Source organism: Grampus griseus (assembly GCF_964374135.1).
Source record: "Grampus griseus genome assembly, chromosome: 5".
Lineage (NCBI taxonomy): Eukaryota > Metazoa > Chordata > Mammalia > Artiodactyla > Delphinidae > Grampus > Grampus griseus.
In genome coordinates, this window is record NC_138998.1 from 32,294,935 (window position 1) to 32,439,113 (window position 144,179).

Consider the following 144,179-nt stretch of genomic DNA (forward strand, 5'->3'; position numbering starts at 1 on the left):
GAGGTAGGATCGTGTCTGATGCATTGGAAGTACGGCAAGGAAGCCACTGTGGCTGGAGGTAAGTGAGTAGGGGAAGAGTAGAAGAAGACTAGATTGGACACAAAGGGAGGAAGGTGAAGAATGAGAACTACCTTGACATCTTGTAAGGACTTTGCCTTTTATTCTAGATGAATTAGGGAGCCATTGGCAGCCTAAGAGGCAGGGAGTGACTTGATCCAGCTAAGGTTTAACAGGATGGCTCTGGCTGCTGTGTTGAGAACAGACTAAAGGAATAAGGGGAAAGCAGGGGGTCAGGGAAGCAGCAACTGAGTCCAAAAGAGAGATGGTAGAGCTGAGATTTTCTTGACAGAGTGGCCAGCATCACTTGGAGGGCCTGTGATACTCTTTGGGGGACAGGGACTCCTTAGAACAAGGGATGCAATGTGCATACCACTTCTCTGTGTGCTGCTACCCCTTGAAGGTGTTACTGCTGTTAGTCTGGGGCGGGGCCTAGGAATTAGCATTTTTGCATGTTCCCAGGTGATACTACTGCTGGTCTGGGAACATTGACAACCACTAGCTTTTTCTTCCTAGCACTGATGAAAATGTGCAATTGATGTTTATCATACCTCCTCAAGGAAGCTCTTAAGTCACCCCTGCATCCCTGGGCCACCCATGATGCCTGGCATTAATGACTTGAGCTTGGCTCTGGGCCAGGCATGGTGCTACCTGGAATGAAGGTCTTGAGGATCCCTGGTCTGAATGGTTGGAGATAACTGGTGATGAAATTTCCAGGAAGTGGTCATTAGAGGGAAGAGGTTAATTATAATAACAACAACAATGGATGTGACACCCACCCATTCCTGTGTCTGCCTAGGTGTTTTACTGACATCTTCTCCAATTAAATCCTGTAAAAGCCCTGTGAATCTGGCATTATCCCCCTTATTTTATAAATGAGGAAACCAGAGGCTCAGAGAGTTTAAGTAATTTTCCCAAGGTCACACCACTAACAAGTACCAGAGCCCAGCCATGCCTGACTGCCAGACAGTTCCGTGCTCTGCTGACACCACACTCTCCCTCAAGAAGTCACTGATAAGAGGAGATTGCCTTAAAGACAGGGGCTTCCTTACAGGGGGACTGTGAGTCATTTTAAAAAATGCCGGAAAGATGCCATCCTTTAAAAAAACTCCTACTGTCTGAATTGAGAGCCTGTTCACACAGCACATTACCAGCCCCAAGCCCTTTTTTTTTTTTTTTTTTTTTTGCGGTACGCGGGCCTCTCACTGTTGTGGCCTCTCCCGTTGCGGAGCACAGGCTCCGGACGCGCAGGCTCAGCGGCCATGGCTCACGGGCCCAGCCGCTCCGCGGCATGTGGGATCCTCCCGGACCGGGGCACGAACCCGCGTCCCCTGCATCGGCAGGCGGACTCTCAACCACTGCGCCACCAGGGAAGCCCCCCAAGCCCTTCTTGACAGAGCCCTGGTCCCCTAATAAGTAGCAGTGGCTGCCCCAAGAGAAGTATTTTTGCTGACCTTTGTGGCTTTATCGTTCTCAGGTGGAGCACTTTTCCTCAGCCCTCACCCTCTTCTCAGCCTCCTCCTGTAGAATGATGGGCACAGTATTCTGTGCTGGGGAGTTGAGGCTTGACAAATCAAGGCTGGTTTATCTCTAAACTCAATCCATCCCTCTCAGTAGAGAAGGAGAAATCAAGTTCCAGGAATTCCCGCCTCATCAGCCCGGCTCTTCCGCCACCCACCCCAGAGGATAAAAATAGCAGCCTCCCAGGGCCTCACTGCTCTTGCAGCAACTGTGCACTGAAGCTGGGTCTGGCCCGGGAGCAGCTGTTCCCAGAGGCACAGGCCTGGTGGGAGGCATAGGGTCAGGGCAGGGGCTAGGCTGCCCACAGGGGCTAGGTGACCCAGGCCTGGCCGGGATGCTTGGAAACCTCACGAAGAGAGGCGGCACCTGGAGCAGGTTTGACCGCGACACATCAATAAATACGTCACGAGGTGCACCAGCTCGCTGGTCGGCCTTTAAAAGAGACGAGGTGTATCCGTGATTCTTAACGTCTTTCAGGGACAAGGACTCCCTGGAACAAATGAGGAGATGTACATATCACTTCTCTGTGTGTGTTCAAGCCCACACACAGCACACACTGAGAGGCAGACACATACTTTTGCACACAACTTCATATGGGGGGGGAGCTGTCAAAGTCCAGCATGGACCACGGGTTGACAGCCCCAAAGTCAGGTTGATTATAGAGACGCAAAACGATTATAAAAAATAAAAATTTGTAATGTGTAGGAGGAATAAGGTTAAAGTTTGCAGTTTGCTCAACAAGATCTTCTTGGAAAGTAAAAGTATACAGTATATATCCATCAAAACAGACACAGAAATGTTAATGTTGACCTCCGTTGGTAGGATAAAAGGTATTTTCTCTTTTTCTCTCCAAATAAAAAACATGTTTCTCTTTTGCCATCAGAGAGGCCGCATCCAGGCATTTCCCTGAATCTGGAAGCCTACTCGGCTGCAGGCGCTGCCCGGGCCTGCCTGCCTGGACCCTCCATCCCGGGCGGGGGTGTGTGTGGTACAGACAATAGACAAGCAAACATCAGGCTGGTGACAACGTGGGGCGGGGACGGGCTCCTTTACAGGGTGACCGGGGAGCCCCTCGCCTTCGGAGAACCTGGAAACCCAAAGCGCTACTCGCCGGGCTCGGGCCCGCACGGAGGAGGCGGTGCATGCGTGCGCGCTCTCGAGGCGGCGGCGGCGCGCGCACGCGCGCCACCGCGGCCCGCCTCCCGCAGCGGAAGATGCGGCCGAGGAGGCGGCGGCGGCGGCGGCGCGCTCCGGCGGTCTGAAGCGGCGGCAGGGTGCCACGGGCCGGCGGCGCGATGAGCTGGGCGGCCGCCCCCGGCTCGGGGCTGTGAGGGGCTCGGGGCCGGGGGTGGGCGGCGGCGGCGCGGCGGGCGGCCCACGCTTCTCCTCGGCGGCGGCGGCGGTGGCCATGCGCAGGACGGCGCGGCCGGGGCCGCCGGGCCGGGGCCGCCTCCCGTGGACCCGCGGCCTGAGGGCCCCGCCGCCGCCGCTCCTGCTCCTGCTCGCGCTGCTGCCGCTGCTGCTCGCACCAGGCGCCGCCGCCGCCCCTGCCCCGAGGCCGCCGGCGCTGCCTCCCGCGTCCGCCGGGCCCAGCGTAAGCCTCTACCTGAGCGAGGATGAGGTGCGCCGGCTTATCGGTGAGTGGGGCCGCCTGCGCCGGGGTGGGCAGGTAGGGTCGGGCCCCGGTGCTTCCGGCCGCCGGCGGCCCAGTCCGCGCGACCTGGACCGCGGGCGGGCAGGCCCCAGCGCCCCGGGTCGCCTCTGGGCCCCGGCCTTTGCCTGCCTTGCTGGCCGGGAGGTGTGGTCCCTGCCCGGCCCCCGCCCTGGGCCAGCCTTCCGGCCTCCCCCGCACGTCGCGGAAAGACCCGGGGACCCCTCGGCCCCCGGCGATCTACCCCATTCCAGCCTGCTTACAGCCTCTTTAGCCTTTCGCCTTATTCCCTAGAGGCAGACTCTTCTTCCCTGCCGCTCCAAGTTTCTTTGACCTTTCCTCAACGTGTCACTCTAGGGCCCTGGATTTTGGATACTCGAAATCCACGTTTTATTTAGGTTATATCTGCTGTGGTTTTGATGCCCCAGTAGAGGCCACACTACGGTGCTCATACTTTCTGGTTATCGTAGTTTTTTGTTTTGTTTTGTTTTTAAATGAGAGACAGAGATTGGTTATAAGGGCACTACATGTTCGTGACAGTCTCCAAATCTTGGGACCGATAAGCGTATTTTACACCAGTGAATGAATCTCCAGGTAGCCGACCTTTTAGCTTTTTCAGTACCTTTTTGGTTCTTATGTTGGAGTTTGAACTGATTCTGAATTTCTGGGCCACTCTTCTACTTAGAATACCTTGTAAGAAAAGGAGAACTTGGCGTTGGGTCAGTTGGTGGTTCTGTGCTACCTAATTAGCTTTGTCATTGGGGAATTAATTAGAAAAATGTGACTTTGTGGATTCTGGAAATGACCCCTTAGAGGAAGTTCTGATAGAAATGGCCCCAAATGGGAAGTCTTTGGTAGTTGCAGATAGCTATACATTCACTTTCTTTTGTGTATTATGGGCCAGAAAACCACATTTTTTTTTCATTTTTATTTCATCTCAGATTTGTGGTGCGTCTAAGTGTTTGAGGGGGAAAATTATTCTTTTAAGCATCCATTAGCTGTCATTTTATTCAATTTTTTTTGTTATAAGACTTTCTTGAGGTCTGCTGAAGTCCACTCAGTGTTAAAATGGAACTGCTTTTAAGCAGGCTGTTTAGACATTGTTACATATACGGGTTTGTCCCCTTTAACCAAAGAATGCTGTGTTTTTGTAATGTCCTGCCAGTCTATAATCCTCTTTTTAGTCTGGTGGAATTAGCTGAATTTAATTTAGCTAAGTTAAAACAGCAAATTGGATTAGTACTTGAAACAAGACTAAGGTTTAGGAAAAATAATGAATACTTATAAATTGACTCATAACATTAATTTTAAAAATATTAATGTATTATGCATGGTTTTGTAAAGGTTTTTTGGTTAAAAGCGTGTATATAATTTGTGACTTTGTTTACATGTAAGAAACCAATTGAGGTAGGGGACATGGCACAACCAGAGGCTGACATTGATTGAGTGCCTGCCATATACTTCCTCCTACATGTTTTATACACATTATTTCCTCTAATTTTCTTGTGACCCAGTGAGGTGGATATCATTATTCCTCTTTTAGAGATGAGGAAAGTGAGACTTTAACTTGCTCAAGGTCACACATTTAATAATCTTTTTTTAAAAATAATCAAACATAGTGTTGACATAGGCCACAACAAGTTTCAAATTTCATTGAATGAAATAAAGATATTTATATAGAAGTTTGATTATGGCATGGTGGAAAAGAAGTCATTGCTAATTAATACTTGAAATGATGTATTTGTTACCTGATTGATGAGCATCCAGTTTGTGCCCAGGAGTGAGCTGTTGGGAAGAGGGGAGGGAGGATTTCCTCACTGATCAACCTTGGTCCACCTCTGGGACAAGGGGAACCTTCAGTAGTATTTTCTCTAATGCAAACAGAGTTGACCTGTTACAGTGGGTCGCTTGACTCTCCATCCTGCCAGATCCAGGTCCTCTCCTTCCTTCCATCTTCCTCATCTATTCTGACTTTATTTTTTGGCTGCCCCTGGCTGGGGAAGAACAATTGGGTGGGGCTGAGATGTATACCAGGCATACTGATTTCTCAGAATGCAGTTTCCCACAGGAACTCTTATGCTTATGGTGTTTAAGACTACTTGAAATACTTTGTACCATGTTTTTGTATCATTATGGGTTAAATGCCTTCTGAAAGCTGACTTGGGAAACTAACCATCACTTTATAATATTTGTAAGACAATTAATTTGCAATTCCAAGTATGAAACTTATAAATAAAGTTGGTAGTGACATCTTTATAAATTGAACTGTTTGTTCTTGACATGAGAATAAGTTGTTTTAATCCAATTCATATATGCACATAGTTAAAAAAAGAAATCAAATAGTGCTAAAAGACCTCAAATGAAAAAACAGCAGTCTTCTGCCTTTGGCCTTTTTATCCTCCGGGCCCTACTTTCTAGTGGAAGCTACTATCCCAAGCTAGCTCTTTTTTTTTTTTCCCCTGTTTTTTTTACTTTTCATATTTTGAAATCAATGTAGAATAAGCATTTTACTTCCTAGTATCGTAACTGAGCAGTTGTCCTCTTCTCTTGCCCAAACCCCCCAATATAGTTACATCATTTTTAGTAAAACCAGCAGTCTGTATTTAGATTATTGTGTATATATTTATATTGTAAATTTTTATTATACATTATTATATGTATACATGTACGTATACGTACACACACACACACACATATATAAACTCACTTGTGAGTTAAATAGTGACCCATGGTTATGTTTTCTTCTCCTGTATGTTATTGTTTATCCTGGAGCAAATAAACTATAAACTTTTTGAGTCTTTTCTATATCTATGGCTACAATCTCTCATACACTCCAAGAAATATGTTAAATGCCTTTTGATATTTTTTTTCCAGGTAACACATCAAATCATCTATCACTTTCACTTGGTTTCCTCTTAGAGACTCCCTGCTTTGGAGCCTTCCATCCTCTTCTTCCAATCTGGACAGTAGGATTATTTTTCCTGCACATACTGTACCCTTCTCTCCTGTCTTGGAGCCTCTGTTTCCTGGATCTTCTGTCTTCCTTTTTCTTTGTTTGCTTCATTTTGCTAAAGTATATCCTCAGGAGCTTACTGAGAAGGGTTGCATGGGAGGTAAATAATTTGAAGCCTTATATGTCTGAAGGTGTCTATCCTATCCTCATGCTTTATAGGTGATTTGGCTGAATTTAGAATATTAGACAGAAAAAAAAATATTTTCCTGATTTTTGGTGGCATTTTTACAGTTTTCTGGCTTTAAGGGTTTCTGATGAAAAATCCAAAATCATTCTGATTCCTTTTTTTCCTTGTGTGTTTTTTTCTTTTTTTTGTTTGGTGGTTGTTGTTTGTTTGTTTTCTGTTTTTTGAGCTTAGGGTCTTTGTCTTTAAAAAAATTCTGTAATTTTATCAGCTTCTGTGTGGGTCCTTCCTTCTGTTTGTGGTCCCTCTAGTCTTAGTGAGCCCTTTCAATCTAGAGATTCATATCCTTCAGTTTTCAAAAATGTCTGTTACTTCTGATAATTTCCTACCCATCACTTGTTTTGTTTGTTTCTGAGATATCTATTGGTTTGGTTATTGAATCTTCTGGAATTGATCTTCAGATACTCAACGTATGTTGCCTCTTATTTATATCTCTATGTTTGGAGGTGGGAAGAGGGGGAAATTTTCTTAATTTTGTCTTCCAAGCTCTTTTATTTTTAAAATTTTAATGATGATTTTAAATTTTAGAACTCTTTGTTTTCTGTTTCCATTTCCATTTCATTTTATTCTAATTTTATGGATGTATTATCTTCACTTATCTTTGAGGCATGTGTTTGTTGTTTTTAATATTTTCTGTATGTTTAACATTTTTAAAATATTTCTTCTGCTTCCTCCAATGTGCCTGTTCATTTCAGAGTTCTTTTTCTGTTCATTTAGATAGTATCTGTTGATCCTTGGCTGTCTGTAATTAAGAGTGAGATGCTGAAAAGTTGATTAGGGGAGGGCAAGCTTGTGGGTGGGTAGGTGGGTGGTCTATTGGCCTCCCTTGGAATGTGGGTGAACATTTCATTGGGAGCCCCCCCGCACACACACATATCAGCACCTTCACAGCTTCTTTGGGACTGGTCAGTGTCTGCAGAGAAGACACCTGCAGTCTGCTGCCTCTGGTGTGCTTGGTGGTACACCAGCCTCTGTGGTTCAGTTTTTTCAGAAAAACTTTGGGTCTCTTGCTGGACCTGGGGGCCCAACTGCTTTGAATGCCCCTCATCAGAGGCTCCCCCTTAGACAGGCCAGAGCCTCAAGCCAGCCTTTGGTGGCCCTTGTTGCATCCAGGGCTGAGTCCCTCCAGAGGTTCTGAGAGGCAGTGACCACTCCTTCAACTGCTTCCCATCTTGCAAAAGTTTGTTGCAATATATGTTGCATTGTCTTCTTTCCCTTTCTGTGTTTGTGGTTTAATGTCTTTGTGATTTCATTACTGTCATTTTAGAGGATTCCTAGGAGGATGGGGGTAAAGGCAAGTGGTCATTCTACAGTGTGTAAATGGTTGGGCTTTGACTATTGAAGAGCTGGTGATGTGTAGTTTTTTGGTACTAACAGTATTAGGAAGAGTAGTGGTGGTGGTCACAGAAATGGTTGACACTTGAATTTAGAGTGCTGCTGACGTGTGGCAATCTTGCCTGTGTCAGGTACAAAGGTAATCCCTGTTTTGGGTGTGTATTGTTACTTCCATAATATAGATGAGGAAACAGATGTGCAGGAAGTATGTAACTAGCTCATTCCTTGGTAGTAGGGCATGCAGTCTTGATAGAAGTCCATCGGTATAGAGACTCCAAAAGCCTCAGACGTTTTATGTGGCATCCCTGTGTCCCCAGGCCCTGCTTAGGCTGCAGTGTAGGCATCCATTTCTCCATTTTACTGATGAAGACTGATCTGGGGCCCTTTGGGCAGTGAATAGAGGGCCAAGTCTTGACTCAGTCTGGAATCCATATTGCCTCTTTGTCAGCTCTGGAGGAGCTGTGATTAACCAAAATGCTTAAGGAGTAGAATCGGCAAGCCTGCTGCCGCATGTGCTCATCTGTGGTCTTGATTATTATCTGCATTCTCTCCTGTTCTCTATCTACTTGATAATTCTAATAGCTGAGTTCCCTGGAAGTCCAGAGCTGGTGAAATCAGTCTGTGGCTGGGGCAGTACTAGGGGGTGTGGGAATAAGATGCTGATGGGTGGGGGGTATGATATAAACTGGTCATGGCAGCGGTGATGGTGGTGATAGGGAATCTGTAGGAGTCAGGGGGACTTCTGAGAATAGACTCCGCCTCACACCAATTAGATATTCACTTTGGATAACTTGCCTCTCCGTTAAAATAAATATCCTCTGAAAGAGTTAAGCGTTGTTCACATCTTTTTTAAAATCAGTTCAATACTAGTTGAGATCATTGCTCCCCAAATCAGTCCAGTAAAAATTTTTGAAGCCCAACCAAGTACCATATATTGTGGTAGAAAATGGCAATTCAAAATTACTGAATTCCTTTTCTTGAAGAACTCAAAATTTCGTAGGGGAGACTAACAGTTGTATCTACAACTATAACACTGAGATAAGAGTTATACTGCTGATTGATACAAGTTTTTGTGGGAATGATTACTTTTGACTGTAGAAGGAGGGGGAGTGGAGAGGCTTAGGGACTTTCAGGAATGTGTTCCAGGAAAGGAGACATTTGAGCCTCATCTTGAAGGATGAACTTGAAAGACAGAAAAGAGGAGCATTTCATGTCAGGCAGAGAAAATAGCACGAACAAAGCCATAGCTGTATGGAAGCAGATTTGTGTGAATTCAAGGAGTAGGCTAAGGTGAGAAAATTTGGCAAAACCAGGGAGTGGCAGAATATAAAGCTGGGAGGTAGGTTGCAGTTAGGTTAGGAATTTGAAGTTTATTTTATAGGTAATGAGGAACTGTTGAACTTAGGAAAGGAGAGTATACAGATAGGACTGGGTTCTAGAAAAGACAGCTTCGGCCCCAGTGAAAAGGGTGGCTTGAAGACTGAAAAGCTGGATCTGGGAAATGGGACAGAGTCAGCCTTGTGCTGAGAGGAATCAACTAGGACAGTTGAGGGGGAGTGGGATGGATTTGCGAGGAATTTTCTGGGAGTTTGGAGAAGACTTAGTGGAGGACACCTCAGGGCTAAAGAAGAGGGAGGAGTCACAGAAGAATCTGAGTTTCACATTTGGGCAGCTGAACTGAAGGACTCTTTGGGAAATGGTTGAGGAAAAAGAAAGATGAGATGAGCCACTTGTTCCTCTCCTCCCAGCACCTCTCCTCCTCTTCAACCTCAGGCCAAGTGTTTGGGGGAGGGCAGTGAGGGTGTCCTCTCTGCTGGTGTCTGGCATATCCTGCCACTGCCCAGACTTTGAGGAGGTGGGTGCTGGTGGAGGTGGGTTAGCACCTTGCAGCACACTCTTAATCCTGGGCATTTGGGTAGGGTTGGTGGCATTGATGCAGCATTAATTTGAATCCATGTGTTCTTCACTGGGAGAACAAGACTGAGACATTGTGCAATTGTGGGTTTTGAGGGTTTTTTTTCCTTCTTTGTGCTACACATGTGGGAGAACTCTGTCCAGTTATGGCTAACCTGTCCCCTATGAGTCATATCCTGAGTTGACTAGTCAGTTCTGAAGGTGCTGCCTGGAACACTGTTTGGATTTTAAGGATCATTTTAGAAACAAATGAAACATGTAGGTATTTTTTTGAGCATCACAAATTGAGAAGTTCCACAGCATTACTTTTGGGGTTTTAACACAGTTATGCCAGTGTTCTGAAAAAACTTGCCAGCTATACATACTAAAACAAAACAAAACAAAAACTTGACATGAAGTAGAGCCATTAGCTACTCTGAAATTATATTATGCTTAAAAGTGTGCTTTTTTGTGTTATTGTACATCAAGTACAATGTTTTCTAATCAAGATATTATTAAACAGCTTTCATTTATGTAGGACCTCTAAAAATGTGGTGTGCCAGAACAAAAGTGTGTATTGCTGAATTAAGTAATAAACACTTATTAATTGATTCTACTTAACTGTGCCCAGCAAGTGACAGTGCTGAATGGTAGAATATTTCTGAAAAGTAATTTAATAGGTCCCATTCTTGTTCATAAGACAGATATGTTGTGTCTTGTTCATAAATAATGAACATGTTCTTATATAAATGTCTTGCTCTCTGTCAACTATTTCACATATTTTCTTTTATTTTATCAACCACTGGAAGTAGATGGCATTGGCATTTATCTATAGATAAAGCTGAGGCTCTGGGAAATTACAGAATTTGCTGGAGGTCACAGAGATGTCTAGGGCTATATGACTCTAAAGTGCATGCCTTCTCTACTCTGCTGCCTCTGAAAGTTAACAGTTCAGTCTTTATCTAACTAGATCATCTGAGGGGCTTAAACAAAGTACAGATTCCTATACCTACTCTGAGCAATTTGTTTAGGAGATCTGAGATGGGGCCCAGCCAGTGAGATTTTTGAATGGCATGTTGCATGAATTGTAAGATGTACGGCTTTTTCACATTTGAACATCTCTGAAATTGGAACCATTTCACAATCAATGGTGAATCATCAGTTAATTGACAGCTCTTTTTCTTTCTTAGTGGCATCTTAGTGGCACAAAAAATAATGGTGCATTTTAGATTAAATGAAATATAGTATTTTAACAAGGTGATTTTAAAAAAATAATAAATTTATTTATTTATATTTGGCCACGTTGGGTCTTTTTTGCTGAATGCGGGCTTTCTCTAGTTGTGGCGAGTGGGGGCTACTCTTCATTATGGTGCGCAGGCTTCTCATTGCGGTGGCTTCTCTTGTTGCAGAGCATGGGCTTTAGGTGCGCAGGCTTCAGTAGTTGTGGCACGTGGGCTCAGTAGTTGTGGCTCGCGTGCTGTAGAGAGCAGGCTCAGTAGTTTGGTGCACGGGCTTAGTTGCTCCGTGGCATGTGGGATCTTCCCGGCCCAGGGCTCAAACCCATGTCCCCTGCATTGGCAGGAGGATTCTTAACCACTGCACCACTAGGGAAGTCCCAATAAGGTGATACTGTGAAGGAGACAGACATAATTTGCCACCTTTCCTTTTTTTTGGGTACCTGTCACGACTTTCTTTCAGAGTTGTAAAATTCACTGGTGGTAAATTATTTACTTGTGGTAATGGCTGTGTAGTAATGTCCTTGCAGGGTAGGCAAATGATGGCAGTGAGATATTACCATTAGGTTTAAGAGCAATGGCAACTCACTTTTCAGCTAGGAAGTTGCTGGCAAGAGAAATATCAGTGGTTCTCAACCTTATTTTGTGAAAGCCTTAGGGCCTTTTCCTAGACAAGGGTGTGGATCCCACACATATTAAGTTTTGCACACTGTGATGGGGGTTCTTAGACTTTGAGGACCTTACAGGGCCCCCTGATGAAAGCTTATGGGTACACCTGAATCCCTCAAAAGCTGGTTCTGGAAGGGGGCATCTATTAACATTCTATATTTCATCCTAGGATTCTTTGACCTCCTACGTGATTTTCTTTCCTTCTAGTTTTATTGAGATTTAATTGACATAAAGCACTGTGTAAGTTTAAGGTGTCCAGCATAATGATTTGACTTACATACATCATGAAATAATTAACCACAGTAGGTTTAGTGAACACCATCATCTCATATAGATAAAATATTAAAGAGAAAAAAAATTTCATTCCTTGTGATGAGAACTCTTAGATTTCCTCTCTTAACAGTGTTCATATATAACATACAGCAGTGTTAATTATCTTTATCGTGTACATTATATCCCTAGTACTTATTTATCTTATAACTGAAAGTTTGTACTCTTTGATTACCTTCATCCAACTCCCCCTGCTGCCTGAATTAAAAAAAAAATTTGCATACATTAAGGTTTATTCTGTTGTAGTTATATGGGTTTTGACAAATGCATCCAGTATAGTATCATATAGAATAATTTTGCAGCCCTAATAAGTCCCCTGTGAAGGGGGGCATTTATATTTATTAATACCTTTCCTTATATTTTAAATGTTTGCTTTTAAAAATGTATTTATTATGTAAAATTTCAAACATTCAAAAGTAGACAGAATAGTATAATGAACCTCTGTGTATCCATCATCCTGCTTCAACAATTATCAGCTCATGGCCAGTTCTGTTTGGTCTATACTTCTCCACTCCCCAATCTGCTCCCTTGTCCTACTCCCCCTCATCTTCTGCTTGGATTATTTTGAAGCAAACTCAGACATAAAATTTTGTAAAAAATTTTTTGATATGTATCTCTAAAAGATAGGAATTCTTTAAAATTTTGTAGTAACTATTATCACACCTAAGAAATTAACGGTAATTCATAAATACCAAATATCTAGGCTTAGATCTTCCTGATTTCTAAATGAATGTTTATGTAGACTCTTGCCTGCCACCTGTTTCTTCCCTTGTCCCTGCTCCCCACCATACCATCGTTTAGTTCCTTTGGTGCCAAGCTTTTTTCACCCTAGGGTCTGCATTCGATGGTTGCTCTGCCTTATGTACTTTTCCTAGATCTTTACATGGCTAGAGCCTTCTAGATCTTAGCTTAATGTTACTTCCTCAGAGAGCCTTGCCTTCCTAGGGTTGACCCTCAGTGCCACTCTGTTCTGTCACCCTGTTTTCTTTTCCTTTTTTTTTTTTAATTAATTAATTTGTGGCCACATTGGTCTTCGTTGTTGCGTGCGGCCTTTCTCTAGTTGTGGTGAGCAGGGGCTACTCTTCGTTGCGGTGCGCAGGCTTATCATTGAGGTGGCTTCTCTTGTTTCAGAGCACGGGCTCTAGGCACACGGGCTTCAGTAGTTGTGGCACACAGGCTCAGTAGTTATGGCTCGCGGGCTCTAGAGTGCAGGCTCAGTAGTCGCGGTGCATGGGCTTAGTTGCTCCGCGGCATGTGAGATCTTCCCGGACCAGACCTTGAACCCATGTCCCCTGCATTGGCAGGCGGATTCTTAACCACTGTGCCACCAGGGAAGCCCCCATCCTGTTTTCTTTTAAGTACCTGATACTTCTGTTGTTTCCATCTCGCTCTGTAGGAAGGCTAATTCTGTTTGAGTAGAGACCTTTTATATTGTTCCACTCTGTATGCCCAGCACCTAAATCAGTACCTGGCATATAGTAGGATATTCAGTAAAAGTTCAGTGAATGAATAAATGAATGAATCATATTTTCTTTTTGTTTTTTTGGATTCACTATCTTGTGCCTTACTGGGGTCATCATTCTCTTGATCATTTCCCATTGCCCGCTAAGTTATTATCCAAAAGGGGATTGGCCTGAACTTATGAATGTAAGTTTAAATAAATTAGTTTTAATAGCTTATTTCCTTTGAAGTTGCCTGATTTTCCCAAATCTCTGTCCCCTGAACCCCCCCTCTGGGTAAGGTGCCCCCCATCTTGGCTTCCATAGCTCTATACCATGTACAAACACATCTGTATCACTGTACCCATCATGTTCTATAGTTTCCCTACTGATTAAGGCTACCTCATGGCTTGGCACATAGCTGTCTCTCAGCAGACTGCTGGTCCACACTACAGTTGAAGGATGTAAAATATTCAAGAGAGATTCCGGAAAAATAATTAAAAACCAGAAAACAATTTCTAATCTTTCCTTCTGAAATGCTAACCTGCTGTTAATCCTAGCCAGTGTATTTTTTCATCTCGTACATTGTAGTTTTCATCTCTAGAAATTTGATTTGGGTCTTTTTATATCTTCCATGTCTCTACTTAACTTTTTGTGGGGTACAGTTACAATAGTTGTTTTAATGTCTGCTGATTCTAACATCTGCCAGTTCTGGGTTGGTTTCAGTTGATCTGTCATCTGTCTGTCTATCTACTTATTTTGCTTTTTTACATGCCTGGTAGTTTTTGACTAGATGGCAGACATTATGAATTTTACCCTGTTAGGTGCTGGATATTTTTATATTCCTGTAATTATTCTTACATTTTGTTCTGGGACCAGTTAGGTTACTTGGAAGCAGTTTGATCTTTTCAGGTCTTGCTTTTAAGACTTGTTAGATAAGACAGGAGCAGTGCTCAGTGTAGGTCCAATTATTCCCCACTACTGAGTCAAGACCCTTCCGTGTACTTTCTTCATTGACCTGTGACTCATGAGGTTTTCCAGTCTGGCTGGTGGGAATAGGTGATATTCCAAAATGTATGAAGTGCTATGCACTGTTAACCTTTTGTTTTTTCTCTGCCCTTGTGTGGCTTCCTTATGCATGATCAGTACTCAGCTGAAGGCTCGAGGGGCAACCCTCTGCAGATCTTGGAAATTCTCTCTCTGTGTAACTCTCTGTTCTCTGGTACTTTGTCCTACGTACTCTAGCTGTCTTTGTCTTTCTGAACTCTCATATATTTTGTCTGTTTTTTGATAATTTCAGACGAGAGGGTTAATCTTGTCCTGTTATTCTATCTTGTCCATAAGTGGAAATGGCCAAGGATTATCTTTTTGATTGTTTGCATCTTTTCTAAAGTTGTTTAACTCCTTAGATTATTTGTTAAAGGAGAGAATTTAGTCTAATTTCAAGAAAAAGCACTAAGGTTGTATACCTACGCTTGCGTGCACATGTGCACAAATGTGGGTTTATACTAGCTAACATGGTATGAGAAAATATTGGATTTGGAATCTGCATATTTGAGTTTTAAGTCCATCTCCTCCTTCTGTTATATGTGGGTAGGCAAGTAATTAATGTTTCGGAATGTTGGTTTCCTCATATATGAGATGTATAGCAGGATGTCTGTTATCATATTGCCATAATGTATATGAAAATGCTATATAATCCTCAAAATAATTTATTTTAGTTATTGGTGGGGGATTTGTATGTTTTTGGATAAAAACTCAAATCATAGAATGTTAGAAAGAGAGGTCACTTAGACATCACCTGGTTGATTGCCTTGGGTAGCAACATTTATCACTCGCTGAGCAATTACTTATTGAATGTACAATAGGCCTTATTTTAGGGGCTTGACATGTTTTGGTGAATAAAGCAGATATAGATCCCTGTTCTCATGGCACTAACTTCTAGCGGAGAGCTAAGTGACTTGCCTTAGAAAAGAATTCAGGTAGCTTTGGAACTTGACTCCAAGTTAGCACTTGGAGTTGCTGGGAGGGAGAAACGATGTTTGTGAGTTCTCCATTGTGCTTTGAGCCCCTGGCCATAATAGCCAACTCTAAGTTACTAATGGCCTCCACGGCTGACTGAGAGTGTGTGCTCCTATTAGGAGCTGGCTATGAAAGAAATTGAATGGTGGTTATGTCAAACTGTGAGTAAATTACTCCATGTCTACTCTAGAGCTGTACTTGCAATGCATGCATGAGCTTGGTGAGATCATTTTCTTCTTTAAATAGTGCAGGAACCAATGATAAATTAGTTTCCAGAGTATCATTTTACCAGATACTAGAACATTCTCACACTATGGCAGGGCATGCTTCATATTTTATGTTATAGTGCTAGAGATTATGGGTTACGTTTTTGTTACTATTCTTACATAGGAATTGGGGAGCACCTTTAACATCTCTGCAGTTGTGGTACAAATCACATCTTTGGGGGAATTCTTTTATGGATTTTTTTTTTAAGATGACAGCTATATTAATTGGATGTGAAATCTTGTTCCCTGATCCTGTGTTTTAGTGTCAGCCCTCTTTATAATTTCTTATCCATCTGCTGTAGTATTTTCAGATGGGGAAGGTGACGGTATTATTTGAGTCATCCATTTGAAATCAAAAGTGACAATACTCGTGAAGAGAAAAAAAAGTGACCACACTCTCCCTTTGATTCCACACAACTTCTCTCAAAGGTCATATCATCACAGGTACTAGAGAGGCAAACCTGAGCACAGCATTTGTGATGGAGAGCTTTGGGTTTCCATTTTCAGGGATCACTGAATTACAGTCAAAGTTATGTACTGAAATGGAAGACACGGGAGGGGAGATGCTTGGTACTGGAATAGTTGTATCCTGGAGCCTGATCTGTTAAAGCAGTGGCAACTAATAGCCATTCCAGTGGATTGTTTTAAGTGAGCTGTTGATTTTGATCACACATCATGTACTCTTCCTAAAGTGGCAGAGTGAGGAAAGGTGCTCAGTGATTGCAGATGCTGGCTTTTCTTTGAGAGGATCAGGAGGTTCCCTTTCTTGGTGCTGACCCCCTAGCCACTTCTTAGGGACCAAAGGATGGACCTCTTGCCTTTCCTTCGAGGAGGCCAGTTTTAGGCATGGGATGAGGAGGCAGCCTGTAGGAAGGGGGTGGAGGGAAGGGGCATGTTTGCTTTGTCTTCCATTGTTGATGTCTTCTTTCTCTTAAAAGCTCACTTTAATTCTTTTTATACTCTCTGTGTGTACATGTGTACTCTCAGCCCACTTCTATCCAGACATTTATGGTTGCAGGAGAAATGTAGGAGGAAAATCTGAATGGGCAGAGATCACATGAAACATCTCATTTAATCTATAAGAATATCGTTTAAACAGCTATGGGGATTGAAGATTTATGTGCTTTTTCATTTTTAATTATGAAGATAGGATGCCCCTTTCCTATAGTCTAACATTTGTAAATTCCCTTCTTATGATGTAGTTAAATATTAGGTCTCAGCTAATTTTCTAGGTATAATTCGACTATGAGATTTTGATGGACAAATTGTTACTTTATTGTATTTATTTCAGTTTGTTAGTTTCCATAAACCAGGAAAATTTGAAGTAAGAGCTCTGTATTTAATTTCAGCATTGATTAAAATACAGAGTATTTACTGGTTTCATACGTAGTAAGTGATTTTGGCTTTTTTCCTCTGGCTTGTATACCATACTGTCCTCAGAACCTAGAAGATTATTTTGACTAAGTAAATTTTTAACTTAAGCTTTGACTAGCATTTGGAAACCATTGATGATATCATAGAATAATAGAGTTTTGGCTGACATTTGGAAACCATGGATGATATCATAGAATAATAGAATTTTGGGGCTGAGGAGGGACTTTAACTTTATCTGGTTTAACTCCCTTGTTTTATAGTTGAGAAAATTGATGCCTGGAGAAGGTGGTTAAATAATTGATTGCCAAAGGTCACTCAGCTGCTCATTAGCAAAAACTCTGCTATAGTTCTGTTTCTACATCACTTGTTTTTCTACCTTAACTGATTCCTGATGTTTTCTTTAAAACATCATTTCCCTTAAAATTTATCTTTGATGTAGTTGATTTTTATCTACAGCCAGCCATTCATGCATCTAACATTTGAGTACCTACAAATAACCTAAGACCCCAAGCCTTGCTTGTGAGGTGCAAGGTAGTGGGGAAGACAGACGTGTGAACAGCTCCTGGAATGTATTTTGTTTTGTGCTGTAAGGTGGCTCTTTTTTAAAGGGAGGTGGTTTGGTCATTGACACTAATTGACCATTGTTGTGGCCTTAGGAATCCAATAGTTAACTTTTAAAATCGTTTAGAATAATTTTTGAACTATTGTGTTATTTGAACTTGAGCTACACAGGCCAGGTCATATAGAACACAGGCCTTGAATTAGGCTTGAGCTTTTTAAAATATTGTTTAGAGGAAAATGAATATTCCTTGATGGCTGTTGAGAGTTTTGCAGAAATAACTTGGGATTTTCAGCTTGGAATTTGGGTTGTTTAAAAATAACTTATGAATAAATGTCATATTTTCTAACAATAGAGTAACATTCCTACTTTGCTGGAATTGGCAGTGAGAAATTTAAGTTTGATTATTATAGGCGAAGAACTGAAATGTTTTTCATCTTAGGTTCGAAGAGAAAACCTCTATACATTCTAATAACAAAATGCTACCTCTTCAATCCAGGGCTGTTCGCCCTTGTTCCTGCCTGCTTTCCCGCAGAGCCCCTTTCTACCTTCCACCCACTCTAGTTCCCCAGCTCTGTCCTCTGTTCTGCTGGGCCTTTCAGTTTTATCTTGTAGAGCTCCAGTTTTGTTTTGAGGTCTCCTCTGACTCTTTCATACTGCTGCTTTATCTCTTCAGCTTAACTGAAACCTGCTTTCTTCTTGTGAGTGATATTTTCCTCATAATACTTTCTAGTCACTGGAAGTCAGTTTTAGTACACTCCCTCCCCATTCATTGGGCAGGGGTCAGCTTTTTTCCTTTTCTTCTTTAAAAATAATAACTTATTGCTTGAAATTCACATGACATAAAATTAACCATTGTAAAGTGAACAGATTATTCAGTGACATTGAGTACATATACCATGTTGTGCGACCACCAACCCTGTCTAGTTCCAAAATATTTCCATTGCTCCAGAGTAAAACTCCTCACCCGTTAAGCAGTTTTTTCTCACCTCCCTCTTCCCCCAGCCTCTGGCAACCACCAATTTGTTTTCTATTTCTGTGGATTTATCTATCCTGGATATTTTATATAAATGGACTAATACAATATGAGACCTTTTCTATCGGCTTCTTTTATTTAGCATAATGTTTTGGGGGTTCATTCACATTGTAGCATGTATCAATACTTCACTCCTTTTTGTGACTGAATAGTATTCCATTTCTATGTATATACCACAGTTTGTTTCTTCATTCATCTGTTGATGGACATTTGGGCTGTTTTCACATCTTTACTATTGTGAATAATGCTTCTATGAACATGTGTGTTAAGTACTTGAGTACCTGTTTTCAGTTTTGGATATATACCTAGGAGTGGAATTGTGGGTCATGTGGTAATTCCATGTTTAACTTTTTGAGGAACCACCAAACTTTTTTACAGTGGCTGAGCCGTTTTGCAGTCCCACCAGCAATGTACAGAAGTTCCAATTTTTCCATGTCCTTGCTAACACTTGCTGTTTTCTGCTTGTTTGTTTGTTTTTTAATTAATGCTATCCTAGTAAGTATAAAGTTTTACCTCATTGTGGTTTTGATTTGTGTTTCCCTTATGACTGCTGGTGTTCATGTGTTTGTTGGCTATTTGTGTGTCTTCTTTGGAGAAATGTCTTTTCAAGTCCCTTGCCCATTTTTAAATTGTCTTTCTGTTGTTGAGTTGTAAGAGTTCTTTATATATTGTGGATACTAGACCCTTATCAAATACATAACTTGCAATATTTTCCTCCATTTTCTAGGTTGTCTTCACCTTGATAATGACTTTCAATATGCAGGGTTTTTAAAAATTTTTTAACATCTTTATTGGAGTATAATTGCTTTACAATGGTGTGTTAGTTTCTGCTTTAAAACAAAGTGAATCATCTGTACATATACATATATCACCATCTCTCTTCCCTCTTGCGTCTCCCTCCCTCCCACCCTCCCTATCCCACCCCTCTAGGTGGTCACAAAGCACCAAGCTGATCTCCCTGTGCTATGTGGCTGCTTCCCAGTAGCTATCTGTTTTACATTTGGTAGTGTATATATGTCCATGCCACGCTCTCACTTTGTCCCAGCTTACCCTTCCCCCTCCCCATGTCCTCAAGTCCATTCTCTAGTAGGTCTGCGTCTTTATTCCTGTCCAGCCCCTAGGTTCTTCATAACCATTTTCTTTTTTGTTTTTTAGATTCCATATATGTGTGTTAGCATGTGGTATTTGTTTTTCTCTTTCTGACTTACTTCACTCTGTATGACAGACTCTAGGTCCATCCACCTCACTACAAATAACTCAATTTCGTTTCTTTTTATGGCTGAGTAATATTCCATTGTATATATGTGCCACATGTTCTTTATCCATTCATCTGTTGATGGATACTATGGTTGCTTCCATGTCCTGGCTATTGTAAATAGAGCTGCAATGAACATTGTTGTACATGACTCTTTGCATTATGGTTTTCTCAGGGTATATGCCGAGTAGTGGGGTTGCTGGGGCATATGGTAGTTCTATTTTTAGTTTTTTAAGGAACCTCCATACTGTTCTCTATAGTGGCTGTATCAATTTACATTCCCACCAACAGTGTAAGAGGGTTCCCTTTTCTCCATACCCTCTTCAGCATTTATTGTTTGTAGATTTTTTGATGATGGCCATTCTGACTGGTGTGAGGTGATACCTCATTGTAGATTTGCATTTCTCTAATGATTAGTGATGTTGAGCATCCTTTCATGTGTTTGTTGGCAATCTGTATATCTTCTGTGGAGAAATGTCTGTTTAGTTCTTCTGCCCATTTTTGGATTGGGTTGTTTGTTTTTTTGATATTGAGCTGCATGAGCTGCTTGTAAATTTTGGAGATTAATCCCTTGTCAGTTGCTTTGTTTGCAAATATTTTCTCCCATTCTGAAGGTTGTCTTTTCGTCTTGTTTATGTTTTCCTTTGCTGTGCAAAAGCTTTTAAGTTTCATTAGGTCCCATTTGTTTACTTTTGTTTTCATTTCCATTTCTCTAGGAGGTGGGTCAAAAAGGATCTTGCTGTGATTTATGTCACAGAGTATTCTTCCTATGCTTTCCTTTAAGAGTTTTACAGTGTCTGGTCTTACATTTAGGTCTTTAATCCATTTTGAGTTTATTTTTGTGTATGGTGTTAGGGAGTGTTCTAATTTTATGAAGTCCAGTTTATCTAGTTTTCTTCTGTTGCTCTTGCTTTTAATGACATATCTAAGGATCCATTGCTAAATCCAAGGTCATGAAAATTTATCCCTGTTTTCTTCTAAGAGTTTTATAGTTTTAGGTCTTATATTTATGTTGTTGATATATTTTGAATTAGTTTTTGTATATGGTGTGAGGTAGGGGTCTAATTTTCATTCTTTTTGCATGTGGATATCCAGTTGTCCCAGCACCATTTGTTGAAGAGGCTGTTCTTTCCCCATTAAGTGGTCTTGGCGCTCTTGTCAGAAATCAGTCGGCTAGGGACTTGCCTGGTGGTCCAGTGGTTAAGGCTCCATGCTCCCAATGCAGGGGTTCAATCCCTGGTCAGGGAGCTAGATCCTTCATGCCGCAACTAGAGTCCACATGCCGCAAATAAAAAAAAAAAAAAAGATCCCACACGGCTCAACTAAAGATGCCGCAACTGAAGATCCTGTGTGCCACAACTAAAACCCAGCACAGCCAAATAAATAAATAAATAAATATTTTTTAAAAATCAGTTGGCTAGGAATATATAGGCTTATTTGTGCACTCTCAGTTCTATTTCATCAATTTAGCTGTCTATCACTATGCCAGTACCACACTGTTTTGGTTTCTGTGGCTTTGTGGTAAGTTTTGAAATTGGAAAGTGTGACTCAACTATGTTCTTTTTCAAGACTGTTTAGGCTGTTGGAGGCCACTTGCAATTCCATATTAATTTGAGAATCTGCCTTTCCATTTCTGCAAAAAAAGGGGTTAGAATTTTGATAGGGATTGCACTGATATATCCATTTGGGTAGTATTTTGACCTTAACATTAGTAATAGTGAGTCTTCCAATCCATGAAGATGGGATGTCTTTCCATTTATTTAGGTCTTCCTTAATTTTAGCAATGTTTTGTAGTTTTCAGCGGATAAACCTTTTATCTCCTTGTTTAAAGTTATTGTTAGGTATTTTATTCTTTTGCGTGCTATTATAAATGGAGTTGTTTTCTTAATTTCCTTTTTGGATTGTTTATTAAGGGACCAGCTTTTATCATGCATTATATCCTTTCTTTCTTACTTTGATTTTTGATTGTTTTGCCCCAGGACACTGACTCAGCATCCTCATCTGTTTTGATATCATTGAGGTTTATTGATACTTGTATGACCTTTGACCCATTAGAGTTGTTGCAGCCACTCAGTTGCAAGATGATCCTCAGTGACTATACCCTGACTTGCTTTCATTATTTCCCTCCCTTTATCCCAAAGGATATTAAAATCTACTGTGATTTTTTTTTTTTTCTCAGCTGTTACTCCTTTGACCATGCTGGTGTCCTGGTTCTCAGGTCTCTTTTCTAAATAAGGCACTCATTGAAATGGACACTTTGGACTTGGTCCTTTTCTCAGCCCTTGGAACCTCCTTGTTCTGATCAGGACACCCCAACCTACTTTCTCAGTCACTCCCCTCTACCAGGCTCTGTTTCCTGGTCTCTTAAAGAGTTACCCTTTTCCTGGCCTGTGCCCAGCTGGCTCAATATAGCATCACTGAAGAAACTGTTTCCCTCATTGCCTCTCTAACCATTCCTCGCTGCCCGCTTCTCTGTGGAGGCTACCACACCACTCCCAGACAATGATAAGCCTTGCTGTCTACTACCCCTGCTTTGAGATTGCATTTAATTGTTATTGTCATATTTGAAACACTAATAATTAGAAGCAATTAGAAAGAAGTAGATTATCTAGATTCTGTCTTCATTGTCTTTCACTTTTACTTAAAAATTGTTTTGAGCGTGATGGGGAAGGAAAGAAAAAAGATTACATTCAGAAATAAATGTATGATAGTCTCTACAGATTTCATCTTTTTCTAAAAATCAATTTGTTTAAAATTCTTTTTATTTTATTAATTTTATTTCCTGATTATCAGAGTAAAAACATACTGATGGGCCATTTGGAAAGTGTACAGGACCATAAAGAAGAAGAAAAGTATATGTTATTTAACCGTGCATTGGCAGTCTTTGGTAAATATCTTTCCAGTATTTTTTTCCATGTTCTCATTTTTCTTTATATAGTTGAAATCTTAGAACATGGGTAACTCTTTGATATAGATGATACTTCACAATCTATTATGTTATGTTTTCCCTCACTCTCTGTCTTCTTACCTGTGGTCAGATTGTGGCCTATACATTTTCTACTTTATGAAATTGACTGTGCTTTTCATTATAGCTGATCACTTTTTCTAAATCTCTTATTGATGCTTTGAAAGAATTGACTTTCCTTTAGAGTACGGTCTTGGTGTGTCTGCATGTCCACTCAGCCGTATTAATTATGGATGGAGATACATGTATCAACATGCTAAGATCAGACTGATAGTTTTGTACCATGATTATACTTACATTGGGTTCTCTTCATATTTCTATTATTTTGGGAAGATTGTACTTACATTGGGTTCTCTTTGCATTTCTAATACTTGGGGAATTTTTTGGACTCCTTACATTTCATTTAGAGTTTTATTCATGATGATTATACTTGAATTATTATGTATTATGTAAACCTCAGTGTAAAATGATTACCTCACGTTAGAAAGAAAAGTGTTATTAACCTTTCAGTATGTTTTGGAGTAGCTTTTTTGGGGAAGGATATATAATCGGTGTATTTTTTGAGAATCTGTTGTCTTCACATATGATGAGAATTTGTCTGGGAATGTAATTCTTGGCCCGCTTCTGATTTCCCTGAAACCTATAGCTTTATTGCCTTCTTTGTCGTCTTCAGGATTTCCCATGTTATCCTTATTCAGACAGTGAGCATGCGTAGTCCAGGGATTTTCTTCTCCTTTCAGCCCCATTGTCACTGTTGCATGGAGAAGTTCTTTCTGAGCTTTGAACTTTTCACTATGAGCTTTTCAGTTCGTCGTGCTTTGCCAGATTTTACCTTTTGGTTGGGTATTTTAAGGGAAAGTTGAAGGAAGGTGTTTTAGTCATTAGAAAATTATTATTACTAGTGTTAATCTTGATATATCAAAGATATTATCTTTACCAATGTGATTTTTTAAAATTGAAATTTGTTGTTTGAGGGCTTTCTCTCTAGCTTTTACTGGCCTTCATGGATTACTCTAGGCAGTAATTGGGTTTTTGTTCAGTGCATTGCTGTAGCTGTATGCATATTTCTTTAAACATGTTTTTGAAAACTAATTTTTATTTTTCCCAGTTTAACTTAACTTTCATAGGAAATTTAAGAAAAGAATAAAAGCATAACCCATAAGCCACCATTTATAATCAATCACTTCATATTTTTTGGTATTTCCTTTCTTTTTTGAGAAATGGAACACACACATTGTACGTATACATGTACAGGGTTTCTTTTAATGCAGGTCCTCTTTTTTTTTAACCTTTTTATAAATTGAAGTATAGTTAATTTACAATGTTGTATTGGTTTCAGGTGTATAGCAAAGTGATTCAGTTATATATATAACTGAATATATATTCTGAATGTATATGTATTCTTTTTCAGATTCTTTTTCCATTATAGGTTATTACAAGATATTGAATGTAGTTTGCTATGCTATACAATAGGTCCTTGTTGTTTATTTATCTTATATATAGTAGTGTGTATATGTTAATCCCAAATTCTTAATTTATCTCCACCCCCCATCCCCTTTGGTAACCATAAGTTTGTTTTCTATGTCTGAGTCTATTTGTTTTGTAAATAAGTTCATTTGTATCACGTATGAGTGATATTATATGATATTTGTCTTTGTCTGGCTTACTTCACTTAATATGATAATCTCTGGGTCCATCCATGTTGCTGCAAATGGCATTATTTCATTCTTTTTTATGGCTGGGTAATATTCCATTGTATATATATACCACATCTTCTTTATCCATTCATCTGTTGATGAACATTTAGGTTGCTTCCATGTCTTGGCTGTTGTAAATAGTGCTGTTGTGAACACTGAGGGTTGCATGTACATGTACATTTAATTCACCAGACAAATATTTATTGAACACCTATTTTATGCAAGGGAACTATTATAGATGCCAGACATTATTAAAATTTTGCTGTATATAGTTTGTATCTTGCCTGTTCTTATTTAATGTAACATTCTAAGCAAAACTCAATTCATTAAAATTTATTTGTAACAGTCCTGTTCATGGCTTCATAGTCTTTTTCAGTGTTTTTTTAGTCATTAAAACCTGTCTTCAAAGGGGAAGCTCAATATGTCACATGGATGAACAGGAGAGATTTGACTGAAGGGGTGTAATGGCTTAGAGTACCACCTCTCTCCTTCTCCAAAGAAAGAGAAATTGTTGAAAACTATTGTTCTCTGTTATGGATATATTATAGTTTATTGATTACTGCTCTGTTGCTGGTAGTTTATATTGTTACTTTTCTTCAATTTTAAATTTTATTTTGATTAATATCTTTATACATAAACATTTGAATCTATATTTGGTTTCCTTAGGATGAATTTTTCAAATTGGACTTAGTGGGTCAGAGTATAAATATTTATAAAATATTGATATATGTTCACAAATTGCTTGCTTGCCGCACACTGCCTAACATTCAGTATTGTATTTAAAGAACATAAGCATTTCTGTTACAACATCAAATACATTAAAAAAAAAACCCTTTAAGGTTTCCAAGTCACTGAAAATAACAGGACTTATGGGAAGAATAAGGTTAAGGGCAAACCATTCAAGACCTCTGCAGTTTTCAAACCAATTACTAACAAAAGCATAATTGGTACCTTATGAGATAACTTGGACAGCCTGGTCAAACCACTTAGGGTGGCTGAGGCTGCTTCAGAGGAGAATTAAAGATGTTAAAACATAATAGGGTGGAAATCGCTGGCTTGCATGTTTTTGGGATAGTGCAGATGAGAGCAGCTTTCTAAGCCATTGGGGCTGCCATAGAGTTGGACACGAGAAAGTGCATCTTCCTAGGTCCAGGAACCACGCAGAGACTGGTGGTGCTCCTCTGAGGAGAGAGCCCTGCGTGCAGGTGCTTATTTTTAGTTTTCTTAAAATAGGTCTGAGAGGGCTCCTGCCTGGTGGTAGCTGAGTTGAGTAAGGGTCTTTTCCTTTTCCACTGAAAGTTATAATTCTTTACCTGCTATTCCAGTCCCCCTTGCCTGGGAAAATTCAAATGTAAACTGACACAATTTCTGTGTTGTACTGGTATTGTTATTTTATTTACTAACCACTTATAAGCTAATTGGTGTTCAGGAACCTGTCTTATGACAGAACAGACTGTATTTGCTAATTTGATAGGTGAAAATTTGAACCTAATTTGAACCATTAAATTTGAACCATTAAAATGGCTTCTTTGAAGAAATTCAAACCCTTCCAAACTAGGAATAACTACCTGAGTTAATAAAGAATAGCTATTTCAGGGCTTCCATGGTGGCGCAGTGGTGAGAGGCCCACGTACCGCAAGAAAAAAAAAAAAAAAAAAGAATGGCTATTTCAAAATAAATTGCTTTCAAAATCTAGTCAGGAAACAGCAACTCTGTTTAACAGTTGTATTACTGTTTCAATACCTCAATCTAGGGTAGTGAATTTAAAATTTTCAGTTTATTTTGGTGGTCATTAAGATATGGATCACAGGGCTCCAAACTTTCAACAGCTTATGTATATTACTTTATTTGTTGAGCATAGAAGTCATGGTTTTGTAGTGACTCATTTGTGGGAATGACTTCATTCAGGATTATGCAGCATTCAGTTATAGCACCAGAGAAGACAAGGAGTAGGGGTGTCAAGTCAAGTTCAAGATTGGCTGTTTTCAGGGTAGGGTATGCATGTCTTGATATAGGCTGTGGGAGAAAGTTGAGGGTACTGGTAAGAAAGTAATTGCAGTAATTGGCGTTGAGGCCAGTAAGAAGAAAATAAGGAAATAATTGCTATAATCAAATGGGAGAAACAAGAGGATTATGGACACTGGCGATATTATGAGCCCACAGAACAGCTGTTGTAACAATAAAGGGAAGGAGCTGAGGAGCTACTAACTATTGAGATAATTACAGTGTAAAATTTTGGAGGTAGAGCAATTTATATATTGTCACTGTCCATAGAAATGGGTTGCTTTGGTATGGATGAAGGTTGTTGGAGTTGAGGAATAAAAGGATCATTGAAGGTTGGGTTGAGAGTGGGTTGGTCTCAGGTACATTGGGAGTCTGCCATAATAAGTCACAGGATAAGGGTGTGTAGAAATTTCATAAACTGGTTCCAGAATCCTCAGTGAATGAGGTAGCTAAGATACTGGGAAGGAGTTTTATGTGGAGTTGAATTTACAGAACTCCTAGATGTTCTTGACACTTTGAACTGTGTCTGGAAAATTTAAATATTTACACATCATTGTTATTACCAGTAATAACCTTATAACTGTTATTTATTAGGAACAATTCATTTCCCTGTGAATGATGTTTGAAATTTAAATTTGGAAGTTGTTGATCACTTAAGATTAATTCTTTTTTTCTGAAACTTTTTATGTTGGTGATAGTGACATTCTGTGGTATGCAAGCTTTTTAAGACTGGAAAAGAGAGGTAAAAACTTGTTGACTCTTTAAAAAAATTTAGGTAAACTTTACATACAATGAAACGTGCAGATACAGTTGGTCGAGTTTTGAAAAATGCATACACCTATGTAACCACCGCCCCCATTAGATGCAGAACATTTCCATCACCCCAGGAGGTTCCCTTTGTAATCAGTTCACCAGTCTCCCTCCCAACCCCCTCCCAAGCAACCACACTAATCTGATTTCTGTCACCACAGATTAATTTTGCCTGTTCTAGAACGTTATATAAATGGAATCATATAGGATGTACTCTGTGTACAGCTTCTTTGACTCATATTGTCTGTGAGATTCATCCCTTTTGTTACAGAGTCTCAACAGTTTATTTTCATTGCTGAGTAGTATTCCATTGTATGAATATACTCAATTGATTATTCATTCATCTGCTGATGGACATTTGTGTTGTTTCCAGTTTTGGCTATTCTGAATAAAAGTGTTATCAATGTTCACATACGAGTTTTTTTGTGGAATCATATGTTTTTATTTCTTTTGGATAATTACCTAGGAGTGGAATTACTGGGTCTGAGTAGGCATATGCTTAACTTTATAAGAAACTGCCTGTTTTCCAAAGTAGTTGAACATTTTTACCTTCCCAGCAATGTATGAGATTTGCAGTTGCTCCACATCCTTGCCAACATTTAGTCATTCTTGTGAGTGGAAATGGTATCTCATTGTGGTTTTAGTTTGTATTTTGCTGATAACTAATAATGTTTAGCACCTTTTCATATGCTCATTGTCTATTTACATATCTTTTCTTACAAAATGTATGTTCACATCTTTTGCCTATTTTATTTAATTGGGTTGTCTTTTTAGTTTTGGTTCATAAGAGATCTTTATTCTAGAAACAAGTCCTTTTAGGTGTATGAGTTGTGAATATTTTCTCCCAGTTTGTGACTTGAATTTCATTTTCTTAGTATCTTTTAAGGAGCAGAAGTTTTTAATTTTAATGATGACCAATTCACCAATTTTTTCTCTTTGGGTTCGTGGTTTATGTGGCCAGTCCAAGAAATCTTTGCTTAATCCAGGTTGTGAAAATAATCATTTTCTTCTAGAAGCTTTATAGTTTTAGCCTTTACATTTAGGTCTGTAATCAATTTCAGATCAGGTTTTGTAATATGTGATATGTAAGATAGGGCTCAAGATTTTTCCCCCCATACCTTTATCCATTTGGTTTAGCATCACTTTAATTGAATTGCCATTGTGCCTTTGTTGAAATTCCATTGACCCTTGTGGGTTTAGTTTTGGATTCTGTTTTGTTCCATTGATATATCTATCCTTATACCAATACCACACTGTCTTGATTACTCTAGTTCTTCATCCTGTTGTGAAATAGGATGATAACTGGAATCCTTACATTACCTATGAGGTAGTGTGAGTCTTCCAACGTTGTCTTTTTCTTTTTTCTTCAAGATTATTTTGGCATTTAAATTTCATTTTAGAGTTAATTTGTTTCTTCAGAAAATCTGTTAGGATTTTGATTAGGATTACTTTAAAGCTATAGATCAATTTAAGAAACTTGACATCTTAACAGTGTTGAGGCTTATCTAAGAGAATGGTATCTCTCCACTTACTTAGGTCATCTCTAATTTTTCTGTCATGTTCTGTAGTTTCCAAGTAAAGAGGTCTTATCTTTAGTTAGAATTATTTCTAGATACTGTTTTCTTTTATGTTATGGTATTGATTTTTAAATTTTATTTTCCAATTGTTGCTAGTATATAGAGATACAAGTAATTTTTTGAATATTGGCCTTGTATTCTGAGGCTTTGCTAAATTCATGAATTGGTTTTAGTAGTATTTTATTAATAATAGATTTCATAGTGTTTTCTCTGCACATGTAATCCTATCATCTGTGAATAATGAGCTATAGTTCATCCTCTCTAACTTTTATACTTTTTGTCTTATAAATTGGCTATGACCTCCAGCGCAAGGTTGAATAGAAGTGTTGGAAGTGGACGTCCTTGTCTTGTTTCTGATCTTAGAAATAAGAATTTAAATTCACCATTGAGTATGATGTTAGCTGTAGTGTTTTTGTAGATACTCTTTACCAGACTGAGAAGATTTACTTCTCTTCCTAGTTTGCCCAGTTTTTTTTTAATCATTATTAGGCTTTGAATTTTACCAAATGCATTTTCTGCATCTATTGAGATGATCTGGGTTTTTGCCTTTTATTCATTAATGTGTTTAATTATATTGATTTTTAAAGGTTTACCTTTTATAAACACTTGGTCATGATGTATTAACCTTTTTCTATATTGCTGGACTCAGTTTGCTAATGTTTGATAGAGAATGTGTCTATGTTCACGAGGGAAGTCAGTCTAATTTTCTTACGATGTTTTAGTCAGGTTTTAATATCAGTGTAACATAAAATGAGTTAGGAAGTTCTTTGACTGTTTTCTGAAAGAGTTTGTGCAAGATTGGTAGTATATCTTCCTTAAATGTTTTGGTAGAATTCATCTGGACCTGGAGCTTTGAGGGAAGATTTTTAATTATTTGGATTTTTAATTTCTTCTTGTCAGTTTTGGTAAATTCAAGGATTTTTTTTATCTTACCTAAATTACTGAAATTGTCATTAGGTTGTTCATAATATTCTTTTTTTTAACATCTATAGGACTTGTAGTAACGTTGCCTCTTCCTAAATATTGTTAGTCTGTGTCTCCTTTTTTTCTTATTTATTTATCTATCTATTTATTTATTTATTTATGGCTGCGTCAGGTCTCAGTTGTGGCATGCGGGATCCTTTGTTGCGGTGCGCAGCCTCTTCGTTGCGGTGTGCCGGCTTCTCTCTAGTTGTGGCTCATGGGCTCCAGAGCACGTGGGCTCTGCAGTTGGGTCACACGGGCTCTGTAGTTGTTGGGCGCGGGCTTAGTTACCGTGCAGTGTGTGGGATCTTAGTTCCCCAGCCAGGGATCAAACCCGAGTCTCCTGCATTGGAAGTCCGCGTCGTACTCTTAACCACTGGACCACCAGGGAAGTCCCTACTAATCTTTTCAAGTAATCATCTTTTGACTTTATCCTTATGGTTAATTTCTATATTGTGGTATTTGATCAGAGAAGGTAGCCTGCATTATTTCAAGTTAGAATCCATTTTGTAAAATGTGTAATGGGGGCTTCCCTGGTGGCGCAGTGGTTGAGAGTCCGCCTGCCGATGCAGGGGACACGGGTTCGTGCCCTGGTCCGGGAGGATCCCACATGCCGCGGAGCGGCTGGGCCCGTGAGCCATGGCGGCTGGGCCTGCGTGTCCGGAGCCTGTGCTCCACAACGGGAGAGGCCACAACAGTGAGAGGACCGCATACCGCAAAAAAAAAAAAAAAAAAAAAGTGTAATGGGTCTAATTCATGATTAACCTCCCTTGTTTCATGTCCCATAATTACATTGTTCAAATTATATGTCCACACTAAATTTTTATCTGTTTTGATCTTTTGTTTTCTGAAGGATGTTAGTTTCCAACTATGATTGTGGATTTATTTCTTCTTGATTTTTTTTTTTGGCTTTCTGTATTTGAAGCTCGTTTGTTAGTTGTACTACTGTATCTTATGTTTTTATGAATATGAACTTTTTCTTACTAATAAATTCATATTAATTAATGAATTTATTAATATAAAGTCTTTCTACCTTAAGTTCTAATTTGTCTCATGTCCGTATTGCCATATTTACTTCGTTTTTCTCCCCCTTTTAACCTGGCATATATTTTAAAATTTTGTTCTAGGTATTGTATATCTCTTATGAACAGCATCAATCTAGACTAGAGTAAAAAAAATTTTTAAAAACAAGCAAAATTTAAGCTATTTACAGTTATTGTGTTTGCTGATGGCCTTCTTTGTACCCAGCTTTCTTGTTGCATTTCCCTCCTACCTCTCTCCCACCTTCTTACTTTCTTTCCCCTACCCTCCTTTCTCCAGCCCCACCAGTCCTCCCTCCCCAATTGTTTGCTAGCACTTCCTGTTCTGCTGGCAGGGAGAGCCTTTTGCAGAAGACCTCTAACTTTCTCTCATTGCATTTGGTTTCCTCTATAGGATCAATAAAGCAGCGCTGCTCAACCAGTGCAGCAACTTTCCCCTATGTAAGCCTCAAATCTCATTTCTGAATTAATGATTGTATTAGATTCAGTTCAGAAATGAGAAAACTAATTTTACAGAAGAAATGCCTATAGCAGAGTTATTCATTTCTCTATCTGTATCTTAGGAGGTGTGAGAGCCTCACCTTGACCTCTTTGTATACCACAAGGTGTTTTAGACTCATGGTATAAGGCTCAGTGAGTGTGAAATTTACATTTCAGTTGGCCTCCCCTGTACCTTTTTCCCTCCTATGTGTGGAATATGTGTCATGCATTACTAGAGGGACACCTGGTCACAACTTTTAATAACAGTAAATCAATTGAGAGAACTTACTCCCTGCTTTCATTCTTAAAGTTCTTTTGGGTTATCATAGAGAAAACCTCTGATTCTTTACCTCTCTCAAACACTTGCTATTATCCCCTTCCTCCCTTTTTGTAAACAATGAACTGGGCTCAAGCTCACTGCCTTGGTGTAGGCCACAGTATTTAGCATTTAGTAATGTTTTGTTTTCCTTTTAATTGATTTATTATATTTTTTTTTGGTTACCTTGTATTTTTTCACAATAATTACTGTTTTCCACTCAAGATGGTGATTAAATTTTGCCTTTAAAATTTTTATTTTAAGAAGGGGTATCACAAAATTGAGAAATGTGATGTGTGTTTGAGATTGGATGTGACCTGGGCAAGAAAGTGATATGGCAATGAGTGAGATTTGAAATCTCCAACATTTCTCAGGCATCTCGATTATTTCTCTTTTTATCTGCAGTTCTAACTTGTCTAACAAGTGTTTACTGAACATCTGCTTTGTGCAGAGGACTGTCCCAAGAATACGAGAAGTATGGTGTTCTCCACCTTGTAGTTCAGGTTGGGAAGAGGACGTGTGTCTGTGTGGCAGTGGTGTGAGTGTACCTTGGTAACATGCCGTCCAAGCAGCCAGTGCGTCGTACTGACAGAAGCCGAGGTCATATCTGGCTGGGGTCTTGAGGCCTTGGTTCACATTAATATTTTCACCCAGGTGCCCATCTCTCTTCCTAAATCCTCATCAGTTTTGTGGGGTTAAGGGGCTTTTGTTTGTAGGCATTTCTCTGAGAAGGTCTGTTTCCAGAAGGAAGTGTATCACATTGGTGGTTCTCGGAAGACAGCGTGGCTCCCAGAGTTGTGGCTCCAGCACCCCTGTGCTTAGCTGGAGGACCACTTAATTGTCCTGAGTCTCAGTTTCTTAATCCTTGTTGGTGATGATGAAATCCTGTGTTCTTCCTACTTTGTAAGGCAGCACATGTGGGATATGTTTGTGATGTGCATTTGTACATCAGTGTTATTTTTATAATAATCAGTATTTGAAATACTGATGGTTAATGCTTTTGAGGGTATTATGGGCGTTTAATTTTTTTCCCTATTTTTTTTCTAGGTCTTGATGCAGAACTTTATTATGTGAGAAATGATCTTATTAGTCACTACGCCCTATCCTTTAACCTGTTAGTACCCAGCGAGACAAATTTCCTGCACTTCACTTGGCATGCAAAGTCCAAGGTAAGAGAGCGGTCAACCAAAGATGCCAAGACAGGACCACCCAGGCCCAGAGGCTGAGGCAAGGACTGTATCTGAGCAATGGGCTGCCAACCACACAAGGGGGTCAGTGGGTGGTGGGCTGTAGCAGTACTGGATCTTTTCAGATTTCTATTTTAAATCTTGAGCCTAGTCCTCTAGACTTTCTCAAATCCTTGAAAATGAAGGTAGTCATCATTTATGTGACTAGCTTATGGCAGAACACTTACATCTTTTCAAGCTTTTCAAATAGGGATGTAGCTCTAGCTTGAAGAGGGGACAGCTGGACCTGTTAATGACGATGCTGTTACTGTTATGATGAAGTGATATGAGTGAGGGGTGGGGGAATTTGTAAGTTAGGTGTTTCAGACATGTTTGAGGTATTGGATATAGTTCTCCCATTTATGGAGAAGTGGTAAAAGTCAGGTACAGCAGACGTAAGCACCTGTGTGTAACTCTGACGAACCTCTTGCCTGGTTTGCTTGTTGCTGAATTCTTCACATTTCTTCTGACTGTCTGGGCTTCTCTAACATGATAAGTTTTCTCTTAGGTCAGAGAGTGAGAGGCTGAATGTAGAGCCCACCTCCCCCGATCAACTTCAGTTTCTTTTGGCACCATTATATATAAGCTTCTGAGTAGGGTTTTATTTGGGAAATAAAAATAGTTTTTGCTACTAAAAACAAATAAGAATACCTACTGTACAGTTTATTTTAAAATTATTATAAAGTGGTATTTGTCCTTATATTTGTTGCAGGTCATTTAAGTTTGATCACTTTAATATAGATCTTTTTTTGTCTACTTAGAAAACAATAATAGTTATTGGGAAAATTCAAATATTATAGAATTGTTTTAAGAACTGTTAAGACTTTGTACCTCTGTACCAAGAAGTAATCATTGTTTATAATTTGGTATACTTCAAAGCTCATTTCTTTTTCCTTTTTAAACAAAAAGGGGATTTTCTAACACATGTGTTGTACAGTGTTTCCCCCCTACCTGATACTATGTCTTGGCATCTTTCCATTTCTCTACTTTCAGATTTAACGCAGTCTCTTTAATGGCTTTATAATATGATGTCATATGGATGTACGATGTATTGTTATTTGTTAAGTGCCTCATTGATGCATGGATTTTTTTTTTTTTTTTTTTTTGCGGTACGCGGGCCTCTCACTGTTGTGGCCTCTCCCGTTGCGGAGCACAGGCTCCGGACGCACAGGCTCAGCGGCCATGGCTCACGGGCCCAGCTGCTCCGCGGCATGTGGGATCTTCCCGGACCGGGGCACAAACCCATGTCCCCTGCATCGGCAGGCAGACTCTCAACCACTGCGCCACCAGGGAAGCCCGATGCATGGATTTTTAATAGCATTTTACTGTTTCAAACAGTGTTTCCTTTCACTATTACAAATAGTTTCTTCACTTCATTTGGCAAGCAAAATCCATGGTAAAAACAATTGGTAGTTCATCTTTTGTTGCTGTTTCTAACTTTATTATTGATGAATATAGAAACAAAAAATATGTATGTGTGTGAATGTTTATGAGTATTAAGAACATTAAGAACATCTTAATTTGTTAAGAAATTTTTGTGTACTTTTGGCATTATTTCTGAGTAGTACGTTGTGACCAGGAAGTGAAATGACTGGGTCAGAGACTGTGCATGATTAAAATTTTGATTGATATCGCCAAATTCGTTCTCCCTTCCCTCTCTTAAGATGGTACCAATAAGCCAACATTCCTTACAAAGTGAATAAGAGTGCTTCTTTCAGTTCACCATTTAATGCTAAATATTTAAGTGTATTTGTTTGCCAGTCAGATAAGTAAAAATGATTATATAAATATGCATATATCCACATTATTATATATACTCACATGTACATTAGAGAAACGTACACACATACACATACATGCATTAAAACGTAGCTGCAGGAATGCTGTGATTAAAGTTGATTTAGCTTGGATCCTGGGTAAAGCATATGTGCCTTGCTGTCTAGAGCACCTCAACTGTCCAACATTATTGCCTTGGGGTATCCAAATGGGGGGGTGTTCTTTTAGGAGTGGATAGATCTCTTTAGGGTGAAATCTGCAAAAACAGAGAGAGAAATTTCATGTGAACTAAGAACATATGGTAGATGGTAACTTGGATATACTGAAGTGCTAGCATAAATCATATAGGTAATTCAGAAAAGGTTCACCTGAGACATTTTAATCTAAGGTCTGTTAGTTTGAATGGGTAGACACCTGGACTCTTCAATGAAACAGCTATCACATTTTTCAGTATTCTTATATAACATTGTGTGACATTATTATTTGGGGCGGGTAACTTTTAATTTTGATATAATTTCAAACATAGAGAAAATTATAAGAACAGTACAAAGAATTCTCAAAGAGTATCCTTTACCCAGGTTCACTAATTGTTACTGGTTTGCTCCATTTACTTACTTTGTCATTCATTCGCTCATTCTCCCCACACTCATGCACACATACTTTTTTCCGTTGAACTGTGTGCAAGTGAATTGCATGCATTGTGTCCCTTTACTCCTAAATATATCAGTGTATATTTTCTAAGAACAGGGTTAGGAACTTAATATTAAAACAATACTATTATCTAATCTACAGAACTCATATTTCATCAGTTATCCCAGTCATGTTCTTTATAGCCCTTTTTTCTCCTGTGGCCTTTCTTTGTGTTTCTTGACTTTGACATTTAGGAACATACAGGCCAGTGGACTGTCCCTCATTTTGAGTTGTCTGAGGTTTCCTTATGGTTAGATTCCGGAATGTCTCCTTGGTGGTAACACTACAGCATTGCTGTCCTCCACAGTGCACACGATGTCAATTTGTCCCCTTACTGTTGATGTTAACTGTGATCACACAGTTCACCAGGTTTCTCCACTGTAAAGTTCTCTCCTTTATAATGAACAGGTAATCGTGGGGAAATAATTTGAAATTATATATTAAAATCCCATAACGCAACACCCTTTCAACCACTAATTTTTGCACCCGTGTTTAGAACTAGGTTTCACTTTTAGCCAGTGTGATTGTTTCCTCTCACTGGAAGAGGTGATCTGCACTGGGTAGCCATTTGGTGGTAGTGCTGTAGAAGGAATTTAAACATTGTGGAGTGGCAGTCTTAAAATTTAAGTTCCCTTGCAACTCTGAGATCCATCGTTTCTGTGAATCTTTCAGGCAGAGAAGCTTTTTATATTCTTCAAAAAATTGATGGTTAGTCCTTTGTTACTTTTCCTATCTTTAATGTTGATGAATACGAAAACAAAAAATAACATATATTTTAAAATAGTGAAAAATCTAATGAAATAGTAGAGATTCTATTCTGGGTAAGCTGCTGACTTTGAATAGGATGTGATTGTTTCTGGGCCCACTTGGGGAAAAAAATGCTGATATACCATGAGAATATTTTCTGGGCAAGTGTATGAGTAGTGACTTATGAATAAAAAGGCAGTGTGGGATGTGGCAGTTAGAATTGAACAGAATTAAACATTCTATTTTCATTCATTTTTAAAAATATACACTAATTTTTTTTTTTTTCATTTGGAGTGAGTTTCAGGGGTCTGACTGCTGATAGTGGGTGCCTGAGGAGTTTTAGGAGCCTGTCACAAGGAGGAAGTTGGAGTGGAGGAGAGCAGATAGAAGAAGGGGCTCAGATGAATATATATGTTTGAACGGGAAGCAGTGTTGGCGTGGGTACATTTTGGATTAGCAGGAGCCTTGGTATAGCTCTTTTGTACTTTCATGTTCTTCACATTATCTTGTAGAGCATCATTTCTAAACTACTTCTGTGGCGGGTATTAAATACCATCATTAATGCACATTTGGACTGCTCTTGCTGGTATGATAGTCCTCGTAAGGCAGAAGCTCCCTGAATTGTTGGAGGCCATCACATTTATTTACACGTCGAGGCCAGAAGCCTAGAAGGGATCCTAGACTCCTCCTTCACCTTCCCAGTCCAGATTATTCCCGCTCATAATTACACCTTAAATTCGTTTCCTATCTCTCTGGAGACTAATGCCTCATCCTTAGTTTGGGCTTTCATTGTTTCTTAACTAGATACAGAAATAGTCTTCTAACTGGTCTTGCCTCTGGACTGACCTCTTGCTGTACCCCCCGCAAAGCTGTCCTAGGGCTCTCGGCTGCCATCAGAATAAAGTTCTATTTCTTAGGGAGCCTTCATGATCTCATCCCTGCCTTTTCTTTTTCTGCCTGCCCTCCTGCTAATTGTTTACTGCCATTTTTTTGGGGGGTGTCTGGCAATTTCTGGAATGCCCTGTACCCTGTTACATTGCTGCTGTTTGCTCTGCTAGAAATGCCCCTTCCTCATTCTTTACCTCATTAACTCTTTTTATCTCAAAACTTACACTTGGTGTCACCTCTATTTCATCTATGTCAGGTGCCCTTTTCTGTACCCACAGTGACCTTCTCTTTCCTCCCTCATAGCCCTTATCATACTCTAAGAATATTTTAGTAGTTGATTTTCTTGTCTGTCTCCTTCCAAGGTGCTGAGCATGTTAAGGGTAGGAACCTCTTTTGTCCTTTTCTGTGTCCCTTGTGCCTGGTGTAGCGCCTGGTGTAGCACCTGGTAGTTAGTTACAGGTATTCCTTAACTGACTATGGAAGAGATGCACAGGTAGAAGCCACAGGGCACAGCTCAACAAATGGGGAACTTCTGAACAGTTAGAGCTTTTCAAAGTTAGAATGTGCTGCTTTAGGAGTGGTGGATTCCTGTATCTAGAAATGTGAAAACATAGGTTGGGTACACTTGACAAGCTAGTTGACAAACTAGTTGCACACCTGGGATTTTCCAGATATTTCACTCTGAATAAAGTTGTAAATTTGGAAAAATGAATGGAATTCATAGTTTGAATATATAGCTAAACTTATCTCACAGTTCATCTGTACCAGGTGTAAGAATTTAGAGGAAAGTGCTAATCATGTTATATCTTAAAATGTTTTATAGTAAAAAACTAAGGAACGTGTGTACATTAAATCTAATTTCAGGTTCGGCTTCCATTGCAGCTCCTAATTCCAGTTTTAGGTCATAATATCTTCGGTGATTTTAGCACAGTTGTTTAATTGAAGTTTGTCTATTTTAAAAGTTAATCTTTTTTTTGTTTTTGTTTTTGCCGTACGCGGGCCTCTCACTGTTGTGGCCTCTCCCGTTGTGGAGCACAGGCTCCGGATGCGCAGTCTCAGCGGCCATGGCTCACGGGCGCAGCCGCTCACGGGCGCAGCCGCTCGCGGCATGTGGGATCTTCCCGGACCGGGGCACTAACCTGTGTCCCCTGCATCGGCAGGCGGACTCAACCATTGCGCCACCAGGGAAGCCCTAAAAGTTAATCTTTTGAGTATTTCATTTATGCATATGGTACAAAATGCAAAAGGCATAGGGGTATACAGTGAAAAATAAATCCCCTACACCTTCCTAGTACCATCCCCAAGCAATCTAGCCACCTAGTTCCCCTTCCATTGGCAACCACTGTTACCTGATTCTAGTCTCCCCTTCTAAAGATAGTCTGTGCATAGATAAGCATCTGGGTGTGTGTGTGTGTGTATTTTTTTGAAATGGGAAAATCATGCAAGGGGCTAGGAGAGACATGTTGGAGAGTTCTTCACCTGATCATGTTGGCTCTGGGATGCAATCAGGAACTTTCAGAAGGAGGGCCATGGCTCCCAGGCTCCAGCACTTTGTAGTTCTTGCTTTTTAAGAATTGCCAGAAGATGAGGTATTTGCTTCCAGAGATCTCCAGGCTTCTTGGTATTTCACTTCACATTGTAGATATTTTAACATTAGTTTTAACACATCAGAGCTTTTGATGATAGTTTTCTCCAGTGTATACGTGATTCTGTTTTATCTTGCCGAACAGGTTGTGGTCTTCTCAGAGGCTGGAGCTGTGTCTTATTCATGACATTGTGTCACACTGCCTTAGTGAGTGGTTGGTAAATGTGATGGGTTAATTGCATTTCCAGATGGGATGAGAACTCTGGTGTTGCTTGTCTTTCACAAGGCCACACACTCAAAAAGAAAAAAAAAAAAGACTACTGGTGGCTTTAAGAAATAATTAGTTTCTTCTGTATTCCAGAACATTCTCCGATATCCAGAAAAAAACATGCAACTGCATCTGTTAAGTGTCAGTAGATATTTTAGATAGCTGAAAGGCAAAAATATACCAAAATGTAGCAGAATACAATCCCCACTCACTCCCATCCCATAGCTGATATCTGGTTTCAGGAATTCATCATTGTCAGGAGGGTCTGCAGGGAACTTGTCCAGAGTTCCTACAGCAGCCCTGGGGCTCAGCCTGCTGTATCGCCTGCAGAGTGGGGTTTCTATGAGAAATGCAGCACTTCTGGTAATTTCAGAGGAATTAAAAGCCTATTTGGCTGTAGGCAAGTGTATTCACTTTAAATCTGTACTGTGTTCCAAAAGGAAGTGGCTTTACTCAGCAGCTGCCTCTTTGCAATTGCCATTTGTTTCCAAGTAAGGGAAGATTACCAAAAATGTTTATTTCTTAGCTTATTCAAATATTTATATTTTCTCTAGTTTCTTTTCTGAAGTATTTTGGCTCATTCTTTTTTCTGATAAACAACTGCTGTTCAGATTTCCTTTGTTCCAGTAGATTATAAATGTTAGCTTTAGAGCAGATCTGTTTCTTCAAAGGATCATTGGCAAGTGAGATTCGATACAGAGCGATACATGCCAAAATAGGAAAAAACTGGCCTTTAATAATGGGCAGTTTCTAACCCCAGAAACTGCAATTTAAAATTTTATATTCTGAAGGTTCCAGAGGGAGAAGAGAACTGCTTTGGAATGCCTTTCACGTTTAGGCAGAGAGCATCAAAAAGGGAGGAAGCAAAGGACAGGCATGGTGCTTTCACACTTAGTGTTCCAGGCTGCTCTTGGCCAAAGGTTTGGGCTTTTCAGAAATCTTACTCAGCCCGTTCACCACCTCTCTCCATGCCCCTGACTCTACCCAGCTCCACTCACAAGCTTACTTCTCTCCCTCCTGCCCTTCTCCGCCCCCAACCCCTGGCTGCACTGAGACTTTCCAGAGCTAGTCTTGTTCCCGCCTTTAGCACTGCAGATAAGGCCTTTGACCCTGTTTGCCGCTGGCTTTATCTGCTGCCCCAGGGGTTCTGGTCCCTGACTAGCTGTGCCTCTGCTTGCAATAACTGAGACCTAGAATAAAGGAGACAGCAAGTGTGGGGAAGCATAATAAGTTTGGTTTTGAATCTGCCACATTTGAGAGCTGTAAGATTATTAGGTAGATATGTCTAGTAGGTAATTGGGCATATGGGAGAAAATGAAGATATAGGAGAGTGAGAGAGATGAGTTGATGACACAAAATCCCATCAGTGGTGAAGTGGGTTAGAACTAGTATACTAGGAGAGAAGGGTTTATCATTTGGAGAGGAGAACAGATCTCTCCTTGGGACTGGTGCGCAAAGGTTGAGTGTTCTAAACAGATCTGCCTGGAGCTGAAAAGAAAGGCAGAAAGGGGGTTCCTGTGTGCCAGCTGCAGGGGACAAGAGCATTGTCCGAGAGAAGGGAAGTGGAGAGGGCAGCAGGTGGTGAAGCTGTGGATCCTGTGAGATTTGGAGTGAGAAGACTAGGGAGAGAGGGGTGAGTGGGGAAGGGATTGCTGAGCAGGATTAACGGCCTGCCCTGAAGCTGGGGATCATCTTTGTGTCGTAGCAACTTTCTCTTCCAGGTGTGATTTCCCCCAGCAGTGCTGGGCAGCAGAAGTAGAGTGAGAGGTGGTCAGAGTCCTGATGGCAATACGACTGTGTCGGTAACTAGTCTTCTTTGGGGCACAGTCTGTGGGAAAGTGAAACCAGGTCACTAGCTAGGCTGGAGAGGATGGAAATAGCTTTACTGGCTATTGCATCCCAACTATGAGCATAGCCCTTGGCTTACAAATGTGCTTCATAAATGTTGGTTGAATCAGAGTGTTGGAGACAAAGAACCGGTTTTATAGGAATCAGATGTTACGATGGGATCTTTGATAGAGTGGGATTTTTGCATTTGTTTTGGTTGCGGGGCAATTCTTCAGTACATAGGAATACTGAATGTTAATATTGAAGCCATCAGGAAGATGGCAGGAGACAGAGTGAGGCAAGCGCCCAGGCCTCTGCAGAGTCCCTGTGTGTCACTGATGATGTTGGCGTGAGAAATAGCCGTTATGAGTAGAAGTTGGCAGCTTCAGAGTATAGGGGGTTTTGCATGAGGAAGGGGTGTGTAGGACCTAATGATTCTGAAAGAATGCTGACCCTACTGTCTAGGCCCTGAGGGTTGAGGGTTAGGAAAGCCAGTCTGGGGGAGAAGGTGGGGAAGACACTTATGAAGAGGCTGAGAGTATGGGAGGCTGTTTAGAATAGTGGCGTTCCCAAGATGGGGGACAAAACAGAAGGGCAGCAGTATTGTTCTTGGCAGGGCATAGGAAAGCTTGTGTCAGAATCTCTGGGGTCAGTAGGCTGGTGCTTACGGGGAAGTGCAGCAGGGCCTAGGGTAGCTACTCTGGAATGATTGCTGATGCCACTGGGGTCTGCGTTTATTAAAGGGGGCCTGTGCCAGACTGACAGGTGTGTCATCTTAATTATTTTATTTGATCCTCATAACATGGTTATGCTAGCCTCATTTTATAAAAACTGAAACTCGGAAAAGTTAGTAATTTACCTAATGGTCACACAGTCTCATGGTTCTAATCCAGTTCTTGCTGACTGTGCTTAATTTTTTTTTCATGCACTTGCCCTTCATGTATTGCCTTGTTTAGAGGTAGCATGGATATAGGGATATAGTCAATGCATTCTCTTAATGTTAGTCAATGAGTGTTGCTGGGAAAGCCTGCCCATTCTGGGCCCAGACTTTCTGGGCTGCAGCTCTCTCTCACCCCCTAGTGGCAGTGATGGTATTTTGGCCTGCTAAGATGAGAGGGAACACTTCTAGCCAAGGTGCCACTAAGTCACTGATGTGCAGCAGCAAGAACATTCCCTTTGTTGTGAACGTGGCACTTACCGAATACAGCCTTCAACAATTGTTTGTATACCTATCTTAACTGTAAAGCAATACTTTAATATTTGCATACTCCCTACAGCGTTCTGGGACTTTCAAGGAGCATGTGAAAAGAGAAACCCAGAGGGGGAGTTACAGTCATTGGATTGAGCCCTTCTTATCCATGGTTTAAACACCTCCTGACCCAGTTAATACTCAGGTGTCCATCCTTTCTTTTATAATCTGGAAGATTACTCTTTCCCTGTTTCCTCTTTGTTAAGTCTTTTTTTGTTGGTTTTTTTCATTAGCATATAAACATGTTTGAGTATCTTCCATTGAAAAAAGAAGAAAGAAGGGCTTTGAAATCTACCCCACCACCCATCCCCAGCCCTGTTCCCCACCATTACCTGATTACATTCTTCCTAGTTAAGTTTCTTGAAGAACGGTTTCTTGGACCTCTTTTCTACTACTGTTTTCCTAACCCACTGCCCTTTGGCTTCTGCCAGTCCCAGCCTCCACCAAAAAGCCCTTGTGACCACTGAATGGGAGAGGGGTACCATTCTTATTGAGTCCCCAAGGGCAGGACAAAGAGTAGTGTGAAATATAAGGCCTCACTGAAGGTCTTGAAGGTGGCAGCCATTCTGAATTTCACCTATTGCTTTGCACTTTGAACTCTTTCTTTCATGAACATCTCTCTAGCAACAGGATATATTTATTGATTGATGCTGATTGGTTCTATTGAGCCACCTGTGTAGGCCAGGTATTGATAGAGAATATTGGTGTTCCCAGGACATCTTCCTAGTCACCCCTCTTCCTTTCCTGATTCTGAATCACTTGAGAAATAGATCCAGAGGTTAGATGGGCATCCAAATATAAACTTTCTCAGTGGTGAAAGCTGGACTAGAGAATGTGGCTTAGATATTCTATGAGAAATTTGTACATTGGAATCTGCTTGTGAGGTGAGTGGGTCTGTAGAATAGACCTTCATCCCAGTCACATGCAGGCCCTCAGAGCTTGGCTTTTATCAAATAGAGAAGACATTGGTGACTAGTCATGGTCTGTAAATTATACATCTCAGCCCCTTGGCTCTTCATATCTATCTGCCTCTCCAGGGCTTCTCTGTCAGTGGCTGTAGTCCTCAGCAGAATTTCTGAATCCTAGATGGCAGATTGTACAGGAGAGTGGGGGTACTGTTCTGAGCATGAAATAGAGGGTGGCTTACTGGATTGAATTTTTATCCGATTGAAAATTCCTAGGAACAAATGCACAAACATAACAAGACAGAAACCGAGTCATAAATACAGAGAACAAGCAGATGGTTACCAGAGGAGTTAGGGTAGAGGGGGACGAAAGAGATAGATGAGGGAGATTAAGAGGTGCAGACTTCCAGTTGCAAAATAAAAGAGTCAAGGATATGAAATTTACAGTGTGGGCAGTATAGTCAATAACTAAACAATATCTTTGTGGTGATGTATTGTAACTAGACTTATTTTGGTGATCATTTTGAAATGTATAGAAAAATCACTGTTGCATAAATGGAACTAATATAGCGTTGTAGGTCACTTATACCTCAAAAACAAACAAACATACAAAGAAACACATAGAAAAAGAGATCAGATTTGTGGTTACCAGAGGAGGTGGGCAGGGGGAATTGGATGAAGGCAATGAAAAGGTACTACAAACTTCCAGTTATAAGATAAATAAGTGCTAGGGATATAATGTACAACCTTATAAATAGAATTAACAATGCTGTATGTTATATATGAACATTGTTAAGAGAGTAAATTCTAAGAGTTCTTATCACAAGGAAAAATTTTTTTCTATTTCTTTAATTTTGTATCTATATGAGATGATAGATGTTCCCTAAACTGATGGTGATAAGCATTTCATTATGTATGTAAGTCAAATCATTATGCTGTAACCGTTTTAAACTTATATAGTGATATATGTCAATTATATCTCAATAAAACTGGAAGAAAAAAATAAACACACCCCCAAGACAGTAATCTAATGGGTCATGTAAGAGGCAATGCAGTCTGGTGGGGAAAAGTCTTAGAATCAGATGCAGCTGAGCTGGATTCCCACTCTAGCTACTTTGCATATATTCAACTTCCCTGGCTTGGTTTCTTCCAACTGTTTAAAACAAAAGGAACATTCCTAGCACTGTTTCTGACAATTTGGACTTTTTAAAAAATAGCTAGATTATTTGTTCTTATGAAAGGCTCATGCATTCATTAGTTAATGACCTAAATCAGTGAGGTCAAGCTGTTGGTGCCTTTTCTGTTATGATGGATCCAGTTTGTTTATTTCTCCATTTTACAGGTTGAATATAAGCTGGGATTCCAAGTAGACAATTTTGTGGCTATGGACATGCCCCAGGTCAACATTTCTGCTCAGGGGGAAGTTCCACGCACTTTATCAGGTGAGTCTCAGTGACAGAGTTTAACATACTGTTTTTAACTGTGTCCCATGTACTCTCAAAGAACAGTTAAACTACTGATAATGTAGTATTCTACGCACACACGTAGGTATCAGACACATAAGTACTTTGAAAAGTAATTTTTTTAAATAGGGGTTATTTGGACTGTTTAAACCATTTCCTCTTTTCCAACCCTTCCAGAAGTGTCTGCACTCAGCTCTTCTCTATCTCCTTATATGCATTGTTGGCCCCCAGCTGGGTCCCTTTGTCTGGTCTTGTTTCTCTTCCGTTAGTTCCCACACTGCAGCCCTGATAACTGCCAAACACTCACTTCCGACCATGTGATATCAAGCCCCTCAGTGCCCCCACCCCAGTCAGCTGAGTACATTGCACACTCCCCAGCCAGTGTGCTGTGTTTACATCTGCCCCTGCCTGCCTGTCTAAACCTTATTGCTGCATTTGCCCCAGTGTTCCAACAGTGCCATGCTACATGTAGTTCTCAGAGCCATGCCTTTGCACAAGCTGGTCTCTGTATTTGGAACCATTTTTTCATCTTTCCTGCTTGTGAATTTCTATTCATACTAAATATTCTGCAAGACTCAAAATCTGTACTCTCCTTTTCCTGCCTCCTCTCCCTCCATTTGTTAACTCTTCTGTATTTAACTGTTTTGAACTGATCACATTATCTTGTAATTCTTTCTTTCTCCCTCTAGCCTGTGCCACCCTGAGGGCAGGAGCTGTCTTTTTCAGCTATCTACCCTGGGTGCCTAGCATAACATCTGGAACAGGATAGGCACTCAGGACATGTCTGAGTAAAACATTTAAGTGTCATATTTACACCAATTTAACTACTTTTGAGCCAGCCTTTTGAGAGAGGCTTCTGAAGATGTGAGATTTAAAGAAAACGAAAAATTTTTAAACTTGACAGTATAAGCCCCAGTGTTATGGAACTTTTTTGACAGTCTTACTCACTGTTATTAGTGACATTCATTAATCCAAGCTTTAAGAAAACATGGGAAGGCTGGTTAATTTTTATGGGCCAGTAAAGAAATTTTAAAATGCCCATATTGTTCATATGCTGATGTAGATGGTAGAATGATGTATTCTAAATTTGTAGAAAAAGAGTCTTAAACTGAAAGATTGGAAAAAAAAAAAAAAGTGCACCAAAGTCTGTTATCCCCTTGCTTACATTAATTGATTAAAAGCCAGTTCCTGTTTAGAAAGGTTTTTTTTTTCTTTTTAATTCATAGTTGAGAATTTATCAGTTTCATTTACAGGTTTATTTTTAATCTCTTCATTAAGAATAATACATAATTGCATTTTGGTGGTGAATTGTCTTTCCTTTTTTATCAAGTAATTTTTGTTATTACTGTTGATTGTGACTGATGAGGTAGTAGGGTTTGCCTTATGATTCTGTAGCTTTATTATAATAAGAGAACTTATGAGACAAATTGATATATTAAAAATCATGAGCAAATTTGAAAATAATTCTCTTCCTTTATGTCTTGGTTTGTTCTTTAATGCTAACTTTTATATCTGTAATGAATGAAGTACTTAATGTCCAAAGCTGTGTAGTCTAAAGATAATTTCTCTGAAAGTTTCTGCTTAGTATGTTATGTAAATGTATTATTTGTAGTTTTATTGAAAAAAAAAATAAATTCTAAATTATTCAGTGGGCATTAATGTTGATTTTTAGAAAATTAAAATATTTTTTCTTTTTTAAACAGTGTTTCGGGTCGAGCTTTCCTGTACTGGCAAAGTAGATTCTGAGGTTATGATACTAATGCAGCTCAACTTGACAGTAAATTCTTCAAAAAACTTTACAGTCTTAAATTTTAAACGAAGGAAAATGTGCTACAAAAGTAAGGAATTTATTTACCAAAGTATGTGTTTTATATAGATGTGAGAAGGTCAAAAATAGATTTTGTCATCTTTTTACAGATTTGTGATCAAATCTTGATTATAGTTGCAAGTGAGAAAAGAGAGCACTAACTGATGAAATTCCAAAATAATCATCTAGATAGCTTGTAGCCAGGAATCTCATTCAGGCCCCACTTACTTCCTGCTTTCTCAAAATTTTGATCAGAATTGCTAAGGACGTTGTCCTTTAGGAATGTGAAATAGCACTAGTGGCTGAAGAGGTAAAGAAATCAGGTAATTTTGATAGGGACCCCTGAGTAATGGGGTGTTAACTATGTTTCCTTTATGAATTACCATTATGTAGAAGAATTGCCCTGGGGCCAGAAAGACCTGCGTTAGAATTACAGCTCTGCTCTTGACAGGATAATTGGAACAGGTTTCTTAACCTAAGTCTCAGTTTTTTTCATCTGTAAAATGGCATAATAACCTGTTTCAAGAGATTGGTTGGTTGGTTGATTTTAGATTAATTGAAGCTAATCACCTGAAACTTAGAATACCATATGTGGGTACTTAATACATGTTGGTAGTTTTTGGTTTTGAATAATCTGTTGCTCAAGAAATTACAGTGGATATGAAAGAGCTTCAGCATGCTAGGTCATAGATCAAAGAATTTTAGAATTCTCCTTAAAGGTTATCTAGTCCAACCCACTCACTTTAAGTTCCAGAGAGATTAAAGTGACCTGAATTTACAAAGTCACATTGGTAGAGCTGGTTCGTATCTAAGATAGGAAAAAAAAAAAGCTAAAGAAAACCCCTCTAAACTTGCTGAGTGCTTACTGTGTTCCAAGTGCTTTACACACATTAAACCCATTTAATGCTTATAGCAGCCCTAGGCAGTAGGTTCTCTCATTATCTCCGTTTTCTGAGGAGCAAGCTGAGGCTCAGAGAATCCAACCAACTTGCCAAGGCCGGACAGCTAAGTGGTGGAGCTGGGTTGCAAACCCGTGCTCTTGCTTCTTTGGCTTCTTTGGCAAACTGTCTCTTAACACATTTCCTAGTCAAAGTTAGTGCTGAGTGTTATGAGAACGCCTGAGGCCAGCACATGAGTTATAATGGCTAATGTCCAGATAACATGCCAGTAAAAAAGCTGTACTGCATTAGAATGGGCATTTTTTAAGCTCTAATTTAATCTTTTAATTAGAGTAAATGTAAAGTAAACAGTTACTCTCCATGTATATTTTTCCCAGTTTTATTGAGATATAATTAACATACATCACTGTATAAGTTTAAGGTGTACAGCATAATGGTTTGATTTACATACATTGTGAAATGATTATCACAGTAAATTTACTTAGCATCCATCATTTCATATGGATACAATAGAAAGAGCAAAAAAATAAAAAAATGTTTTCCTTGTGATGAGACCTCTTAGGATTTACTTTCTTAACAACTCTCACATATATCATACAGTTAACATATTGTGTTAAATAACATATAAAGTACACCGTGCTGTACGTTATATCCCTAGTGTTTATCTTATAACTGGAAGTTTGTACCTTTTGACTACCTCCTCCAGTTCCTCCTCCCTCCTGCCTCTGATAATAACAAATCTGATCTCTTTTCTTACGATTAAAAAAAAAATTGATTCTTTAGATTCTATATACATATAAGTGAGATCATAGAATATCTCATAGTCTTTCTCTGTCTGACTTATTTCACTTAGTATAAGACCCTCAAAGTCTATCCATGTTGTTGCAAATGGCAGGATTTCCTTATTTTTTATGGCTAAATGGTGTTGCATTATGTGTGTGGTGTGTGTGTGCGTGTGTGTTTGTGTGTGTGTGCATGCACATGTATTTTCAGCACTTCTTTATGCAGAATGGACATTTTTAGTCTATGGCCACACCACCCTGAATGCGTGATCTCGTCAGAATGGACATTTTTAAAATGAAAAGTTAGTCCCATGTTAGCTTTGGTGTTTTGATACCTTTGTCAGTTCTTACATATCCAGTTATACCTTTATGTAATTTTAAAGCCAAAGAAGACTTCAGAGACACTAGTTCAACCTAGTCGTTATATAATATGAGGAGACTGGGACCTGGAGTGGTCACCTAAGCGTGCATAGGCAGTCAGTGAGGAATGCAGAATAGGTGGTTCCTGGCCCCTAGGGAGGTGGCGCTGCCTGTACCACGGCGCTTCATCTGTTAGTGCTTAAAGGCAGAATGTTGGTCAAGTGTGATGGGGTCTGTGGAGCCCACTAAGGTTAATGATTAGCCGATATTCAGAATAGTCCCATACCTTCTCCATTTTCTTTAATATGTACATGAAAATTAACAGTTGATGTAATTTTCTATTCTGTTTTAGACTTAAGTTTAATATAGTACCACCCTTTTTATTTGGTGGTCATACTTCTGGCCACCCTAATCATCCAGTTTACATTCATGACTCTTTAATATGTGATCCTAATATATTTATATGATTTTCCAGCTTACTACATTTGGAAAACTGTCTGCCACAGAAAACATAAATGTACTGTATATGTTAATGGGTGTTACTGGGAAGAAAATGTTCCTTTATGAGGGTGTAAATTATTGGATCAGACAGGTTTTGTTACTCTCAAACTCCTCAGAGCCTTTGCACTCTGCTAATGTGCACTGTGAACCTCCACAGATGTTATAGTATGTAGCTTTCCCCAGACTTCTTGACCACAAAAACCCTTTTTCATTGAGCATCTATCTGTAAGTAATACCCATTGGCTAATATAGGCATAGACGATTGATGAATATAGTGATGATTATCAGAATAGTAATGTAGCATTTATTATATATATATATTTTTTAACATCTTTATTGGAGTATAATTGCTTTACAATGTTGTGTTAGTTTCTGATGTATAACAAGCTGAATCAGCTGTATGTATACATATATCCCCATATCCCCTCCCTCTTGCATCTCCCTCCCACCCTCCCTATCCCACCTCTCTAGGTGGTCACAAAGCACTGATCTGATCTCCCTGCGCTATGCAGCTTCTTCCCACTAGCTATCTATATGTGTATTATCTTGCAACAAATACCTTGTTACTTAGTTCAGGGACTTCTGTTAGAACATAAAGCTATGTGAGAAAAAATTCAGAAAATATAATTTGGTATTTAAGGATTTTCATGGAAAAGAAAGAATTTCTAAAGCATCTTTTATCTTTTTAATTCAGAACTTGAAGAAGTAAAAACTTCATCCTTGGACAAAAACACTAGCAGAACTATTTGTAAGTGTTACTGTATTATCTTTTTCCATCATTAGGGATGAAAAATGATGGATTGCAAATGAACATGGTTTTGTGTAGCTTGGATGTTTTGTGGTTTCCAGTTTGTCAAAAGATTAAATGACGCCATGCTGCTTATTTCACTGATGTTTTGTAGATTGGTATGTTCAGATGAAACTATTAGAATATTGAAAATTTTGTAAAGCAAAATTCATACATATTTCATGTGATCTAAAAAACTTTTATAAGTAAGAATTTATATCATCATTTCAAATGGTCATAATTAAAGTATGAACCTGAAATATGTGTAAGATCTTCATCTGTTTAACAGAAGGATAGAAAATCTAATTCATGGCCTGGGTAACCCTCAGCTAGTTTCATCCAGGTGAAAATACAGGCTTAAATATCCACATTGTTTAAACCTACAGAGCAGAAACTTGAAGGAGATTTTTATTTTTTGATAATGGTTGTGTAAGGTAGTATAACTTAGACTTCTTTTTCCTTTTCTGACATGAATACATTATTAACTCTTACTCTTCCTGAATTTAATAGCAGTGTCTTAAAATGTTACTAGATTTCTTTTTATGGAAGTAAACTAAAACAAAATCGAGGGAGGGAATTTCAAGTATGCAGAAGTCAAGAGAATGTTTTGATGAACCCCCATGTGACCATCACCCTGCTTCAGTAATGATCAACATTTGCCAGTCCTGTACCGTTGATTCCTTCCTCCTTTTTCAGTTGGGTGCGTGGGTGGGGAAGGATAGAGTAGTACTTTAAAGCACATCCTAGGCATCATATCATTTCACCCCATAAATGTTTCAGGGTAGGTAACTTTTTAAAAGGCCATCAAAAAAGCCACAATCACCCAACACCTATTCACTTGTATTTGATTTATCACATGTAACAAAATTAACTCCTTAATATCTTCTGATAGCTAGTCCATGTTCAAATTAACCTGATTGTCTCAAAATTGTCTTTGTATAGTTTCTTCCCTGAATCAGGATCCAAATGAAGCCTACACACACTGTATTTGGTTGACATGTATTTTATATTAATCAGAAACCACCCCCTTCCCTTCAATGTCATTTATTTGTTGAAGAAATTGAGTCATTTGTCTCATAGAATTTTCCACATCTGCATTTTTGTGGTGTCATTTAACATGTTTTTCTCTCTTCTAAACTGGTAGTTAGATTTTGTACTTCGTTAGGTTGAGAACCAACTCTTTTGGCTAGAATAATTCATAGATGGTAGTATGTGCTTCCTAGTTTATCTTTTTTATCGCCTCAAGAGACACAAAGCATCTGGTTGTCTCAAAGTAGACCATTTTTGAAGGTAAAATAATATGAGATTTGTCTGCCTTTTAGAAATATTTCATTTGGATTTGTCTTTGAGAAGAAAATAAAACTATTTTTTAAAATATTGCTGCTCTCCAACTTTACTTGTAAAATTCTGGTGATTTTATCTGTTTCTTTTATGCTAGTAGGGTTATTATTTCTGACAAGCAGAATACAGTATTGCGTATCCTTGGTCTCTGTCTGCCTCTTCGTTGCTCCCTCTCTCCTCCGCTCCCTTTCTGTGTATTCATCCATCTAACGTTTACTGAGAGGCTATGATGTGCCAGGTGGTATGATTGAGGCAGAGGATTAAACTGAACAAAGCAGATTCTGTAAGCCCCCATGGGTTTCTAATGTAGCAGAGGAAATGGAGTTGCAGTACCAGTGACAACAGTATCTTGTGGCAGGCTGTGACGAGGCCAGCACAAGGGGCTTTGGAAATCCTGAGGAGAGGGGCAAGTAATCTCCTCTGGGAATGAGGGTGAGCTTCCTGAGGAGGGTGGCATCTCGTCTGAGACCTGAAGGGTGACTAGGTGGTGGCAGGTGAAATGTCAAAGTGAGGGAATGGGAACAGTGCATACACAAGCCTTGGAATTTGGAGGTAGTCAGGCGGGGCGCATTTGGGGACCTGCCCAGCAGAGCGGTACCCTCTCCTCTGCCTTGGAGTGTGCTGAGATGGATACTGCCAACATCAGCCTTTGGGACCTTCCTTTCCCACCCCTTCAAGGTTGAACGGCCTGTGGCATTCTTAAGGAAAGTCATACCTTCATTCAGGCTGCTGTCAAGTCTAGCTGCCCTAGAAGCCATTCGGTCTCTCTGCATTGATCTGTTCTGGTTTATTATTTGTTGATTCAAAGTTTAACTTTTAGAAAGCAATCTTATTTTTAAGTTTTTGAAAGCTATGACTTTTATCTTTTGTCCTGACCTATCCCCATAACTCCACATTTGTATTTCTGTCAATTTGACATCTCCATGTAGATGTATACTAGGTACTCTTGGACAAAACAAAACTCTTGATTCTCTGTTTCCCCAACCTGCTTCTTTTTTCTGCTTGTAAAGGTACCTTATCCACCTAATTGTTTAAGCCAAAGCTTTGCTTCCTCTTTTTCTTTCTACCCCGGTTCAATCCATTAGCAAACTCTGTTGACTCTGCTTCCCAATCCATGAACTTCTCACCTTCACCATAACACTCTTGTCCAAGCCACTGCTCTCTCTTTCTTGGACTGCTGTAGTAACCTGATTTGTTCCTGCTTCTGCTTTTGCTCCTCCCCACAGTATTCTTTATACAGCATGCAGAGTCATCTTTGTTTCTTTTATTTTCAAGTATGATCATGTGTATCATTCCTTTCGTTGAAGCCTTGCAGTGACTTCCTATATCATTTAGGATAAAATCCAAATTCTTCACTAGAATTCTGATGTGAGTACTCATCAAAACTTACATGAATCTCCAGTTACACCAGTTCTGTTTCTATTTCTCTGTCTTCCATTCTGCTTGCTCTTATCATGCGGATCTTTGTTTCTGTGTCTCTTTCTCAGTTGTTTCTGTGTGTATGTATATACATGTGTCTCTGTGTCTTTGAATTATTTCCGCTATTGCTGAGGCTTTCTTTCTTTTTGAATAGTATTAAGGTGACTGTTATTTTATTTCATGAGTATAGTCTTGTTTTCCTGCTTTTATCTTTAAAAACAGATAAGCAAAATAATTTCTGTTACTCTCAAAAGTGAAAAAGATGAAAGGTTTGTTTGTTTGTTTTACCTGTGGGTCGCTCTACTGTATATCCCTCCCCCTGTGAGTTAGTGGTCATCGGCAACAAAGATGTCTGATCTCTCCGTACCAGGTGTCACTGTTGAGGAAGGGTCTGTAGAGCTTGCTGTCCAGTATGGTAATTACTAGCCACGTGTGGCTATTTAACATTAAATTAATTGAAATGAAATAAAATTAAAACTTCAGTTCCTCCATTGTACTAGCTACATTTCAAGTGCTTAATAGCCACAGGTGGCCAGTGGCTGCTGTATTGGAATGCACCCCATAGAGCATTCCCCTATTGGACAGCACTGCTATAGATGTTTTATTATATGTATACCATTTGTAAATTTTACTCATTAACCAAAAGTTCTATTTAAAATCCCTCTTTTACTACAACAAAAACACTTTTTAAATTGTGTGAATTTACATCAACATGCTACTGGTAACTGATCTTATCAAAGAATGGACACATGAAATGAAAATCTTTTACAAAGAACAGGGTACTCATTGTGTATTTTAGGTCACAAAGCAATTGATGATATTTGTTTAAAAAGCTTAATGTGCTGTTCATTTTTATTTCAGATGATCCTGTACATGCAGCTCCAACCACTTCTACACGTGTATTTTATATCAGCGTAGGGGTTTGCTGTGCAGTAATATTTCTTGTAGCAATAATATTAGCTGTTTTGCACCTTCATAGTATGAAAAGGATTGAACTGGATGACAGGTATCGTATATATTTTGGGAAAGGAAAAAAATAAAAGCAGTTGTTTGCATTTACATGGGAGCCCACACACACCCATGCCCACTGGTGCACAGTGGTGCAGGGGAAGAAGGATGGGAGGCTTTCCCTAGCCAAGGGAAAAAATACTTGAAAAAATACTGTCTTTGTGTTTCTCTAATTTTATTTTTAAAAATCTGTGAAGTCAGAAGTTAGTTTATTAGTTGGTGGAGAAGTAGTAGAGATCAATTTTTTCCCTATCCCCTTTGACATGACTCTCTTCTAGACTCTTAGTACCTTTTTGAAATAGCCCTGTTTCTTTCTCCTAGTTTGTCCCTCCATCACTATCCATCCTTCTATCCATCCATCCATCCATCCATCCAATTTATTAACATTTATTGAGAACCTGCTATGATTTAAATCATTAGTTCTCAACCTGGTCACACATTAGAGTCATGGGTAAGCTTTTAAAATACATCAGAACTTAGGTACCCCCTTCCAGAAATTCTGATGTCATTGGTCTAGGGTGGTGTTTGAGCGTCAGTATTTTTCTTAGAGCTTTCTGGATGAGTCTAATGTGTAGGCTTTGAGATACACTGGATTAGATGTTATGCTAAGTGCTAGGAATAAAAAAAAAGTAATGATACACTTCATGGCTTCAAGTATTTAATCTTTGACATTAACCCATATTATAAAAGATTGTAAATTTGATGATTGTGGTATGTGTATTATAGTGTGGAAATAAAACAAGTGCCCGTCCCAGCCTGGGTGAGTCAAGATGACCAGGAGGACGTTATAGCCAGGATAGGGTGAGAGGTAAAGATGGAATCATAGACAGGTTTATTTTCCTAGTGCACAGTTCTCGTTTCCCTCCTCAGTGATTCCCAGTTGCTGACTGAAGACATTCTCAGCTTCGTGACTTGGCTTTCAAGGCACCCTCCTTTACAGTCTGGAGATGAGCCTGCCTTGTCTCTCATCCTTAACTTCATGCTCCAGTTAAATGATTATTTTTTCCTCACTTTTGCCCTACACTTTGCCCTCCAGGACTTTTGCTCATGCTTTCCTTTGCCCACAGGGCTCCCTGCATTTTCCACTGGTTCAAACCATTCTTAACATTTCAACTCCATTGCCGTCTCTTCTATGAACTCTTTTTTAAGCCTCCCAACCATCAATTTCTCCCTCCTCTCTTTGTCTCTCTCTCCTTCCCTCTCCGTTTCTCTGTCTCTCTCTCTTTTTGGTAGCAATTATTTTACTTTTTCCTTCTAAAATCAGTTTTTGTGTACTTGTCTCTCCTGCTGGAATGTAAGCTTTTCCCAGTTAGGGAGCAGTGCATCTTACTGCTGACTTCCCAGTCCTACATGGTGCCATACATACAGCGGGTAAGCATATGTGTGGCAGAAACAAAAGCACAAGGGGATGGGGATCCTGGTTGGATTAATTCCTGCCCCTAACTACTCTCTGTCCCCTCTGTTACCCTTTCTTTATCTGAGTAGAGAAAGAAGAGGGAGGAGGTCAGAGTGAGAAGGGAAATTCACGGGTGGGGTGTTTCAGAGTATGTTTTGTATATATGGTTGTGTTACTTACAATCAGGTTTTGTAGAGAAAGTACTGAGGGGGAAGTGAAGTAACAGGAACATTTTGATGGGACTTAGAGAGGATATGGCAGAGTTAGAGGTCACTGGAAGGCATGGCATTTAGTGGTCTGTCTTGATAAACACATTCTCCTTGAATGCTTGCTTGTGGGCGGTGGGGGGGGGGGCTCTGAACCCACAGAGATCAGAGTTGTGCAAGAACTTCAGAATCCATGGGGCTTATACCTTTGCTGCTGAAATAATTTGTTACCACCCATGAATTGGTGTTCCAGTTCTCTAGTTTTCAGGCAGATGTTCCCAGACATTGACTGAATAGAAGCAGCTTTCATCATCACTTGTTTTCAGAGTACAGCCTAGTGGTTAAGAGCATGGACTGGAGCCAGCACGTCTCTGAATTCTGTCTGTGCTACAGGCCCAGATAGAGGAAGTTTTGTAGCTGCTTTATGTCTCAGTTTTCCTCATCTCTAAAGCAGAGATGATCATGGCACATACTTTGTAGGCATGTTGGGAAGTTTTAGTGAAATAAAAGTGTAAACTCTTAGAACAAGCCTGGCATATAGTAATTGCCATTATTATGATTTTTCTTTTCAGAAAGTTGCAGTGTGTTGGTAGTGATGGACTAATTTCTTCTTCATCTCTTTCCTATTCTACTAGCTGTTATTTATTACATGCCAGGCAAGCTAATAGTGGTGACTAGAAAGTTCCCATCCAGTGATCTAATAGCATTTAAGAGACACTGCTTCTTCCCTCTGTGCTGGGGCCACTGAGTTAACAATGGCTACCATTTCATTGAGTGCTATTTACCAGTACTGTACCAAGCACTTTACATGTATTATCTTATTTGACACTCACAGCCACTTATGGGTATGGTACTGTCCTTGTTTTAAAGATAAAGAAACAGGCTGGAAGAGATTAAATAACTTTTTCAGGGTTGCACTTCTAGGACCAGGGCTGAGCAACAGAAGGGACTCATTATTGTTGTAATAGCTGTATTGTAATAACTCAGTACTGTAATTGTATAAATCACTTGTTATATGGCAGGCACTGTTCCATGTGCTTTTACATCCATTAATCCTCTTAATCCTCACAGCAGCCCTGTGAGGTTTGATGGGACCCATGGCTCCATGGAATTGCTTGCACAGGGATGGTACAGAGTTCTTCCATTCCTGACACTCAGGAGCCAGAGTCCTCTTATACACAGAGCTTATTTAGAGGCAGAGAATAAAACTGCCTGAGGTGTGCTCATGCCAGGGGCAGTTGGAGCCCAAGTGTGTGACTTTCCCTCTCCTGACACTATAAGCTCATCTTCTCAGTCTCTGTGTTGTGCCAGATGAGTGTATTCTGGAGATGCAGAGCTTTTGTAAAGTCCTTCCACAGAGGGATTGATCTGTACCCTGTCTATATTGTAGTCTTTCCCTGTTAGCTTGCAACTATAGGAGAGTTCACTCCTTTGTGGGATACATGAACTTGTTATTTGGCAATATCTTCATTTTCCATTATCTGCATTGCCCCATCACCCTTGCCATTACTGGTGACAGGGTCCCTTTTATTTCCCCGTATTCATTTCTGTATTCCCCTTATTCAGTGTCTAACAGGTATCACTGAATGAATGTTGCATGAAGAATTTGTTGAATGAGGAATGAGTAGAGAGAGACAGGAAACCATTCTGTTAGAGCAATAATTCTTTCCCTCTTTCAGTATATATCAATAGCTCATGTCAGCAGCAACTCTTCTGTGTGGTTTATAGCTTTCTATTCCAAGGAAGGGTGTTTTTCTCTGTTTATGGATTGATTGATTCAGTAAGTGTTAATTGCGCTCTCACTAAGAGTTGGGCCCACTTGAGGCCTCTTGTGCCAGGCCTTGGCTTAAGTGCTGGGAAGGGAGGAGTGAACAAATAGGTACTTTTCCTGCCCTCGTGGAGTTTACAGTCTGCTTGGGCAAGATAGATATTAAACCAAAAATCCCTGCTAGAATGTAGGCTTCATGAGGGTAGGGATCTTTGTTTCTTATGTTCACTGCTGTATCCCCAGCACCTGGCACAGTATCTAGCATCTAGTATACACTTAGTAGATAGTTTTTGAATGAATAATTACATAAATGAATTACACAGAAAAATAGAGAAATATAAATCATAATAAGCGCTCTGAAGGAAAATGATGATCTTTGCCCTAAGTTCTAACTTCAACGCTAAAGCAAGGTTAATGTCTTCATAACTAAGCTTACTTGCTTATGAAAGTCAAATGAGATAATTTATTTAGACTGGTGTTAAACTATTAAGTGCTAGCAAGTGTACATTTTTATTTCATTTTTTACCTCATGTGATGTAGCTATGTAGATATTGAATTTAATAGGTATCAGGGGTCGATCCCCAACTGCTCCGTGCTTCTCTCATAACAGTAAGTCTGGGCTTTCAAAGGTGTGTTCTGATCGCTTAATATTAGTGCTGTGCTTATTGTAGGGACCACTAAATATGGATGAGCGCATAACATCTTTGTATGCCCAGGCTTTTCAGGAATTCTGAGGTGGTACAAGAGTGCCACCTACTGTTGAGCTGCTGAAGAGAAACACAATAGTAAATAATTTGGGGTCTGTGCATATTTATTCAACCTGTACATTGGTTGCAGGTAATATTTGAATTATACTTTCACATACATTATACAACTTGAGCCTCACAAAAATCCTGGGAGGTAGGTTTTCTTAGTCCCATTTTATGGGTAAGTAAATTGTATTCTATTACTTCCCCCCTCTTTGGGGATGATGATGCTTCTCTCCTCTCCCCATTATTGAATCCTGGACTTTTAACAGATTTGATTTCCGACGTGGTCTTTGAGTAGTATGTACTCAGAACTCCAAAAACAGGTGCCTGGTGGTTCCAGGAATTAAGGATGTATAATGTTGGTAATAATATGCATAATTAGTAATAATAACTTGTAAGTGTATGTTTGAGGGCAGGGCATTGCCCTAAAAGGATTATATTTTTCATGTAATCCTTTTAGCAACCTTTTCAGGAGGTAGTATTATGGTTATTTTATCCACGAGGAATTTGAGGCTCCAGAAGCATTTTGCCTAAGGTCATACAGCTAGTTAATAAATGGTGGTGCTGGCAGTTTTGATTTCAAGGTTATGCTCTACATCTCTTCACTGTACTGTCCCATACCCACTATATGTGTAGACCTATATAGATCAATTTTTGAGTAGCAGCTTTTTATCATTATGTGTTTTTTTAATCATTAGGTTATGAAAATACAGAACTATTTTGTGGGGTGTGGTGATTTAAACAATTTTCATATTTAGGAAATTTGGGAGCCTCTTATGGGACTCTGCCGATTCTATAGCTAAGGGAGGCATGGAAAGTAGACCTTCCTCCTGAGGGGATGACATCCTGCCTGTGATTTCACTCTTCATGCTGAATTTCTATGCTTCACTTCTCCACTGCTGCAAAAATACAAGGGCTGAGGCAGTGAAATTGGAATGTGTGCAAAGGTGACCCTGGGATAAGGTCGTCGTCCACTGACAAGACAAAAGAACATTATCTGTAGTAATCTTGAGTATGGGGTTCACATTTATTTGAACCTACCATTTTCTGGGTCTCCTCATTACTTAAAGAATATGGCATAATAGAATGCTTCACGTGCTAGAGATTTCTAATAAGTTCTGTAAATTCTAAAAAGGTGGGATTGGGGAAGTAGAAGCAGCAAAATGTATATGATTAAACAGATTTGAACCAGGTAGGAAGTCCCTTCCCAAGCTTTGAGCACGTTGGCACGTTTGATTTGCTTTCATACTCCATCATCTGTAGGCCATTTGATTTTGGACCATCATTAAAAGAGGCCTGTCTTTATGCTCCTTTTCTTAAAAGCAATCTAATTGAGTGGCATGAGCTCTTTTCCTAAGAGATGGTTCCCTAGCAGAACATTTTGTGAGGTTCAGGACTGCTATCCATGGTGTCTGAGGAATACCACGTTTGTGAATGACTATGATATGATGAACTTGCCTGGTGGTTGTGGAGATAGAAAGGAAGGAAAAAATAGAGCTCTACGTTATGAGGCAGATTAAAATTTCAATATGGAACATTTGTGATAGAGATCCATGCATTATTGTGATCTCCGTTAGGGTTTTAAGCTGGTTATAATGGCTACATGCATTTTGTATGTATGGAAAAAGGAAATTTCTCATTGAAGCTGACTTGCCAAGTATTTCTCTCTTAAAAATTGTTTGCAGCATCAGTGCCAGCAGTAGTTCCCAAGGGCTGTCTCAGCCATCTACCCAGACGACTCAGTATCTGAGAGCCGACACACCCAACAATGCAACTCCTATCACCAGTAAGAGTTAATTTAATTCTAAAGATGGTTTACTAAAATTGTCTATGTTCTGTCTTTCCTTGGTCCTGTGTGGTTAGTTACGTGTGCCATGCTGTGTACATAGTATCTAACATGTACAGAATTAGGCTTTAACTTTTGCTTTCTAGAGCATTGAATGAAACATTCCAAAATTGGAGTATTAAAATTTTAGGTTTAACGGCTAGAATTAGTTTTGGGGAGGTTTCTATAGATTATATTAAGAGGGCTGCTGAACCATCTCTATACAAATTCAGAAGGAGGATTTTCAGGTAGTTAGATAGAATAAGCCACTGATCTCTATGAAGGCAGAGACTTGGATTTTAATGAATTATTTGATGGTCTCATGGGCTGTGGTTAGGACGTTACATTGTCTTCTGATCATGATGGGAAACTAGTTGCCATTAGAGTTGAGAATGGGGTCTGATTTCCTTTTTTTGAACAGGATTTTGATGAAAGTTTTTATACTGTAACATGTAGATGTTTGGGGGAAAATAATCATTCTTAGAGTATAATTTAGACATAATGAGGACTCAGTCACCATACAAATAAGAAACTACACAATCATCAGGATAGGCAGTGGACTACAAGTCAGGGCTCAACTCAGTGGTGCCATTGATTAATGAGGTTCTTGTAGGCAATTAACTATTATCTCCCCTGGGCTGACATTTACTCTCTAGCAAACTAAAATTAAGGAGTATCTGTTCTTCACCCAGTGCCCTCTTGTGGTCTTTCAGTACTGTTTCTCATTAAGAAGTACCAGGATTCTTTGGAGAAACGGATGATTCCAGGACTGGGTCGGGAATGTGTAAGATAAACCTGGGACATTTGCTGAGCCAAAAATCCAGGAAGCTACTAAAGACAAGAGCTCCCCAAAATGGGACCATTGAGCATCAGAAAGAATAATGACTGCAGTGGATTGGTGAAGTGATGTAAATGTGAAATGTAAAAATGTGTAAAAATCCACAAGTTCGTAATAATACTTTTTAGAAAAATCAGTCACTATGGGAGTTAACTAAGGCACCAAGTTAACTAAGACATTATTATGCCTTACTCTGACAACTGGCTACCTGAACTATTTCACAGTAACCAGATAGTGCTGGTTTATGAAGGAAAATGTTTTTTTACAGAAAAATCCCAGCTAATAAATGTGGAAGGAATGGTAGAATTAGAAAATCATACTTGCATCCGCTAATAAAATATTTGATTCAGGAAAAGTTCGTTAGTGTTTTAAACTATACAAACAAAGGGAAGTAGGGAACTTTACCATTTGAGGGATCAGAGTTTCACTGCCTGAATCCACTACTGAAACTTAGCATCATTAAAAGTAGGACAGCTAGTATTTTGTGCTCCCAGATGGAGTATTCTTGTCTCCCCTCCCCCTCCAAGAGTTAACCTGGATCTAATCAAGGCTGTAAAACTGACTTGCAGTTTACAAGAAATACAGGGATAGGGAAACAAGTTAGATGACACTAGAAGAGGCAGATGCTGGACATTCTCCAGGATAATTGACGCAGTTTCTTTAATAAGATGTGGCAAGAAAAACGAAAGGGAAGGAGGGGGCACTCTAGCTTAAAAGAAATCTAAGAGAAATCATAACAGCAGTTAACATCTCCACCAAGGAAAGAAAGACATAAGTTCCTCAGGAAATATAATGATAGATGTGAGAGTAGTCCAAGCTGTTTATAAGAAACACATCATTGCTTTTAATGTCTAGCTGTCAAGATTTGCTCATTAGAGTCAATTCTTGATGGTGCATATAACCTTAAAGAGGTAGATAGTAATTTATTATATATGCTAAAAGCAAAATGCATTTTAAAAAGTCAGTGGAAATACATTTATTTGTTGACAAATTTTTTTATTTACCACCAATAAGAAGTTTATTTGTTTTGTAGACATTACCTTAAGGAGATAGATACTTCATTTCTTACGTATGATAAAAACAAATAGTGCTTTTAAGAAAACCCAATGGAAATATATTTGTCTATAAATAAAAGAAGAAAGGAGCGGAAAAATTACTTGAAGACAAAATAGCCAAGAGTTTTCCAAAATAACAAAACACAACAGTCCACAGATGCAAGAAACTCAGAGAACTCCAGGAAGGATTAAACACTCATAAATGCATTCATAAATGCTCACATATGCACACACACCTAGACATATCATGGTCAAAGTGCTGATCGGTGGAATCAGGTTTTGTCAGCCTAATCCATCCATTATAAAGGTTTCCAAAGCCTTTCATGTAGTTCTTCTAGCAGCCACTGATGACCGTTGTCCAAGTCCACCCATTCTTTACGGATTTTTCTTCCCCAAAATACTATTCCAATGGGGATACCATTCCAATTTCTGCTTGCTAACACTAACTTTTATTCTGACTTTTTTTTTGTGCAATGAGAATTTTAATTGATGGCCAGAAATTTTGTTTTGCCGTCATCATATTAAGAATGAATGGGAATTAGGGAACTGAAAAACAAATATGAATCTCACAGTGGTATGACTAGGCTGTATGGATGCCAGAATGATTAAATCAATTATATGTTTTTTTAGAAAAGATATTTTTACAAACATGTCTTCATTTGAAAAGGTTTTTTTTTGTTAGGAGACTGTATTAGAAAATCTTTGGAGAGAAAAGCAGTCCATATGAGGGATTACATTAAATTCCATGAATCAAAGCTTGTTTCATTTGGCTGAAAAGCAGTTGAAGTGGTGGCAATATAATATTATTTTTAGTGTTTCTTGTTTTAATTCTGCATTTTAAGATTTTGGGATAGGTGGGAAAGTGTTTCTTTAAAATTTAGTATGGCCTTCATAAGTAATTCTCCCTGTTCGTGTGTGTGCCTTTTTCCATTTATGATTCTTACATTCATTCATTCCTGTGACTTGAGTCCTGAGGTTCTAACTGAACTAGTTGACCCTGATGCCATAATAAGGGTATTTATATTTCTTGGTTTGGCTTTGTTGGCTCCTCAGGTTATCCTACCTTGCGGATAGAGAAGAATGACCTGAGAAGTGTCACTCTTTTGGAGGCCAAAGCTAAGGTGAAGGATATCGCAATATCCAGGGAGAGGATAACTCTAAAAGATGTACTCCAAGAAGGTATCTATTATCTCAAAATCAGGTTTTCAAGGAAGAAATGTTAGTAGTATAAAAATTTTTTTGTTTCAGAATTTAAGAATTTCATCTCATTTTGAGTTTAAGGCTAGAAAGCAGTGCACAATTTGTTTCCTCTATAACACTGATTTTTATTTTCCCTTTCTTTAGATTTTCAATTTGCCTTAATATGGACAGCTTTGGTGCAATTGTTGATTTTCAAGTATATTAAGGCATGATTATTAGTGTTTGTCACCTTTAAAGTATATTTTCTGTTCAGTTCTTGTCTGAAGGTGATCACTACCTAGCAGGACTCTTTGAAGCATTCTAAGTAATTCTCTCTGTGATGGAAAGTGTATGGGTTCTAGCAGAAGGCACATGCATGGGGATTGGAGTTATGCCCAACTTCCAATCCCAGTCCCACAATTTATTACCTATGTGACCTTGGGGAAATCATTTCCTGTTTTCCATGTCCAGTTTCCTCTTCTCTAAATTTGGACTCCGTTGTCTACTCTTAGACAGTTATGAAGATTAGATGAACTGATGTTCATTAAATGAACTAACACATGATAGGTGTTTGAGAGATAGGACCCTGCCCTTCCCCCTCTTGCTGGTCCTTGCTTTCTTTTTTGAGTTTCAAGGTATTGATTGGGGAGAATGCTGAAAGAAGAAGACAGAAATTAATAATAAAATACTTTATTGAGCTCTTCAAGTTGTTAAATAGAGAATTACTTTTTCCCCCCTTCCATAACTCAGTTTGGAATGTTTTGGATGCATGTGAGTCATTCTGAATTCATCTGTTTGGTTGAGATACTTGTAGGTCAGTCACAGCCAAGGGAGGGGCTTGAACTGTCTCCAGTGGCAAATAGTAATTAATGGAAGCAGATTTTTTTGGTGTTTTTGAATGTATGAGGAGAGTCCATTTTTCTCCTTTGTCGTTGCTCTGAGGCTAAGCCTAGAAACTCATAAATGTCTCTACGGATACCCCATTACTGAGCTCCAGTGCTCCTGTCTATATCATTGGTTTATTTAGGATATTTCAGAATGAATTCTCATATATAGTTTAAATTTGGTATTTCAAAAGGCAAGTTAAGATATTTTGTAGTTAAAAAGAGCCTTTAACAGTCATTAAAAAACAAAGATTTGAGTCTTTTTATGCTAGGGCTGGAGTAATGTTGATCACATTTTCCCTTGTTATGTTTAAGTTGTATTGTGCCAGAAAGTTTTGTACTTATAGTTTTATGAACGTTATCATATGATCTCAATAATTATTATTTTTCCTTTTAGGTACTTTTGGGCGTATTTTCCATGGGATTTTAGTAGATGAAAAAGATCCAAATAAGGAAAAACAAGCATTTGTAAAAACAGTTAAAGGTAGGATTTTATTTCCCATTCCGTTTCCATACTGCTTTTCTGTCTAAGGTGGCTTATGTCAGCAAAATTGTTTCAGATTTTCAGTGTGTGCCAGACCTTAATCATTAATCAGTCCATGTTAATTTAGCTCATACAATCTAAACTTTTAGGAGATTTGTGTTGTTTTCATTAAGGTATAGAACATAGAAGCTAATAAATTAAGACATTATATATTTATTAGATATTACTCAGGCTTCTAAATAAACTGCATCCACTTGACTTCATTTTTGCTATATCTAATATTATGTTTTTCCTAGGTTAAAATTCTTTGGTTTTTCCTTCTTAAAAAACATTGATAGTAGTTTTCCCTCCATCTCAGCACCCCTCCACCCCCAATACTGAGGACTTATAAAGAAAAAAAATGACCCCCAGACCCACTGAACCTTATGTGAATAGGTGCTATTTGCCTTTCTCTCACTCCCTCTCCTCCCTTTTTTTTGCTCTGTGTGTGTGTGTGTGTGTGTGTGTGTGTGTGTGTGTGTGTGTGTATTATTTCTTGGTAGAGTTTTGCAGGTATAGCTGTAGTTGGAATTGCTGCCCCACGAGGTGTTTACATTTAAAATATTGATAGTTGTTGCCAGATTGTTTTCTAAAAGGTAGTGATAGTTTATATTTTCATGAACAGACTACCTATTTTCACATATTCTCCTTTTGGAGAAACGTGATGCTTAATTTTTCACTTATGATTTCACTTACTGATTTATATAAAATTTTCAGTTAGAGATTCCCTATCAACATACACTAGAATGTTTTTATATGGCTTATTGCCTAATACTGGTAAATTAGCAAGTCCTTTTATAATATTAGAATTTTAATGATTTATAACTGATTTGTATATTTAAGCTTTGTAAAAGCTTCAGTAATTCTTAGGTAAGTCTATTTGCTCATTTTAAGAGAGAAAATGTAATTTAAAGAGTGCTTAATGTCTGACAGTGTCTGATGTAAGTTGAAATAACTAGTTATTAATTTTGGAAAAACAAATTTAGCATTCCAAATGCAGAAATTGAGGGCAAAATTAAATTCAGTTTTATGAGTAGGAGGTGACAATTTTGTGAAGCTCACAAAGTTAATTTATAAGAACTTATGTTTCTAAATTTAGTTAAAGGAATTCTTAGGAAGCATGAAAGGTTTGTGTTTATTGTTTCTGAAAAGTTGGGCTGTACTAATCTAACAAAAAAACTTTGGAATTTGATTTCTTTTAATTTAGCAAAATTGCTTGTTTAAGGATGCTATAAACACACACTTTCTTCTTTCTAAACAGATGGTTTAACTTACTGTTAAGTAAGTTAACAGTTAATAAAATGAATTTATTCATTCACTTCTCCTAACCCCAAAACACTTCTAAAGATTGAATTTTAGGTTTGGTCCCACTAGGTTTTCTGACTAGTTTTGAAGGATACTTTACATAGTACTCTTGGTAGATGTAAAATTTGAGCCCTAAGTTTAATAATGTCTGCCTTTTGTTACAGTTTCTCCATTTTTTATAGGAAACATTCCCCCTTAATTCTAATATTTCTTCTGGGGTTTGTAAATAGTCTATGGATAATTTAGAACTGGGATATTATTAATTTGTTCTGAAGGAATGTTGAATTAACAAAAGAGGTTTCTGTATAGAATTGGGTTGATTTAGGATTGGAAATGGGGGGAAAGGAAATAATAGTGATAAGAAAACACAATGCAGATACTGGGACTGTTTCACAAGATAAGATTTCTCTTTCCATGTACCTTTGAATTGTAGTCACTTGCTTGTTTCTCTGTCTTACCACTGTAATTATAATGTTCTCTCTGAGCTAGACGGAAACAAGAGAAAGCATAGTGAGTCCTTAGCCAAGATGTGGTCATGATTTGCGTGGGAAACACAGAGGAAGTGTACTGACCACGGTATTTGCTTTAAAATTGTTAGATAACTCCACATGATAGAGTGTCTTTGAGATTTATTCTTTTGGAATGTTATTTTTTAATTGAAGCTACGTAGAGTTGACAAAGTTCTTTCACAAATATGTATGCTTTGTTACATGCTATACAATTAGAAGTACAGCTAAAAATGCAAAAATAATTTTTTAAAAGATCAGTTACTTTACCTTTGTTTTTTAACTTATTTATTTTTATATTTATTTTATTTATTTATTTGGTTGCACCAGGTCTTAGTTGCAGCAGGTGGGCTCCTTAGTTGCGGCTCACCTGCTCCTTAGTTGCAGCTTGCCAACTCCTCAGTTGCGGCATGCGAACTCTAAGTTACAGCATGTGAACTCTTAGTTGTGGCATGCATGTGGGATCTAGTTCCCTGATGGGAATCGAACCCGGGCCCCCTGCTTTGGGAGCGTGGAGTCTTAACCACTGCACCACTAGGGAAGTCCCTACCTTTGCCTTTAGGCATAAGCAGGAAATTGGAGTTTGGCTTCTTAAAAGTTATCATTTTTCACAGAGACTTAACGGATATCCCAATATAAATTTCCAGAGATTGAAATTAGGAATCTGAATTTCACACAGTGAATATTGTGAAATTGAATTCCATGAAATAAATGAATTAATTTGAGGTTATTTGTATTAAGTTCTTGTTTTCTTTTATAGCTTCTAATTTTTTACAAATTAGAAATAAGTAGGGTTTTGTAAAAATCATTTTGTTCTTGTAACTTTTAGAATGTAAATTATTGTGTAGTATTCTTTTCAAATGTATACATCTTAAAGATAGACCTTTCAGTATTTAAAATTATAAGACTAGGACCAGACTGGGTAAGGTATCCAGGAAAATGATTTTTTCTTACTAAATGTATAAAATTATTTTTTCTCCAAAGTTTCCTTAGCTCATTATCCAGCTCAAGTGTCCCTGGCTTAATAGAACATGCTTATCAAGGTTAAAATCTTAAAAAATTATGCAAAAAATGACACATCCTGAAATTACCTTTCATTTTACTTGGATCTCTGTACCAGTTGACAAGAAGGTAAACTCTTACCAAATGGGTACAGACCTCCAACTATTACTAGTTTTCAGTTCTAAAAAGATCCTTCCAGGGCTTCCCTGGTGGCGCAGGGGTTGAGAGTCCGCCTGCCGATGCAGGGGACGTGGGTTCGTGCCCCGGTCCGGGAAGATCCCACGTGCCGTGGAGCAGCTGGGCCCGTGAGCCATGGCCACTGAGCCTGTGCGTCCAGAGCCTGTGCTCTGCAACGGGAGAGGCCACAGCAGTGAGAGGCCTGCGTACCGCAAAAAAAAAAAAAAAAAAAAAAAAGATCCTTCCAGTCCCCAAATACTTCTGGCCATAATTTTATTAACACTTATTTAGATTACAGAAAGAGTAAAAAGGCATATTCTGCCATTTACTAAATGTTCCTAAATTTTAAGCAGTTTTTAAACAACTAGAGTTTATTTCAGCAGACATTGAGGTAAAGTGCTTTTTCAAAGAAGTAGCAAGTATTCCAAGTCCTTGGCTTTTTGTCTACCCATTTTGTATTCCTACAAAAGTTTTAACTAAGTGAAGCGGTCTGAAAAGGGAACACTAATATCACGTAATGAGAGAGGGAGTGATTCCACGGGTTAGTCTTGGAAGTAAATGAAATTTACTATTTCTCAGCTTTGACAGCTCCACTTTTAAGGATTGAGTGTATAATCATGGTGCCTGAGTTTAGAGGTCTGGATTTTACTGTTGGTTTAGCATTTTACTAGGTAGGGCTGGGAGGTGGATCTTGGCTTTGCCTATCTTTCTATCTTCTTCTCCCTCGTACTGCATTGATCAGAAGATCTATAAATTATTATTACTATTTTTTAAATTGTTGGCATACAAATCTATTATTGGCTTCTTTGAAAGTATTTTTAAGGGTATACTGTTAATTTTGTTTTTGATATTTAAAAACCATTTAAAAAAATTAAAACTCATTTTCAATTTTATAATGAAAATATACTATTCACTTAATGGAAATGTTCTTTTCAGACAGGGGAGAAAATCTTCTATACTTATTAAAATAGTGGTCCGTATAAGAGAAGGCATCCTTGTAGATTTGTGCAAATATTTAATGGCTTCAAATTCTTTTGAAGGTGCAGACTAAAGATATTGGTAAATTGCATTATCATGTTTTATTTCAAAAACATTGAACTAAAAGCCAATTTTAGTTCTGTTTGTTACCTGGACCAAAAACCATGAGTTCAGAAGCTAAAAATAAAATGGAATAATCATGCTAATTTGGGCTATTATATGAAAATTAAATCTTTTTCTACCAATATAATAGTAGTTCTTTTTGTTTGTTTAACCACATAGAGGTAAGAAGAAGAAAACAATAAAATGCACCACAATCTCCAGTCAGAACTCCTGTGGTCATTTTTTTCTAATTCTATGTTTGTAAGGTTAGAAAATTTAAACAGGACAGAAAGGTGCAAAATGTAAATTCTCGCATCTCTAAAAGTAACCACCGTAAACAATTTCCTATGATTCCCTCTGTGAGTAAGAAGAAAAACACAGCCAAATATATCTAATTTTCCAAATAAATTTGATTTTGAAATATAACTGATCGCACAAACACAGTTTTTCATCTTGCTTTTAAAATTTAATATGTCTTGCAGATTTTCCTCTGTCAGTACATGTAAATCTGACTTTTTTTTCTTAAGGTAGCTGCATATTATTCTTACGTGCTAATTTAACTAGTTCTCTGTGATGGGCACTTTGGTCTTTGGTTGTTTTGAGTTTTTTTGTTATTATAATTGAACAGTATTCTTGTTATGTTATATATAGACGAGCTTTTATGAGTAGACTCTTAGCAGTGGGATTGATGATGGTAAAAGGTATTAAAAATTTTGTTAGATGTTGTTTCCCCCACCTACCCAAGATACTGTGGATGAGCCTGTTTCCTCACACTCTTGCCCAAACTGACAGGTAGCTGACTTTTTTGTCTCTTCCAATCTGATGAGGAAAATGGCATCTCCTCGTTTAATTTGCATTTCTTTACTGAGGAATGAAGCAGAAAGTCGTTTTTTTAATTTTGCTGGTCATTTGTGTTGTTTTTTTAGTAAACTATATGTTTATATCCTTTGCCTCTTTTTCAGATTTTTTCTTATCGTATGAGTTCTTTAAAGAAGGGGGGAAAAGACGAAATCAGCCCTTTATATGCCTTATGTGTTACAGATATTTTTCCAGTCTATTATTACTTTGTCTGCTTTGTTTCTGGAACCTTACTTAGTTTCTGATTTTTACGTAGTCAAACTTATCCTTAATGGCATCTGTAAATGTTGACCTTGTCAATGAGACTCTACCTATTACAATAGAATTTTAGGCTAGACCTATTTAGATTTGCCTGTAACTTTTGATGAAATTTACCATACAGTTAGAGATAGTTACTTACTAATACCAGAAAATATTGATGTCATATGTATAATATTATCATACTATATATGACAGTGTCTTTTTCTTTATGTAGATCAAGCTTCTGAAATTCAGGTGACAATGATGCTCACTGAAAGTTGTAAGCTACGAGGTCTTCATCACAGGTGAGAGGAGAAGCCACCCAGCATTGTGTTAAGCATGGTAGCATTGTATGCTACATTTTTAAGAATGTTGTAATGTGCTGTTAATAGAAAGCATTTCTGGAATAGCTTAATTTGTTTTTTTCCTGAATATAAAAGTGAAATGCATGCTCATTGCACAAAATTTTAAAACACAGTAAAATATAAAGAAGAGTATGTAAGCCCACATCTGGATAATTATAGCTGAGCTTTCAGGAAAGAGTTTATATTTATGTGCATCTTTCCCTTTAAAAAGTAGGATAATGATATACATATGCTAAAAAATATTTGTTATGAACTGTTGAACATGTAGAGTACCAAAGAAAAGAATAATAAACACCAGTAAGCCCACCTCCTGAATACATTGGTGGTTAACATTTGCCATTTTTGCTGTGCATGTTTATGTATCTATCATCTATTTAGTTAGATATAGATAGATATTTGCAAGTGTGGAAATATTTTAAACTAAATTGGATATCTTAGCACTTTCAATGCATTTCCAGCATGCATTTTCCAAAAAGTTGAGGACATTTTTCTATATAATCACAATACCATTATCTTTAACAAGGTTAACACACTTCTTGATATGTGGCAAAACAATGTATCTAACTTTTCATGTAAGTAACTATAAATTCACATCCACATTTAAAAAGACTACATAATAGTTCATTGAATGGATGCACCACGTTTTATTTAACCAGTCTCATCATTAGTTTGCAGTATGATTTTTAAAAAATACTTACAGTTCTGTATATGAAGAACTTTTTTTAAAAGCTTTATATCAGTCCTTTTCACAGAGCTATAATAAGAGATTCTATCTTCTGAGCCAAAAGGGGCATAATTATAGTATCACAATGTGCAGTATCAATATTTGGGCAAGGTTTTTGTTGTTGTTGTTTTAAAGCACTATACAGAGTCAGCTTAATTTGTGTGCCTACTGAAAATTTGATCACATATGTTTAAAAAATGGAATGGTGACCATCATGGTTGGAAGATATTTATGGACTTCTGGAAAAAAAAGAAAGTGATGTGTGCAAAAGGCATTATGCATTGTAATTTCTGTGTACTTTGAGCAGTTACTTGAGTTCTGCCAAAAAATAAGATGACTGTGCAGAGTTTTATTTTTGAATTTTATTTATACTTTGGTTCATAGTCAAAAGAATTTGAGAACCTAAAAAGAAGGCAGCTATAGTAAGATCAATAAAATGGTAATGAAAATGAACTTGAGTTTTTTGGCATTGTGATGGTGGAAAAGAAGACAAATAAGCCAACATTAAGGAGGCAATTATTTTTACTGTGATTGAACATAAAACAACTCTTAGCTTCTGGGCAAGCAAGGCTGAAGGAAGCAAAGTTTGATACATCTCAGTATTAGAAGGGAAGGAAATGTACATGTTTCTTGGGGAGAAAACTTTTTCTGGTTTCACATTCTGGGACAGATGTCATTAGCTTTATCATATACTTGGGACATTGATTAAGATAATGAACAGATATACTTTTTAGTTTCATTGAAAATAAAAAAGCCAGAGACCTTTGAAAAAAATTGACCACACAGTAATGAGGGACTAAAGATGTCCTTTTGAAGGATTAAAGTCATGTGATTTAAGAATGTTACCTTCCATTGACCTGATTCACTGATTCATTCCAAGAATAGAAGTCATTTGCAGAGGAATGGATAGATAACTGACCCTTTAGACTATATTTTCTAAAAAAAAAAACACACACACACATTTTGTTTCCTCTGAGTAACAAAGCAAGAACTGGGTAATGATCAATTGGGAGTGTCCTTTTTGACAATGTTCGGAGTACTTGATTTATTATGCTGACCCTAGCAGGAAGAACCAGAGTGTTTAATACTAGTATGTAATGTTAACCTAGTACTTACGTACTTAGCTAGTATTCTTATCTTGATGAAAGGTCTGTACCACATCAGCACAGAAGTGGGTGGCAGGGATATAGACAAAGCCAGGATTTTCTCAAGAAGCAGTTTTATATCCACAGTAGCCCAAAGGTGCTTTGGCTGAAAAATGTTCAGAGCAAGCATTTGCAGCATTTTCTCAGGCAGCTTTAAGCTATAGGATTTTCCAGCATCCAACTAGGATGAATTAGTAGCCCCAGGATACACTTAGGTGGTGGAATGGGATGACTTATACTGAATTAGGGTTATTTGTTACTGTACGTTCAGTGATTAGGGAATGTCTTCTAAAGGCAAGTTATGGTTTGATCCTGGTTAATTGTTCTTCCTCATCATAAAGTGATACCAGGACTCCTGGTTTTTAATGAGCAAAACACATTGTCAATGTGTAGAAAGTATATGGTTCTTTCTACTCACTGTAGCAATTTATTTCATTTTTAAGGGGACTAGGGCCTATAACACATTTCTTTTGACCCCTGATGTCTAGACTGTTCATGGCTCTGTGTATGCATACGTTCTCATTCATTAAGTGCCCATTTTGCACTTGGAACACTGCTAGGCATGAGGGTTAAAAATGAAATAATGGGCTTACCTGGTGGCGCAGTGGTTGGGAGTCCGCCTGCCGATGCAGGGGACACAGGTTTGTGCCCCGGTCCGGGAAGATCCCACATGCCACGGAGCGGCTCGTCCCGTGACCCATGGCCATTGAGCCTGAGCGTCCGGAGCATGTGCTCCGCAACGGGAGAGGCCACAACAGTGAGAGGCGCGCGTACCACAAAAAAAATTAAAAAAGAAATAATGATCTTCAGTGATCATATTATAGAATTTATCAAGCAAACTCAATACACTCAGCAAGAAATGACACCTAGTTTCTGATTTTACCTTTTTTAAAAGACTAGTTTTGGTATGTAATTCATCATGTTTACTTCCTGTTTTAACATTCTGTGATTAAGAGTTTTAAAGTATTGAAATATTTTAAAGCATCTTGAAATTCTTTCTTTTCATTCCTTTTTCCACTGGAATTTTTGAGAATAATTTTTATTATAAGTTAAAATAGCTGTATAAATAAAAGATAGCTGTTGATCTATTTAAATTCCATCAGACATGCTTTATAAAAAGTACTCAAGCTATTTCTGCTTGTAGTTTGACTCTCCATTGGCCCAAGGGTGCCTGATGATGGGCACTTTGCTGAATGCCTCATGGCTCTCACTCTGCAGGCACGCTCGGCAAGACTGAGAACTGGACCAGTTCTTGCCTCAAGTCCCTGCAGAACCTGCCTTTCCTCTATAGCACCTGCTTCTGCCTCATCCGCTCTTCTTATGGATCCCATATCTTCCTCTTTATCTTCCTTTCCTTTATAAACTGGGCAGAATGAAGAGCAGCCATTTATTCTTTGAAATATTTTCATGCAGCTTGTTACTTCTCCCAGAGGGCTTTTAATCCTCTGGTGATAGAATAAGTGATTTGATCTCATCCAGCAAACTTCCTGTGTTTGGGTCAGATTCCTTTAACTTTGCTCAGTGAATTTCAGTCATGAGGAAAGGTGCAGAGAAATAATTTTGGGAGGGTTAAAGAGATTGGGCAGCTCTTCATATTACTCCTGAAATCATGGTAGGCAGTTAAACCTGAGTGCACACCTGCTGTAGTCATTTTTTCCCACTTTTATTGAGAAATAATTGACATACCTCAGTGTATAAGTTTAAAACATACAGCATGATGATTTGATTTACATATATTGTGAAATGATTACCATAGTAGGTTCAGCTAACATCCATGTTCTCATATAGATACAATAAAAGGGAAAGAAAGAAGAAAGAAAATTTTCTCCTTGTGATGAGAGCTCTTAGGATTTACTCTCTTACCCACTGTCCTGTATATCACACAGCAGTGTTAGCTATAGTCATCAGGTTGTTCAGTACATCCCTAGTACTTATCTATAATTGGAAGTTTGTACCTTTGACTGCCTTCCTCCAGTTCCCCCTCCCTCCATCCTCCTGCTGTAGTCATTTTAGTATGTGTGGGTCTCGGTGTGAAAAGAGGCTCTGTCTTGCTGCCCTGGGAGGGAATGTCCAGTGATCCAGTGGAAAACACAAGGTTTTTAGAATCAGATGAAGATTTGAATTTTTTCCACTATGTGCTGGCTGTTTGTCCTTGGCAAATTACCTCACCCCTTACCACCTTCATGGATTCCCTCGCCTGTAAAGTGGGACTAATCATCACTGCCACTCTTGGGCTGTAAGGCAAGCAGAAGCCTTACAGAGAAGTTGCCGCATACAGGTTTACTGATCTCTGAGTCCTCATTTTCCCGGCTCCTCAGGGTCAGTGCTTTCCCTGTTAGTAACTCCTGCACAGCAGGAGGGGGGCCCCACAGCTTTCACTTCTGCACTGTTAGGCCAGAATCGTGTGACTGTGGTTTTAAAAGAGATACATACTCAATTGAGACAATTTAGGAAATACAGAAAAGCAAGGTAGAAATGACCTAAAGTCTCGCAACTCAAAAACAACTCTTGGCATACTTCTGTGCAGAGTTGTATTTGCCCCCATACTTGTAATTATCCTGCAAGCATATGTGAATTTTGTATCTTGCTTTCCTATAAGTAAGCTTTTACTCATATTCTTGTAACATCCCTTTGTGACTATTTAATTGTTATATACTATCCTATTATTTGGCTGTACTTCCTTACTTTTGGACAGTCTTGTTGTTTGCAGCTTTTACTATTAATACTGCATTAACTATCCTTGTTCATATAGCTTTCATATGTTTAATAATATTTCCTTATTAATATCCTTAGAGGCAGAATTTTCCAAGTTAAGGAGGAGGAATGTTTTTCAGCTTGTTGTTTGGTGTTACTTACCAAATATTTATTAAATGCTTATTTCTGTGGCACAGAAGACAAAGCATTGGGTGTAAAAAAGGAGTTCACTTTAGTTTTTGCCATCTAGGAATTTTCAGCTTAGTGGGGGAAATGAGATAATTATGTAAAAAGTTACATAGCCTTGGGAAAAATTAACAGTTATTTCCAGGTACCAATGGAAGAGGTGTCATTAGGCAATAGGATGAAAGTATGTGTGCCATGGAGATTTTAAAAGGAACAAGATTTTTTTTTTACTGCATGCTTGGCCTTATTTGTATATCACCGCAACATTGTATGGCTGGTGGGATCCTCATGTTAGAGGTATGGAAACTAAGGCCAAGAGAGATGGTCACACAGACAGTAAATGGTAAATTTAGGATTTAGAAATCCCATGTGACCTGCTAAGAACTTCTTGGCTTTTTGTGACAGTTTCAAGCTCTTGATTATCATATTCTTTTCTGCAGACTTGCGTTGGGGCCCCCTTTTTTTTTTTTCTTTTTTAAGCGTGATAATGAACAAAATGGGCTGTTATCATATGCTCATGGTCAACTCATTTTTTAGGTCCCTTTGATTACCCTTTAGAGTAGAGATTTAGTGTGGCTAGAGTGTGTCTTAAGAGAATCTAGTCCACAGGAAACAACTTCTGAGTTTATAATTTTTCCCTATCAAGAAAGTGGGTATGTGGAAAACATTAAAGTCCAGTCTAAAAGAGCATTTATAATTTTACATTTTTAATGGTTATATGTTTTTAAGTAAGTTTGAGATTTTCTTGTTTTGTTTTAGGTTATCTTTATTTTATTACTTTTTGTTAAAAATAACCCCCTGAAGTTTCAGATTTCACTTGTGTTTCTCCTGATTTTTTATTATTTTATAGAAATCTTCTTCCTATTACCCATGTCTGTATAGAAGAAGGAGAAAAGCCCATGGTGATATTGCCTTACATGAATTGGGGGAATCTTAAATTGTTTTTACGGCAGTGCAAATTAGTAGAGGCCAATAATCCACAGGTGAGAAGTATTTGCCCACATACCAATTATTTACCAGTAGCTTCTAATATCTTTGAAGGTAGATGTTAACATTCCTGTATATAAACTGTTTAGAAGTCTGTAAAAAGAAACTCAAGGTTGAACCAGAAGATATTGCTAACCTATTGATTTAGAGAGAGATGGTTTGTGATTCCTGTCTTGAGGCTTACACTCTGCTGATGCTGAAGGTTTTCCATGTATAACCACTGTGTATTATTCATAATCACCTCAAACCCTCTGTGACACCATCTCAGTCATTTTCCTCATAACTCTTTGAAGGTACTTGTACCAGATCTCCCTTCTAGGAATGGATATAGACCTTACAGAGCCATTTGGTCCATGTTGTACAAAAAAAAAAACAAAAAAAAAGCTGGTGGTAGCTGGAGGTGTAGATTGTCGGTGATAATTTGGTAGCCAGGGTTTCCAGCAAGTGGTTGGCAGCCATAGCCCACCAGCATCACCTGGAGAAGAATTTCATTCCTCAACCTACAGTCCTGGCACATTAGCTCTAGAGGAGCACATCAGAGAGAGCTGTAAACTAGCATTAGTTTGAAAATGGTCTCCGGGGGATAACCTCCTAATAAAAGCTTAATATTGTAAAAGAAAAGAACAATTTATTGAATAATAAACATTTGAAATATTACCCTTAGAATTCAGCATTCATTGAACAGATGTTTATTTAGCTGCTACTGTATATGCTGGATGTTGGGGAGATACACCTAACAGATGAGAGTGAAGTAAATGGTAAATTACAGTACAGAATGATAAGGACTGTAGTAGGTATAAGTATAGGAAGCTATGGGAACATGTTCTTGGTCAAGAAGTAGCTTTTTAAAACTTAGTGTGTAGGTGTATTTTGGGATGGAGTAAGATTGTGGAATAAAATAACTACCATCAAAGTTTTTGTGCTAACTGCAGACATTGTCATTTTCTGTTACCACAGGCAATTTCTCAACAAGACCTGGTCCACATGGCTATTCAGGTTGCCTGTGGAATGAGCTATCTGGCCAGAAGGGAAGTCATCCACAAAGACCTGGCTGCTAGGAACTGTGTGTAGGTGCCATGAGCTTGTCACTGTCATTTGATATTTAGTGTTCCCTGAATTTGGGTTCTCTCCAGGAGTCACAGTGGGAACTGTGTTGTATTTATGAGTGATTGTGGTCCATATTTTTTCAGTATTCAATTGTATTTGATGTTCATATCTACTTTGCAGCATTGATGACACACTTCAAGTTAAGATCACAGACAATGCCCTCTCCAGAGACTTGTTCCCTATGGACTATCATTGTCTGGGAGACAACGAAAACAGGCCGGTTCGGTGGATGGCTCTTGAAAGTCTGGTTAATAACGAATTCTCCAGTGCTAGTGATGTGGTAAGTACTGGGACCCCCAGATATCAGCAGAATGGAGGAGGCTCCAAATGCTTTTAAAACGTTTTTCAATTTTTTTAATCTGATAACTGTTCCCCGAAGTTTTTTATTCAGAAAGCAAGTATAGTTAGCTTTCTAACTGTCAGCTAGTTTGTGGAGATAAGCTGTGACCCAAACCATGGCCCATCACTGTGTGTAATGAGATAGGTAGACACTATCCCAGTTTTAAAGGTGATGATATTGAAGTTAGGTTTTTTTTTTTTTTTTTTTTGCAGTACACGGGCCTCTCACTGTTGTGGCCTCTCCCGTTGCGGAGCACAGGCTCCGGATGCGCAGGCTCAGCAGCCATGGGTCACGGGCCCAGCCGCTCCGCGGCATGTGGGATCTTCCCGGACCGGGGCACGAACCCGTGTCCCCTGCATAGGCAGGCGGACTCTCAACCACTGCGCTGCCAGGGAAGCCCTGAAGTTAGGTTTTTTAAGTCTCAGAATGACCAGGTGGCTGTCAGATAGTAAAGATTTATTGTTTTCTTTTTTTCAAATGACCTCTTCCAAGTTTTATGGCCTGTATAACTTACAGTTCCCCAGATGTCACTCTCTTCCTTTTTGTCAGTTTCTGGGTGGTTCTGTCTATTCAAGCAGATCATATAGTGGGATCCTTTCAACTTAGTGATGTATAGTTTCAGAAGCCACAGTTACTCGTGTGTATTTTGTAGGCATTTTAATTGTTTTTAATTTCTGCCACTTTTTAGTTTGATTTGGAAAATTAATTTATTTCCCTATCTCTTGCTTAATGCACTTTATTATTATGGCTGAATATTTAGAGATTAGGTAAAACTTCTGCTTATAAGGCCCCCCTGTATCACTCAATATCTGTTAGTGTTACATGTAAAATTTTATAGAGTAATTTGCTTCAAAGTTTCAGCTATAAAAATTGGGCTTACCATATCATTATATCTTGTGTCTCAGTGATATATTTTATTTATAATATAGGGTTTCCCTTTTACTAACTTTGTGTGGGTTAAGGACTACTCTTTTAATACCAATTTCCCTCAGTGTATTAGTGTCCTGTGGCTGCTGTAACAGATTGCAGCAACCTTGGTGGTAAAACAGCAGAGGCTCATTCTCTCACAGTTGAATTCTGGAAGCCACATGTTTGAAATCAGGGTGTAGGCAGGGCCGTGCTCCCTCCAGAGACCTTAAGGGAGAAACCATCCTTGCCTCTCCCAGCTTCTGGTGGCTCTTGGCACTCCTTGGCTTGTGGCTGCATCTCTCTGCTCCATGTTGATACCACCTTATCCTCCATGTGTCTGTCTCTCGAAACCCCTCTACCTCTCTCTTACAGTGATACATATGATTGCATTTAGGATGTATCTCATAATCCAGGATATGTTTCTACTCTCAAGGTCCTTAACTTAATCACATCTTTTGTCATATAAGGTAATATCTATAGGTTTCGGGGATTAGAATGTAGACATATCTTTGGGGCCACCATTCAATCCACTATACTCAGTAATTGAAATTACCTAAGATTTCCTTATTGAAAAACTAATCTTCCAATTTAAAATCCTTGAAATGATTTGTTAAGGGAGGAACCCTCTCTTGTTACTATAGTCTTTTTTTTTTTTTTTTTTGCGGTACGCGGGCCTCTCACTGTTGTGGGCTCTCCCGTTGTGGAGCAACAGGCTCCGGACGTGCAGGCTTAGCGGCCATGGCCCACGGGCGCAGCCACTCTGCGGCATGTGGGATCCTCCCGGACTGGGGCACGAACCCGTGTCCCCTGCATCGGCAGGCGGACTCTCAACCACTGCGCCACCAGGGAAGCCCTATAGTCTTTTAATTTAATTTTTTTTTTCTTTTTCAGGAGCTAGGTTAGCTATTTGATATATTGTGCCTTTCTGCATACCACGTGTTTTGATGAAATGTGCTCACTTGATGTGAATGAGCAAGTTACATATATAGTTTTTAACCTTTTTTCATGTAAGTGAAGGTCTTTCATTATGCATATCTTCAAAATACTTTGTTTTAACTTAATTTAAAATCAACTACTCTCTGAAAAGAAAAAAGAAAAGCTTATCTGACACTTGTGAGATGGGCAGAATAGATATGAGTGATGATGCAAAGGATGTTTTCTGCTTCATGGAGCAGCTGCAAAAGTTAATAGTGGATGGAAACTTGTTGCCACAGTCTTTCCCAGCCAGAGTCATGGGGCCTTTTGGAGAATGGGTGGAGGTGGGAGGAATAAATCCTGATTCTTAGACACAGAGCCCTGAGGGTTCAGCTTGTATAGCAGTGGGAAACTAGGCCTAGTCTGTTCTTTCAGAGCTGTGATAATAAAATAAAATTTCTCTAACATTAATGTCAAGAAGTTAAAATTCCAAGTAAAGCAATACAAATACGCCAAGCAACTTACATAGTTCTCATAGTTATTTAAAGAGAACCTGGACTTCTTTTTGGGGGAAGGAGGGGTTGCTTTTTTTGTTTTTGATGTTTATTTTTCTCAAATGATGTTTAAAAAAAAGGAAAACAGAGCTTGATTTAGGCTAGCAAACAGCTGCTGTATTGAATGACAGTAAGGACCAGTTATACTCAGATGCTTGTTTTTCAAGTTGCCAAATCTTTATTCAGAAGTTCTGAATTGTAGGTGGGATTCTTTACCAGTTTCTACATTAAGCAAAGCCATTTTCATGGGGAAAAAAATTGAGTTTAACTTTGGTTTTAGAACATAGTTCAAAAACATAATATCAGTTGAATTAGAGCTACATGGTTTTCAAATCCACCCCTTTAGTAGAAAAGCCTGCATCTGAACATTTTTGAATGCAGAAAAGTAGAAGAAATTTTCCTCACATCTTCTTTGAAAATATCATTCCATATTTGATTTAAAAGATTAATTCACTCATCTCTTTGGGATGTTAATATTCTTTTTAATGGTTGATTTTAAAATTTTATGGTTTTATTACTCATTGAAATATAGCATAGTTGCCTTAACAGAAATGAGGTGGCAGTTGTGGTGAACCCAAAACTAGTCTAATGGGCAAGAAATAGAAGATGTTTCTTAGATGGCAGTCTATAATACAAAGATGCCATGTAAATTCAAGGAGATTGGGAATTGTTTGATTATTCTCTTAGAAAAAGGAATATTGATAAGTAATATTTCAGAGGGGTATGCAAGATGGCCAGTAGTACTGTTAGCTTGCACAGTGGAAGCCCCCAAAATATGCATGCTTAACCTAATGTATTTGCTTATTTCTATATAAGTATTCCATTGTATATTTAAGCAGTAATAGGAAATTTTTTTTAGGAATTATTTTTTATAACACTTATGATCACATATTTCACAGGAACTCCAGAGTGAAAATTAGATGATACACTTCAACTAATGAGACTATAGTTAATAATACATTTCTAAGCAATGTGATCTGCATCTCTTCAGCTGGGTACACTGTGCTGTATTAGCTGGTAAATTCCATATAGAGGATATATGGCTTGGTTAAGCAAATATTTCAAAATCATACTTAGAATTAGTTATTCTTACAATTATGATATTTTACAAATTTTGCAACAGTTCACATATTTTGTGTAAGAACTTGCCTTAACAGGAGAATTACTTTAAAATCATCACCACTTTTAGCATGTCTCGGCATAAACTTACTTGAAGTGTCTGTGTGACCCAAGTTCTTCTGAGCTGTACTTAGAATGTGATGGTGAGAATACCCACATTGATTTACGTTTAACATGGTCAACTCCTAAAATGTTCAGATTTTTCTTCTTTAGATTCTTATAAATTCATTTCCTTTAAAATGTATTTTTCCCCTAAATATCTTTTGCCTTGGATAATTGAGATTGAAAGGAATGGGAATACTGTTCTGTTTCCTATGACTGTGATGGGGCTATTTAGTGTAAAAATCCTGCCTTTCTGTTTTGTGGGGTTGAGTATTTTTTGAATTCTTGTGTTGAAGCACACGTTAAATTGCTTTTTAACATTTGTATTGAATTGTGTATACATAATCGTTATGCTGTGCTTCTACTTTTCCTTTATGGATTAAATTGGGGTTTTAAAAAGTTACATTTAATATTGTACTTTCGGGCTGTAAAACTTCATTCAGAGTCAAATGCAAAATAAGTAATGTAACCCCATTCCCCCCAGAATATCTACACATGTAAAATACATATTTTAGCTATTAATGTAGCATCTAACAAATGATATTACTGCCTTGGAGGGAAATTTTCTCTGCCCTTAAAAGACCCTTAACATTTTTGCATTCCTTTATAGTTAAAAATTCTCCCTGATTTATTTGGAAATACATTAATGTTTTCTGTCTTAAAAATAATACATTGCATTTCTGGGTTGTGTTTTAACAGTTTTTACTGGAAGGATTCAATATTGTACTATGTCAAGATTGTTATAATGTTAATATCAGCTTTTAACTGTTGAACTTAGGAAATATGCACAACCAGATTTGACTAGTTATAAATCTCTAATATTATTCTAAGATATGACATCATCATAGCCATTATTAAGAATTTCTGGATATTGTTTTTACTCTGCTTTCATCAGATGTGGTACTGCCATAGATCTTTTTTGGTGACTTTCTTTTCCTTTATTTGAAAATAGATTTCTTGATTTATGTCTTCTTTGAATTATTTAGCTAGTTATAGTAGCTAACATAATTCTGTAAGAGGCTACCTTCTATTAAGAGACTGAATGCAATCAGGAATACACAATTAAGAGTTTTTTCTTGGTGGTTTTCTTGCCTTTATGGTATTACATTGTGTTTACAAAGCATTTTCTTGGGACAGAAACAAGTCAAGGAAATGATTTCCATGTTAGTCTTATCAGTGTGGTTTATGGCAATGAGGAGATCCTTTTTAGGGTGCATGGCATATGAAAGTGTGTTCCTTGACATTTCTTTTGTGAACATTAGAGATTATCTCCAGAAGAAGGAGAGAAATCCGTAGTTATGCAGATACTCTGTTTGCTGCAGAGTGCTTCTTATTGCTCCTCTTTGCCCAGTGCCATGGAAAGTCACTGCCACAACCCTGAAAAGACTTGTGCAGGAGAAACTCACATTCATAATATGCCCATGAAGAGTGGTCTTCTGAACTACTGTGGTATCAGAGAGAGCTATAGTTTTCAGAGAATGCTTATTACTTTTAAAAGAATAGAAAACTTTCTATTTTATTCCATTTCTTCATTATTAATTTTAGAATAATACTTAGAGTCCCATTATTTAATTTGTTTCCATTATGGTTGCACATTTTACACATCAACAATCTTAGACTTACTATTTAAATATTCATGTTAAGATGAATTGATTAAAAGACATTAGAAAAAAGCTGGAGAGGTGAAAAAATCATTCAGACATTACTTTAGGAAATAAAGATTTAAAGTTTAATTTTATTAACATTAAGAAAATATTGTTTAGTTTTATGAAATAGTCCTAATATTTCCTGGGAATGCGGAATAAATGGATTTACTTTAGGAACAGTTAATATATTTTCAGAGTGAACAGTTCCTGTCTTGTGATCAAGTAGTTGCACTCAATTTATTTTCTGTATTTGGCTCTCCTTGAGAATAGATATTTTCCTTAAGAGATCTTGTGAACATACCCTTCCTTTCCTTTCCTGCCTTGTCCTTATCATTCTATTTAATATCCCCTTCAAATAGCCCCAGTGTTCTGATAGAGCAATGTCTAAGCATCTGATACAGTGGAGGAAAGTACCATATATAGCAGATATGTGTGATGGCTTGGTAGGCATCCAGTATTAGATCCTAGGACAGATTTGGTCTCTTTTCAGTCACGTAGGACACTCTGTGCCTAAAGTTTGCAGATTTTTGAAGTTGAGTTAGCAGGCATGTACTAAATTTGATACCTGATGCAGTCAAAATGCACTTTCTATATAGTCATTGTACACTTGGGTACATTTGTTTAGCTGGAATAGAAAAGTATTAGCCACAGTGATAAGTATAAAGGATTATTAAGATTTTTAGGTGATAGTTTACACTGAAGAATTGTTAAAAAGAACCCTTTAAAGGTCACTTGTGTGAATTTATTAATTGGATCCTGGCCCCTGGCCCTTGACTCCACTCAGTGTGCCAGGGGCTTGGCCCACCACTGTGCATCCAGTAAAGCTTTTTTAAAGTAGCATAATTCTATAGATACATTTTTCCACTGTGGTTATTGGAAAGGCCTGGAAAATACGTGTCTGAAAAATGAAAATTCGTAGAATAGTATAGCTTCAAAAATTGGATATTCAGAAAGGGGTATATACTAATAAAGCTTGTACCTCGAGTATGGCATAGTGTTAGTTTTGGAAACTTGTGAAAATTGTTTAGTTAATGTTAATGAAAGTCGATTAAACTCAAGCTTCCACTGCTTGGAATGTTACTCTATGATATTTTGATCTTCAGAGTGAACTCTTAATTAAAGGAATTGATAAAGAGAAATCCAAACTCCTTCGCCTTGGTTTTCAGAACTTCTGTTCCTTATCTTCATGTTTCAGTTTTATATTTTCTACTGTACGTTTCTTTATATTCTGCATTTAAGCCAATCCGAAATTCCTGCTGAGTCCAAACTCGCCATGTGCTTCTATGCCATTTAATTTGATCATCTTTGGATCCCAGAGAATTGTATCTAGTTAATGACACCCATAAAGAATTCTTTATCTACCTAATAATGGCACCTATCACACGCTGCCTTATATTTTCTGGCACAAGTCATTTTTCCCAGAACAGGCAGTGGGGAACTCTGACTTAATTATTTTCCTTTAGAACGTTTTCCATATTTACAGAATTAAAGTTGTGTGTGTGTGTGTGTGTGTGTGCACGTAGCAGTGTTAATCTTATCCTTAGAGAGCTGTGTACGTGACTGTGTAAAAGAATCTTGGAGGGCCTCACACTGTCCTCTTCTACCCTCTGTTTCCATGTTGAATCCTCATTTTTCTCCTTGTCTCACTCCTACAGACTTCAATTCAGAGATCCCATGTGTTCTTTTGACTACAGTTGTTATTTATGAGTAAATGATTTATTAATTGACATTTGTGGCCTAAGGTCTCCCTCTTAAGTATTAGATATATTGCATAGATGCCTACTCTGCTTTTGTGCCCAGGGCCCATGTTTCTGAAAACATAAGTGCAATCTTTGCACTGTAAAGATGCAACACAATTGAGGACAACAGGTAGACTGTCTGGTTTGAGGGGAAAACATGATTGATTTGCTATGGGGCATGTTAAGTTCAGGATACTGATGGGTGGAATGTAGGTCTGGAATTCTGGACAGACATAGAAGCAGGATATTAGAAATTGTACATCAGCTTCGTAAAAGTGTGTGATAGAATAAGCAAGAGAGTTTGTTGAGCTCAGAGGTGGCGAATATAAAGAGAGAAGAAAGCCAAGAGAAAATGTAGGGAATATTTACTTTAGTTAGTGAGAAAGGAAAGATGAACAATGAATCAAACAGAAAGGTAAGAAGAGAATCCAGAGAATGCTGTGTCTTAGAAACCAAGGAAGGAAATAGTTTCAAGGAGAGTCTAGTCTCTAAACATATCTGCAGTAGTCAGAAAGGATGAGGAAATCTTTGAGGGCTTTTGAACAGGCAGGTTTAGTAAATCATTAAAGATGGATATGGTTGTTAAGGGCTCTGTGGGAGGTGAGAAAGTGGAGACAATAAATAGATTACACTTTGAAGAAGTTTAGCTATGAAAAGGAGTGGAAGGATTGTAGCTTGATGGGTTGGCAGGATCAAGAGAGGTTTTATTGTGTTAATGTTGTGTTTTATTTTACTGGGTTTGTTTGGTGTGGCTTTTAGGCAGGGAAGCAATGGGGAGAAAGAGATGGACTTGTGATTATTGGAGGGGAGGTCCAAGAGATGATAGGTGAACGGGCTCAGAAGCCCATGTAAAGGTATAGTTTGGCATAGGAGGAGGTATACCTCTTGTCTGAGATGGGAATAAAGCAAGAGATGGGAGAGAGAAGGTACAGAAAATTCTTGAAGAAGGATCTCTCATTGACCTATGGGACAACTTCAGTTGCTGAATATAGTTGTAATCGGGGTCCACAAAAGCATGCATTGGAGATGCGGGGCAGTGGGGGACTAAAAGAATAATGAAGAAATAACTGAAATGTTTCCAAATTTGATTAAAACTATAAATCCACAGATCTAAGAGCTCAACAAACCCCAAACAAAATAAGCACGAAGAAACTAATGCGTTACACATTATAATCAAATTGCGCAAAACTAGCGATAAAGAGAAAATCTTAAAAGCAGCCATAAAAAAAAGAATGTTAATATACAGAGGAACCAGGAAAATTTCTCACTGGAAGCCATGCAAGGGAGAAGACAGTGAAGCAACATCTTTAAACATCTTGAACATCTACTGTAAGAAAAAACTTATGTAGAATTTTATATCCAGATAAAATATCTTTCAAAAACTGAAGGGGAAATAAAGACTTTTCCAGAAATAGAAAAACTGAAAGAATTCATAACTAGCAGATGCGCACTATAAGAAATGTTAAAGGAAGTCCTTTAGGAACCAGCCAGATGGAAATACGGGTCTGACGAAGGAACAGAGAATACCAGAAATGGTAACTGCATGGGTAAATGTATACAGGTTTTTTTTCTCATTACTTAAATCGTTTAAAAAGATAATTGAACATATTTTTATGTGCCTTGTGTAGTAATTGGTAAAATAGACAGCAAATCAGTAAGGATATAGATTTCAATGACAGTACCAACCAACTTGATCTAGTTAACAGTTATAGAACACACCATTCAACAGCAGCAGAATGCATATCTGCAGGTTCACATGGAATATTTACTAAGGTAGACCACATTCTGGATCATGATCAAGTCAATAAATTTAAAAGGATTTAATTCACACAAAGTAGGGTTTTGTGAACACAGTGGAATTAAATTAGAAATCAAAAATAGGAATCTAGGACTTCCCTGCTGGCATAGTGGTTAAGAATCCGCCTGCCAATGCAGGGGACACAGGTTCAATCCCTGGTCCGGGAAGATCCCACATGCCACGGAGCAACTAAGCCCGTGTGCCACAACTACTGAGCCTGTGCTCTAGAGCCCATGAGCCACAACTACTGAAGCCCGTGCTCTGCAACAAGAGAAGCCACCACAGCGAGAAGTCCGCGCACCGCAATGAAGAGTAGCCCCCACTCACCACAACTAGAGAAAGCCCGCGAGCAGCAGCAAAGACCCAATGCACTCAAAAATAAAAATAAATTAAAACAACAACAACAAAAAGGAATCTAGAAAATCCTCAAATATTTAGAAACTAAATAATACACATTCAAGTAACCCATGTGTCAAGGAAGTAATCAAAAGGGAAATTATAAAGTACTTAGAATTGAATGAAAGTAAAGACACATTTCAAAATTTGGGGGATGCTGCTCAAGGGCGACATGTATACTATTAAACATCAATATTAGAAAAGAAGAAAAGTCTCAAATTAGTGACCTTAGTTTTCACCTTAACAAACTAGAAGAAGAGCAGTTTAACTCCCAAGTAAGTAGGTGAAAGGAAATAATAAAGATTAGATGGAAGTCAGTGAAATATGAAACAGAAAAACAGTGGAGAAAAATCAAGTGAAACCAGTGCTTAACTCTGAGAATATCATTAATGATGAATCTTTTGCCAGACTAATCAGGAAAAAAAGAAGTTGCAAATTAACGATATAATGAATGAGAGAGGTGATATCATTAAAGATTCTCACAGGTATTAATAGTAAGAGAATATTATGAACTTTTTCCCAGTAAATTTAGACACAGGTGAAATGGACAAATTCTTTGGAAGATAAGAATTTTCAAAGCTCACTCAAGGAGTAGATAATCTGAATAGCCATATAAAAATTGAATTTTTGTTTTTTTTTGGCCTTGCTGCGTGGCTTGTGGGATCTTAGTTCCCCAACCAGGGATTAAAGCCAGGCCCTCAGCAGTGAGAGTGTGGAGTCCTAACCACTGGACTGCCAGGTAATTCCCCCAAAATTTAATATTTAGTTAAAAACCTGCCCCAAAAGAAAATTTTAGGTCTAGATTAAACTCTAGGGCACTGCCGAATGCCTTCAAACATTTAAGGAAGAAATAATAAAAATTCTATACAGTTTCAGAAAGTTGAGGAGAGAATACTTTCTAACTCATTCTGTGAAGTCAACATTACCTTGAAACTGATCTACAGATCATTATCACTCATGATCACAGATGCAAAAATTAAACAGAAGTTTAGAACCCATGAATATATTTGAAAATAATATTATGACCACATAGGCTTTATCCCAAGAATACAAGCTTTTTCAGTCATTTGAAAAGTCAAGCAGTGCAGTTTACTGTATTACATATTAAAAAATAAAAACCATATGGTCATCTCAGTAGATGCAGAAAAAGTATTAGAAAAAAATCCAAAATTCATTTCTAGTAAAAATTCCTAGCAGTCTGATAAAGGGCATCTACAAAAACAAAAACAAAACCCTATAGCTGTTATCATACTTAATGCTAAAAGGCTGAATTCTTTTTACCTAATAACAGTAATAACAAGGGCACCCACTCTCATCAGTATTGTTCTCAAGGTTCTAGCCAGTGCACTAAGGCAAGAAAAGGAAATAAAAGGTAAGAAAATATTGCATAGGAAAAAGTAACTCTTTATTTGTGGGCAACTTGATCGTCTATGAAGAAAATCCAATGTGATATACAAAATAGCTACTAGAACTAATAAATGAGTTTAGAAAGATTACAGGATATAAGATCAATGTACAAAAGTAAGTTGTATTTCTACATACTAATAAAAATCAGAAATTAAAAGTTTTTTAAAAACATAAAAGCATCATAAAATATGAAATTCTTAGGAATAAATATGACAAAAATTGTGAAAGACCTATATGATGAAAACGCTATGAAACACTGTTGAGAGAAATTAAAGTCCTACATAAGTGGAGTGGTGTACCTTGTTTGTTGGCCAGAAAACTCAATATTGAGATGTTAGTTCTCTCCAAGTTGACCTATAGATTCAACACATTTCCGAAGAAAATCTTTGCAGGCTTTTAATTTTTATTTTTATTTTTTTGTAGAAGTTGACAGATTGATAAAATTGATATGGAAAGGCAAAGAACCATAGCCAAAACAGCTTTGAAAAAAGAAAGTTATGGGTCTGATTTCAAATTACAGTAATCAAGATAGTTGTGGTATTGGGATTAAGGTAGATAGGTAGATCAGTGGAACAGAATAGAGTATGTAAAATTTGACCCACATATATATGGACAACTAATTTGCAACAAAAGTGCAAAGGCAAGTCAATGGAGAAAGGATTCTCTTTTAAACAAATGGTCCTGGAGCAACTGGATATCCAGCTACAAAACAAATGAACTTCAATTTATACCTTGCTCCATGTACAAAAATTAACTCAAAATAAGTCACAGACCTAAGTGCATGACCTAAAACTATAAAACTTCTGGAAGACAATAATAGAAGAAAATCTTTGGAGCTTTGCCATAAGCAAAGATTTCTTAGACAAGACACCAACTCAAGATCTGTAAAAGAACAAATTAGACTTTATCAAAATTTGAAGCTTGTACTTTTTGAAATAGTGTTAAGAGAATGAGAAGACAAGTCACACTCAGAGGATATATTTGCAAGTCATATATCTGGTAAAGGACATATTTGCAGAATATATAAAGAACTCTAAAAATTCAGTACAGGTATTCCCCACTTTTCAAAAGTTTGCTTTATGCCACTTCGCTTTTACGAAAGACGTATGTTAGTACCTGTTTTCACAAACCAAGAGAAATCGAAAGAAGATTTTTGGTTTTACAAAAAAAAAAGGTGAAAAGCAAAAACAGCATTCAAGTGTTTGTTTTGTAGCAGCCATTATAGAGACATCTTGCACCCCAGGCAGTGAGAGTGGCCCCACCAAGCTCCTTCCCCAGACACTACACTCAGCATCTCAGTATCAAGCCACCATGGCTTTGAACTGTGCTTGTGAGCATCTGTGATTTATCTCTATTTATATTGTGCATGTGTTAGTAAGATGTGTTCTAAAGTAATTGCTGCCTCACTTTATGGCATTTCTGTTTACAAAAGGTTTCATAGGAATGCTCTACTTTCAGATAGCAGGGTAAATAAAAAAGCTGTAATAAAAAAGCAACCCAATATAAAAATGGGCAAAATATTTCAACAGACACTTCACCAGTGAAGATATATAAATGGAAAATAAGCACATGAAAATATGATTAACATCATTAATCATTAGGAAAACGCAAACTAAAACCACAACAAAATACCATTCCCCACCCATTACTATGGCTAAAATTGAAGACTGAAGTCTTTGCAAGGATATGGAAGAACGGTAGCTCTCTTATACCGCTGATGGTAATGTAATATGGTACATACACTTCGGAAAACAGTTTTGCAGTTTCTTTCTTTCTTTTTTTTTTTAAGTATGAGATATTTTATCCTTAATAAATTTTTTTAAATTTATTTATTTTTGGCTGCGTTGGGTCTTAGTTGTGGCACGCAGGATCTTCATTGTGGCCCATGGGCCTCTCTCTAGTTGTGGCACGAGGGCTCTTCACTGCAGCACGTAGGCTCTGAAGTTGTGGTGTGTGGGCTGTCTAGTTGAGGCCTGTGGGCTCAGCAGTTGGGGCATGTGGGCTTATTTCCCCCATGGCCTGTGTTCCCTGACCAGGAATCGAACCTGCATCCCCTGCATTGGAAAGCAGATTCCTAACCACTGGACCACCAGGGACAATTCCCAGTGTGGCAGTTTCTTAAAACGTTAAACATGTACATACCATATCCAGTCATTTTGCTCCTAGGTAAATGAAAGCATATGTCCTTACCAATACTTGGGCATAGATGTTCATAGCAGCCTTATTTTTAGTAGCTAAACCTGGAAATAATTCAATGTCCATCAACAGGTAAGTGGGTAAACTGCTGTATTCATACAATGAACTACTGTTCAGCAGTGAAAAGGGATGAACTGTCAATATATCATGGATGAATCTCAGAATCGTTATTCTAAGTGAAAGAAGCTAGACAAAATGTACAGTTTTAATAATTCCATTTATGTGAAATTCTAGAAAATGCAAACTAATGTTAGTGGCAGAGAGCAGATTAATGGTTATTTGGAGATAGTGGGGACTGGGAGGAAGGGATTAGAGCTGTAAGAATCTTTGGGAAGTGATGGATATGTGATATGTTCATTATCTTGATTGTGGCAGTTGTTTCAGAGGTGTGTACATATGTGAGAATATATCAAATCGAACAGTTTATTGTATGTTGGCCATACTACAATAAAAATACATAAAAACTGTCTTCTGTCTTTGCTGTCTGACCACCACTGCTAACACATCTAAGACTAGTTCCTAAGTTTCCAGGATCTTAGGACCCAGCTAGGACTCTTAAAAATATTGAGTTCCAGGCCTCAGAATTACTAGGATGGGGCTAAGGAATCTGTAATTTTAACAAACACTCCAGGTGATTTTTCTTATTACTCAAGCTTGGAAAGCACTTGTCCCACATTAAGTTAATTCCACTTTGGTCATCTGAACCTGTTTCCATATATGAGAAAGGGATGTTAGGTTTCCAGTGTTAACAGAAAGGCCTAGCCATAAAACACTTGATTATGCTTTTGCTATGGTCAGATGAGATCATTTAGAATTGAACAAAATTTTTTTTCATCATATGTAATATATTGAGGTCAGCCTGAAGTAACAGAATGGAAATCTCTGAATAGTCCCAACATTAGTGAATATTACATCAAAGAGTAAAAAAGAATTATTATATACTTTTTTTTCTCTTTCCCTTTTTTTATTTCTTTTTTTTAACATCTTTATTGAGGTATAATTGCTTTACAATAGTGTGTTAGTTTCTGCTTTATAACAAAGTGAATCAGTTATACATATACATATGTTCCCATATGTCTTCCCTCTTGCGTCTCCCTCCCTCCCACCCTCCCTATCCCACCCCTCCAGGCTGTCACAAAGCACCGAGCCAATATCCCTGTGCCATGCGGCTGCTTCCCACTAGCTATCTACCTTACTACGTTTGTTAGTGTGTATATGTCCATGACTCTCTCTCGCCCTGTCACAGCTCACCCTTCCCCCTCCCCATAACCTCAAGTCCGTTCTCCAGTAGGTCTGCGTCTTTATTCCTGTCTTACCCCTAGGTTCTTCATGACATTTTTTTCCCTTAAATTCCATATATATGTGTTAGCATACGGTATTTGTCTTTTTCTTTCTGACTTACTTCACTCTGTATGACAGACTCTAGGTCTATCCACCTCATTACAAATAGCTCAATTTCATTTCTTTTTATGGCTGAGTAATATTCCATTGTATATATGTACCACATCTTCTTTATCCATTCATCCAATGATGGGCACTTAGGTTGTTTCCATCTCCGGGCTATTGTAAATAGAGCTGCAATGAACATTTTGGTACGTGACTCTTTTTGAATTTTGGTTTTCTCAGGGTATATGCCCAGTAGTGGGATTGCTGGGTCATATGGTAGTTCTATTTGTAGTTTTTTAAGGAACCTCCATACTGTTCTCCATGGTGGCTGAACCAATTCACATTCCCACCAGCAGTGCAAGAGTGTTCCCTTTTCTCCACACCCTCTCCAACATTTATTGTTTCTAGATTTTTTGATCATGGACATTCTGACAGGTGTGAGATGATATCTCATTGTAGTTTTGATTTGCATTTCTCTAATGATTAATGATGTTGAGCATTCTTTCATGTGTTTGTTGGCAGTCTGTATATCTTCTTTGGAGAAATGTCTATTTAGGTCTTCTGCCCATTTTTGGATTGGGTTGTTTGTTTTTTTGTTATTGAGCTGCATGAGCTGCTTGTAAATTTTGGAGATTTAATCCTTTGTCAGTTGCTTCATTTGCAAATATTTTCTCCCATTCTGAGGGTTGTCTTTTGGTCTTGTTTATGGTACCTTTGCTGTGCAAAAGCTTTGAAGTTTCATTAGGTCCCATTTGTTTATTTTTGTTTTTATTTCCATTACTCTAGGAGGTGGGTCAGAAAGGATCTTTCTGTGATTTATGTCATAGAGTGTTCTGCCTATGTTTTCCTCTAAGAGTTTGATAGTTTCTGGCCTTACATTTAGGTCTTTAATCCATTTTGAGCTTATTTTTGTGTATGGTGTTAGGGAGTGATCTAATCTCATACTTTTACATGTACCTGTTCAGTTTTCCCAGCACCACTTATTGAAGAGGCTGTCCTTTCTCCACTGTACATTCCTGCCACCTTTATCAAAGATAAGGTGTCCATATGTGCGTGGGTTTATCTCTGGGCTTTCTATCCTGTTCCATTGATCTATCTTTCTGTTTTTGTGTCAGTACCATACTGTCTTGATTACTGTAGCTTTGTAGTATAGTCTGAAGTCAGGGAGCCTGATTCCTCCAGCTCCTTTTTTCATTCTCAAGATTGCTTTGGCTATTCGGGGTCTTTTGTGTTTCCATACAAATTGCGAAATTTTTTGTTCTAGTTCTGTGAAAAATGCCAGTGGTAGTTTGATAGGGATTGCATTGAATCTATAGATTGCTTTGGGTAGTAGAGTCATTTTCACAATGTTGATTCCTCCTATCCAAGAACATGGTATATCTCTCCATCTATTTGTATCATCTTTAATTTATTTCATCAGTGTCTTATAATTTTCTGCATACAGGTCTTTTGTCTCCTTAGGTAGGTTTATTCCTAGATATTTTATTCTTTTGGTTGCAGTGGTAAATGGGAGTGTTTTCTTGATTTCACTTTCAGATTTTTCATCATTAGTATATAGGAATGCCAGAGATTTCTGTGCATTAATTTCGTATCCTGCTACTTTACCGAATTCATTGATTAGCTCTAGTAGTTTTCTGGTAGCATCTTTAGGATTCTCTATGTATAGTATCATGTCATCTGCAAACAGTGACAGCTTTACTTCTTCTTTTCCAATTTGGATTCCTTTTATTTCCTTTTCTTCTCTGATTGCTGTGGCTAAAACTTCCAAAACTATGTTGAATAAGAGTGGTGAGAGTGGGCAACCTTGTCTTGTTCCTGATCTTAGTGGAAATGCTTTCAGTTTTTCACCATTGAGGATGATGTTTGCTGTGGGCTTGTCCTATATGGCCTTTATTATGTTGAGGAAAGTTCCCTCTATGCCTACTTTCTGCAGGGTTTTTATCATAAATCGGTGTTGAATTTTGTCAAAAGCTTTCTCTGCATCTATTGAGATGATCATATGGTTTTTCTCCTTCAATTTGTTAATATGGTGTATCACATTGATAGATTTGCGTATATTGAAGAATCCTTGCATTCCTGGAGTAAACCCCACTTGATCATGGTGTATGATCCTTTTAATGTGCTGTTGGATTCTGTTTGCTAGTATTTTGTTGAGGATTTTTGCATCTATGTTCATCAGTGATATTGGCCTGTAGTTTTCTTTCTTTGTGCCATCCTTGTCTGGTTTTGGTATCAAGGTGATGGTGGCCTCGTAGAAGGAATTTGGGAGTGTTCCTCCCTCTGCTATATTTTGGAAGAGTTTGAGAAGGATAGGTGTTAGCTCTTCTCTAAATGTTTGATAGAATTCGCCTGTGAAGCCATCTGGTCCTGGGCTTTTGTTTGTTGGAAGATTTTTAATCACAGTTTCAATTTCAGTGCTTGTGATTCGTCTGTTCATCTTTTCTATTTCTTCCTGATTCAGTCTTGGCAGGTTGTGCATTTCTAAGAATTTGTCCATTTCTTCCAGATTGTCCACTTTATTGGCATAGAGTTGCTTGTAGTAATCTCTCATGATCTTTTGTATTTCTGCAGTGTCAGTTGTTACTTCTCCTTTTTCATTTCTAATTCTATTGATTTGAGTCTTCTCTCTTTTTTTCTTGATGAGTCTGGCTAGTGGTTTATCTATTTTGTTTATCTTCTCAAAGAACCAGCTTTTAGTTTTATTGATCTTTGCTATTGTTTCCTTCATTTCTTTTTCATTTATTTCTGATCTGATTTTTATGATTTCTTTCCTTCTGCTAACTTTGGGGTTTTTTGTTCTTCTTTCTCTAATTGCTTGAGGTACAAGGTTAGGTTGTTTATTCGAGATGTTTCCTGCTTCTTAAGGTGGGCTTGTATTGCTATAAACTTCCCCCTTAGAACTGCTTTTGCTGCATCCCATAGGTTTTGGGTCATTGTGTCTCCATTGTCATTTGTTTCTAGGTATTTTTTTATTTCCTCTTTGATTTCTTCAGTGATCACTTCATTATTAAGTAGTGTTGTTTAGCCTCCATGTATTTGTATTTTTTACAGATCTTTTCCTGTAATTGATATCTAGTCTCATGGTGTTGTGGTCAGAAAAGATACTTGATACAATTTCAATTTTCTTAAATTTACCAAGGCTTGATTTGTGACCCAAGATATGATCTATCCTGGAGAATGTTCCATGAGCACTTGAGAAAAATGTGTATTCTGTTGTTTTTGGATGGAGTGTCCTATAAATATCAATTAAGTCCATCTTTTTTAATGTATCATTTAAAGCTTGTGTTTCCTTATTTATTTTCATTTTGGATGATCTGTCCATGGGTGAAAGTGGGGTGTTTAAGTCCCCTACTATGAATGTGTTACTGTCGATTTCCCCTTTTATGGCTGTTAGTATTTGCCTTATGTATTGAGGTGCTCCTAGGTTGGGTGCATAAATATTTACAGTTGTTATATCTTTTTCTTGGATCGATCCCTTGATCATTATGTAGTGTCCTTCTTTGTCTCTTTTAATAGTCCTTATTTTAAAGTCTATTTTGTCTGATATGAGAATTGCTACTCCAGCTTTCTTTTGGTTTCCATTTGCATGGAATATCTTTTTCCATCCCCTTACTTTCAGTCTGTATATGTCTCTAGGTCTGAAGTGGGTCTCTTGTAGACAGCATATATAAGGGTCTTGTTTTTGTATCCATTCAGCCAATCTGTGTCTTTTGGTGGGAGCATTTAGTCCATTTGCATTTAAGGTAATTATCGATATGTATGTTCCTATTCCCATTTTCTAAATTGTTTTGGGTTCGTTATTATAGTTCTTTTCCTTCTCTCGTGTTTCTTGTCTAGAGAAGTTCCTTTAGCATTTGTTGTAAAGCTGGTTTGGTGGTGCTGAACTCTCTCAGCTTTTGCTTGTCTGTAAAGGTTTTAACTTCTCCATCAAATCTGAATGAGATCCTTGCTGGGTAGAGTAATCTTGGTTGCAGGTTTTTCTCCTTCAACACTTTCAATATGTCCTGCCACTCCCTTCTGGCTTGCAGAGTTTCTGCTGAAAGATCAGCTGTTAACCTTATGGGGATTCCCTTGTGTGTTATTCGTTGTTTTTCCCTTGCTGCTTTTAATATGTTTTCTTTGTATTTAATTTTTGACAGTTTGATTAATATGTGTCTTGGCGTATTTCTCCTTGTATTTATCTTGTATGGGACTCTCTGTGCTTCCTGGACTTGATTAACTATTTCCTTTCCCATATTAGGGAAGTTTTGAACTATAATCTCTTCAAATATTTTCTCAGTCCCTTTCTTTTTCTCTTCTTCTTCTGGAACCCCTATAATTCGAATGTTGGTGCGTTTAATGTTGTCCCAGAGGTCTCTGAGACTGTCCTCAGTTCTTTTCATTCTTTTTTCTTTATTCTGCTCTGCAGTAGTTATTTCCACTATTTTATCTTCCAGGTCACTTATCCGTTCTTCTGCCTCAGTTATTCTGCTATTGATCCCATCTAGAGTACTTTTAATTTCATTTATTGTGTTGTTCATTGTTGCTTGTTTCATCTTTATTTCTTCTAGGTCCTTGTTAACTGTTTCTTGCATTTTGTCCATTCTATTTCCAAGATTTCGGATCATCCTTACTATCATTATTCTGAATTCTTTTTCAGGTAGACTGCCTATTTCCTCTTCATTTGTTAGGTCTGGTACATTTTTATCTTGCTCCTTTATCTGCTGTGTGTTTTTCTGTCTTCTCATTTTGCTTATCTTACTGTGTTTGGGGTCTCCTTTTTGCAGACTGCAGGTTCGTAGTTCCCGCTGTTTTTGATGTCTGTCTCCAGTGGCTAAGGTTGGTTCAGTGTGTTGTGTAGGCTTCCTGGTGTAGGGGACTAGTGCCTGTGTTGTGGTGGATGAGGCTGGATCGTGTCTCTGTAGTGGGCAGGTTCACGTCTGGTGGTGTGTTTTGGGGTGTCTGTGGCCTTATTATGGTTTTAGGCAGCCTCTCTGCTAATGGGTGGGGTTGTGTTCCTGTTTTGCTAGTTGTTTGGCATAGATTGTCCAGCACTGTGGCTTGCTGGTCGTTGAGTGAAGCTGGGTGCTGGTGTTAAGATGGAGGTCTCTGGGAGATTTTCGCCGTTTGATATTATGTGGAGCTGGGAGGTCTCTTGTTGACCAGTGTCCTGAAGTTGGCTCTCCTACCTCAGAGGCAGAGCCCTGACTCCTGGCTGGAGCACCAAGAGACTTTCATCCACATGGCTTTCTGTAGCTTGGACTTTTCCTGGGCTAAATCCAAGGTACTAGCGGGGCTATGTTCCTTTCTGGAGATTCTAGGGGAGAGACCTTTTAGGGTTGGTGGAGTTCTCACCTCACATCACTCTGATCTATATACTTTTTAAAAAATAAATAAATTTTTCATTCATTTATTTTTGGCTGCGTTGAGTCTTTCATTGCCGTGCACGGGCTTTCTGTAGTTGTGGCGAGTGGGGGGCTACTCTTGGTTGTGGTGTGCGGGCTTCTCATTGTGGTGGCTTCTCTTGCTGCAGAGCAGGGGGGCTCTAGGTGCACAGGCTCAGTAGTTGTGGCATGCAGGCTCTAGAGCACAGGCTCAGTAGTTGTACACAGGCTTAGCTGCTCCGCAGCATGTGGGATCTTCCCAGATCAGGGATCGAACCCGTGTCCCCTGCATTGGCAGGTGGATTCTTAACCACTGCACCACCAGGGTAGTCCCGAGTATTATATACTTTTTGACAAGTCACATCTGTATATGTTGTTAGTGAAGAAAAAATTTTGTATCCTATATATTAAGAAGCTGTAAAATAACACAAGCTGGGAGAAGAGAAATAAGATGAATAGAAGAACACTGTTATTCTCTACATGTTCTTTAAATGGATGTAGCAAGAGCCTTTTATAAAAGTTTTATAAAACTCTGGAAAAAACAGGCTGACCTTCTCATTGCCCCCTTTCCAAAGACGTCAAACAAGAGGAAATTATAGAATAAGTCTGTCTAAATTTTAAATGGTTCAGTTATCAGAAGACTTTAGAGAGCAAGTTTTCCACAAATTATCCTTGTGCTGTTTGGTCTTGATTTTTTTTAGAGGGTTTGTGAGCCAACATGTAATTAATCACTTTTTTTGGTTGTTGGCTTGTAAGGAAATGAAACTGGAACTTTCCCTTTGGGTTTATTGTTCTTTTTTTGGTGTTTCTTAGTGCTGCAATATGTAACATAAGGAACTTAGATGGGTGCTTAGTGGTAATTTGGATACAACAATGTGAAAGAAGTATTTTTTTTAAGTCATCTTATATATTTTGCACTGTTATGGTCCCTGTGTACACTCCAGGTCTCAGATACCACCAGCATTACTATGAAAGTCTTACAGTCAGAAGTTGTTAGAACATCCCTTGTCAGTGGATGGGGTTCATCAAGTGGCAGTATCCACTTCTTAGCAGTTCTTATTGTTTCTTCCTCCAAAATCTAGTTTGGATTGATTATTCCTTCCCCGAAGCTGCTACCGCAATCAGTGAATAAGAACAGACCCATCTTATCTTGTAAATAAGGGGTAGGAACACCCTTCCAACTAGCTTCACTTCTTTGGGCTCTGTTCCATCTGTGTAGTGAACTACTTTCCCTGTGGCAATTGGACACTATTTTATTTATTTATTTTTAAAAATTTTTAATTTAATTAATTTATTTTTTTGGTGCTTTATAAATAAATAAAGATTTTATTTATTCTTCGTTGCTGCACGCGGGCTTTCTCTAGTTGCGACCAGCGGGGCTACTCTTTATTGAGGTGCGCGGCCTCCTCATTGCAGTGTCTGCTCTTGTTGCGGAGAATGGGCTCTAGGCAGGCGGGCTTCAGTAGTTGTGGCTCGCAGGCTCTAGAGCGCAGGCTCAGTAGTTGTGGCGCACAGGCTTAGTTGCTCTGCGTCATGTGGGATCTTCCTGGACCAGGGCTCGAACCCGTGTCCCCTGCTTTGGCAGGCGGATTCTTAACCTCTGCACCACCAGGGAAGCCCTGAACACTATTTTAAAAATTAAGCATTACAATGACTAATTACTGTCATTATTAAAAGTTCATATAAAGTTTAAAGACAAACACCTGTATGTCAGCAGGCACCTTCCTTTAACTTTTATTAATTTGAAATCGTTTTTCCATTTTTAAGCAGAACAGAAGATTCCCCTTAAACCAATAGGTTTAGGGAAATTCCTGTAGACTCTGTCTGTATGAAGATTTTAAAAATATACATCCGTCTGAGCCCTGTCTCTTCCCTCCTCCCAAAGCACAGACCTCAAGGATGGCCGTTGTTCTACCTTAATGGTAACAATTAATAAAAAAGATATTAAGTTCCAAAAAGCTAAACGCTTTGGTTTTGGTATTTAGGATAATGCTGGCCTAAAAATGAGTCGAGAAGTGTTCCATCCTCCCCTGTTTTCTGAAAGAGTTTGTGTAGGATTGTACTGTGGTTTGAATTGTGTTCCCCCAAAAGATAGGTTGAAGTTCTAACCCCTATACCTCAGAATGTGACCTTTGGAAACAGGGTCATTAGAGATATAATGTTAAGATGAAGTCATAATTAAGGTAGACCGTAATCCAGTATGACTGATATCATTATAAGAAGAGACACTGGCATGCAAGGGGAGAATGTTGTGTGAAAACAGAGGCAGAGATTGAAGTACTACAGCTGCAAACCAAGGAACACCAAGGATTGCTGGCAAAGCACCAGAAGGTAGGATTAGGCAAGGAAGGATTCTCCCCTGTGGGTTTCAGAGTGAGTGTAGCCCTGCCAACACCCTGATTTTGGACTTCTAGCCTCCAGAGCTGTGAGGCAAATTCTGTTGTTTAAACAGTCACCTAGTTTGTGGTACTTTGTTATGGCAGCCCTAGGAAACTAACATTGTATTAGGAAACTAATATTGTATTTTTTTCTTTCAAGTTTGATAGAATTCATCCAGTGAAATTGGATGCAGAGTTTTCTTTGTGGGAAGATTTTAAATTTTGAATTCAATTTCTCTAAGAAATATTGGGCTGTATAGATTTTCTGTTTGTTCTTGTATCTATTTTGGTAACATATATATCAAGGAATTTGTTCATTTCATCTAAGTTATTGAATTTATTGGCATAAAGTTGAGTTGCTTATAATATTTTTTGATGTCTGTAGGATCTGTAATTATGTTTCCTCTTTTCTTCCTCGTATTGGTTATTTGTGTCTTTTTATTTTCTTTCATCAGTCTGGCTTAGGGTTTCTCAACTGGGGGCAGTTTTGCACCCTCCCTCCTGGGGGTGTGGGGCATTTGGCAATATCTGGAGACATTTTCAGTTATTACAACTTGGGGCATCCAGTGGGTGGAGGCCAGGGATGCTGCTGAACTAAACATCCTGCCATGCACAAGACAGCCTCTCACAACAGAGACTCATCCAGTCCCCAGTGTCACTAGTGCTGAAGTTGGGAAACCTGTTCTAGGGCTTACAGTGTACACCTTCTACTTTCGAATATTATGCCACTTCATGTTTAATATAAGCAGCTGCCAATACAGTATTTCCACTCATCCCCTTCCATCCTTTATGCTATTATGGGCATACATTTTACTTCCATTTATATTATAAACCCCACAGTGCATGGGATTTTGCTTTAAACAGTCTATTAAGGAAATTTTTTTTAATTAATTAATTTATATTTTATTTTTGGCTGTGTTGGGTCTTTGTTTCTGTGTGAGGGCTTTCTCCAGTTGCGGTGAGCGGGGGCCACTCTTCATCGCGGTGCGCGGGCCTCTCACTATCGTGGCCTCTCTTGTTGTGGAGCACAGGCTCCGGACGCGCAGGCTCAGTACTTGTGGCTCACGGGCCTAGTTGTTCCGCGGCATGTGGGATCTTCCCAGACCAGGGCTCGAACCCGCGTCCCCTGCATTGGCAGGCAGATTCTCAACCACTGTGCCACCAGGCAAGCCCTAAGGAAATTTTTAAATGAGGAAAAAATACCTAGTTGTTGTTCATATATTTTTAGCACTCTTCATTTTTTGTATAGATCCAAATTCCCATTGGTGTTTTTTCTTTCCACATGAAGAACTGCTCTAACGTGTCTTGAAGTGTATGTCTGCCAGTGACATAGTCTCTCAGCTTTTGTTTGAAAAACTGTATTTTGTCTTCATTTTTCAAGTACATTTTGGCTTAGTATAGAATTCTCTATTGACAGTTTTAAAAAATATTCTAAGATATCATTCCACTGTTTCCTTATTTGCCTAGATTATAATAAGAAATAAAACTATTGTTCACAAATATAAGGCTTTAAAAAATCTGTATACTTTAGAATAGTATTTCATTATTATTGAACAAAATAACTTAAAATTTGATGCACTGTGCTTAGATTTTATAAACAGACCTGTTGTGTTTTTTTCCTCTTTTTCCCTTTCCTTTTTCCCCCCTTCACTTATAAAAAGTGTTTTTTGGGGCAGGTTATTTCTCTGTTTCCTCATCTGTAAAATTGGGCTACCAGTGATTCTCATAGGTTCGTTGTGAAAGTTAAAAGAGAAAAAGAAAGAAAAATGAAAACAAAATGTCTACAACTTGAAGGTATTCATAAACATGATAGCATGGTACACAGGTATCTTCCTCCTCATCCACCTTCAGCTCTCCTGACCTCAAGGCCCACGCGTGGCAGCAGATCAGTGGGAGCCCCCAGTCTGAGTCTTGTCCTGCCTCATGGCAGCAGCTTTGTGGAGACATATTCCTGCCGTCCACACACTGTCCAGAAGCCACAGGCAAACTGAGGAGCCCTGGCTGGACCATGACTGAGCACTGTTGCCACTGCTTATGATTTCTGCTCCTACCAATAGTTTACATGTTGATTTTAAATAAATCTCATATTTTACCCAAGCAAGGTTGGAAGATATTCTTCCAGTATACTTTCATCTGTTAATTTAAATTATCTGAACATAGTAAAAATCCATGACATTATATTTTACATGATTTGCATTTTCCACTTTTCAGCTCTGCTGACTAGCTATGGTATTTAACACATTTACATATTAGGAAAATTTTAGACATAATTAACAGTTTTGGGTGGTGGGGCTTGTAATCAACAGTAAAAATAATTCTTTCCCATGGCTCTAATTACCTTAGAATATACAATAATGATATTCACATTAAAGAATGCATTCATTAAAATGTTCCTTTCTGTCCAACAAGAGAATCTAACTGGGTATGGTAGACTTCTTTTTATAAGTAACATTTTGCTTTCATTAAGAGTTAATAGATCTGCTGGGACTTCCCTGGTGGTCCAGTGGTTAGGACTCCACGCTTCCAATGCAGGGGGTGCAGGTTCGATCCCTGGTCAGGGAACTAAGATCCCACATGCCACGCCTAAGATCCCACATGCCACACACACGAAAAAAGTTGATCAATCTGCTATTTTTGGTCCCTACCTGGCCACAGGCAGCAGCACTCTGACAGCTGTTTTAAATATCCCCTCCTGGCCACAGGCAGCAGCACTCTGACAGCTGTTTTAAATATCCCCTCACGGTGTTGCCGTTCTTCTTCTCAGTGGGCCTTTGGAGTGACGCTGTGGGAGCTCATGACTCTGGGCCAAACACCCTATGTGGACATCGACCCGTTTGAGATGGCCGCGTACCTGAAAGACGGTTACCGAATAGCCCAGCCGATCAACTGTCCTGATGAACTGTAAGTTTTTTCTGAGCTTGAAGACATGGATTTCACTCCACTTACGACGTTTGGATAAAAGAAAAAGAACAGGTGTCCATACTTGTACAGAGACTTCCCTTTTGAGAATAATGCCTCTTTGGACTTGAATTATACTCCTGTAGAGAAACTACAAAGTCAGCCAGACTCATTCATTCTTTTTAAAGCATTTGACATTAGGACTTTTTGCATCTCATATTTGTAGTGATTAATCTAATCCAAGAGACTTATGTACATAGTGAGAAAACACTAAACACTGTCAGTTTTCCTGTGTAGAGTGAGGACCTGCACAGGAGCCTTAAGCCTTTCTTAAGGATGAGCCTTAAGGACATCCTTAGTTATAAAGAGCCTTTCTCATTGCTGTTGTGCCTTGCCAGCTGGTGTGAACTGATATACGTATAAGGAAGATGTTCTGGTCTGGTGAGTGGGATAGTTCCTGTTTCCTGCTTTTATCACATAGCTAGTCTTCCCACATAATGGGATCAGAGTGGGCAGGAGGCTGTTCAGGGGTGATTGAGTCTCAGTTCCAGTATCCCTTGAAGGTTTTTTTTTTTTTTTTTTTTTTTGCGGTATGCGGGCCTCTCACTGTTGTGGCCTCTCCCGTTGTGGAGCACAGGCTCCGGACGCGCAGGCTCAGCGGCCATGGCTCACGGGCCCAGCCGCTCCGCGGCATGTGGGATCTTCCCGGACCGGGGCACAAACCCGTGTCCCCTGCATTGGCAGGCGGACTCTCAACCACTGCGCCACCAGGGAAGCCCCCCTGAAGGTTTTTATACTGTGGCAAGGTGGCAGCTTTTGCACAGATTTTACTGTAGATCCAGGATTCTTACAGTTTAGTTAAAGGTTCCTCTTCTTCCAAGTTCTTTCTTTCAGAACTCAAATACAGTTGACCCTTGAACAATGTGGGTCCACTTACGTGTGGATCTTTTTCAGTGATAAATACTACAGTACTACATGGTCCATGGTTGGTTGAATATGCGGATGAGGGGGAACTGGGGATACGGAGGGCTAAACTATAAGTTATGCACAGATTTTTATGCAGAGAGTCGGCACCCCTCACCCCTGTGTTGCTTAAGAGTCAACTGTACGGGATAACACAGGTTATTATTTTGACTATGTTTTAGGTAGTTATATACAATCTCTATTTGCTGATATATTTTGACATGTTGCAGAATTGAAATCCACAGATATCATCCAGATAATTCATTTTAGCTCTGCCAACAGATAGTAATATTGATTGATTTTTTTAATATATCGTCCTCTCCACGCCCACATTTAGATAGACAACATAACTGGTATCATATTGACCAAAAGGTTAGGAGTACTATATCATCACTAGCCAAATTTTCTGGTCTTGTCACTCTGCAGATTTGCTGTGATGGCTTGTTGCTGGGCCTTAGATCCGGAGGAGAGGCCCAAGTTCCAGCAGCTGGTCCAGTGTCTCACAGAGTTCCATGCAGCCCTGGGGGCCTACGTCTGACTCCTCTCACAGTCCCCCAGCGTCAGGAGGAAGGAACCTGCCAGGGCTCACTTGCAGCCGGTCACGGATGCCGCATACGCCACGCAACGCCGCAGAAGCACATTTGTCTTCCAGAGCACCGTGCCTTAGGAATGCTTTAGAATCGGAACTATCTAAGGCAGACTTAATGATGTCAAATATTTTCTAGATATCACTTTCATTAGGTTGAACTGAAAATGTTTTTGTAAATTTTTTGGCCAAAAATTTTTTTAAACATAGTTAACTTTGGACTAGGGGTACATTCTTACAAAATAAATAAACAGTTTTTAAAATTGTTTAAACACAGGTATTTGGAATAGCTACCTTAGTGCAACTGCTTTTTATTTTTTTTACTTCATCAAGGTAATGTAGGTGATTCACCTTTAAAGTTTTTTGTTTGTTTGTTTTAATATTTATCACTAGTCTTGGGAATGGTTTGTCTTCAAGATGCAGTACTTTTTCTTAGGAAAAGAAAAACAGAAAAAGATGTCGGTTTGCCTTGTACAGGAAAAGGCAATATTGGAGGAGGAACACTGAAAGAAAAGCTAGAGGGGAGAAAAAGAGAAAAATACTTATTAGAAACTGCCCTTCCATGGAGAATTGTTCTTTATTTTTTTAATGAAAAGGAGTTCTCCTTTCTTATTTTGGGGGAAGTAGGAGCTGAGTTCATTGAAACATCTTAATTTTGGCAGAACCTAGCATTTCTGTGAGCCAGAAGTGGGTTTGGGACAGGTCAGTAGTGAACAGTGGCGATCTTATTTATTTTTACTCTCTGGAAAAGGAGATAACACAATTCCAGAAAGTGAAATCTTGTTTCTAAGGTTAGGAATTCTTTTTATTGCACCTAGAATAGTGCCATGCACAGAATGGGTGCTTGAGTTGTTTTGAGTAAAAAAATGTAAACAGGTAGATTTTGTACCTATCTTCAAGGCTGGCTTAAGTATAAAATGGTTTTTTAAAAACACCTGAGAAATTAAAGGATTTGTTTTATATTATGACAGTATTGAAAATATTGTTCATAATGAATGATTGGTTGTGTCTGGTAAGTCTTTGAACACACAACAGCTAGATAGCCCTGTTTCATTTCATGGGTGTCTCACTCAGACTCCCAAGCCCTAACACGAGTGCAGCTGACTCTGCTCAGCCTCCAGGTTCTAATAAAAAGTTGAGATTATTATTACAAGGAAGTATTACAGCACTGAAACTTTTCTCCAGAGCCGTTAAATTCAGGGTATGTATATATTTATACTTGGCTAGAGTTGGCCTAAGGCAGAGTTGAATGGACCTCTTAAATAGCTAGGCGTGCATGTGCCTGCCTCTGCTCCCATTCTCACAGGTACATAGGAGAGAATGCATAGCAGTTGGAGGCTTTTGCTGTTCTTAAAGGAGCTTTATGAATCAGCAGCACATCTGGGAAAATAGCTCACATGATACGTGCTCTGTCACAAGCAGGCCAAGAGCATGATCTTTCTGTATGCCATTTATTAACACTGGTTCTTTGGTTTTATGAAATACTCAGCCCCCTAAGGGGCCAGCTTTTTCAAAGCTCTTTGAACTTTGTAAGTTAGAGAAGTTTTGGTTGACAACCTGCAATCTTAGAAGGCATTCAGTCAACAAATATTTATTTATAGCGTTTATTATGTATTATTATGCACATGAAGTGAGTGGTTCCGCTCTAGCATCCCTTCCAACATTCAGTGCATTTTTTTAATATGTTCAGGTTAGTGCATTTTTTATATATCACAGTTCTGTGCACAAGATCGGTTCAAAGAAAAAAGTGCTGTCATTGACTTCTGTCCCAAATTACCATGTAGTAAGAGGTGCTCTCAGTTTGCTTGGATGTGTGGTGCCTTTAACCATATCTCTGTTTGTAAGCTGTTTTATTTTATGTATGTATATTTGTTTTAGAGGTGGTTTAAGACTTTAAATAGATTTTTCTTGCAGAACTACTTGGAGTCACTGACTTCAGTGAAAAGAGCAGTTACGAGATTTCCATGGCTGGGCTTTTTCCAGTGGTTTGTGAATATTACTGAATAGATTTTGTAGAAAATGTAATTTTTATAGTAAAGAAGCAAATTAGCAAAGCACTGATGTGGTATAAGCTGGCCCTAGTGACCAAGAGCTCTATTATATTCTCTCCTTTCTCGTAACACCCCCATTGTAAGAAAATTTTATTTATAGAAGTAAGGAGGATTGGGTTATTCATTCATTATGTATTTATTGAGCGCCAACTGTATATCTGGCCTTCAAGGTATGCAGGGAACAAGACATGATGTTCCTCCCTTTCTAGGTCTCACATTCTGGTTAGAAGAAGCAGATAATGAACATAAGTAAGATTTTGGTAAGTGCTATAAAAAAAAAGTACAGAGTGGTATCAGAGAATAACTTTACATGTCTTTAGTCAGGCTTCTCTGAGCAGGTGGCATTTGAGCTGAGATCTGAGTAACAAAAAGCCACCTATGAGAAAATCCAGGCAGAAGGGACATAATTGCAGAAGCATTAAGGCAGGAATGAGCTGGCCTCCAGTGTCAGCCCTTCCTGTTCATCCTCCAGCTGCTGCCACTGGAAGAAGAGAACAGAGGCCAATGTGGCTAGAATGTAGTTAGGGAAGAGGTCTGGGAGATGTAGGAACAGACATTGGAGCAGGGTTGGGGGTGGTTGTAAGCCATGGGACACATTTATATTCTAAGTACAGTGGGATTTCATTCAAGGAGTTTTAAAAATTTTTTTAATTTAATTTTATTTTTTAACATCTTTATTGGAGTATAATTGCTTTACAATGGTGTATTAGTTTCTTAGTTACAATGGTTAGTTTCTTAGTTACAATGGTGTGTTAGAATCAGTTATACATATACATATATCCCCATATCTCCTCCCTCTTGTGTCTCCCTCCCACCCTCCCTATCCCACCCCTCTAGGTGGACACAAAGCACCGAGCTGATCTCCTTGTGCTATGCGGCTGTCAAGGAGTTTTTAAATAAGGGAGTGACGTGATCTGATTTGCAGTTTACAGATTATGCCAACATTTTTGTGAAGATTAGACTGTAGGGAGGCAAGGGTGGAGGCAATGAGACTATAAGAAACTGTTGCATAGTTTAGGAGAGCAAAGATAGTGGTTTTGGACTAATTAGAGTAGTGCAGGAGATTGGGAGGGGCAGATTGGACCTGGATCCATTGGATGTTGGAGGGTGGGGTGGAGAAGGAAAGAGAGTGATCAGGAATAACTAGTTGGTTTGGAGCTTGAACATATAGTCTGGCTGTATGGCCAAACTATATACTGAGATGGAAAAAAAAAAAACTAGGAGGAACAGGATTTTGCTTTAGCAGGGGGAATTAGTAATTTGTTGTAAGCCATGTTCGAGATGCCAATTGGTCATCTAAGTGGAGATTTTGAGTAGATAGATGAGAACCTGCAGCTCAGGGAGGAGGTCTCATTGAACATATAAATGTAGGAGTGTAACATACAGACCATATTTAAAGCCATGATATTGGATGAACTTGCTTCGGGAGCCAGTGTAGATGGAGAGGAGGTCTTGGGACGGGGTCCTGGTAACTCCAACTTTTAATGATCTAGTGAAGGAAGAATAAATAACAGAAAAAGAGAAGAAACCACTACAGTTGGAAAAAGCAACAACAAAAAAACAGGAAAAAAGGAAAGAAAGCATTTCAAAGTGGAAGAAGAAGCCTGTATGGGATTTGGCATTATGCAATTATTGACAGAAGCAGTAGGGATTGGAGCAAGTGGAAGTGTAAATACTAGGTGGGACAGTAGAGACCCTACTTGAAAGTTTTGCTGTGAAGGGAAATGGAACAGAACTAGAGGAGATCAAAGAAGTATTGGGGTGGGGGGTTGTGGGGGCAGGCACGGGACATGTTTGTTTTCCAGGAAATGTTTCACTGGTGATGGGAATGAGCGAGCAGAGGGAGAAAAATCCCTTTGGGTGTGGAATACTCTTCGTTCTTGTCATTTGATCTGCAAGCATGAAAGCCTCTCCGCTCTAGCCACCAGCCTCTCGTTTTGGTAAAGGTTATGTTTTTATTGGGGGAAAATGCGAGGGTGAAGGGAGGTGGTACACAGAACTTTAAACGTTTCCATTATATGAAAACCTGCCTTTGTTGAGGTTGCTTCCTTAGGACCTGAGACCTGCCATGGTCTTGCTTACCATCATCATCTTTTGGCCTCTTGCCCTGAAACTGCTGGACTGGCCTTGGTCTGTATCCCACCCAACCAGCCTCTGCCAGAGTAATGCTTCCTAAAACTGAGCTGTCCCTGCTCAGAACCGTTCAGCCCCTTACCAGAGCCTGCAGAGTGGAGTTCAGAGCACCTAGGTGTACACAGCCTCCACTCATCTCTGCTGTGTCCCCTCCTGCTTCACCAGCTTACCACTTTCCTGCCTGAGCGTGGTGCTATTTCATGTGTCCTTTCCTATGCCTGTGCCACACTCTACTCCAGACTGCCCAGTGCCCAAGAGACTCCCCTGACACCTCACCCCGCTCCTCCAGGCTCTGCCATAGTTGCTTTTCAGCCTTGTTCCCTGGGTTTACATTCTGGCAAAGCTAAGATGGGGGCTTATTTTTACCACTTGGCTGTTTATATTTCTTGAGGATAGGAACTTGTGTTTCACTCAGGTTGAATCTCCACTGCCTACTTAGTGCTTGACATATTTTAGGGCTGAATATTTAGTGAATTGGTAAGTAAAAACACCTAACTTTGCACATGAGAGCAGTTAGGCTTTAAAAAAAATGGTAACTGTAAAACATCTCATTTAAAGTACTGTGTTCTATTATAATGTGGTATTTATATTCAAATTTAAAGGGTTTAAGTTTTATGTAATATAAACCAATAAAGCATGAAATAAAAGGAGACAGATTGGTAGGGAAGACCATATCCCACCCCACTGCTGGCTTAAGCAACCCCCAGCCCCACCCCCAGCCACCTTTTCATTGATACTTCATTTTCCCTTCTTTCTTTGTTCGCAGAAACAATTAGCCTGATTGCAAATTCTGTTTCATACTTCTATAAGGTCAACTTTATTTGGAGTTGTACATGAAATAATCATCTCAAATGAAGTAATTCATTGACTTGAGTGGAAGATTCTTTTCCAGGTGTTACTCTCCCATGCCCTGCACCCCCACCCATACGATAAAAAGGAGGTGATATAATTTATGGGGCTAGAAAAGAAAAACATAAACAGTTGCTTGTTAATAATTTTTGTTTCTACGTTCATTTTTGCCCTTAATAGTTCAGAATAACATTGAACTTAATCCTCTGGGACACATGAACATCATGCATAAGTGTACTGAGAACATACATTTTATATATAAGTAAACTGAAACTCTGGGCCTTTGTTTTCTCTCTCAGAGTGCTGTTCTTTAAGGATTAAGGCTGACCAGGCCTAAAGGGTTTAATGGGAGATGTCTTCTAACCCTTCAAAGAACAGATGTTAGAAACGTATTTTAAAAAAAAAATGGGGAATCGATTATAGTTTAAAGGATTCCTCTTTGAGCAAATAATAATATGCCATTGGCGGAGAAGCGACCGCAGCTCCGGGCAGAGGAGGCAGGAACCCGAAGGCGAGCAGGGGCCGGGCGGCACCATGGCCGGGATCACCACCACCGAGGTGGTGAAGCGCAAGACCCCGCTTCTGCAGCAAGCAGGCCAGGGACGCGGGGGAGAGGGCCGAGCGCCCCCTGCGGAAGTGTAGGAGAAAGGCGGCCCGGGAACAGGCTGAGGCGGCCTCCTTGAACCGTAGGGTCCAGCTGGTTGAAGAGCTGGACTGCGCTCAAGAGCACCTGGCCGCTGCCCTGAAAATGCTGGAGGAAGCCGAGAAAGCTGCTGATGACAGCGAGAGAGACATGAAGGTTACTGAAAACCGAGGCTTAAAAGAGGAAATAAAAATGGAGCTCCAGGAAATCCAACTCAAAGAAGCTAAGCACATTGCAGAAGAGTATGAAGAGGTGGCTCTTAGGTTGGTGATTATTGAGGGAGACTTGGCAGGCACAGAGGAGCGAGCTGAGCTGGCAGAGTCCGGTTGCTGAGAGACGGATGAGCAGGTCAGACTGATGGACCAGAAGCTGAAGTGTCTGAGTGCTGCTGAAGAAAAGTACTCTCAAAAAGAAGACATATGAGGAAGAGAGAAAGATTCTTACTTGCTCAAGGAGGCAGAGACCCGTGCTGAGTGTGCTGAGAGATCGGTAGCCAAGCTGGAAAAGACGGTGATTTGGAAGATGAACTGATATGCACCAAAGAGGAGCACCTCTGTACACAAAGGATGCTGGACCGGACTCTGCTTGACCTGGATGAGATGTAGAGCGCCCTAGTCCCGCCCTGCGCTGCCCCTCCCTCTGACCCCGACCGCTGAGGCCAGCCTGCCTGAAGCTGACCTTTAAGCTGAGGGCTGAGCTTTAACTGGAAAGCTGCTTTCTCCTTTTGCCACGTCTCCCACCCCTACCCCTGTGTCCTTTTCGCCAAACTGTCTCTGCCTCTCCCCAGAGATTCCATTTGGGCTAGAGACTGAGCACCTTTGGGAACAACGTTTAAGGGAATGGAGCACAATGCTAAGTGTCTTCAAAAGCATGCTGTGATGTATGCATTTTGTAATTATCTTTTTTGTTGTTGGTGTAGCAACCATTTGTAAAACATTCCAGATACTTCCATAGTTCTGAAGCAGCAGTTTAATCCCTTTCTCACTTTTGGAAGGTAACTTTTCAGCTTAATACATATCGCCCTCTCCATAGAGGAGGGAAAAAGGTATGGGCCTGCCTTCCTGAGAGCCAAACAGCCCAGAGAAGGACTCCATTTTGGGAAGCCTCATTGCTCTGCAAAAAGTCCCCGCCAAACCAGAAAGGTGATTGCAGAATGAGTTAGCCAAAACAAAAACAAAAAAAAAACCACTGTTCAGATTTTCAGCTTTACAGTATTTTGGGGCAACTTTTTTTTTTTTTCCATCAGAAGTGACCAAACGAAATTAAGATGGTGAGACCTCTGAGACGAAATCCTTGTCCCAGCTCTACCCCTTTCCCCACCACCCACAGAATGGATCATGTGCCCCTTATTTTGAGGTGACCACTTATTTGCTCTCCCGCCTCCTTGAAAGAAAGGAAAGAAAATTATGTTTTACCGCTGATTTAGCCATATGAAACTCATCACCCTTTTCTGGGTCTGAAGCTGCTGTCTCTAAAAGTGCCATCTCATTGTACATTGTGTCAGTGCTGGAGAAATCTTGAATAGCTTATGTACAAGTGTTTTTAAATTTTATATTATTTTGAAACTTTGCTTCTTTGGGGCTGGCAGTGTGCTGGTCTTTTAAAGTTTCTTTCCCTACCCGATCCCCCCTTTTTGGTGAGGTTTCGGTGAGGTCAGTTAGGTGTGCATCCTTCAGCAAAATTGGCTTTAAATGTACTCTCCTTTGGTGTCGTCTCTTTGGGGGCCGACTGGGAGAAAGAAAAACCAATAGTGTAACTGTTTTGATACTGAACATTGATAAATGTCTTTTTGAAATAAAGAACCAGGCCCTCCAATAATAATAATAATATGCATTTGCTCGTATTTCGTTCATCAGTGTTTTAAAACTAAAGCATTTTTTAGCGATTTGTTTTTAGAGAGGGGTAAGCACTCCCTTGGCAGTATACAAAAATTGGGAAAAACATATATAGTTTGAAAATAAAATAACTATTTACCCTTTAAACAAAAAAATTGACGCTGACTCCATGGTGTCTGAATGTTACATTTGGAATCAACTTTTTGTGTCTTTCGGAGTCTACTTTTTTTTTCCTTTTCCTTCTTGGCTCCAAGAATCAGCCCAGGCTGATGTTAGATAGGCGTGCATCATTAGGGATAGCCTTTGGCTGCAAGTGATAGAAATACCACTATAATCACTTAATGAAATACAGGTTTATTTCTCTCGCATAACAATTCCAGAGAGAGACAAACCAGGGCTCGTGCTGTGATCCCAGGATATCATCCATTACCCGCTACCTCCATTTTTGCTGCCCTGTCATCTTTAACATGTTTTTGTTCTAAGGGGACCCCCAGGGCCTAGACTTTTAGTAGGCAAGAAGATGAGAAAAAGATGAAAGGCAAAAGACACGAGTTACTTGAGTCTTTTTTGAGGAGACAACTTTCTCATAGTATACTTCCACCAACACCTTACTGGACAGAACTGTAGCACATGGGTACCCCAAGCAGTCCAGCATCTTGGGAAATTGGTTTTGTTGGATTTTTTTAAACAGCTTTATTGAGATTTGATTCACGTGTCACCCATTTAAAGTGTACAGCTCTGATTTTCAGTATATTCATAGAGTTGTGCAATCATCACCACGATTGAATTCATTTTTACCAACACAAAAAGAAAGCAACCCCATGCCCATTAGCAGTCACTCCTAATTCCATCCCCACCCCTGCCCTCGGCAACCACAAATCCATTTTCTGTCTCTCTAGATTTGCCTATCCTAGACCTTTCATGTAAATGGTATCATACAATATGTGACTTTTTATGTCTAGCTGCTTTCACTTAGCGTAACATTTTTGAGGTTCATTCATATTGTAGCATGTATCAGGGTTTCATTCCTTTTTATTGCCAAATTTTCCATTGTAATGGATATATATATATATATATATATATATATATATATATATATATATATATACACTATTCATTCATCAGTTTGTGCACATTTGAGGAAACTTTTTAGTTGAGCACATTCTTACCTTGAACAAAATTTGGCTTCCATTGGTAGGAAAATAGGGATGGCTGTTGGTGGGCAACTAGCAATGTCTGCCCCTGTGCAGAAATGGGGTAAGGGACTGGTATCTGGCCTCCTTTAGCAGTATATCACTGCTTCAGAGTATTGTCAGTATGAGAGGAAGTGCAGTGGTTATGAAGTCTTTGCCAATGTAGAGAGTGCCCAGTCAGCTAGTTTTCAGGTTGGTAAGTACTGCCATTATTTGAGGAGAAATCCTGGTAGGTATTACTAGGTAACATTTTAGCCTCTATGTCCAGAAAACCCTACTATACCATCCTGATCGCTGGTACTTTGGCCTCGGCCCTACTGTTTTCCACGAGTCCATAATTCTGCCACCACTTTATATATTTGGCCTTGCAGGGATATTTTTGTTCTCCTCGGTGTTTGGCCTGCGGTATCTCCCACCAGGTGCCTTTCCTCTAGCTTCATGGTCTGACTACCTAGGGCCTTTGGAAGTAAGCTAGAGATTAGCTATCTGTCTCCATAAATATTATTAAAAGATCTTAAACATTTGTTTATTCATTTAATGAAATATCACATGAATCTACTGGACTATATTTTATATGCCTTTTTAAAGACTCTTTGCATTCATGTAAGGTTTGTTAATTTTGAATTGGAACTATTTGGTGATAGCATTACTTACTATATATCTAAGGAACACCTTAGATGTTGTCTCCATAACTCAGAGAACAGGACATTCTGGACACTCTGGTAGACTTGAGGAGGAATTGGTCATAGGCCCTGGCCCCAGAAAAGTACTAGAGTTCATATTCTGAATGAAGTTCCTCTAACTCTGACTCGCTCAGGCCAGAATGGGTTTGACTTGACCGTAATCTCTTCGTCAGGAAGTGCAATGTCCTGATAAACCTGTGTTTAAGTTTTGTGTTGGGATCTCTAGGCAGCGTCCCTCTGGCCTTTGCTCTTTTTTTCCCCTTAGAAGGACCCACACGTGACCTGACTGAAAGGAGGGCAGCTTTATTTGACCTGACAGGCATTCTTGGTCAGCTAAGCAGACTCTTGTCTCGTGGAAAGTACTCCCTAGGGTCCTTCTTGCCTGTTCTGGGAAGGCAGGAAGAGGAAGAGACAGGAGACCGCAGCCAGGTGCTACGCGCTTTGTGAAAATCTGGGACTGGCTCTGCCCTGAGGCCCTGCCCCCATCTCCACTGTCCTTGCTGGCCACCTTGGCCGTCTTCCTACTCTTCAACATCCTGTTGCCAGCCTCACCATCTGGCTCATGTGTCAAATGTCCCTCTGAAAGGAACCTCCTTCCCTTTCCATGGGATACAACATTTCACGTGCATTAAACAATAAGATTTAAAAGTAGATATAAAGATTGCTTTTTTCCCCATAACCATCTTAGCATAGCATCGCATTTTAAAGCTGAAAGAAGGGTAACCTAACTTTTGTTTTAGGAAACTGAATTCAGTATCACTTCCCAGACACAGGATGAAAAATAGGCTTTTTCTCATGATGATTTTTAGGGAGGTGGGTGGTTTTTTCCAGGAAGGGGAATTAATTTATTGGAGTAGTCACTAATGCTCCAAAAGTGGGCCCTTTAATATATATCTGTCTAATCAGTGAATGGGTTTTTGTTTTGTTTTTTAGATCTGTGGGCAGTTTGGTATTAGAACATAGTGTTCAAGGCAGAGAGTAGCAAGAGAGAACGTGCCAGGGGTAAACGGCAGATGTGTCACAAAGGGCCTAACATACTGAGAGGTTTAGACTATGTTCTGTAGGTGACGGAGATTCAGTGGAAGGCCTCCATCAGGTAGTGATGTGGTCACATTTGTTTCAGTGATGTTAGTGGCAGGTGCCCATTGCTGACTATGTGTCAGGCATTGTGCTAGTTGCTTTTCATGCATTATCTCATTGAGTCCTCACAATCCTGTTAAGTAGTATTGTCACCTCCATTTTGCAGTTGAGGAAAGGAAAGCTGAGGTGGGTTGCACAGGTAGTATGTAGTAGAGCTGTGAATTTAATCCAAGGAGTCTAATCAGAGCACGGAGAAAAGGACACCAACCATTGAGTTAAGGGGAGAGGACCACAGTGGTGTGTAGAACATGGTGGGAGACCCTGCTTGGTGGTCTCCACATTTGTTGTGCCATAAGGATTGTTGAGAGTGAGAGGTTGGATGGGGGCCTGATAAACATGAGAGTTGGAAGCTTTGACTAGGGGAAATTTGCAAGGGAGCTGATCAGGATCAAGTGCAGGTGGACCTCAGCTGAGGCCTGGAGATGGGACTGCCCTGATGGGTTACGGCATTTTTCTCCACACATTTGACAGTAGTAGAATCTGCTGTAACAAGGAGTGGGTTAAATATGATAAATGTTTATTTCTCTCTCATGTTACAGTGCAAAGGGAGGAGGGTGGAGTGCCTCATTTTTCAGGACCGCTCAGGGTCCTCGGGCCCTTCCATCTTGTTCCACCATCCACAGACTGTGGCTGCATGGCCAGAGCTGGGCTCTACATATCAGTGTTCCAGCTCCTGAAAGGCAGTAGGAGCAGAAGTGGAAAGCAAATAATTTCCTCTTAGGTAAGAGAGAGGGAAGTTGTACACATCACTTCTGCTCACATTCCATTGGTGGGAACTTAGGCACCCACCCGGCTGCAAAGAAGTCTGGGAAATGGGTCTAGCTGGGCAGCCATGTCACCAACTAAAACTCTAGTGTTGTGGAAGAAGAGGAGAATAGATCTGGGGCCCAGCTAGGAGCCCGCCACAGGAGAGAAGGCTGACTGGGGGGTTGATGGAGGATTGTGGGTTTTCTGGACAGGTGTGAGGAAGGCAGTGCAAGAGAGTTTAGGGTGTTGGTAAGATGTAGTTCAGATGGTCAGCTGTGAGCTCCAGCTGGGCAAGGTAGTTAGACCAGAATATTGAAGGCCTGGAGCCTTGTGTCTAAGAGGTTGCAGCATAGATGTGAGATGAAAAGGGTCAGTAGTTTGTGGGTAGAGTGTGATCTGGCGTTGGGTCTAGAGGTGGCCTAGTCCTGGGAGATGGTGGAGCCGTGGGTTTGGGAGGGCGACACGGTGAGACGGAGGTGTCCAGAGGTGAGGTCTTCCCGGAGCGTATTCAACGTTCCCTGCAGGGGCCAGACTTGCCACCGTAGCACACAGTTCCCTCCACCATCTGGCCCTGCTGTCCCCCTCACACACACCTTCTTCCCCTCCCTTGCTCTCTACTCACTCACGAAGCCAGTGGTTCTTAGACACACATCCCTTTTGTGCCTTCACACGTAATCTCCCTTCCTGTAAGTGCTGCACCATACCCCCACTTCCCATCCATCCAGGTAACCCCTCACCTGCAGAAACCACCATGCATGTCTCTCCCAAGAGACTGTCCTTTTAAAATTTAATTTTTAAACTCTTTTTGCAGCTTTATTGAGGTGTAATTGACAAAAGTTGTATATATTTAAGGTGTACAACGTGATGGTTTCATATAAATATACATTTTGAAATGATCACTACAGTTAAGCTAATTAGCATTCATCACCTCACATAGTTACCTTTTTTTTCCCACTATCCCCCCTCCCCCTCCCTTCTGGCAACCACCTGTTTGTTCTCTGTAGTCTGTTTCTGTTTTGTTTGTTCTTTTGTTTTTTAGATTCCACATATAAGTGAAATTATACAGCATTTATCTTTGTCTGAATTATTTCACTTAATATAATCTATATTGTTGCAAATGGCAAGATTTCATTCTTTTTTATGGCTGAGTAATATTCATGTGTTTGTGTGTGTGTGTGTGTGTGTGTGTGTGTGTGTGTGTGTGTGTACACCACATCTTCTTTATCTGTCCATCTATGGATGGACATTTCAATTGTTTCCATATTGTGGCTATTGTGAATAATGCTGCAGTGAACATAGGGATGCGTATATGTTTTCAGATTAGTGTTTTCCTTTTCTTTGGAAAAATACCAGAAGTGGAATTGCTGGTTTGGATGGTAGTTCTATTTTTAATTTTTTTGAGGAAACTTCATACTCTTTTACATAGTGACTGCTACACCAATTTACATTCCCACCAATAGTGCATGACAGTTTCCCTTTTCTCCACATCCTTGCCAAAACTTATTTGTGGTCTTTATAATAGCCATTCTGACAGGTGTGAGGTGATATCTCATTGTGGTTTTGATTTACATTTTCCTGATGATTAGTGATGTTGAGCATCTTTTCATGTGTACGTTGGCCATCTATATGCCTTTGGAAAATGTCAACTCTATTCAGGTCCTCTGCCCATTTTGTAATTGGGTCATTTTTTTTTGATGTTGACTTGTATGAGTTATTTATATATTTGGGATATTAACCCCTTATCATATATATGGTTTACAAATATCCTCTCCCATTTATAGGCTGCCTTTTTGTTTTGTTAATAGTTTCCTTTGCTGTGCAAAAGCTTTTTAGTTTGATGTAGCTCCATTTGTTTATTTGTGCTTTTGTTTCCCTTGTCCGAGAGGCCGTCCTTGATCCCTAGCCTTATAAAGCCTCCTCTTGGCTTCTCTCTGGGTACCAGCTAGCGTCTTCCTCTGCTTATTTATAGTTTGTAACTGAAGCTTACATACGGCCAGTTTGGCCTTCCTAATCCTCTATGTACACACTACGTATCTGCAACTAACCGGCCGTTTCTTTGCTTATATTCATATCAAATTTCTGAGACAGGCCATCTCACTGGCCCAGCTCATCTCATCCTTTCATACCAGAGCATAGCTAACCTGTGTATTACCTACCATCAGCGGATCAGTCATGTGCAGGAAAGCAGAATGAGCAGATCTAGAGCTTGCCCAGCTGCTTCCCATGCTGCATTCAGTGCTATGGCTGTGACGTGTGGACACGAGGCACCCCATCATGGCTTTATCTTCCTGCCAGGCCTTGCGTATAGGAGGGGTTTTTAGGGAGATACAATTTGGCTGTTTGTCCTCACCACTCAGGAATAAATTTATGTTGTACCAAAGGGATTCGATCAGCTGGTTGAGTATTTGGTCGTTGGTCTGTTTATTCAACTAGAACACTGAGAAGCTCTGCCAGGCCCTGGGAATGGAGAAGGCTAGGAAGCCACCCTGTTCTCACAGTCTAGTGGGGGTAGCAGAGGAGGACAGAAGAGGGGGCTTAGGGTGTGTAACCAGCCACTTATGGTACAATGAGTATGGGAGGAAAGGCTCTGAAACTGGGCACCCCCAGGGTTCCAGCCCCAGAGAGCCTTCCTCGAGGGCCTGGTAAAAACCTGCGAAGCCTAAACACTTGGAGAGGGCATCTCGAGAGACATGGGGTGGCCCCTGGAGGGGCAGTGGCCCCCGTTCTAAGGGGGAGCGGCTCAAGCCACTGTCTGTGGGATCAGAATGCTGCTAGGGTTTGTGTGTGGATTACGTGCACACGCGCGGCCCTTGTTCATCTGAGTGGCCATCACTTCCGTCCTGGAGTTTGGTTTTCTAATTGGTGTGAGGAGAGCCTGTGTCTGTGAACTTCTGCTCCCCACCCCCCCAGCCCCCCAAACCCAGTGGCTCAGACCACTTTGGTCCCCGGGTATGACTGCAGCTTTGCACACACCCTGAGGCTGAGCCTCAACCTGACAGTAAGGAAATCGTTTGTGGCATCAGCTGGAAGCCGTCTGGCTGCCCTTCTCCCCTTGCTCCCCCCATTTTTATTAAAACTTTTCTTTGCAAATCCAGTTCTTTCTATCCAAGAATTTGTTTGTTGGAAAACAAATACTCCATTTCCCAGAGATAAAAACCAAAAATGTCCATCTTGTGGAAAGCTGCATCACATTGGGTCAAGGGGGACTTCTCAGGATGGTGAGAGCAGTCTGGCCTGGCCTCCTGGCCCACACTACCGTGGTTGCACCCAGGGCAGGAGCTGGGGAGAAGTTGGGGGGTCAGGCCTGAGGTGGCCCCACGAGGCTGGACCTCCCCCAGGAGCTTCAGGTTTGACCCTGAACCTTTCGGGGAAGTCCCTGCAGAGGCTGGGCAGGAGAAGCGGCCCCTCTCACGCTCCCATCCGGAGGCCCTGCCCACCCTCTGCCCCGTCTCAGGAAAACAGACACCTGCTGTCTTTGCGGAGATTTCCCAGGCTTGGAGAAAACCCTCTGGGCCATCACACGCTCACTGAGTACATGGCTTACTGGGAAGTCTGCTGTTCAGGTGACAGCGTTCAGTGTCCCTTGGTCTGAGAGACCAGCCTTAGTTCCCCTCTTTCTCTCAGCCCCTTGCTCAATCCCCTACTTCTAAAACGCATCCCTGCACCTCCACTTCTCTTCACCGCGTCACCAGCACTCTGGTCCAGACCTCCATCGCTCCTGCCCGGACACCTCAAGCCCTTCCTAACCCAGCCACCCTCCAGCCTCCCTGACTCCAGGCCACTCTCCTCACAGCTGCCTGAGCCATCCTGTGACGGGGGACCCTCCTGACCAAAGGCCTGTCTGAACCATCACAGTGGATGAGTGTGGCACAGCTGCACAGATTCTCCAGAACAGCTGCAGACCTCAGAAGCCTGGGCAGGAATTCCAGAAGGAATTGCACAGGAAATATCACCTCCCTCCCCTGGAAGCTGTGGGTGAAGGGAGGAAACCACAGGAAACAGAGCAAGGCCAGGGTGGCGATACTAGACAGAGGACTTCTTGGGCTGGGGAGTGTTCCCAGAAAAGAAGCCACCACTGTCTGGGTGGTCACCTGGAGGCCTCGAGGTCCCTGGGGCTCAGGAAGAAGGAAGGCTGGCCCCAGCATGACCTCGGGCTCCTTTGCTAGGCTGCAGGCCAGGCCAGGGGCCCTCTCAGAAGCCCAGCTGTTCTTTGTTGCGAGTCACTTTGTGCTGTGGTCTGTCCAGCTGGTATTCCACAGACTGTCGTCACTGTCCTGTCCCTCACTCTGGCCCTTCCTGTCCCCCTCGTCCTCACCTTAGCCCTCTCCCCCATGCTGGCCCCTCCCTCCCCTACCCCCTCTCTGACTCGGCCCCAGTCAGTGGCTCCTCTTTCTTTCTTGAAAAAGTCCATCTCGTGTTCCTGGGACACCCCTCCCCTCTCTCAAAAGACCCTTCTCATCTCTCCCTCTTGCCAACGCTAATGTCCCCTCCCACCCTGGATCCCCTCCCAGGGTGGTCTTCATTCCCTGTGATTTTCCTGTCTCTGGTGGTCCCTCCTCGATCCAGGACTTCCCTCCACTCTCCATTCAGTATCCCCTGCCTGGTACCATCGCACTGCCTGGAAGAGGAGGGCTCAAGCACCCCTGGGGCATCTCTTGGCTTCCTCGGGTGTCAGCACCCTGACCTGGGACTAGTGTCCTTACTCTCTGGGAAGCCTTCCTCTGCAGGTCCCAAGACTCCCAAGGTGACCAGATTCAGTGTCCTCAGTCCTCCTCCTCCTGGCCCTACCAACCACATCCCCCTGCTTGAGACCCTCTCTTCCCTCAGTGCTTCTCTCCTGGGCTTTTTCTTCCTCTTACCTTCTACACAGACTTCTTTCTCCCCCATCCCCCCAAATGTGAGGGCTTCCTGAGGCTCCTACCCCAGTCTTCGTTCTCCATCATGTCCCTAAGGTGTTCCATCTATGCTCAGATTCCTGCTCTGTGCCCAGCACCTCCACACCTGGGGCTCTGGTCCAGGCCTTTTTGAATATCTCTTCCTGGACATCCCCACCTGGATGTCACACAGCTACCTCAAACCCAACACAGACAACACAAAACTCATCCTCTCCATTTTCAGTCCTCCATCAGGGCCTCCCCAGGGAGCTACCTTCACTCCTTCTGCTGTGGTTCTTACTGAGTCATCCAGGAGCAGAATTTTGTGTCTCTCTGACAAGCTCTCTCCAGCCCCCCATCCTCCTGAGAGTCTTGCCTGTAGGCCAACCTCTCCTATGCCCTCTGCTCCCTCCCCCAGTGTTTGGCAATAACAACTTGTTTGGGTCTCCTGTTCCCATTTTCTTCCCAGTGCTACCCTGGTTACCAGAGTTACCTTCTTTTTCCTTTTTTGAAAATCACTCAAGCATTCTGAAAAACTGGTATGAGAAATGTTTTCCTTCAACAAGTATGGATGCATAGCTTCACGTGCACATCAAAGACGTGTATTTTGGAGTCTGTTAACATTGTAAGCTCCCTAAGCAATGAAGGACCAGTCCACCCTCTCCTCTGCAACTTCTTCCAGCACTTAGGACTTATGAAATATTATGATTTCTTGGAGCAAAGAGTAATTTTACTGACCAAATAAAGGTAATCATCCCACTTCCCACTGAGAAATATACACATATGGAATTCATTATTCCAAGACTTCCTACTGGCAGAAAAAAAATCTAAATGTATTCAAAAACCCTGGAGAAACGTATGCCAGAGACAAGGTTGTTTTCTAAGACACACACTCCTGAAAAAAAAGAGAGAGAAGGATGGACTTAATCCTTAATGCTGATCTACAGGATGAGATGTCCGTGTGTAGGAAGTTTTTACATGAGACCAACTGATGGGGTGCCTTTCCCACAGCATAGCATAGTGCTGGCTCATATGTTTATGCATTCACTCGACCTGTATTTAAGCATGTACATGATCCAGCTAGAGTTCCTGGAGTTGCTTTTCTAGTAGTGATAACAACTTCAGCCCAACAACCCTGACCTCTGGACCCAGACCTGAGACCACAAGGCGCCTACTGGGGTTGGGCTGCTGCCTGTGGCCGTGAGCCACTAAGGAAATGACCCATGACCTAGACATCATCGACTCCCTGCTCTAATTCGCCAGCACAAACATCACTTAGAATGTCATTCTGAAGAGCTGACACTGTTGGCTGACCTACCATGGAAGGGAGGCATCAGGAACTGCCATGGTGACTTCATGACAAATGTCTTCCCTCACTCCTTCTTGCCCCAAGAATTAGGTTCCTTGATTTATTTTCAAAAAATTTTATGCAGCAAAGTTAGAAAGTGCACAGTACCTTTGTTACAAATATACTTTCTCATCTAGGCACAGAATACCAGGAAGCAGCCTTGAAATTATTTTCCAAGATCTAAGGAAAATATATTTTTGTGCAAGTGTACTTGCTACATTAAGCATTTGATTAACTTCCTGTTGTCTGGGAGGAAATGCCAAGTGTGTATATAGGAGTAGAGTATAGTGTGGGGTTAATTAATCTTTAACAATAAGAGGGAGAAACAAATATTTTGAAGTCTAATGTTGCCTCTTCCTACCTTCCATGTCTCTTATCCTCTCTTTAATATTTTTCTTCATTTTAACTTTCTGTACTGCATTCTGGGTAGCTTTTTGTAACCTACCTTCTGATTCACCAATTCTTTATTTTTTTTTTTTTCCAGTTGTGGTTCTTCTGCTCTTTAATGGAATTTGGGTTTTAAAGTTCAGTGTCTGTATTTTTCATTTCTAAAAGCTCTCTTTTATTCTTGTAAAAATATATCTCCTTTTACCTAAGTAGTTGCTTATGTTTTTCATTGCACCTTTTGTTTCTTTAATTATTGTACACATTCCTTTTTAATAATCTGGATCTATTAATTCCATTTCTTGAAGTTCTTAGAAATTTGAAGCTGTTCATGCTTTTGCTGACTTTCATTTGCAGTGGATTCTTTTCGCATGTGGTCCATAAATTTGGATTGTGACTGCATGTTCTGCCTGGCCTTATTTGTCAAAATCTCATGGGACAGTAAGACATGAATAAGAAATAATACAGGGCGGGGGGGCAGGTGGTGGCGCAGGAAGGATGACAAAAATTGTAATTATTTCCAGATTATTTCATTATGTACCTAGAAAATGCAGGAGACTCAACTGACAATTAAAACTAATAAAGCTATCAGACAAACTATTGGAACTAATAAAAAAGCAAAAGCAACAAAAAACAAAGGAAAGAGGCCTAGTAAAGAATAACTTAATAAAACCATTAGCATTCCAAGAAGCCAACAATACCCAATAAGGTTACCTGATTTTTTTAAAGGATTTTATAAAAAATAACTTTAAAAACAGCTATATAATATGCTTAGGAATAAACAGGTCAAAAAATGTGCAAGACTTATAAAAACCTATCAAACATTACTGAAGCTATTGAACTTTTTAAAAAGGAACCCTGAATTAATGGAGATGTCAAACATGTTCCTGGATACAGAGATGCGAAATTATAAACATGTCAGTTCTTCCCCAATTAGCTAATAGGTTCAATACAGTTATAAATGAACACTTTTTGAATGAACGTGGGAGGAATTCCAGTGGGACAGAATGGCTAGAGGGGGCTAGAGTTGGGAATTTCCCTTCTGCCAGGTGGAAGGCTAGAGCTGACTAGAGTGGGGTATTTCAAGAGAAAAATTACAAGGTATACTAAAAGGCAAAAAACAATTTGAAAAGACAGCAAACATCAGAACTGGACGTGGGAGGGATATTCGAATTATCAGACGACAAATTTAAAACAACTGTGATTAATGTGCTAAGGGCACTAATGGATAGAGTAGTCAGCATGCAAAGACAGATGAGCAGGGGCTTCCCTGGTGGTGCAGTGGTTGAGAGTCCGCCTGCCGATGCAGGCGACACAGGTTCGTGCCCCGGTCTGGGAGGATCCCACATGCCGCGGAGCGGCTGGGCCCGTGAGCCATGGCCACTGAGCCTGCGCGTCCGGAGACTGTGCTCCGCAACGGGAGAGGCCACAACAGTGAGAGGCCCGCGTACCGCAAAAAACAAAAAACAAGAAAAACAAAAAACAGATGAGCAGTGTAAGCAGAGGAAGAAATGCTAGAGATCAGAAGCATGACAGAAATGAAGAATTCCTTTGATGAGCTTATTAGTAGACAGGAACAGCTGAGGAAAGAATCTGAGCTAGAAGATATCTCAATACAAACCTCCAAAACTGAAAAGCAAATAGAACAAAGACTAAAAGACAAAACAAACAATCAAAAAAGAGCAGAATATTCAAGGTCTGTGAGACAACACAGAATGTGTAGCACACATGTAATGGGAGCACCAGAAGGAGAAGAAAGAAAGGGATGCAGATATGCTTGAGACAGTAATTACTGGAAAATTTTCTAAGTTAGTGTCAGACAAGCCACAGATCTAGGAAGGAGCTCAGAGAACATCACGCAGGATGAATGCCAAAAAAGAAAGAAGGAAATAAAGGAAGGAAGGGAGGGAGGGAGGAAGGAGGGAGGGAAGGAAGAGAGGAAGGGAGGGAGGGAGGAAGGGAAGGAAAGCAGGAAGGAAGGAGGCAAGAAAGACTAGGCATATCATTTTCAATCTACAGCAAATCAAAAATAAAAGAATTCTGAAAGAAGCCAGAGGGAAAAAACACCTTACCTACAGAGGAACAAAGGTAAGAATTAACATCTGACTTCACCTGACAAAACATGCAAACAAGAAGACTGTGGAGTGAAATTAAGATGTAGGGAGAAAAAATACTCACCAACCTAGAATTCTTTACCCTGCAAAATTTCCTTCATAAGTGAAAGCGAAATAAAGACTTTCTCTGACAAACAAAAATTGAGGGAATTTGTTGCCAGTAGACTTTTTTTTTTTTACAGGAAATGTTAAAGGAAGTTCTCTAGAGGGAAGGAAAATAATATAAGTTGGGAACTTGGATCTATACAAAGAAAGAATGTTGAAAAAGTAGTAAGTGAATGTAAAATAAAATGAACTTAGCAGGCTTATTCTAAAATTTATCTGGAAGAAAAAATGTTCAAGAATAGATAAGAATATTTTGAAAAACATAGACAATGATGATGATTGGTAGTAGTGATGATGGTTGGGGGGGTGTAGATTATTAAGGATTTGAAAAATGTATCACTGGAACAGAATAGAGAGGCCAGAATTGGGCACATTTACATGTGAATATGGGGGAATGATTTTTATTTTTATGAATTTTTTTTTTTTAATTTTTGGCTGTGTTGGGTCTTCGTTGTTATACGTGGGCTTTCTCTAGTTGCGGCTAGCGGGGGCTACTCTTCGTTGTGGTACACAGGCTTCTCATTGCGATGGCTTCTCTTGTTGAGGAGCATGGGCTCTAGGTGTGAAGGCTTCAGTAGTTGTGGCACATGGGCTCAGTAGTTATGGCTCATGGGCTCTAGAGCACAGCCTCAGTAGTTGTGGCACACAGACTTAGTTGCTCCGTGGCACGTGGGATCTTCCTGGGCCACGGCTTGAACCTGTGTCCCCTGCACTGGCAGGTGGATTCTTAACCACTGCACCACTAGGGAAGTCCCTGGGGGAATGATTTAAACCATATTTTCTTAAGATAAGGAAACTATTCAAATGCTGGTTTTGAAAAATTATCTATTTGGAGAAAAATTAAATTAGAAAGTCATCTTACAACCTTCTCAAAAATTAATATTAAACAACCTTATGCTACAAATTTAAATGTGTTAAAAATACAATAGAAAAAAATTAATTTTCAGACTATATAAAACAATAAATAAAAGATAAACAACCTGATATGAAAAAACTAGACAAAGGATATGAATGTAAAATTTACAGAGGCGAACATAAATATGTTCAACAAACACAAGAAAGAGGTCACCTCCTCTGAAGTCAGGGAGATGCAGTGCAATGCAGCAAGAGGATATTTTCTTTTTTTTTTTTTTTTTGCGGTACCCGGGCCTCTCACTGTTGTGGCCTCTCCCGTTGCGGAGCACAGGCTCCGGACGCGCAGGCCCAGCGGCCATGGCTCACGCTCCGCAGCACGTGGGATCTTCCCGGACCGGGGCATGAACCCGCTTCCCCTGCATCGGCAGGCGGACTCTCAACCACTGTGCCACCAGGGAAGCCCGGATCTTTTCTTTTTAATAACATGTATCAAGAATTAAACTCACTTTTAATATCAAGTGTTGATGGTGAAGGAATTTGGTACCTTCACATACTGTTGGTAGACCTGAAACTTAGTAGGGCATTATTTATAACTGTAGCAAAAATAGACACAAACTTATCAACAAGAGGCAGGTGAAGTATGGATACTGCCTAGTAATTAAAGTAAATCTGGAGGAACTGACCTGGGAGAACATCTTGTTTGTTAAATGCAAAAAACGAAGTTGCAAAACACTATGTACAGTAAGATGAACTTTATGAAAAAAATAAACTACAAGCAGGACTCTATAAAGGTGTAGAGAGAAGTCTGGAAGGGTACATGCCAAGCACCCAAGGAGTGAGAAGGGAGTAACAGTTACTGAGTGTTTGCTTTGTGGCATGAGATTCTTTACATGATTCTTTACAGATTCTTTACACGTACTAGCTCTAAACTTCCCAGCAATTCTGAGGGTATAAAACCCTGGAGACTCTTAAATCTAAAGATTTGTATCTTTCTGTAGTTCAAGGACATTTTCTGAAATTATGTATTTGATTGTGTACTCCCCAGAAGTCTGTTTTCCCTTTCTATAACTCTTCCTGCATTGATTCTCTAGATCTTTTAATTTTTCTCTCATGTTTCTCACCTCTTCGTCTTTTTGTTCTATGTTTTAGGTCTCAGTGGTTATCAAACTTGAGGTGCACCCCAATCTCCTGGAAGGCTTGTGAAAATACAGATTGCTGGGCCCCACCCCCAGTTTCTGATTTAGTAAGTCTGGACTGGAACCCAGAAACTTTCATGTTAAAAAGTTCCCTGGTGATACTGATGCTGGTGGCTGGTTATCACATTTTGAGAACTACTGTTCTCAGGGATTTCTTTCACTTTGCATTTTTTTAGTTTGACAATTACATTTTTAATTTTCATGGACATTTTTATTGTTCTCAATTTTTGGATGATTTTTTTCCTTTGTCTATGGAAGAAAAACCTCCTAAAACCTCACTGAGGATACTAAGTAGATTTTTTTAAATGTTATTTCCTATTCCCCACACTATCCCCGTTTCTCCTGGGTTCATAGCTCTGTTTGTTTATCTTGGTTCTTTTTTATGGGTCGTTGGTTTTACTCAAAGGTCTGGGGATCCTTGGCTATCCATTTATATCTGTGAATGAAGGATTTGTGTTTTAATATAGGTGGCTCTTACTGGTCTTCTCTACCAGCATAGGATCTAGTTTTTCAACAGCCCTCTCCTCCAAGTTGGAGCCTTGAGCATGTTGACTGGCAAGATTCCATTTAGAGGTCATGACCAGGACTACTTCTCTCCCAGCCCCCCCCAAAATGGGGAAGTCTTTTCTTGGGATGGCAGCACTGGCACGAGGAAGCCCAGGCTTCCCCCCAAATCCTGTTTCTTTTATAGGGCACCCTCTGATTAGGCCTGGGTGGGTGCCATCTTGGCCTACTGTTGTGCTGACTCAAGACAGAGGCAAGCATAGGGTGGATGTTCTCTCGGACACAATTCTTTCCAGGTGGGCCTAAGACTCGCCATGATTTCTCCTCCCCACTGTCTCCTGCCCTCTGTGCCTGTACCTTCTGACAACAGAGTCTTCCCAGGCCCCCGTGAGCAGTGGTTCTTACTTTCTAGGCATCTACCTCTGTGGCTGCTTCCTCTGCTCTGCCCATCAGGATGGTCCCATCTGATTTTCTTCAAACTCTTCTGGTGGCCCCCTCTCCCGTTCTTAGTGCTGTACTTTTTATTTCCTTTTGCCATTTTTTAAACTAGTGTAAGCAATGTTAAAATGGGACTCTTCAGTTTGTCTGAGTCACCGATGTGATAGACAATCAGATTCCACCAAGTCTGAGACAGACCACCACATGCAGAACTTATAAAGAAAATGTCCAAGGAATGTTCCATTTCAAGAATACAAGGGAAGAGCAAGGAAAAAGAAATTGGGAGAAGTTCTTTGGAGACAGTCTTATTCTGAATCCCCCCCCTCCACCTGCCTATAGGCCACCCACAGAAGGGCTGGGCCACAGTGAACAAGAGGGAGAGCAGGGAGCAGGGAGAGAGAAGCTGACCAGCCTCCTAACCCTGCTCCCTCCTCTTTCCTCCAGCTGCTCTGTAGGAGATTGGGAAGAGCTGGCCTCACTCCCTTTGCCCCCTACACTCTCACAAGAAGCCTGTGAGTCTGGGTAGCTGCTCTGTCTCTGGTCCTCACTCTCCTTTTTCTCCTACCCTGCCTTTTCCCTCTTCCTGCTTTCATTCCTCACATGCCTCTCCCCTCTCTCATTTATTGCCAATAATACCAACCTCACATTGCTAAGTTCTTATCGCCACTTATCAAGGACTATTACACTCCTCCCTTCTGCTCTCTTTCTGTTTATTCAACAAACACCACTGCAGACTGTGGTGGTGGATCTTAGAGGACAATAAGAACACACAAGCACAAACAGTGCTATCAATCTCCAAGAGAGGGCAATGTGAGGGAGGGGCCCCAAATTCAGCCGAAGGTGTCAGGAAGGCTTCCCAGGAGCCAAGTCTTGAGGAAGAGTAGAGCTGGTCAGGAGAAGCGGATTTGGGAGGAGTCTTCCTGGTCAGAAAGAGCATCGTATGCAGAGTTCTAGAGGCACACCAGAGGGTCACACATTCAGAAAGTGACATGCTCTGCCACTTTATTGCCCTTATTATACACCTCAACCCTGAGAGGTAAGCAGTGCAGTGTAAAATACCTCTATTTTACAGATCAGGAAACTGAGGCTCAGAGAATCCATTCCACAAGCACTTCCAGACCAGCAATGTTTGCCAGGCAGTGCAGGAGAGGCTGACAGTGAAGAGAGAAGGATTTGATTGTTGCACTGGACTAGTCATATTAACTATAGGATTCTTGAGACTGGAAGATTTTTATTATTCAAGAGTGATCAGAAAGCCATGGAACCTGCTGGAAATTTTACTAGGGGCAGGAATAAAGGTATTTTCTGCTTATACTCCCTGTAGTCCCACTTGTTCAAAGTACCCATGTTTCTACATGCTGTCCATTTTTTTTCCCATTAAAGCCCCCAGTGTATTAATCATAGTTATTTTAAATTCCTAGTCTGATAATTCCAAAATCTCTGCCATATTTGAGTCTGGCTCTGATACTTTGTCTCTTCAGATTGGATGTTTTGATGTTTGTTTGTTGTTGTTTTTTGCCTTTTAGCATGCCTTGGAATTTTTTGTTGAAAGCTGGACGTGATATATTGAGTAAAATGAACGAATAGGGCATTAGTGTGAGGTTTTATATTTATCCGTCTAGGAATTAGGATGTGTTTACTACTTGCTGTAGCTGTGGTGTTGGAGGCTAAAATTTCTTTTAGCGTTCTTGTTTTTGTCTGCCCTGTTGTCATTAAGTTTCCTGAGAGACTCCTTCTTAAATAGGACCTGAGGTTTGCAACCTTTTAGCTATAAGTAATCCCCTGTTGTTGTACAGGAGTTCTGTAGACGTGGAGGTGAGGTGTGGGGTAGGGGACGCACTCTATGGTACTATGATTGGATCTCAGTCTTTTAGTAGGCCTGTGTCCCTGAGTATCATAAGTGCTTCTCAGCTCCCTCACCCCTTAAGTGAGACAGGAAGGCTATAGGGGACTGGAGTTGAATATTTTCCTTTCCTCAGATTGGTTAGTCTTGGGCAAAACTCAAGTCAGTCAGGCTATGGTAAAATAGTTTCTCTTGAGGGCAGGCAATGTTAAGGAGAACAGAGAGCTCTGGGCATATTCTAAATTGGTTACTCTCTCCCTCCTCTGCCAGAAGCAAAAGGGGAACCTTCTCCAATCTTCACATGAGACGCAGAGGGGCTCCTGGAAGTAAAAAGGTGTTGGGAATCCCCACGACTGTCCCCTCCAGAGTTTTTTGCTCTCAAGCTTGTCTATGCTGAGCTTCCAGCAATTTGTCAATTATAGTTTGTGTTCCTATCAGTACTGGCTCCAGCTGCAAGCTTCTGGTCCTGGGATTCTTCTGGTAAGATATGGTTCTGTGTATTCATCTGTTTCTCTAGTTTTCAGGGAAACAGGTTGCCCTATGATGTCAGTTCTCTGTGGATCTAAAAAAAGTTGTTGATTTCCAGTTCGTTTAGCTTTTTTCTTGTGCGAGAATGAGGGTGATGACTTCTAAACTCTCTACATAATATTCCAAAGTGCAAATAACCCAAATGTCCATCATATGATGACTGGATAGACAAAATGTGGTATATCCATACAACAAAATATTATTCAGCTATAAAAAGGAATGCAATACTGATATATGCTACAACAAGTATGAACCATGAAAACATTGTGCTAAGTGACAGAAGCCAGTCACAGAAGACCACATGTTATATGATTTCATTTATATGAAATGTCCAGAATAGGTAAATATGTAGAGACTATAAATGTTAGGGTTTATTTCGGACTCTCAAGTCTATTCCATTGTTCCATATGCCTGTCCTTATGCCAGCACCACACTGTCTTGATTACTGTAGCTTTGTAGTAAGTTTTGGAATCAGAAAGTTTAAGTCCTCCAACTTTGTTCTTCTTTTTTGAGATTGTTTTGGATATTCTGGGTCCCTTATATTTCCACATGAATTTTAGGACCAGCTTGTCATTTCTGAAAAAAAAGAAAGAAAAAAGCCCGACTAGGATTTTGATTAGGATTGCATTGAATCTGTAGGTCAATTTAGGGAGTATTGCCATCTGAACAATAAGTCTTCCAATCCATGAACATGGGATGACTTTCCAAAGCTTCTTTAATTTCTTTCAACAATGTTTTGTAGTTTTCTGTGTACAAGTCTTGCACTTATTTTGTCAAATTTATTCTTAAGTATCTTTATTCCTAAGTATTTATTCTTTCTGATGGTATTGTATATTGAATTGTTTTCTTAATTTCATTTTCAGATTGTTTATTGCAAGTATATAGAAATACAGTTGATTCTTGTATGTTGACATTGTATCCAGTAACCTTGCTGAAGGACTATAATTGATTTTTTATATTGAATTTGTACCCAGCAAATGCACTAAACTCTCTTATTAATTCTAATACTTTATATTGTTGTGCAACCATCACAACAACACAATACAAAATGTATTGATGGACCTCACAGTCTTTAATCTGTTATGTGGCAAACTAATTGATTGATTGATTTTCTAATAATATACCAGTCTTGTATTACTTGAATGATGCAACTTGATGATGATGTAGCATTCTTTTTGTATCTTTCTGTACAATATCTGATATAATAGCATTTTTTAAAATGATTTTTAAAATCTATGTTCATGAGTGATAATAGTTTCTAATTTTCTGGTCTTATATTTTCTTTGTCAGATTATGGGATCAGGGTTTTGATGCCAAGCCCCAAAAGGAAAAATGGATTGGGGATATTCCTTCTTTTCTATTCCCTGGGAGAGTTCACGTATGGTTGCAATTATTTATTTCTTGATTAATTGTGGACACTGTTGAAGTGACTTGGATCTGGAATTCTCTTTGTGACCAGATCTTTGACTACTGATTCAATTTCTTTGGAAGCCTATGAATATTTAGTTTTCTATCATCCTTGAGTTATATTTTCCCTAGCAACTTCCCTATAAATTTCAAATGTATACATAATATTTACAAAATTATTTTGTTATACTTTTAATGTCCATAGTGTTGGTAGTTATTTCACTTTTTTAATTCATGATATTGGATACTGTGCCTTCTTCTTTTAATGATGGGTCTTATCAGAGTTCAATTTTCAAAATCTTTTCAAATAATAAACTTCTAACTTTGCTGATCCTCTCTATTGCATCTCTATTTCATAAATTCCTTTATTCCTCTGCATTTATTTGGATTTGTTTTGCACTTTCTCTACATTCAAATATTTATTTTAAGTGTTTTTTCTTTTCTAATATATGCATTACAGCCACTACCTTTTCTTCTAAATATTGCTTCAGCTGTATCACATGAGTTTTTTAAAAATATATTTTTGGCTGTGTTGGTTTTTCATTGCTGTGTGTGGGCTTTCTCTAGTTGCAGCGAGCGGGAGCTACTCTTCATTGTGGTGTGTGGGCTTCTCATTGCAGTGACTTCTCTTGTGGAGCATGGGCTGTAGATGTGTGGGCTTCAGTAGCTGTGGCTCGTGGGCTCTAGAGTGCAGACTCAGTAGTTGTGGCACATGGGCTTAGTTGATCTGCGGCATGTGGGATCTTCCTGGACCAGGGATCGAACTGGTGTCCCCTGCATTGGCAGGCAGATTCCCAACCACTGTGCCACTAGGGAAGTCCCTGGATCACATGAGTTTTGTTATTTACCATTTTCATTATTATTCAGTTCAAAATACCTTCTGATTTCCATTACGATTCCTTAACCCACTGGTTATTTAAGAGTGTATTCACTAATATCAAAATATACAAAAATTTTCTAGTTATCTTTTTTGTTGTTGCCAATTTCTAGAGTAATGGCATAGTGGTCACAGAACATGCTCTATGTGTTTTCATTCTTTTCAAATTTGTTTTATAGATTTATGGTAAATTTTTCTAAATGTTCCACATGTGCTTGCAATGGACATGTATCCATAAGTTGTCCGGTACAACAATGTATCCGTAGGTCAAGTTTCTTAATAGCATTGCTCAAATGAGCTCAAAAATATTGCTGATTTTAGTATACTTTTTCTATCAGTTACAGGTAGAGATATGTTAAATTGGCTAAGCCAGCTTTCTTTTAGTTAATATTTACATGATATATTTCCTTCCTCCTTTTTACTTTAAACCTTCCTGCTTCTTTATAACATATAGCTTATAAATAACATCACTTTTGTTTTGATTTTATGTAGTTAGATAATTAATTACTAGTATATTTCAACTTAATTCAAATCCATGTACTTACTGTTTGTCTCATAGGTCTCATACTTTTCTCTCCTTTCTTTTCTTATTTTTGAGTAGGTATATATTTTAATAATTTCATTTCCCCTCAATTAGCTTCTAAATATACTAAGTATACACTCTATTTTCATTCTTTTAGTATTTACTCAGAAAATTATAACATTCATCTCTGATTTACCAAAGATCAGTATTAGTCAATACCTTTACTTACCTCTTTGGCAAAAATGACCTTAGAACACTTTAATTTCGTGTAATATTTTCCCATTGTTATCAAATGCAGTCTGTTCCATTACAATGTTTCTTTAATGATTAGCTCACACATGATTGATAAATAATGATGTCAGCATAACTCAGAAACTCTGCTAGTTTGCATGTGATTTTCTCCAGCATGTTAGTGTTTTGAAGCCATGAGAGGCAAGCTTTCTTATAATTAAAGACAAAGCCTTAGTGTGATGTGAAGACCTTAAAAAAAAAAGCTAAAAATTCTGCAGAAGTGCCTAACTGTAGTGCAAGCAGAGGCTGTTTTAGTGGCTTTAAGAACATCTAACATACTTGGTAACTTTAACCATCTGGGTAGCTGAGAGTGCAAATGAAGAAGCTGCAAAGAAACTACTTCTGTGTAGAAGTAAGCTTTAATTGATGAAGTCTACTCCTGAATTGTAATTTTTTTTTGCAACTTGTTTTTGTTGTTTAACATATGAAAATTTGACTGTTTTTAGTATATAGTTCTATGAGTTTTGAAACAGGTATAGATTTTTATAACCACTACCATAATCAGAACACTTTTTTTTTTTCCCAGCACTTTCAAACTGTTGTTCCACTTCCTTCTGGCCTCTTCGGTTTCTGATAAGAAATTCATAGTCATTTGACTCTTTGTTCTTCTAGAAGAAACGATTCATCATTGTTTTTTTTATTCTTCCTGCTTTCAAGATTTTTTCCCTTCTCTTTATTTGTCAGCAGTTTAATTATGAAGTGTCTAGCATGAATTTCTCTGGGTTTATTATCTTTGGGGTTAATTTAACTTCTTGACTCTATAAGCTTATATTTTTCACCAAATTTGGGAAGTTTTTTAGCCTTTTTTCTTCATGTATTTTTTTTTTCTACACTACACTTTTTCTCTTCTCCTTCTGCAACCGTGTTGACAAAAAGTTTGACAGTTTCATATTGTCCCACAGGCTTCTCAGGCCCTGTCCATTTTTCCCCCCCAATCTTTTTCTCTCTGTTGTTTAGATTGGATAATTTCTTCTGATCTATCTTCAGATTCACAACTTTTTCCTCTGTCATCTCCATTCTATTACTAAAAGTCCATCCAATGAGGTTTTTGTTTCAGTTATTGTATTAGTTTTAAAATTTCCACGTGGTTCTTCTTTATAGCTTCTATTTCTTTGTTAAGACTTTCTATCTTTCTATTCATTTTAACAGTTTCATCCTTATTTTATTATAGCTGCTTTAAAGTCTTTATCAGATAATCTCAATATTTATGTCATGTTGATGTTTGCATCTGTTGATTGTCTTTTCCCATGAGAGTTGAGGTTTTCCTAGTTTTTTGTATGCCAGGTAATTTTGAATTGCATCCTGGCCATTGTGATTATTATGTTATGGGATACTGGGTCTTGTTTAAATTCTATATAAAATGTTGAAATTTTGTTTCTAGAGGCAATCAACTCACTTCAGTTCTGGCTGCAAACTCCGATCAGCCTTCTGTCATTTGTGGTTTTAAATAAGTTCCATTTTCAAGCCTTTGCAGTGCTATTCAGATCTGTCCTGCATGTATGCCACCTAGTGGTCAGTCTGGGTCCTGGAAAGCAGTCTATCTCTTAGTTTAGTTCTCAAAACCTTTGGTATGCTGTATAGAATTAGATCTATGCATGCACAATTCAGAGGTGAGACCAGGATTTCATAAACAAGTTCATGGGTTTGTTCTCCCAAGCTCCCTCTTCTCTGCAAACTTCCGCATACTTTTTATTTCCCTGTGGCTCCCTATTGTGGTCCTCTGGCTAGAAAACTAAAGCTGGAGCTCTAGTTATCCCACTTCCCACAACTGCAGCCATGTCTTGGGCCAAGTGGCAGAAGGATAGAGGAAAAAAAAGAGCAATGCGGGTTTGCCTCACTCTCTTGGGGTGCTCTTTTGACTACAGAAAACTCTGACAAAAGCGTAAGGGTCCCTCCCTTAAAGTTTTAGGCCCATCTGTATATCCTTTCCTGGAAATTGTCAATTTATAGCCTTTGCCCTTTTTCTAGGCAGGTGGCTTGTCTCTTCTGTCTCTTCTTTTCACTGTAGTTCACTATATATTCTGGATATTATTTATTAGCTGATATGTTTTGTGTAAACATTTTCCTCCAGTCTATCACTAATTTTTTCTCCTTTGTTTTTATATAATCAAATTCATTTGTTTTTTTCCATTTGCAATTAAAAAAATATGTCTTAAGAACTCCTTCTTATCTGCTAATTATAATAAACATATTAGCCTAAATTTTCTCCTAGTAATTTTACAGATGAGTTCATATTTGTGAAGGGATAAGGCAACTTTGTTTCCACTTCCACATTATATAGTTCATTGTTCCCAAATCGTTGATTGAATATTCTATACTTTCAAACACTCTTTTGCAATGCAACTTTCAATATATTTAATTCCTATGCATCCATAGTTTTCATTCTGTATTCTCTATTCTGTTTAATTATCTACTTGTTTATACCTGAATCAACACCATACAGTTATAATTATTATAGCTTTTCAGTATGCTTTGTTATATTAAAGGCCACATTCCTCACTTATCACTTTTTTCTTGTCTTTTCAAATCATCTTCTATATTCTTGAAATTCTCTCTTTCAGATGAATTTTGGAATCTCTCATAAAATCCCTTTAAATGTTTCTATTGTAATTTCAGTTAATAATTACATCTTAGTGAATTGACATGTTAACAGTCATCCCATCCACTATCACAGTATATTTTCCAACTATAATCTATTATTTGTATGTCTTCCAAAATTTTGTAATTTGCTTCATATATGTCTTTCACAATTCAAAGTTATTATTATTACACATTAGAAAAGTAGAAATAGAAGTTTTATAGACTTTTGAAAAAATGAATGGGAATTTTTCAATTATAGTTTTAAAATGTTTTTTGCTGGTAAAAGAAAGTTACTTGTTATACTCTCTTACTTGTTCTGACAATTTATCAATTGGTATGTTATAAAATTTTCTATGTATTTGAGTATATTACCAAGAGTTAGACAATTTTGTCTGTTTATATTTTTTCTGGGTTTATATGTTATTTGTTTTTTCTCCCTTGGAAAAAGCCTTTAGGACAATCTTCAATATTTGCAGTTGCCTTGTTATTTTACATTAATGAAAATACTTCCAGTGTTTCATCACTTACTCTGATGTCTTCTGTAGCTTTCTGAGAGATACTTTAAAAGAATGCTTTTATAGCATCAATTAAGAAGGTCATTTTCCCTTTCTTCTTAATCTGTTAATATAGTAATTTTATTTTTAAATTATCTAATGTTGAACCAACTATACATTTCTGAGGTAACTCTATTTGGTTATAACATATTGTTCTTTTGATATGATCCAGATTTTATTTTCTAATAATTATAAAAGTTAAATGTAACTTTATAAGTGCAGCTACTCTACTCTCATTTCATTGTACTACACTTGCCACTTTTTGGTTTCAGAGTTATATTGAGAAATTGTCTACAAGTTTTTAGGCTCATAGCTATTGTCATCTGTTCTTTGAAAGTCTGATAGATTTCCTGTGCACAGTATATGATCCTAGTGCTTTATGTAGAGGGAAATCATTGAAGGATAAACAATTTTTATTATTTATGTTTTAAAATTAAGTTATAATTTATATGCAACAAAATGCACAAGTCTTAAGTGTTTATTTTAATGAATATTGACAATTATATATGTTGTGTAATCCTCACTCAAATATTTTCCAAGAAACTCATCCATAAATTCAGGTTTCCCCCAGAAATAAACCCATGCATCTATCTATGGTCAATTAATTTATGACAAAGAAGGGAAGAGTATACAATAGAGAAAAGACAGTCTCTTCAATAAGTGGTGCTGGGAAAACTGGACAGCTACATGTAAAAGAATGAAATTAGAACACTCCCTAACACCATACAGAAAAATAAACTCAAAATGGATTAAAGACCTAAATGGAAGACCAGATACTATATAACTCCTAGAAGAAAACATAGGCAGAACACTTTTTGACATAAATCGTGACAGTATCTTTTGGATCTATCTTCTAGAGTAATGAAAATAAAAACAAAATTAAACAAATGGGGCCTAATTAAAATTAAAAGCTTTTGCACAGCAAAGGAAACCATAAACAAAATGAAAAGATAACATACAGAATGGAAGAAAATATTTGCAAACGATGAGACCGATGAGGAATTAAACTCCAAAGTGTACAAACAACTCATACAGCTCAATATTAAAAAAAAAATCTAATAAAAAATGGGCAGAAGATCTAAATAGACATTTCTCCAAAGAAGACATATAGATGGCCAAGAGACACATGAAAATATGCTCAATATCGCTAATTATTAGAGAAATGCAAATCAAAACTACAGTGGCCACACTGGTCAGAATGGCCCTCATCAAAAGGTCTACAAATAATAAATACTGGAGAGGATGTAGAGAAAAAGGAACCCTCCTATACTGTTGGTGGCAATGCAAATCGGTACAGCCACTATGGAGAACAGTATGGAGGTTCCTTAAAAAACTAAAATAGAGCTACCATATGATCCTGCAATCCCACACCTGGGCGTTTATCTGGAGAAAACCGCAATTCTAAAATATACATGCATCCAATGTTCATAGCAGCACTATTTACAATAGCCAAGACATGGAAGCAACGTAAATGTCTATCGACAGAGGAATGGATAAAGAAGATGTGGTATACAGTGGAATATTACTCAGCTATAAAAAAGAATGAAATAATGCCATTGCAGCAACATGGATAGACCTAGATGTTATCATACTAAGTGAATTAAGCCAGACAGAGAAAGACAAATATCATATGATCTTGCTTATATGCGGAATCTAAAAAAAAATATCATACAAATGAACTTATATACAAAACAGAAACAGACCCACAGACATAGGAAACAAATTTATGATTACCAAAGGGGAAAGAGGAGGGAGGGGTAAATTAGGAGTTTGGAATTAACATATACACACTATTATATATGAAATGGATAACAAACAATGACCTACTGTATAGCACAGGGAACTATACCCAATATTTTGTAATAACCTGTGAGAAAAGAATCTGGTATATGGAAATTCTTTCATAATTGAAAAATATTCTTCTCCAAAAATTATGTCTTATTTCATGTTCTCAATATTGGGGGGTTTTCTAAACTGTTTTTTTGTCATGCTCTTCTCTTGATCACACTTGCCAAAGATTTGTCTTTTTTATTGAATTTTTCAAATAACCAGTTTTTAGTTATATTGATCACTTCTGTTTTAAATTTTTTTTTATTGACTTTGACATGTTTCTTCTATTATCTTTGGTCTATAGTTTTTAATATGTTTGTTTGTTGAACTTATTGAGTTTAAAACTTATTTCATTAATTTTTAACCTTTCTTTCTAATAAATGCATTTAAGGCTATAAGTTTTTCTCTGAGTATGTGTTTGGCTACAAATCACAGGGTTTGAAATTTAGTGGTCTCATTTTTATTTATTCCTACACATATTTTTTAAATAGTGATTTTAAAAGACCCACTTAACGGGCGCTTCCCTGGTGGCGCAGTGGTTAAGAGTCCTCCTGCCGATGCAGGGGACATGGGTTCGTGCCCCGGCCTGGGAGGATCCCACATGCCATGGAGCGGCTGGGCCCGTGAGCCATGGCCGCTGAGCCTGCGCGTCCGGAGCCTGTGCTCTGCAGCGGGAGAGGCCACAGCAGTGAGAGGCCCACATACCGCAAAAAAAAAAAAAAAAAAAAAAAAGACACACTTAATGTAAAATTTGCCCTCTTAACTAATATATATATATATTTTTGTGGTACGCGGGCCTCTCACTGCTGTGGCCTCTCCCTCTGCGGAGCACAGGCTCCGGACGCGCAGGCTCAGCGGCCATGGCTCACGGGCCCAGCCGCTCCACGGCATGCGGGATCTTCCCAGACTAGGGCATGAACCCGTGTCCCCTGCATCGGCAGGTGGACTCTCAACCACTTGCGCCACCAGAGAAGCCCCCTCTTAACCATTTTTAAGTGTACATTTCAGTACTATTAAGTATATTAACATATTGTGAAATAGATCTCCAGAATTTTATCATCTTGCAAATCTGAAACTCTATACCCATTAAACAACTCCTCTTTCCCTCTCTCTTCAGCCTCTAGTAACCACCACTCTACTTCTTGTTTCTATGATTTTGACTAATTTAGATACCTCATATAAGTGGAATCATACAGTATTTGTCATTTTGTGATGACTTATTTCACTTAGCATAATGTCCTCAAGATTCATCCATGTTGTACATGTTGACAGGACTTTCTCCCTTTTTAAGGCTGAATAACATTGTATGTATGCATGCACCACACTTTGTTTTCCCATTCATCCATCAATGGACATGTGGATTGCTTCCACTTCTTGACTATTGTGAACAGTGCTTCTATAAACATGGGTGTGAAAAAATCTCTTCAACACCCTGGTTTCAATTATTTTGGATATATACCCAGAAGAGGGATTGCTAGATCGTATGGCAGTTCTATTTTTAATATTTTGAAGAAACTTCATACTGTTTTCCATATGTTATACCACTTTACAAATCCACTAATGGTGCACAAGAGTGCCAATTTCTATGCATCCTTGCTAATACTTGTTATTTTCTACTTCTTTCTTTTTGTTTTTAGTAATTGTCATCCTAGTGGCTCTGAGGTGGTATTTCACTGTGGTGTTGCTTTGCATTTTTATGATGATTAGTGATGTTGAGCATCTTTTCATATGCTTTTTGGCCATGATATATCATCTTTGGAGAAATGTCTATTCAAATTCTTTGCCCGTTTTTATTTTTTTTTTAATTTTATTTATTTATTATTATTATTATTTTTTTGCGGTACACAGGCCTCTCACTGCTGTGGCCTCTCCCGTTGTGGAGCACAGGCTCCGGATGTGCAGGCTCAGCGGCCATGGCTCATGGGCCCAGCCGCTCCGCAGCATGTGGGATCTTCCCAGACTGGGGCATGAACCCATGTCCCCTGGATCGGCAGGCGGACTCTCAACCACTGCGCCACCAGGGACGCCCTCTTTGCCCGTTTTTAATTGGGTCATTATATTTTTTTCTTGTTGAGTTGTAGGACTTCTTTTTATATTCTGAACACTAGACCCTCATCACATATATGACTTGCAAATGTTTTCTTCCATTCTTTATGTTCTCTTTTTACTCTGTTGATGATGTCCTTTGATGCACCAAAGTTTTAAACCTTGAGGTAATCCCATATGTCTATTTTTGCTTTTGTTGCCTATGCTTTTGGTGTCATATCTAAGAAAACATTCAGCCCAATATCATAAAGATTTTCCCTAATGTTTTCTTCTGAGACTTTTATAGTTTTAAGTCTTACACTTAAGTCTTTCATCCACTTTGAGTAAATTTTTGTATATGGTGTAAAGTAAGGGTTCAATTTCATTCTTTTGCATGGGGATATTCAGTTTTCCTACTACTATCTGTTGAAAAGACTATAATTTCCTTACTCACTGGTCTTGACATTCTTGTTGAAGATCACTTGACCATATATGTGAGTATTTATTTCTGGGATCTCTATTCTATTCATTGATTTATGTGTTGGTTTTTTTGCCAGTATCACACTGTTTTGATTACTGTACCTTTGTTATATGTTTTGAAATCAGGAAATATGAGACCTCCAAATTTGTTTCTCTTTTTCAAAATTGTTTGGCTATTCAGGGTCTCTTGGAGTACCACATGAATTTTAGGATGTATTTTTCTAAGTCTACAAAGAATGTCACTGAGATTTTGATAGTGATCACGTTGAATCTGTAGATCACTTTAAGTAGTACAAACCCATGAACAAGGGATGCCTTTCCATTTATTTGTATCTTCTTTAATTTTTTTCACAATGTTTTGTATTTTACAGTGTACAAATCTTTCATCTCTCTGGTTGGGTTTATTACTAGATATGATTCTTTTTGATGCCATTGTAAATGGATTTGTTTTCTTAATTTTCTTTTTTTATTGAAGTATAGTTGATTTACAGTACTATATTATTTTCAGGTGTGTAGCATAGTGATTCAGTATTTTTATAGATTAAACTCCATTTAATGGTTTTATATAATATTGGCTATATTCCCTGTGTTGTACAATATATCCTTGTAGCTTATTTATTTTATACATAGTAGTTTATACCTCATATTTCCTTTCCTCTATCTTGTCTCTCCCCACTTTCCTCTCCCACTGGGAACCATTAATTTGTTCGCTGTATCTGTAAATCTATTTCTGTTTCAGTGTATTTATTTATTTGTTTATTTTTTATATTACATATATAAGTTAAATTGTATGGTATTTGTCTTTCTCCACCTGACATTTCACTAAGCATAATAGCCTCCATGTTGCAAAAAGCAAAACTTTCTTTATTATGGCTGAGTAGTATTTTGATAAATACATATATATATACGGAATACATATATATGTATATATTGGAATATTTATATCTTCTTCTGTATCCATTCATCTGTTGATGGACACTTAGGTTTCTTCCTTATCTTGGCTATGGTAAATAAGCTGCTATAAACATTGGGGTGCATGTGTCTCTTTGAATTAGTGTTTTCATTTTCTTCGGATATATATCCCTGAGTGGAATTGCTTGGTCATATGGTAGTTCTATTTTTCATTTTTTGAGGAATCTGCATATTGTTTTCCATAGCAGCTACACCATTAACCTTCCCACCAACAGTGTACTAGGGTTCCTTTGCCTCCACATCCTTGCCAACATTTGTTATCTGTGGTCTTTTTGATTACAGCCATCAAATAAACAGGTGTGGGGTGATATCACATTGTGGTTTTGATTTTCATTTCTATGGTGATTAGCCATGTTGAGCATCTTTTCATGTGCCTGTTGACCATCTGTCTGTCTTCTCTGGAAAAATGTCTATTCAGGTCTTCTGCCCAATTTTTTATTGGGTTTTTTGGTGTTTTTTTGATATTGAGTTATACGAGCTGTTCATATATTTTGGATTAACCCCTATCAGACATATCATTTTCAAATATTTTCTCCCCTTCAGTAGATTGCCTTTTCATTTTGTTGATGGTTTCCTTTGCTGTACAAAAGCTTTTAAGTTTAACTAGAATCCATTTGTTCATTTTTTCTTTTGTTTCCTTTGCCTGAGGAGACAGATCCAAAAATATATTGCTACAATCTATGTCAAAGAGTGTTCTGCCTATGTTTTCTTCTAGGATTTTTATGGTTTCTGGTCTTACATTTAGATCTTTAATCCATTTTGAGTTTATTTTTATATGTGTTATGAGAAAATTTTCTAATTTCATTCTTTTACATTTAGCTGTCCAGTTTTCCCAGCACCACTTATTGAAGAGACTGTCTTTTCTCTATTGTATATTCTTTCCTCCTTTGTCATAGATTAATTGACCATTAAGTGCTTGGATTTATTTATGGGCTCTCTATTCTGTTCCATTGTTTTATAGCTTTGTGTCTGAAGTCAAAAAGTGTGATGGCGGGAGGTGGGGCTGGAGATGGAGGGGCTAAAGCCAGAGCCAGATATGAATCAGTGTCTAGTTCTCCTATTCTCAGTGTCTGTCACTGCCCTGTTGGGTCAGTGTCAGATCCCAAGATGCTGGAGGAGGAGCCCTGAGAGTCAGGTCTGAGCTGGTTTTATTACATATAGTTACACCCTCTCCCTCTTCTCAGCAATGGCAGCTTTTTGATTACTTATTCAATCTCCTTACTCATTATTAGTCTGCTCATATTTTCTACTTCTTCATGATTCAGACTTGGTATGTTGTGTGTTTCAAGAAATAAATCCATTTCTTCCAATTTATGTATACAATTGTTCATAGTATTCTTTTTTATATAAAAAATGAACTGTTTTTATTTCTGTGGCACCATTTGTAATATCTCCTCTTTCATTTCTGATTTTAGTTATTTGAGTATTCTCTTTTATTATTAGTTAATCTAGCTAAGATTTTGTCAATTTTATCAATCTTTCAAAAATTTATCTCAATTTTATTGATTTTTTTTCTATTGTTTTTCTATTCTCTATTTCATTTTTCTCTTCTCTCATCTTTATATTTCCTTGCTTCTGCTAGTTTTGGGTTTAGTTTTTTACCCCTAGTTTCTGTAGGTGTAAATTTAAAATGTTAAATTGAGATCTTCTTTTTTAATGTACACATTTACAGCTATAAAATTCCCTCTTAGCACTGCTTTCATTGTATCCCATAAGTGCTGGTATATTGTATTTTAATTTTCATTTATCTCTAATTTCTCTTGTGATTTATTCTTTGGTGCATTGGTAGTTTAAGGGTGTGCTGTTTAATTTTCACATATTCATGAATTTTTCTGTTTCTCATGTGCTTTTGATTTCCAATTTCATTCCATTTGTAATCAGAAAAGATACTTTGTATAATTTCAATCTTGAATTTGTTAAGACTTGTTTTATGGCCTGACACATGGTCTGTCATAGAAAATGTTCCAAGTGCACTTGAGAAGAATGTATATTCTGTTGTTATTAGGTGGAGTGCCCTATTAGGTCCAATTGCTATATTGTTCAAGTTCAGGTTCTTTATTTTCTTACTGATCTTCTCTCTGTTTATTCTATTCATTATTGAAAATAGGGGTGTTGAAGTCTTCAGCTATTATTGTGTTGCTGTCTATTTCTCCCTTCAACTCTGCAGTTTGTTTCATATATTTAGGAGCTCTGAGGTTGGGTGCATAAATATTTATAATTGTTATATCTTCTTGGTGAATTATCTCTTATAACAGTTTTTGATTTAAAGTATATTTTTATTTTTGATATTAGTACTCCTTCTCTCTTTTGGTTACCATTTGTAGAGTATCTTTCCATCCTTTCACCTTCAGTCTATAATGTGTCCTGAGATCTAAAGTAAGTCACTTAGAGACACCGTTTTGTTGATTTTGTTTTTAAAATCCATTCAGCCAATCTATGTTTTTTGGTTGAGTTTATCTATTTACGTTTAAAATAACTAATGAGAGGGAAGGACTTACTGTTACCATTTTGTTAACTGTTTTCTGTGTGTCTTGTAGCTTTTTTGTCCCTCCTTTCCTTTCTTCCTTTCTTCCTTTGTATTTCTTTATTTTTCTCTTGTAGTAATATACTTTGGTTCCTTTCTCATTTCCCTTTGTGTATGTTCTATGGATGTTTTCTTTGTGGATGCCATTGCAATTGCATAAAGCCTCCTAAAAATATAACATTCTATTTTAAACTGATAACAATTTTACTTCAGTTGCATACAAAAATCTCTACTCCATTACAGCTCCCCACTTCCTCTATTTTATATTATTCATGTCTCAAATTACATTGTATTCCCAGAACATAGGTTTTTGGTTTAAAAAATGCTTTTTGTCACATGTGTATATAAGTTCCCTGCATCAAGATTACTATATTTATTCATGTATTTACTATTACTGGAGATCTTTTTTTTTACATTTTTCTTTCTTTTTTACTTTAAAAAGAATCGAGATATTGTTGATGTACAGTATTATATAAGTTACTGATGTACAGCATAATGATTCATAATTTTTTAAGTTTATACTCCATTTATAGTTATTATAAAATATTGACTATATCCCCTGTGTTATATAATGTATCCTTGTAGCTTATTTATTTTATGCATAATAGTTTGTACCTCTTAGTCCCCCTCCTCCATCTTACCCCTCCCCTTTCCCTCTCCCTACTGATAAGCACTAGTTTGTTCTCTCTATATGTGAGTCTGATTCTTTTTTGTTATATTCACTAGTTTGTTGTATTTTTTAGATTCCACATATAAGTGATATTATACATATTTGTCTTTCCCTGTCTGACTTATTTCACTTAGCATAATGCCCTCCAAGTCCATCCATGTTGTTGCAAATGGCAAATTTTCATTCTTTTTATGACTGAGTAGTATTCTATTGTATATATACATACCATATCTTCTTTATCCATTCATCTGTTGATGGACACTTAAGGTTGTTTCCATATCTTGGCAATTGTGAATAATGCTGCTATGAACATTGGTTTCCCTTTTCTCCACAACCTTGCCAACATTTGTTATCTGTGGTCTTTTTGATGATAGCTATCAAGTAGACAGGTGTGAGCTGATATCACATTGTAGTTTTGATTTTCATTTCTCTGATGATTAATGATGTTGAGCAACTTTCCATGTACCTGTTAATCATCTCTCGTTCTTTGGTCTTCTGCCCATTTTTTAATCTGGTTGTTTGGATTCTTTTGATATTGAGTTGTATGAGCTGTTTATATGTTTTGGATATTAACCACTTATTGGTCATATCATTAGCAAATATTTTCTCCTATTCTTTAGGTTGTCTTTTCATTTTGCTGATGGTTTCCTTTGTTGTGCAAAGGCAAGATTATTATATTTAAAAATGGCTTCATGTTGCTAACATTCTTTTGTTTCAATTTGAAGAAGTCTCTTTAGCATTTCTTCTAGAGCAGTTCTAGTGGTAATAAGCTCTCTCAGCTTCTGTTCATCTGGGAAAGTCTTAATTTCTCCTTCATTTTTTGAAGGACAGTTTGGCCAGATATAGTATCCTTGGCCAACAGTTTTTTCTTTCAGCAATTTGAATATATCATCCCACTTCATTTTGACCTGCAAAGTTTCTGTTGAGAAATTCACTGAAAATCTTATGGAGGCTCCCTTTTTTGTGATTCTCTTTTGCTGAATCTAAGATTCTCTCTCTGTCTTTGACATTAGACAGTTTGATTATAATGTCGCATTGTGGTTCTCTTTGGAGTTTTTTGAGTTTCTTGAATCTGTGTGTCTATTTCTTTCCTTAGAGTTGGGAAATTTTTAGTTATTATTTCTTCAAGTAAATTCTCTGCCCCTTTCACTTTGTCTTTTCCCTCTGGGATTCATACAATGTGTATGTTGGTCCACTTGATACTGTCCCATAAGTTCCTTAGCTCTCTTCATTTTTCTTCATTCAGTTTTTTCCTTTTGTTTCTCCTCTG

At 38.8% G+C, this 144,179-nt stretch overlaps 1 protein-coding gene and 1 pseudogene across 3 annotated transcripts; both read left to right on the forward strand.

Moving 5' to 3' along the window:
* Positions 1–2,986: 2,986 nt before the first annotated feature.
* On the forward strand, positions 2,987–105,435 carry RYK (receptor like tyrosine kinase; the record flags this gene model as incomplete). 2 transcript variants are annotated; one of them, XM_082655624.1, is made up of 15 exons in its annotated part: positions 2,987–3,215; positions 32,739–32,860; positions 44,195–44,294; positions 46,019–46,153; positions 49,359–49,412; positions 53,073–53,217; positions 59,024–59,124; positions 62,101–62,235; positions 63,517–63,603; positions 69,046–69,115; positions 74,775–74,907; positions 75,869–75,978; positions 76,139–76,298; positions 101,031–101,167; positions 102,554–105,435. In XM_082655624.1, the coding sequence occupies 15 exons, from the start codon at positions 2,987–2,989 to the stop codon at positions 102,663–102,665; spliced, it is 1,830 nt and encodes a 609-aa protein (XP_082511750.1). In that variant the 3' UTR covers positions 102,666–105,435. The 2 variants fall into 2 exon arrangements, with proteins under 2 accessions (XP_082511750.1, XP_082511751.1); XM_082655625.1 differs by having other exon boundaries at positions 62,110–62,235.
* Positions 105,436–108,280: 2,845 nt separating this feature from the next.
* On the forward strand, positions 108,281–108,994 carry LOC309823408 (annotated as a pseudogene). The gene has a single exon. The product of its transcript is annotated as an uncharacterized misc_RNA (transcript).
* The last annotated feature ends 35,185 nt before the right edge of the window (positions 108,995–144,179 follow it).